The sequence below is a fragment of the Ursus arctos genome, unplaced genomic scaffold (genome assembly GCF_023065955.2).
Source record: "Ursus arctos isolate Adak ecotype North America unplaced genomic scaffold, UrsArc2.0 scaffold_22, whole genome shotgun sequence".
Lineage (NCBI taxonomy): Eukaryota > Metazoa > Chordata > Mammalia > Carnivora > Ursidae > Ursus > Ursus arctos.
Genome location: NW_026622897.1, coordinates 51,777,254 through 51,917,189, shown reverse-complemented (window position 1 = coordinate 51,917,189; position 139,936 = coordinate 51,777,254). Strand labels below are relative to the sequence as shown.

Below are 139,936 nucleotides of genomic sequence, written 5' to 3'. Positions count from 1 at the left end.
TGCGTGTGAGCTGGGGGAAGAGCAGAGGGAGAGAGACAAGCAGACTCTGTGCACTCAGCTCGATCCCACGACCCTGAGATCATGACCTGAGCGGAAACCAAGAGTCAGATGCTTAACCGACTGAGGCACCCAGGCGCCCCACTGCCACATATTTATTACATTAGCTTTTTCTTGCATTTCTTTGGAAATAAAAAAAATTAAGGAAATGCCACACATACACAAAAGTCGAGTGAATGGTGTAATGAACCACCTCACCCAGCTTCAACAGTGAGGGGTTCATTGCTAACTGTGCTGCATGTAGACTCCCAACTCCAAATTATTTTAAAGACATCATATAGTTTCACCTGTTAATACTTCAGCAAGTCCCTCCAAAAAATAAAGACTTTTACACCCTAAAAATTAATGATTTTCTAATAAAATCAAGCATTCAATGTATCAAATTTCCCTGGTTATCTTTTTACATATATGTATAAGTATGTGTGTATATGTGTGTGTGTGTGTGTGTGTGTAATGTGTCTGCTTGAATAAGGATCCAAGCTAAGATCCAGATGTTGCTCATTGCTTCTGATTGTGTCTCCAAAAATTTTTTTTTAATTCTGAAGCAGTCACAAACACAGAGAAGTTGCAAGAATGTTACAAAGAACTTCTGTTCCTGTGAACCTTTTGAGAGTGAGTTGTGGACCTGGTTTCCCATCAGCCCTCCCACCCCCCAATCTGTATGCAGTTTTTATAATCAAGGATGGTCTTTTCTATAACTACAGTACAACCATCAAAGCCAGGGGGCTACCATGGAATCCTTGCTCTTGTTTATTCCTTAGACTTCATGCAAGGTGCCAATTGCCCCAATAAGGTCTTTTATAGCCAAGGATCCAGTTCAGGCATTCGGTATTTAGTATTTGGTTTCCTCCAGTCTGGAGAAGTTCTTCAGCTTTTACTTGAGTTAAGACCTTGACAAGTTGAGGGTGCCTGGGTGGCTCAGTCGGTTAAGCTGACTGTTGATTTCAGCTCAGGTCCTGATCTCACGGTCTCGAGATCAAGCGCCATGTCACGCTCCACGCTGGGTGTGGAGCCTGCTTAAGATTCCCTCCCTCCCTCTCCCTCCTTCCCTCCCTACCACCCTCCCCTACTCTAAAAAAAAAACAAAAAACAAAAAAAACCTCGACATTTTGGAAGTTATTTTGTAGATCTCACTCCGTGTGAGTTTGTCTGACGTTTCCTCATGATTATGCATTTTCACACAGTAATCAGGGAAGTGACCCTGTGTTTTCCACATTGCGTCTTCAGGTGGCATGGGATTTTGATCTGTCTTACTGACAGTGGTCAAGGTGATATCTGCCAGTCTTCTCCACAGTGAAGTTACTCTTTTCTCCTTTATGATGTTATAGGAGATACTTTAAAACTATGCAAATATCATTCCTCATCAAACTTTTCATTTATTCATTTGTTTGTATCGTGTGGACTATGGTTTTCTGTTTTATTCAATGGGTTATAATCTGTTACTACCATTATTTATTTTGATGCTCAAATTGTCCCCAATTTGGCTGGTGGGAGTCCCTTCAAGAGGGCTTCTGTATCCTTTTGAAAAATCCCCATCATTCTTTGACTACTTCCTTACTTTCTGGCACAACGAGATGTTCTAGGTGTATCTTGTTTTTTTTCCTGTCCCTATCCCGTAGTCAGGCATTCTCTGAGGAGATGCAAAATGGTGACATTTTATTTTTCTCTTTGTTTATTAGCTAGAATTTTTTTTTTATTACAAAAGCAAAAACTTCCTTTTCCTGAATTACACTGGTTCATTTCCTTGAGATATAGTCAGGATAAATGTTGGAGTCTCTCCCTTTACACTCCAGTGTTCATAACTATAAATTAGTTTTCTAGCATCTTCCAAAGGTGATCAATAAGGGTTTTTAAAAGGTATTATTGTAAACTTTCTAATTTTTATGCATTTCAATCTATTTGTCATTATTGGTATTGTTCATATGATCCCATCCTTGATCAGTGGTAGCCTGTCTTGGACTTTTACTCTTCCGGATGAAACTAATCATGAGGAAATAGGAGACAAACCCAAGCCAACTTTTCTTCCATTGAAATTTTGGGAATTTTGTTTGGGATTGCATTGAATCTATAGGTCAGTTTGGGAGGAATTGACAGCTTCAAGACAGTGAGCCTTCCTGTTCATGAGTATAGGGTGTATCTCTGTTTAGATCCCTTCTAATATCTTTTAATCTTGCACATCTTTTGTTAGATTTAGTCCAAGACATTGTATATTTTATTGCTGTACAAATTGTATTTTTGAAGCACATTTCTAACCGAAGAAAACCAGAAAAATGGAAACTGATTTTTGTATATTGATTTTACATCAGACAAATTGCTAAACTCTCTTATTAAGTCCTAATCATTTGACCATAGATTAGTTTGCTTTTTTATTTGGAAACTCCTACTAAATCATAACACAAATCACAGCCTCGTTCTGTTTCTTCCTTTTCAGTCCTTATAATTTTCTTTCTTTTTTCTTTTATTGTGTTTTTGGAAGCTTCTAGTTCAATGTAGAATAGAAACGGCAATAGTAGGCAAACTTACCTTAGTCCTGTTTTTAAAGGGAAGGCTTTGAATGCTTCAGCATTTGTCGTGTGTTTTGGTTCTGGTAGATATCAGGTTTAGAAAATTCGGGGCGCCGGGGTGACTCAGTCGTTAAGCGTCTGCCTTCGGCTCAGGGCGTGATCCCAGGGTCCTGGGATCGAGCCCCACATGAGGCTCCTCCTCTGGGAGCCTGCTTCTTCCCCTCCCACTCCGCCTGCCTGTGTTCCCTCTCTCGCTGGCTGTCTCTCTCTCTGTGTCAAATAAATAAATGAAATCTTTAAAAAAAAAAAAGAAAATTTATATTACCACTTCTCCAAGAGTCTTATTTTTTATCATGGATGGATATTGAATGGATGATCTATATAATTATTGAAATAATTTGAATTGTTGCCCTTTAATCTGTTAAGAAAAAGCAATTTATTTATAGATTTTTCTAATGTTGATCCCTGTGGTCAGAGAACATGGATTGTGTGAAACCGATCCTTTGGAATTCGCTGGTGCTTGCTTCGTAGTTCTATCATCAGGATGCAGACGTAGACCTCTATGCTTTGAAATCAGAGTCATTCTCCAGTCATTGGATGTGGGGCTCTGTACGCAGGTATTCAGTTGCTAAGATCTTCCTAATGATTTCTTTTCTCTCTTTTTAGGATCTATCAAACCCTGATAGCTCTCCACTACTTGTCACATGTGTGGGTGCGCGTTCTACTTGAAAGTGATAGAGAACATGTGTGTTTCGAAGCCATGTTATTATGTGTATATGATTCAACAATTCTATATCTTCCTGGTTAATCGAATCTTTGATCCTTTTGTGATGGCCCACTCTACCTCTAGTAATGTTTCTGTCTTCAAGTCTGTTTTATCTGACATGAATATGACTACACCAGATTTCTTTTGGTAATACTTGTTTCATCCTTTGACTTTCGACTTTTCTGTGTTCTTAGAGCTAATTTTTTTTTACTTACTTTCACAATCTGCATCTTGTTATTGTGATTACTGAGGTATTCAATCTTTTTCAACCATACAGCACATAGTAGGTGCTCAGGAAATCAGTCATTGTCAACCCAGGTCTCTTAGAGGGCTGTTGGGGGCAGGGACTAGGAAGGGAAGTAGGGCCTCTTCTCACTTTACCCCTTAGTCTGGGGAGCCTACAGGACATGGTTTTCCTGAGAAAAGCATGGCGTTTCCAGAAAGACTTGGCTGAGAAAACCCCAACCTAGTCTGAGGCCACATAACTGTTTCCTAGAAACAAGATGTGAGTGAAACTCGGCCGGTGCCCGAGGCACAGCATACATTTCCTGTTTTTCATCCACGAGCTAATAAAGTTATTTCCTTCGTAGGCTCTGCTGCTGAGCAGGAAGGCCCCACCGCCTCAAGGCTTGAGGCCGGCAGTCATCCACCACCGGGCTCCAAGCAGAGGGAGGAAGTGGCCTGGGCTCCCCTGGGGGAGGGGCTTCCTCAGCTCTTCTCCCCACACGTGCTCCTTGGTGGCACCAGAACCATCTCTACCCTGATGGTATCCAAGGCTCTGTCCCCGGGCCGAAGCCCTCTGTGGATCACCCGACCCATCTATCTGCTTCCCATTTCTTTGCGAAGTCTCCCTGGATGTCTGGCCAGCATCTCAGATCCCACATGTCCCACACGGGTCTTCTCTGGCATCGCCTGGGTGTTCTTCATGTTCCCCACCTCCGGTGCCATCACCATCCACCCAGCTGCCATCACTGTGCACCCTGCCCAATCCCTTCTGGCCCGTCAGCCAGACATCTTGGTCAGGGCTTCCCAGCCCTGGCCCAGACTCCAATCGCGACAGTGTGGGAAGGGCTGTTGTCTGGCCCAGCTGTCCCCCACTCACTGCGAGTTCTCCAGGGGCAGATTGGATTAATCTCTGTGCCCCAGGGTCCAGCAGAATGGGACATGGGAAGACTCAGGAAACATGTTGAACAAACAAATAAATGAATGTATGAACAAGCCGGCCCTCCTGGAGCTTCTCCAGGATAACACCCTGCCACCCCTCTTCCCCCAACCATCTTCTCTGGTTGTGGTTTCCAGAACCCTCTGCCTCCTGCCCCTTCCTAAGCCTGCTCCAAGCCTCTACTTTCTTCCCCACATGTGCAAACATTGTCCTGGTCACTCCTTTGGAACAGGGTCCTGGCTCTGGCTCTGGCTCTGGAGGTGGCATGCTCCTGCACAGGCAGTGTTGACATCGGTGCCTGGATTATTTCACTGGGTCCCTTACTCTTCATTTACTCAAGCTTTTATAGAGCCCAGAGTATGTGTCATGCCCTGGGGATATAGCATGACAAAGACAGATAAGATCCCTTCCATCTCGAGGCTGACTCAGGAGAGCAGGGAGCAGAGGGCCCAGCAGCATCCAGTCGCCAGTGGTGTCCAAGTGAGCTGGGGCATCGGCAGGGGTATGGTGGGTATAGCCCCACTGTAATGGGACGGGAGGGCCGTGGGAAGCGTGTACACACGACAGCCCAGACAGCAGGCTGAGCTGCCGATCTGAGTCTAGCTGCCAGAATGAAGTGTGGTGGAAGGATGGAGGGCAATAGGCCTCAGCAGCCGGGATCCAGCACAGATGATCCAGACAGATGGTGACCTGGGCAGGTCATGACTTGGGAGTCAGGCAGCCCCGACACACGAAAGGGGTCGCTCTCTAAGCCCAGTTTCCTTTTCTGGAGAATGGATGTTAATAATCCCTACCTTAACAAAGGAGAAAATAAACACCCACCTGGGAAGGACCTTGGCGCATTATGAGGGGCTCAAGCTGGGGCCAGGGGAGGTGGGGAGCCCTGAAGCACAAGGGTGGGGCCAGAGCTGCTCAAAGTCCTCCTGTCCTCTTCTTCTCGGGGAGTTCTCGAAGCTAAGACAGGGCCAAGGTGGAAAGGTGGAAGGGCCGGAGGTTAAGAGGATTAGTGCAGGGGTGGGAGATAAGGGGAGATTCAGTTTTAAGTTGGGTAATTCATGTGGATGAACAAAGTCCTCGCAAGTGAAGGGTGGAGCATGTCTCACCCCGAGGAAACTGAGGCTTGGAAAGGATGACCTACGACAGGTGAGTGCGGAGCTGGGCTCAAATTCAGATCCACAAGAGCCCTGTGCTCCTGCCCCTATCTTGCACTGAAGTCGGGGGCTTCCTGGCCCGCACCTCCTTTCTCACAATCGTGCGTTGGGGTCATGAGCGGGTCCTTCCTGCCGTGGAGGTGCGCTGTGGCCTTGGACATCTTCTTCGTCCTTGATCAAGTCATTGTTTTCAGTGCAGCCTGGTGTCCCGCAGGTGCCTATTGGCACCCATCCTGTCCCCCCGCTGGGCTGTCCATGTCCTGCCATGGCCTGTGTGCTGAGCGCCTGGAGGGCTGGGCCCACCCCTTCTCATCCAGAGCTCGGCATGGAACAGGAACCAGGAAAATGTTTGCTGAAGAAGGAAGAGGCAGAGGGTGGCCCAGGATACCAGAATGCCCCGAAACTTCCCCACAGCGTGGAAGAAGGGAAAGAAAATCGACTATCAAGTGTGGTGACTCACAGTCCCAGGTGTGAATCCCACCCTTGGCCATCTTTTTTCAAATTGTGGTAAAAGATAAAATATAAAATGTACCGCTTTAATCCTTTTTGAGTGTGCAGTTCGGTGTTGTGCAACCACAACCACCATCCATCTCTAGCACTTTGTCACCATGCCGAACTCGCGCCCGAGTCTCTGGCGAGTAAGCGCCCTGCCCCTGAATGTGCTCCTTCACACACCAGGGAGCACGCCCGCGCCGTGCTGCTTGTGGGACTGAAGCAGATGGATGTGGCCGTGCTTCCTGGGCCAAGGGGGGGTGCACCCAGGAGCAGCTAGTACTGTTCCCGTGTTAGCACAAGTCGGGCCCTCAAGGACACTCCCTAAAGGGCGAGATTGCACGTAATGATAACGGTAATGGTGGCCCAAGCCTGACGACGAGGCACGGAGGGGAAGACCCCAGCCGGCGGGCAGCTGGGAGACCTGGACCCCAAACCTACCTGGATGCCCACTAGCTGTGCGGCTTTGGCCGAGTGGGCCTCCCCTGGGCGTCTGCTTCCTCCTTGTACAAAGAGCAGGTGTACGGGGGGCACTGTCTCACGTGGTGTCAAGGACCGTTCTGTCCCCTTAGTCCCCAACCTCAGTCCTCATCCGACCCCTGCCAGGGCCAGGAGGCCAGGGGAACAGCTTTTTGTGCACGTGGAAGGGGAGCCAGCACGGACCACGTTTTGTGCTCACCCACTAGGCCACAGGCCCCTCGGGGACGGGGGTCCTGGCTTTGTCTCATTCATACAGTCACTCATTCATTCACTCACATAGGCCCTGTGCTGGGCTGGCTGTAAGGGACCCGGTGCCTGCCCTCCAGGGGCTCCCAGTCTGGCTGGAGGTCAGAACCAGGCACAGAGGATGCCGGGCCTGCAGGGCTCAGATGATATTCCCAGGGTCCTCTGCCCTGAGGAGGGGTGAGGCGAGGCGGGGCCTGTGGCACAGACAGGCTGCAGCAAGGGCTCCTTCGGGCTCTATCTCATCTGCAAAGCAGGGGTGCATAAGGCAGCCGCCCGTCGGGTCTGTGTGAGGAGCGCACGAGGGGGTGCACGTAAAGAGCCGAGCACAGCTGCTCCGGAAACATTCGGGCTCTGTGAACGCCCCACGGGTGGGGTGAACCCCGCGGGGAATTGCTGCATACATGTGTGCGTCCGTCCCTCCGCCAAACCCTTCGCGGCACCTGTTGCAACGAAGCCTTTCTCAGGTGCCGTGTCGCATACATCCCACGAACGGGCGGCTCCGTTCCGTGCGGCGCTTCTCGAGAACCCTTGCAGATGCTTATCTGTACCGAGCTGCTGTTCTGAGAAGGGATCTGCTGCTGGGTGAGCGTAAACCTTGGGTCTAAGGACGCAGAAGCGCGAGACCCAAGCCCCTCCCTCCAGATCCTTGGTCTTGTGGGGAGAAGGCAGGTGTGAAACTTCAAGTGGCCTGCCCTTTGCGGGGTGGAAGTGTGACCCTGAGCCCGGCGCCTCGCTCCCCCTCCGTGCAGGTGGGGGCGGGGTGTTGCGTGCAGGGATTGACTGGACTCATGGTTGGAGGACAGGACCAAAACTGAGGTGAGGGACTGTTTTGGGCCAGTTTTGATATTTCTCCTCCTAATACCACGCCCCCACCCCCACCCCACACATGCACACCATTTAGGTATGAAATCTAGGATTCCCATTTTACAGATGGGGAGCTGAGGCTTAGAAACCTCATCCGCTTGCTGAGGATCCCACTGCTGGCAGTGCCACGGCCGGGAGTGGAATGCGCATGGGTGTGACACCCGAGGCCACTACACCACACTCGGTTGTGTCAAAGAAACTTTCTCTCTCCCTTTGTGAGCACCTGCCCTCCCTCCTTCCCTTCCCACCATCCTATTCTCTGACGTCCTCCAGGTTTCACCTTAAAACCGCAGGGCCAGAAGGCTTCCGTGTCCCCTGTCCCAGACCACCCGGAGGGACTTCTGGGCTGTGTTCCTCAGGAAAGCAGTGGCTTCGCACTCCCAGCTTGCCCACAGCCCCAGCCTGGGGAACCCCCTGGGGACAGCGTCCTGCTCAGGGGCAGCCCCTTACGCAGGCTCCACCCCGGGGCGTGGAGCGAGGACAAGGCCTCTTTGTTCTCTCATCTGCCCCCACAGGGCCCTGCGCCAGCCGCTTGGATGTGGGGGGCTCCGGGTAGCGGTGCCAGCCAAGCACGGGTTTGGCGATGAGGCAGCTGCTGAGTCCGCGAACGCACAGATCTAGCCCGTGGGCTCTCGTCTCCCCCTGCACAGCAGAATCACCCGGGAGCTTACAGAGAATCCCCACGCGCGGCCCTGCCCCAGACCAATGAGACCAGAATCTCTGGGTGGGGCCTGGGCATCGGCATTTTAGCAAAGCTCCTCGGGAGGGTGCAGCCAGGTCCATTGGGGTTGGCCATTATTCGGTCCTAATGGTCCCGGCATTAGGCCCAGCTTGGACAGTAATTTGCATCGATCCTCAGACCTCCCCTGCGACAGATTTTATAGGATCTCACGTTATGGGTTGAATTTTGTCCCCCCAAATTCGTATGAAGTCCTAATTCCTAGTCCCTCAGAATGAGACTTATTTGGAGATCGGGTCTTTACAGAGGTAGTCGAGGTAGATTGAGTCACGGGGGGCCCTTACCCCGGCATGACGGGCATCTCCATATAAAGGGGAACTTTGGAAATAGGCCTGTACGGGGCAAATGCCGTGCGGAGATGAAGGCAGAGACTGGGGCGATGCGTCTAGAAGCCATGGGAGGCCGAACCGCACAAGCCAGGGGAGAGGCTGGGAACAGCCTCTCTCCCACGGCTCTCAGGAGGAACAGCCCTGCTGACACCTTGATCTTGGACTTCCAACCTTCAAAACTGTGAAACCACACGTTTCTTCCTTTAAGCCACTCAGTTCGTGCTGCTTTGCTGCAACAGTCCTAGCAGACCAATCAGCTCCTTTTTACGAAGAGCAAAAGCAAGATTATGAAGTGACTATCCCAAGGTTACCTGGGCACAATGACTGTCTTCAGTGATTGCTTCTCTGCCACTTCTTAAATACAGATCTCCAGCCCTATCCCCCCCCCCGCCCCCAACCCCGTGCCCTGGGCTCTCCAGGTGTTCATCCATCCATACACCTTTGAGGGAGACAACGTTCTGAGCGCAGGGGCCCAGCAGAAAAGCAAACAACAGACACAGACCCCCCTCTCCCCACAACGGGGAACAGACAATATGCAAAGTAAGTGAAATCCAGGTCAATAGCATGTTACATGGTCTCAGTGCCCTGGGGGGACATGGGGCAGGGAAGGGGCACGGGAAGTGTGGAGGGGATGGGGTCTTGAACAGGATGGCTGGGAAGGCTAACCCAGAGATGACGCATCTCCAGAGACACACCTCCCAGAGCCTCCCCAGTTCATGCTTGCCTTGGGGCATCTCCCCTGGGACTCACCCCGCCCACCCTGCACTCAGCCTTCCCCTCCACGTGCCCCCCGCCCGGGTCACATCCCAGCAAAGGGCGCCTCCATCCACATTCAACTGCTCATACCAGAGACCTGGAAGCCCCCTAGACCCGCCCCCTTCTTGCCCTTCACCCCATCCCCCATCCGGCCCTGGGTGCCAGAGGTGTTCCCTGCCCAGCTGCTGGAGTTGCTGGCTCAGCTCCCTCTCAGCTTGGGCAGAGGACTCCAACTTGGGAGGGAGGGCTGTTTCTCGTAATGGTGGACCCAACTCCGCTCTAATCACCGGTACGGACCTGCCTGCCGCCGTTGGTGGCTCCAACGTCAGAGGCTGTGGTTGCGCGCTGAGGTCGGCAAATCTGCCTCCTCTTCTCTTCTGACCAAAGGCTATACCCCTTCCAGGGGGCCTGCCATGACCTGTCCAATGAGAGCCAGCAGGGGAACCAAGTCCCTACCCTTTCTGGGCCTCAGTCTCCCCATCCGCATAATGGGCACAAATCCCTGCGGGGCTAGCCTCTCAGGTTATCCTGGTTGAGCCCATGGATGTGAATGGCATTGCTCTGAACAGTGGGTACCCGTGGACGGGCTGGGTGAGGGGAGGCTGGGGCGGGAAGCCATATGTGTCGATGTGGACCAGCCGGAAGGGCCAGAGGGATCCAGACTAACCAGTCCTCACAGTGTGCTCTCTCCCACCCTTCGTTTCCCTATGGGCCTCTTTCCTTCTGCTGTGTTCCACGGAAGGGCTCTGGCCCAGGCACCTGCCTCTGGAGGCCACGCTGTGCAGGGGGTGGGATAAGATGCGGTGCGATGGACTGAACTCCGGGCTCTGGGAGTTTTCATGGACTTCCCAGGGGTGCCGGAGGCTTTATGGGGAAGAAAGGGAGACCCAGACCTGTTCCTCGGACTGCAGCGTTGGCCTGAGCTTTCTTATTCTCTTGCCTCTGAGAAGCCCGGGGCCAGAGCGGCGCAGGTCCTGGGGGATGGGAGAGGAACGGCAGGCTCTGGCCAGACGACCACATCTGGGTGTCCCGCAGGCCTGGACACAGAGCGGGTGCTCAAGACGGAGACGCTGTGTATCTGAGGTGGGGTGGCCGGGGGACTTTTGACCCTGTGTGACGCTCTTAGCAGGTGACTGCGTTTCTCCATCTGCTGAATGGAGCTTCCTGCTAGTCCCCTATCCAAGTCGAATGGCATCCCCTGCTCTGCTCTGGGTGTGTGCCACACACACACACACACACACACACGCCTGTGTAGAAAAATGCGGAAGGAAGGAGAGAAGCCACATCCTAGCTGGGCCCATCTGGCACCATCCATACCAGCCTTTGATGGGGCAAAATGAAGGAGAAAAAGCTGTTGCTGCTACCCCTTCCTGGCTCCCCACTTGCATACGAGGGGAGGGTTACTGAGGAGGCTCCCCGGGTATGCCTGTCCCTCACTTGCTGGCCCGGGAGATCAGCGAGCTCAGCGATGCTGGGGCAGGGGGTCCTCTTTTGCTCATCTGTGCGCCCAGAGTGGGGTGGGCTGCAACAGCCTGTCAGTGCGCGGGGACGACTAGGCCCGCATCCTGCTGTGTGACCTCGTGTGAGCCACTTGACTTCTCTGGGCTGGCTTCTTCATCGAGCTAACAAGGTACTAATACCTCGTGGGGTTGTTGAGGGGATTAAATGATACATGACCAGTACCTAATCCCTGTGGTCACCTCTGGGCCCCTCACCCGGCCTGCACCTGGCACTGTGGTTCACCCTCTTCAATCCACTTGGAAAACCAGTGTCCTCAGATCACCCCAGGGCCTCCGTAACCGTGTTCTCCAAGCGAGTAGCCGCTGGCCACATGAGGCCATTCAGCATCTCACATGGTGCCTTGTCTGAACGCAGGTGGGCTGTCAATATAAAATACACACCAGAATTCAAAGACTTTATATAAAAAGGGAATTAAAATACGTAATTAATGGGGGCACCTGGGTGGCTCAGTCAGCTGAGCGTCTGCCTTCAGCTCAGGTCATGATCTCAGGGTCCTGGGATCCAGCCCCACATCAGGCTCTCTGCTCAGTGGGGAGTCTTCTTCTCCCTCTGCCCCTCCCCCTGCTCGTGCTTTCTCTCTTTCTCTCAAATAAATAAATAAAATCTTTTTAAAAATGTGATTAATTATTTCAGTATTAATTAGTATTAATTACATGATGAAATGATTAATACTTTTGACATATTGGGTTAGATAGAATATATTAAAATTAAGTTCACCTGTTTCTTTTTACTTTTATAGTGAGGCTACTAGAGAAATTTAATTAAATATATGGCTTGTCTTACATTTTATGGGATAACGCTGCCCTAGAACTTGAAAGGCCATTTGCAGGGCATCTTCCTAGTGGCTCCGAGAAGAAGCAGCCTTTGGAATTCCCACTGAATTCCACTCAACCTCAGCCACTGAGGAATGTCTGCTTTCCAGACGGCCTGTGGCTTCTGGAGCCCACTCTGGGTGGCCTTGCTCACTTCTCTCCGATTCCCCAAGGGTCACGTGGCCTCCCAGGAGGCTGAGACCCAAGCGAGGAACCTGAGCCCCCTGGACAAGTGTGGCCAACAGAGTCCGTAGCCCCCTTCAAACCCCAGCTGTCCAGCTGGTCAGAACCTCGGAGTTGTGTGGGAATCTCCCGGTGTCACTTTCTCCCCCCCGCAGACCCCAAGGATGTGGCTTCCTTGCGCCAGGCTCTGAGTCGGCTCCAAGGAATCTCTCTCCTCTCAAGAGGATAGTGAGGGGGAGAGGCAGACTGTGTGATGCCGGAGAGCGTGGCTCCAGGAGCCAGAGAGAGCCGTGCACCAGCAATGTGGCTGGGACGGGTCCCCTCTTGTCTACACCTCAGCTTTCTTATTTCTGCAGTGGGCATCATCATTGTACCTGCTTCATGGCGCTGTGGGGGGACTCAATGACACCACCGATGACGGCCTCGGGCACAGTGCCTCGTTCACAGCACGCTGTCGTTGTGAGAGGGACAGGAAAGAGTTAGGGAGGTGGCTTTTGGCCACAGCCTCCCTCATCCAACCACAGGAGGAAGGTTCCAGGGGGTGGTGCGGGTTTGGGAAGGAGGCGGTGGACTCTAGTTCCCCTTAGACTTTGGGCTAGATGTAGCCTGACACATAGCCCGGCTGGCCCATTTTCAGAGGAGGAAACTGAGGCTCATCGAGGGAAGTGACTTGCCCCAGGATGGCACTAGGGCTGCTCGTGGGGGCTGCCTGTCTCCAAAACTGTGCCCCCCCCACTCCACTGCACTAAGTCTGAGTGTGGTCTGGAAGAGAAGTGGACGCAAGATGGTTTGAGAAGAAACTTGAGCTAATAGCTTCTTTCCCATTGGTGACACTGAGTCTTTGAAAGAAAGAGACCCCCACTCCTAAGCTGGGTTCCTGCAAAGCAGGCCCTGGGGGCAAGGACTCGGGTGTGGGTTGTTCATTTAGGAGGTAACCCCAGCAAACACAGGAAGGGAAGGAGAAGTGAGACGGGGAGGGAGAGCGCGCGCAGGGCGCCTTGCGAGCTGGTGTAGGCTGGAGTGCTTGTCCTGCTTCCACCTCTCAGGATCGTGATCCAGGGTTGCCCCTGGGGGTGTGGAACTTCTAGCACTTCCCCGCATCAGCTGAACGAGGCCCTCTGGTGCTGGAGGAAGCCCTCGGGTAAAGAGAGAGGCGCGGAGAGACTGGCAAAGTCAGGCTGGGACAGGGCGCGGCGTCCAGGGGCTTGGCCGTAGCGCCCCACGCCTGCACATTCCTCTCGAGAAAAACTTTCAAACGATACAATGAGATGCTTGTGACAATTTAAAATATATATATGGTGGTGGATATTTAAAGTAACCTAAATATTCAGCAAGAGGGGATCGGCCTAGTAAGTTATGGTCCATCAGCAAGATAGAGGCTCTCCTGTGGCCGCAGATGAAGACTCTGTCACAACAGGAAAAATACCTGGGGAGGTAGACTAGGTAAACAATGGCGTCCTGTGAATGGTGCATCCCCCCCCCCTCCCCAGGCTCCGTCAGGGAAGCAGAACCAGGAGGGGGGCAGGGCTGGCTCGGTAAGTCTGCAGGACTCAGGTCGGGACCACAGCCTGGGCTTTCCTGAGGCCATGGAAACGGCAGATATCCAGCTCCATCAAACTGACACCCCTCTGGCCTGAGGCTAGGTCCTTCCAGAACTCCACCCCCAGCCCCTGCCCCCGTGTACGGTGGCAGGGTGGGATTCCTTTCTCTTCTGTTTCTCAGCCTTGGCCTCAGCGTACATCATCCCTGGGCGCCGTGCCTGGAGTGACAAGGCACAGCCCCCCCCCCCATCTCCTGGGCCTCTTGGGGCTGTGCCGGGAGGTCTATGGTGGAGGACAAGGCTTAACACATGGATCCCATCAGTGACCTCACTCTGAGAGGCCGTCACTCGCACCGAGTGTGGGATTTGTACACTCCAGCCCCTCAGGATGGACCAAAGCAAAGTCGAGAACGAGTCAGGTTTGGTGGGCTGTGTTACCTTGGGCGAGCCCCTCTCTGGCCACGCCTCACCCTCGCATGGAAAGTGCTGGATACGCCAGTGTTAGCCTCTGTGCATCTCGGGATTGGCGTCCAGCCTCCAGCTGCCCAAAGCAGGGCTGTGTGGATGTGGGGGTTGAGCTGAGTGGCACCAGCTGGGGCCAGCTGGCCTGGGGCAAGGGCATTTATGCCTGGAGTCTGATCTGGCCTGCTGAGCTCACCAGACCCAGGGACCCCATACGATCCACCTCTGAGGCACCGGGGCCCTGCCGGGGGTGGGGGGGGAGGCACAAAGGAGCACTCAGTGAGCAGCGAAGAGAGAGAGAAAGAGGGATGAAGAAGTGGAGGGAGGGGAGAGGGAGTGCAGGAGAGGACTCGCCACTGGTGCGTGTGACTGAGGCGTGCCCTGACCAGCCCCCTGGCTCAGAGGTAGAGCTGGAGGCCAAGGCCAGCCCGTTCCCCAGATGAAGAAAGCGAGGTGCAGGGAGGAGAGGGGCGATACGTGGGGTTGCGCTGAACAGAGGCAGGCACAGGACCAAGGTTCACCGTCCCGTGCTCTTCCCAGCTCCCAGCACTGCCCACATCCTTGGAGAAACGGTTTCCTAAAGCCAAGTGGGAAGGCAAAGCGGAGAGGAGGAGACACAGGGGCTCTGAGGCCACTGGGCCCAGAAGGGAGGCGGGACGGAGGGCAGCCTTGGCGGGCGGGGCTCTGAGAGGCCAGCAGCAGGATGTCGCTGTCCCTGCCCAGGGACCGGGCGTCCTGGCAGCACCTCGGCTCTAGGCTACTCTGCAACTTCTGTCGGGAGCAGCCCCAACCCGGCTCCTTCACTTCCTCTCTACTCTCTCTGTTGTGCCTCTCCCTCCTCCCTGAGGGTCTCTCTCTCCATGCCCTTCTTTCCCGGTCCCTCCATCCAACTCTCCCACCCCCCCCTCCACCGTGGTCACTTCAGCCTCAGTCTCCATCTTGCCCTGCTCTGTCTCCGTATCTCTCTCCGTCACCTTCTGTCTCTGATTTGCTCCCTGCCTCTGTCTCACACTCCCTCCTTCCAGCCACCAAAGGCCCTGCTGGCTGCTCGGGACGGCGCCCCACCCCTTCCCCTCTCCCCGCACCCTGTCTTGCCCACCTCTGGTAACAATTACTTCGGGCTGGGATGGAATCCTCCAGCGCCCCAGACAGACTCCCAGGCAGCACATGGGGACCAGATGGTGACAGACTCCTCAAGAAACTAACCACCCTGGGCAGGGGAGCAGGGGCCCCAGGGAAGGCCAAGCCAGCCAAAGAGCAAAGACCCAAGTCGTGTGGCTGCCAAATCCCACCCGGGAGCCCCTCGGCTGCGCTGGCCAGCGGGCCTGGAGGATGGAGGGCAGGGCCAGACGCCCAGGGCACTGGCGCCAGAAGGCAAAGGAGCCAAGGGCAAGGGGGCCGGGCTGCCAGAAATCAAACAGTCCTGACCCTAACTGCACAGGCTGGAAGTCGGAGCACAGACCCCTTCAGTGACCTTCTCAAGGTCACCAGCACCTGGGCAAGAGGCCCCAAACTCTTGAGGAAGAAGGCAGGCTCTGCTCCCAGGAGTGAATTGTTTCCTCTTTGCCAAGTCTCATCCTGGAGCCAGACTGCTGGGGTTCCAGGCCCAGCTCCGCCTCTTCCTGAGCCCCTCGGTGTCGCCTCCTGGAAGTGAGGAAGAGTAGAGTGCCCGCCGCAAAGGGCCACGGCTAGCCAAGTGCTCGCACACGGCTTGGTCAGATCGAGAGTTCGATCGAATGATAAATAAATAATACGATATCAGTATAAATAATAATTATGATTAATCTTCCTAAAGCACAGCTCCACTCAAGCCACTGCCGGCTCAGAAACCTGCCACACCCCCGGTGTCTACGGAATAGAGCCCAAGAGAGCCACAGCCCTGCATCTCTTGTCCACATCTTGCTCAGCTTAGCAGTGCGACGCGGAGATACGCACGTCCCTGGCCCTGGGTCTCTGTGTCCCTGCTGGCAGCTTATTGTCCCTGCCCCGTCTGCGACGCCTGACCACGCCCCCTCTTCACCCCTTTAGTGGCCAGGACCCAGGGCTCTTTCCACGCATGCGCTCCCTCGGCCATCTCAGGCAGGCAGTGGCCCTCGGGGTCATCGGAGAGCAAAGACGCCAACGCTCAAATCGGCAGGCTGGGCCTCTCCCCTGGCTCCTCGGCCGGTCCACACTGGTGTCTCATTGACCTTCACACTTGACTTGTCTAAACCAAAACTTGCGATTTTCTCCCCCATCCTTTTCCCCCTCTGTCCCTCCACCTTCCCACGACCTCGCGGTCATTCTTGAGTCCCTCTCACACCCCGCATCCCAAACGTCAGCAAATCCCTCGGCTCAGCCTTCAGAAGTACACTCCGAAGCCCCCTGAGCCGTCACCCCACTCCGGGCCACCCCCCTCCCCCAACCTGGGCCATTCCAGCAGCCTCTAGCTGGTCAGTCCCTCTGAGGCCGCTTTTGTCCCTTCCAGGCTTGTCTCAACTCCGCAGCTTGTGTGACCCCTTTCAAAAGCAAAACATGAGGTTTCCATGGCTGTACGCATTTGTCAAACCCCACAGAAGTGTACGCTAGAAAGGGTGTATTTTACTGTATGTAAATTACATGTTAACTTTAAAAGAGGAACAAGAAGCAAAACAGACCACATCACTCTTCTGCACAAACCTGTCCAATGGCTTCTAGCTCACTCTTTGCAATGGTCTATAAGGCTCTGCGCCAGTGTTTCTCAAACTGGGTGCCATGACCCTTTAATGGGTCAGGAAATCAATTGAAGGATCATAACCAGCATTATTTTTTAGATTACATACGATAAAATAAACATATAATATGATATAAAATAAAATATATAATATAAAATAAAATATATATGAGGACATACAAAGAGTAAAGTTATGTTTTATGAAATGTTTACTTTGTTTTTTTTTTTTTAAAGATTTTATTTATTTATTTGACAGAGATAGAGACAGCCAGCGAGAGAGGGAATACAAGCAGGGGGAGTGGGAGAGAAAGAAGCAGGCTCCCAGTGGAGGAGCCCAATGTGGGTCTCAATCCTAGAACGCCGGGATCACGCTCTGGGCTGACGGCAGACGCTTAACAACTGAGCCACCCAGGTGCCCCACTTCAGTTTTTTTTTTTTAAGATTTGATTTATTTATTTGAGAAAGAGAGAGAGAGAGAGACAGCACACAAGCAGGGGGGAGGGGGAGAGGGAGAAGCAGGCTCCCCACTGAGCAGGGAGCCTGATGCAGGGCTCAATCCCAGGACCCTGGGATCATAACCTGAGCCGAAGGCAGACGCTCAATGACTGAGCCACCGAGGCACCCCTACTTTTGTGTTATTTTTGTATGTGCGTGTTCATACTGGCTTGTAATATAAAGTTTATGTCTTACTATGGGTTGTAATCAACAAAAATTAAAAGACACTGGGGGTGCCTGGGTGGCTTACCCGGTTGAGCGTCGAACTCTTGATTTTGGCTCAGGTCATGACCTCAGGGTCGTGAGACTGAGCCCTGCGTGGGGCCCTGTCAGCTCCATGCTCAGCAGAGTCTGCCCCTCCCCCCACTCACTCGTTCTCTCTCTCTCTCTCTCTCTCTCTCTCTCTACAAAATAAGTAAGTCTTTTTTAAAAACTGAAAAAAAAATGAAAAGAGCATGGTCTGCTCCCCAGCCTCTGTTACCCCCATACTTTTCTTCCTTCCCCGCCTCGCCCACTCTGCCGCAGCCTCGCTTTCTGGTCCTGCACCACTCCTGGCGCACTCCGGCCTCAGGGCCTTTACACTGGCTGTTTGGTCTGGAACACTCCTCCTCTAGATAGCCCCTCGGCTCCCTCTCTCACTTTTTCCAGGTGTTGACCCAAATGTCAGCTCCCAGAGGGAGGGTGTCAACCTTCCAGACTGACCCGTTTACAGCAGGCGCCCCTCCCAGCCTTCCTGGAGCGCCCTTGCCTCTCCTCACTTTCCTCGTGAGCACTTACGGCTCCCCGGGATATTATGTATTTATTTGTACACTTCACTCCACTAGAATGTCAGTCCCAGGGCGGCAAGGACTGTGCCAGTCCTACTCACTGCTGTACCCCAGGGCCTAGAACAGGGCTTGGCATACGGTGGACATTTCCTGAATAAATTACCGGTAATAATTAGCGTCCTTGCCCTGATGGAACATAGTCTGGTTGAGATGGTAAAGCTCCTAGAAGCAGCCTCCGACCTCTACTGAAAGGAGAGCGGGCACACCCGAGAATTCGGTGGGTTTCACCGACCTGGAGAGACTTGACTATTCTCTGGAAGCTTTGTTGCCTCGCTGGAGTCCAGCGAGAACTGGCTCCCTCTGCAAGTTCCAGAGCACCTCTGCTGGGATTCTGAGCATCCCGCCGAGGTCCCAGTGGTGCCCTGTGGAAGTAAACAGCATGGAAATGCTGTGGTTGGGATGTCTCATTACAGTTGACAAGAGCTGTCGTCTGGGCACCCCAGCTGAGAGAGAGAGCCGAGAAACCTGAACCAGACAGCTGGCGAGGGGCCGGCCTCCGCACACGGGAGGCTGTCCCACCGGTTTGGAAGCCGGCCCGCCACAGCGCCCTGTCCCAGGGGCAGCAGCCAGAGAACCCCCCTCAGGAGCCCGCACCTGCCTCAGGGCCACCTGGCTTTGTGGGGGCAGGACGGGGAAAGGGGGAGGGGACCACAGCTCCAGGAGCTGGGAGCGGGGGCCGAGCGAGTTCTGTCTTCCAGATTGACCTTCTTCTCCCAGACGGTGACAGTCTGGTTTAGACTGCTGGGACGGCCCATCGAGGTCATGGAATACAGCTTCTCCATTTCTCAGGCAGGGAAACCGAGGGCCAGACAGGGGGGCAGCACTCCCAAAACCACGCGGTAAGCTGAGGCTGGAACCTCCATCCTCCAACCATCAGTCTGGGCTCTTCGAGCCAAGCAGAAGCTCTAGGGAGGGCAGGCCCGGGCGACCAGGGACCGAGAGTCCCGAAGCATAGCCGGTTCCCTGGAGCCCACAGAGCAGGAGGGCCTCTGTGGGTCAGGTAGCATTTGAACTGGTGTGCTGCGGACTGGCTGGCTTCCAACAGAGAACCTGGGGTGTGGGTGGGGGGAGGTGGGCAGCTCGTTCAGGACGTAAGCGGAACAGAGGTGGTGGTGTCAGACTGGTATGGGGGGAGCAGTGGGGGACGAGGGGCGCAGCCTTATGCCGGCAGTCAGGAGTCAGCCTTGGCACAGCGGGAGAGTTAGGGACCGAGGACTTCATGCTCGGGAAGGAACACAGGAGTGTGCTGGCCGGGAGGTGTCTTTCCAGGCACCCCCCGCCCCCACTGCCCCAGGCAGCTCTGTCCCTACAGGTGGCCATGTCTCCTTGCCAAGTGCTGATACTATTTTGGGATGCGGAACCTGCCAGTGGAGGGGGGGGCGGGCTTGGGGCCCCACCTCCTGCAGGGATTCTGAGGGTCTGGGAAGCAGGAGCAGGGCCTGGGAAAACAGGCCATCAAAGCTCCTGGGCAATTCCCTCTGGCCACGGGCAGCAGAGGGCCCCAAGGTCACAGCAGAGCGCTAAATATAGGGACACTCGGAGGTGGAAGTGGTTCCTGCTGGCCACAGGGGGCTGTCCAGCTCCTTCTCAGAAGGGCAGGGACGAGGCTCTCGGGAACCGTGTTTGTGGGTCGCAGCTCTGAGAGCCGGGCCCAGTCGTGGGCTCAGATGCCTGGAGGGCCTCAGTCTGGATTTCGCGTCCCATCCTCCTCTACGGCTGGGGTCATGGCGCGGGGTTACCCCTGTATTATTCGTTCATACCAACCTTATCTATTGGCCACCTGATCTGGGCCAGGGCCTGGGTTTGGACTGCACTCAGGGGTCTCTCCTCTTAGGAACAAATGCTTTCCTGGGGAGACAAACTTGTAAATAGCCAGCTACCTGTAGTCTAGGGAACGAGGACGAACCGTAGAATATCGGCCTCTACTCCTCTAGGATGCCAGCTCCCAGACGGATTTTTGTCTGTTTGGTTCTGGCTATAGACCCAGCGGGTTCTAGATCGGTACCTGGCATAGAGTAGAAGCTCAATAAATATTTGTTGAATAGTTGAATAAACGACTCTGGCTGCAGAATCGGACTCTGTGGACGGGGGGCCTGGGGCTGGCTCTTGAAGAAAGGATGGACTTTTGAGCCAGTCCACTGGGAATGGGCATATCAGGCAAAACACCTTGTACTGAAGAGACAAAAATGTGTGATGTACTCAGGGACATGGGATCTAGCTTTGCATGGGAACCAGGATGTGACGAAGACTGACACAGATCCTGAGGGGCTGTGAACACGGCCAAAGACCCTATTGTGCAGCCAGAGGGGTCCAAAATGGGGTGCACAAGGTGATCCATTGATGTAGAAAGAACATTCTAGAACTTTTATGTACATCTATTTTAAACTTTTTTTTAAAAGAAGGAAAAATTTTAGTTCAACGAAAATTTAATAAATAGCCTGACATCGGTGCCCTCGCATTGTCCACACTGTGGTTGATCACATGGTCCATATCCCAGGTGTCGTGAGGAAAGCGGTGTGGGGTCCACTGTGTGGGCTTGCCTGACAACGGTGCCCCGCAACCCCGATACCCCCACTGCCACCGCCCACAGCATTGCTTCTAGTTAACCTGCCACAGGAGTCAGCCAGCACTTAACTTTATGAAAGCAAAGTCTTTAAATTGTAGAATCTTTGCCAAAATTATTATTGACAAATGCAGGGGTCACGAAAATATTTTGAAACATACAGAGATTTGCTGGCTGTTTCACAGCAAAACACTTCATACCACCTTGAAGATGAGTTGTGCCTTCCTCTTGTACGAAAAGACAAATGACTCAAATGTGCTGGGTCTTTCTGTGACAACAAGCGGATGTTATCCAGCAGTTACTGAAAGAAATACACAGTACCCCAGTAAAGATGCGGGTGTGAGACTAAGAAGGTAACCCCTTTTGGAAAGAAGCATGCTCCGAGCAGCACCCTGCAGACAGGTGTTTTGCCACGATTTTGTTGCTAGCGTGGCCATCAGAGCGCACCTGCCTATCGTACATTCAGAAACAGGGACATAGGATTTTTTTTTTTTATTTAGTTATGTGACAGAGAGACAGCCAGCGAGAGAGGGAACACAGCAGGGGGAGTGGGAGAGGGAGAAGCAGGCTCCCAGCCGAGGAGCCCGATGTGGCACTCGATCCCGGAACGCCCGGATCACGCCCTGAGCCGAAGGCAGACGCTTAACGACTGCGCTACCCAGGCGCCCCAAGGATTTTATAACCTGTTTTAAGATCTTTTAAGTAAAGAGTGTCAGTGGGTTTTGAATGTATTTGTCAAAAAATATTGAAAAAAATAACACCTCTGGATTCGTTTCCAATAACCCACCAATATCAGCTAAACCGAATTTCAGCCGAAAGCTCTGTGCAGAATTGAAAACTCACGTAAGATTCAGGCAGCGCGGCCAGCGACACACTTTCTCCCCGTGGCGCTTCTGCTCTTGTGAGCCGTGCTTGTCACCTACAACAAGGCATGAAACCAAGCGCCAAATGTGGAGTTTAGCACCAGATTCTCAAGAGTGGGCCACATCATTAAACCAAGATTTTAGTTAGAAATGAAACACATTGGGGGCGCCTGGCTGGCTCTGTCAGTGGAGCATGCGACTCTTGATCTTAGGGTGTGAGTTCAAGCCCCATGTGGGGGGTAGAGATTCCTTTAAAAAACAAAATTTTAAAATAAATAAACAAACAAGTAAATAAATAAAATAAAACACTTAATCACAACTTTTGGTAATTACATAGAGCGCAAAGCTTTGCTTAATACCATTAAATACAATGAAAACAAAACATGCAATAATATTTATTTACTCTTCCCTTTTTTTTCAGTTTCTATTTTTTGGCATGTATTTTAATTTATCCACCATATTTGTATGGTGGCATATGTATATAATTTGTAAATAAATAAATGCTTATATTGGTTAGATTGCGTGAACTTTGCTTTTCCTGGTGTGTGTGTGGGGGGGCGTGAGATTCATCTGGGGGCACTAGGGAGGGATTCAGAGGGAGGGACGGGATCCATTCGAGGTCACTGTGGGGTCTGGAGGCCTGGAGTCTGGAGGGAAGGCTGAGCTTTGATCCAGACTGACTCAGGAGGGAGGCTGAGCGGGGCAGAGGCTGAGGGCAGGGAGGAGTGGGGAGGAGAGACCGCCAGAAGTTCTGGACAAGGCAGAAGTGCAGGCTGTCGTGGTGGATGGGATGGTGGGAGAGAGCCTGGGAGGTGGCCGAGCTGCTGCCCGGCACCCTGGTCCACGTGATAAGGTGGCCATGGGGGGGTCCCTCCAGGCTGAGCCGGCCCCAAAGGCCCAGACCCCTCCTCCCCCGGCCTTATTCTCCTGCACAGCCCGGCTGAGCCAAAGAGGGCTGTACTGTAAGTTCTCAGGCCGGCAGCCAGTATGGGGTGGCCAAAGCCCCAGGTCCCAAGCCACTGGGTCTGGAGGTCGCCCTGGCAACAGGCTCTGTTGTGACGCTTCACAGAGCCAGGGGCTTGTTAGTCAGAGCCACACAGGAAGGTCCCCTCTGGCCCTGGCAGGCCAGAGGCCAAATCTAGACACCCCTGGGAGTGGTCCAATGACTGACCATTGTCTGGCCTGGCTGCCAGGCCAGAAGAAGGGCAGCCGGTCAGAGGGGAGAGCTGGGGCCAGCAGGGATCGGGGTGCAGACCCCGATGTCCTCCCATTAACAAATTGTGCTCGGCCACAGGCAAGTCAGGCCCCCCATCAGTGCAGGAGGGGGACCCATGTGTGCCAGTGACATGCCTTACCAGGGGTGGCCTGGTGCAGCTGGGACATGCCCTTCCAAGTACATGCCAGCCCTTGAAGCTGTCCCCGTGGGAGGGTGCTGCGCTTGCCGGTGAGGAAGCCGGCGCCTCCATTCAGGGCTCCGCGTGGGGACCGCGTCACAGCCACACGGGGACGGCAACTCGCTTCAGATCTGGGCTGCTGTATTCTAGTCTAACCTGGAATAGACAATCCCCTTCTTCCTGGGCCTCAGCCTCCCCATAGTATGCCCGCAGGTTGCCCAGGAGACCTGCCCCCAGCACCCTCTCGAGCCCACCTCCCTCCTCCGACCCCTACAAGACCCCGCTCCACACTGAGCTTCACCCGGGCCAGGTGGGTCACACGCCCACAGCCCTGCACACACTGTTCCAGTTTGCTGTTCCAGCTACGGGGCCTGTGATGAAGGCAATGAGAGACCCTCTGCCCAGCCACCCCTCCCACGACCGGATTAATGTTCCCAGGCTGTGGTGCCTTCCCTGCTGTGCCCGAACTCCCCCCTCCGAAACACACACACATGCTTCTGGGGGCACAGGCTCCAAATGGCTGGCCTCGGGGGGGCCACTTCCCTCCCTGAGTCTCAGGTTCCTTCTCTGGAAGGAGGGTAGCGAGAGTGACCTCACAGGAAGGAGTGACACGGCAGAGTTAGCTTCCATGCTTCTGATCACATTTAAGGAATTATTTTTATTATTAACGTGGGCGGCTCTTGTTGGCCTTTTTGGGTTGTTTGATGAGTGATTTGGGCATGGGTCAAACCCCACTTCCCTTGATCCCCCTGTGGGTTGAGGAGCTGCGGGGGTGGCGGGTGGGAGGCCACGCCCTCCAGGAACCTGCCCCTCGACACACGCTGTCAGGAAGCTGTGTCAACAGCAGCGTAGACCTGAGTCACGAGGCCCTCCCCATCCCCTGGGAACTCTGAGAATAGATCCAGGAGCCCTTCCCAGAAGCAGCCCAGAGCACCGGGAAGGCCCACAGGCCCCGTTAGAATCCTGCCTCTGCCGATGACTGCCAGCGGGTCACCTGAGCTCCCCCCCACCACCCCCAGCTGCATCCTCGCCCCTACCTTCTTCCTGGATTCCCCTCCATGAATCTCCCCACCCTAAAGACTTCCATCTCTGCGGGCCCTGTGGTTTCCTGCCGCCATACTCTTTGTCTTTTTCAATTCAATTTATTTAAACAAAAGCGTTCAGGGGCGCCTGGGTGGCTCAGTCGGTTAAGCGGTTAAGCATCTGACTCTTGGTTTCGGCTCAGGTCATGATCTCAGGGTCCTGGGATCGATGCCTGGGCCCGGCTCCTCGCTCAACCCAGAGTCTCCTTGTCCCTGCCCTTCGGTGACCCCACCCACCCCATGCTCTCTCTCGCACACACATGCTAATAAATAAATAAAATCTTATAAAGAAATAAACAAAAAGAGGTCACCCATTTTTACCACCCCTCACCCCCTGCCTCTGGCAGCCAGCAATCTCTTTTCTATATCTATGAGCTTGGGGTTTCTATTATCTTTTTAAGCTTCCACATATGAAAGAGATCCTGCAGTATTTGTCTTTCCCTGTCTTATTTCACTTAGCATCATGCCCTCTAGGCCCAGCCATGTTGTCAGTATAGCAAGATTTCATTCTTTTTTTATGGCTGAGCAATACTGCCTCGTGTAGATAAATGGATTCACCAGCATATATCTGTACAGACCACGTCTTCTTGACGCTTTCATCCCACACTGCGCTTGTTTCCGTAACTTGCCCGTCGGGCATAATGCAGCAGGGAACTTGAGGATGCAGATATCTCGTTCGTTTTCTTTGGGTAAATACCCAGAAGTGGAATTGCTGGATCGTGCCGTGGTTCCATTTTTAACGTTCATTTTTAATTTTTTGAGGGAGCGCCACACTGGTTTCCACCGTGGCTGCCCCAGGTTACATTCCCGCCAACAGCGCCCGAGTTCCCTTTTCTCTCCATCCTCGCCAACACATGGTATTTTTTGTCTTTTTGATTTTGGTCGTTCCGACAGGTGTGAGGCGGTAGCTCATTGCGGTTTCGATTTGCATTTGCCCGACGATCAGTGGTGTCGAGCAGCCCCTCACGTGCCTGGTGGCCATCTGTGTGTCTTCTCTGGAAGAAGTCTCCTCAGATTTGCCCATTTTTCAGTCGAATTGTTTGGGTTTTTTTACGACTGCGTGGCCGGAGTTCTTTATATATTTCGGATGCTGGCCCTTTATCAGATATATGATTTGCAAATATTTTCTCCCTTTCAGTAGGTTTCCCTTTCGTCTTGTGAGTGCAGAAGCTTTTCAGTTGCTTGTAGTCCCACCTTTTTCTGCTTTTGCTTCTTGTGCTGCTGCTGTGCTGTGGCCCAGGCTGTTGCCTCTGTCTTCTCGGTCCTTCCGGGCCCAGGCGCCGCCTCCGAGGTCCTGGGAAGCACCTCATCTGCTACTTTACAGATGAGGAAACTGAGGCTCAGAAGACTTAAACAGCTTGCCCTGGAGAGTTTGCGGCGCTAGGATTCAAAGCAGGCAGACACAGACACCCCCCACCCAGGCTTCTCTCGGCCGCTCCCACCACCCCCATTTCTACGCTCTCCTTGTCTTAACTAGACAATTGAAGATAATGCCCTAATGGAAATCGGAGCTGAACAAAATTAAAAATGAATGCAACCTGATGCTCCAATTAACCAGTGACTCTTCCAAGTTCATTCCTCCAAACTGCTGGCATTATAAACCTCTTTTCTCTGGTAGAAATACCGTTCCTAACACCAAATACCCTCAGCGAACTCAAAGACCTGAGAGAAATCTGGAAGCCAGCTCTCCCCTCCTTATGGGCCTGGATCTGCCCCTCACAGGGACCAGGCAGGTCCCGCAGGGTCCAGCTGACAGGCTGCCCCATGCTAAGGACAGTGTGACAGCTGCGTCCATGCAGGGCTCAGAGGGCTGAGGTCCTTGCTTATGTCACCCTCACGGCCACCCAGCCACGTGGGCACCCTCATGTCATGGGGTGGGCGGAGACTGTGGGGCAGAGGGGTTGGCGGTAACCCCAGCAGCTCTTCCTAGCTCACAGCTCATGTTCCTAGCCTACCAAGTGGGGACCTTCCCTCCCACTGTGGCCAGGGACCTCTGCCTGGGGGAAGCCTTAGCCCTCTTGGTAGGGTACCTGCCTTGGAGGGGCTTCTGTTGGGGCTCTCCCTTCTCCCAAAGGCCACAGAGCTTGGGTACTCCCCAGCACCTCCTGGTCTGGTCCCGCCCCCGTGGTCACACAGATGGCTGCACCCCATTAGTGCGTTGGAGGAAGCTATCGAAGGGAGAGTCGAACTCAAAGTCAGGAGCCTGGGGTTCGGATCTTGGCCCTGCCACCTATTTGCTGTGCCCTGACCGTGGATGAGTAGCTCTCCTTCCTAGGCCTCCCAGGGATCGTCTCCTGGGTGAAATGAGGGTGTGTAGGTGACTTGGGCAGAAGCATAGCAGCCCTCCCTGGAAGGGAGCTGGGGCTGAGATCAGGGGGGAGGGACAGGCAGGAGAAGGCTCGGCCCAGCCGGCCAGGCCATTTCAGGTCTGGGTCAGGAAGCTGAGGAGGGAGGGAAGAAAAGCAGGAGAGCAAGGATGTGCTTATCGGGTAACCTCAGGGAGCATCTCTCCCCTCCTGTGGGGAGAAGGAAGAAAGAGCTTTCCCCTTTGGAATGTGGCCGTCCACCTCCCCCATGCCGCAAGACACAGACCTCCAGCATTTGGGCTGAATTAAGAGCCTCAGACATCAGCTGCCTCTGAATCACGGCTGCTCGGAGCCGAGCCTGGGAAGCACGTAGGAGCTTATCCTGGACGGTGATTTTCACAGTGTGTCCTGTGCGCTCTGGGGGACCTCGGGTCTGCAGTTCCCTTGATCTGTGTTATATGTGGGCTTCCTCCTATTTCAAGTGAAGAGAAAGTTTTGCATCCCCACAGAGGAAGGAAGTGAACCACCTGTGTTTCCAGAGGTCTGGTTTAGAGTTCCAGAGAAGTCACACAGCCAGAATGCCCTCTCTGTGCCAGGCATGGTGCGACCATGAAGATTCCGCAGAAGCCACAACAGACAGGATTCCTGCCCTCAAGGAGTCTGAGGTCTAAGGAGATGACGGTGACCCATAAGAGCTCATGCATTCAACCTTATTACTCCCTGCCAGGTGCCTTCAACATATCAGCTCTCACGACAACCTTATGAAATAAGTAAATGCTCTATTTGCAGATGGGGAAACTGAGGTACAAGAGGCAAAATGATAGAGCAGGCATCTAGGAAGTGGCAGAGCTGGGATTTGAACTTTCGCTGTCTGTCTCCAGAGTGTGTGCTCACGATTACTACGTTACACAGGTATATAGATGTCGTTTATGAGCTCCAATGTGTTGTACACATACAGGGGACCTGGCTAAGCCGAGGTCGAGTGCTAGCAACAGAAGCTTCCCTGAGTTAGGATGGAAGGATGACAGTGATAGGCAATTGATTTCTGACATGATGCCAAGACCATTCCATGAAAGAAAGGATGGTCTTTTTTTTTTTAATGATTTTTTATTATATTATGTTAGTCACCATACAGTACATCCCCGGTTTCTGATGTAAAGTTCTATGATTCATTAGTTGCATATAACACCCAGTGCACCATGCAATACGTGCCCTCCTTACTACCCATCACCAGTCTATCCCATTCCCCCACCCCCCTCCCCTCTGAGGCCCTCAGTTTGTTTCTCATAGTCCATAGTCTCTCATGTTTCATTCCCCCCTCTGATTACCCCCCCTTTCTTTATCCCTTTCTTCCCCTACCGATCATCATAGTTCTTATGTTCCACAGATGAGAGAAATCATATGATAATTGTCTTTCTCTGCTTGACTTATTTCACTTAGCATTATCTCCTCCAGTGCCATCCATGTTGCAGCAAATGTTGAGAACTCGTTCTTTCTAATAGCTGAGTAATATTCCATTGTATATATGGACCACAACTTCTTAATCCAGTCATCTGTTGAAGGGCATCTCGGCTCCTTCCACAATTTAGCTATTGTGGACATTGCTGCTATGAACATTGGGGTGCATATGGCCCTTCTCTTCACTACGTCTGTATCTTTGGGGTAAACACCCAGTAGTGCAATGGCTGGATCATAGGGTAGCTCAATTTTTAACTTTTTAAGGGACCTCCACACTGTTTTCCAGAGTGGCTGTACCAACTTGCATTCCCACCAACAATGTAGGAGGGATCCCCTTTCTCCACATCCTCTCCAACAATTGTTGTCTCTTGCCTTGTCTATTCTTGCCATTCTAACTGGCATAAGGTGGTATCTCAGTGTGGTTTTGATTTGAATTTCCCTGATGGCTAATGATTTTGAACATTTTTTCATGTGTCTGTTAGCCATTTGTATGTCTTAGAAAGGATGGTCTTTTCCACAAACAGTGCTCGGACAACTGGACATCCACATGCAAAAGAATGAAGTCGATCCCCTATCTCACATAGTACTCAAAAATGACCTCGAAATGGATCAAAGACCTCAATGTAAAGACTGAAACTACAAAACTCTTAGAGGAAAACATAGTTGTAAATCTTTGTGACTTAGATTAAGCAATAATTTCTTGACTATGACATCAAAAGCACAAGCAACAAGAAGAAAATTAGAAATGCTGGATATCAGCAAGATTAAATACTTCTGGGGCACCTGGGAGGTGCAGTCAGTTACGCGTCTGACTCTTGGTTTCAGCTCAGGTCATGATCTCTGGGGCGTGAGATGGAGCCCTGCGTTGGGCTCCACGCTGAGTGCAGAGTCTGCTTGAGATTGTCTCTCTCCCTCTGCCCCTCTTGCTTCTGTGCTCTCTCTCTCTCTCAAAATAAATAAATAAATCTTAAAAAAAAGATTACTTTTATGCTTCAGAGAACACCATCAAGAACGGGAAAACATGTTTGCAAATCGTATGTCTGATAAGGGACTTGTATCTGAAATATATATGGCATTCTTATAACTCAATAATAGGAAGACAAATTTAAAAATTGGCAAAGGACCTGGATAGACAGTTCCGCAAAGAAGGTGTCCACGTGGCCAATAAGCACATGAAAAGATGCTCCGACATCGTTAGCCATCAGAGAATGTAACACAAAACCACAGTGAGAGACCTCTTCACACTACCGTGGCTATATGAATATTTACAAAGAGACAGATGATAAACGGCATTGACGAGCATGTGGAGAAATTGGAAGCCTAATACTCTGCTAGTTGTAATGGAAAATGATTCAGCCGCTGTGGAAAACAATCTGGCTGTTCCTCAAAAGATTAAACAGGGAGTCGCCATACGACTCCAGTCTAGCAATGCGACTCCTGGGATCCCCACAAGAGAAACGAAAACATACGTCCACACACAGATTTGTGCATGACTGTTCATAGCGGCGTTATTCACAATGGCTAAAATGCAGAAATAACCCAAATGTCCCTCAGTTTACGAATGTATAAATAAAACGTGTTATCATCCATGTGATGGAATATTATTCAGCTATGAAAAGGGATGAGGTGCTGGTATCTACTGTGACATGGGTGAGTCTTGAAAACATGATGCCGAGTGAAAGAAGCCAATCACTAAAGACCACATAGTGTAAGATTCCATGTATATGAAATGTCCAGAATAAGCAAATCTTAGAGACAGAAAGTAGATTAGATGTTGCCAAATGGTGTTGGGGGGGTTTAGGGGGCAGTGACTGTTAGTGAGTACCACATTTTAGAAGGTAAGGCAAATGTCCTAGAACCGATTGTGGTGACAGTTACCCAGATCTGTGGATATACCAAAAACCATTAAATTATACGTTTTAAATAGGTCCATTGTATGATATATGAATTATATATCAATAAAGCTATTATTTTAAAAAGATGGAGGGATGAAGAGGCATTAATTGTGGACATGGAAGGAGCTGGGGCTTGGGACATGTCTTCTAAACTAAGGGAACTGCATGTGCAAAGGCCCTGTGGCTGGAGGCCTGGTATGTTTAAGAAAGCAAAGAAGACCATGTGGCAGGAGCTCATGGGGCAAAGGGGGAAGGGGGAGAGAAGAAGCCAGAGGGCCGGCTGGGCTAGGCTGCCCAGGGCCTTGAGGGCTATGGCACGGCCGCAGGTCCACGTGGAGGCAGAGTGCACAGGGTAAGGCTCCCACATGGTGCAGGTGATGGCATCATGGCACGCAGCTCGCCAAGCTCAGGCTGTCCTGCACTTCCCTCTTCCTGACCTCTCCCATCTGCCTGGGGGACCCTGAGATAGGATGTGAGGTCTGGAGGAACTGTGGGAAGCGTCAGAGTCAGAAGTCTCTGTGGGTGATGGGCTTTGTGGCAGAGCCAAGGGCTGAGTCCCAGCTCTCCGAGTGCTGTGGGACTTTGGGCAGGCTACTTCCCGTGTCTGAGAGCCCCAGTTTCTGCATCTGTACAGTAACGGCTCTTCCTGTTCTACCTTCCTCGGGGGGCCGTGGTCAGGGGGTCCATGTGATGGCGTCCAGTGCCTTGCAAAGAAAGTTTAAAAACCCAGACAAAGGTCATTGTCTATCTGTTGCCAGCTGCCTCCTTGCTGAATTCTAGGGTCTGCTGAGAGTCGGCAGGGCTGCCGCACCCCTACTCTGGGGACGATGGGGCTTTTCTGAGGAGCTGGCTCTAATCCTGAGATTGGAGGGAAAGCCTCGGGCCTGCAGGCTGCTCCTCTCCAGCTCCAGGCCACTCAGGGGGGTCAGGGAGTGGGAGAACTGGGAGCAGACGGGCTGCGTCCATGTCCTTGGAGCTGACTAATTGAGGGCAGGGGGCAGGCCAACTGTCCTGTGAGGCAGGGCTGAGCGTGGACTCCCGGCGAGGAGCAAAGTCTGGGGCTTTGGCAGCTGGAATCTGCTGGCTTGCTCTTTGAACAAACACTGAGGCCCTCTGCAACCTTCGCGATCATTCCTGTCTAATACAGGGTCTGGATTAGAGGCAGCTGGGGCCCAGAGCCGGGGAAGCCTTGCATAATGCTGCGGTCAGTAAGGGGCAGAGGGAAACAAAGCAGTTGGAGAAAGTCAGAAAGACAAGGGGCTTGGAGGTCTTCTAGTCTAATCCCCGCACTGCACACACAGAACAGAAACCTGGAACGCTCCGCTCATCTACGATTATAGGGCGAGGTAAGCCTGCAGATAGAAGGATGGGCCAAGGGACCCATGCTGCCTCCCGGTTCCTGTTGTCCCAACCCCTGAGGCCTCTTCTGCAGACCCTGGAGAGGAAGGCACCTTGGGCATCTTCCCAATGTCCTATTCCTTGTCCTAGTCATCTACCTTACACTCCCCCTGCAATGGCCCTTCCCACCCTCTCCCCTCCCTCACGTCCCATTTTCATGCCCCATGTGGAGCCTGCGTTCCTCGGGTCAGGCCTGAGCCCGGGATCCAGCCACCATATATAATGCTGTGTGTGTCCCAAACAGAACCTGTTCCTGGGCCCCAGTACCACTCCCCCTCTAGTCTCTGTCAGTGATGGACACCATCACCCACACGGTGCCCAAGCCAGCCAGACACCTGGGGCCACCTTCCCCCGACAACCGCCAGAGTCCCGAGGCCTTCCCTTCATCTCTGGAGTAGCCCCTCCCTGCCTACTACCCTTGACTGGGTTCAGGTCTCCTCTCTTACATGCATCCGCAGCGCCCTCCCAGCCTCCCTCCCATCTCCCCACTCTGGTCCAACCTCTTCACTGGAGCCAGAGATGCATTTGGACACCCTGTTCTGATCACATTCCTCCTCTCCACAAATCCATTCCATGGCTCCCCAGCACCCTCAGGGGAAAGCACAAGCCTGGCGTTCAAGGCCGCTGCCGCATCCTGCTGGCCTGCTGAGCCCCTGTGCTCCAGCCATCCCTCCTGGCTGGAGACAGACTCCCACCCAGACTTCCACCTCCGGGCTTTGGCCCCTAGCTCTCTCCACCCAAAACTTTCTTTCTCCTTCTCCCCCGCTGTCTGCCTGGCAAACACCCACCCATTCTTTGAGGATCGATCGTGTCCCCAGAGATCTCCCCACAAGGAATCTTGGCCTCTCCCTCACTCTATGCTCCCTCTCCTACTGTACTGTGTATAGACCTTGATCTGAGTCCCTGTGACACAAAGCTGACAGCCCCCTGCCCAGCCTGGGAGCCCCTCAGCCCCAGGGACAAGATCTTGTTGGGCTGGGAGGAGAGGGATGCAAGGGAGGCAGGCAGGGAGGGGAGAGGAAAGAATTTATTTCTGGTTCCTGCTCAGTGCCTCCTCCCCCAGGAAGCCCGGCTGATGGCGCTGGCTTGCATTTCTGCTGGTGAGGTTCACACAGTCTGGAAGGTCAGAGCCCAAGGCCCTGGAGAGCATTCTACAGATGGGGAAAATGAGGTGCGGGCATGAGCAGGCCCCACTGAGCATCATTCTGCCAGATTGGAGCAGAGCCAGAATTTAAACTCCCATCTCTCTGACCCCAAACCTCATGCCCTTTCCCTCCTCCCCCTGCCTGTTGTTGGCCCCTCTGGGTCCTGGGGGGCACATCGTGAAGGGGCCTCATTGACCTGGGAGCCCCGGGCCACAGGTCTCAGCTCAATGGGGCCAGCAAGGGCCTGGGATTGGGTGGTGGGGAAGGGGCCTGAGCCTTGTGGGGCTCGCACTCCATCGCACTCCAGCTCAGCCAGCAAGGGCCATTTATGCTCAGAGCCCCTGATCACAGCACTCACCACACAGTCCCCAGAGCCAGGCCTCTGGGGCTCGAATGTGGTCGCCTCCTGGTGCCCTGGCTTCCTCCTCTTGGAAAAGGAAATGTTAACAAGGTTACTTTAAGAGCCCTGTGTGATTGTAATGAGTTGATAGGAGCCAATCACTCAGCAATAGAGTAAAGGAACCCCAGGTGCTTCCAGAGGCTGGGATTCCCTTCTCCCCCCAGCGTGGGCATGGAATGGGGGTGGGGGACAAACCCCCTCCCCCTTTGCAACTGCTTTGTGTCTTCCCAGGGCTGGCTCATTGCTGGGCTGCATGGCAGGCATGTTTACATTCCTAAGTACCCCAGACGACAGCAGCCGCTGATAAGGCTGTCTCTGGTCTGGGAGCCTCCACAGTGACTTTATCTCCCCAGATAGAGCTGGCCGTCGGTGTTGGGGGAGGGAGGGCGCCCTTTTTCCGAGCAGCCTCCAAGCCCACGCACAGGTGCCGCTGAGCCCACCTGACTCTGGCCGGGTTTCCCTGTCCATCCTTCTGGAACCTACCTGCTGTGCCTTCCACTCCCTCTTTCCACCAACCTTGACCAGATCCTGCCAAACCTGCCCAGTCCCATTCCTCTTCCTTCCATAGCTCCATCAATCTGAGCAACCCAGGGCAGCGCGCCTCCGGGGGACCCATTCCTGCAGGGAGAGGGGCTTCTCACGCTTAATGCAACCAGAACTGACCACTTTTCAGCCTCCCTGAAACACACTCCTCCCTCTCTTCCTCGACCAAGTCGGAGACTGGAGCCACATCTCACCCTTCGTCCCCGGCCTCACAGGCCTGCACCCATTTAAGGAAACCTTTGCATTAATCCCGCAGACTCCTGGGAGTTACCGTGATAATTCCCATCTGACACAGAGGAAACTGAGCGTCACAGAGGGTGATGACCTACCCAGGGGCACAGAGCTGCAAGTGACGGAGCTGGGCTCAGCAGAGGGCAGAGGACTGACTCCAGGTTCTGCCTGTGGGGGTGGCGGTGGGAGTGGGACACCAGGAGGAGCTCGCCAATACTGGGCTGTGGGTGACTCAGGGCAAGGGCTGCAGGGGAGGAAGGCTATTCTTCTTATTCAGTGCTGTGTATCCAAAACTTAAGTGCTTAAAACAGTAACACTGAGTTTGTTCTCAAGTCTGCATTTGGGCAGGACAGAGAGGGCAGAGTTCACCTCTGGTGCACCTGACGTTACCTGGGATGGCTGCAGACGGGAGCGGGAACCATTTGGAGAGTCGTCCATGCATATGTCCAGCATGGGAGCTGAGACTTTAACTGAAGCTATTGGCCAAAGCAGCCCTGGTGACCTCTCCCTGTGATCTGGGCTTCCTCACAATATGGCTGCTGGATTCCAGTGAGAGACACAGACAGACAGACAGACAGGTAGGATTTAGCCTGGGAAGTTAAGTAATGTCACCTCTGCTGTATTCTGCTCACGGAGGCAGTCACAAAGTTAGAAGGGGAGGGGCAGTGACCTCCATCTCTTGCTGGAGAATGACAAGGCTGCAGTATGTGGAATTGGGAAATACTCCCAAGGCCATGTTTTGGAAAGTACGCTCTGCCACAGGGACCTCCTCCCCCGTGAGGCTCCAAACGTCCTGTCTCGCCCCTGCACCAGCTGTCCCCAGCCTTGAGATAAGGAAGGGGTGAGAGGGTGAGAGACTAAGAGCATGGGCTTTGGGATCAGAACAACTTGGGTTTTCCCTGAAGACCTTTGACCTTAGGCAGGTCATGTCTCTGAGCCTCAATGTCCATATCTGTCCAACGGGGTCATAACCTCTACATCACAGACTTTAAAAACAAACCAGCGAGATGACGTGATCTCTGCCTTGGGCTCGGCACCGCCTCTGGCACGTTATCCGTGTGCCCAGAACAGCCAGCCCTCCGCAGGCAGGACCCATGCGTCTGGGCTGGAGCAGGCTGCGGCTGCCTGGGGGAGGGGCATGCTGCCACCACCAAGGGGGGGCCCCGGCTCCGGGTGGCTCTGGGCAGGCAACCACAGAACCACAGGTGGGGTTTACCACGGCCCAGCTGAGCCCAGAAGAATGAGAAAACACATTTGATGACAGAGGGTGGCCTCCGAAGTCAGGGGGGCCTCAGCCCTTTCCAGCATCTCCAGGTGGATTCGAACAAAGTGGGAGAGCCCTCTGGGGCTCTGTTTGCTCATCTGTAAAATAATGACTATAGGCACAAGAGCCCGCCTTGGGGGCTGTTTCCCATGGGCCCAATGCAAATGGGACACCTCCTGGCGTCAGCTCTGGTGACCTCACATGACTTTCGCTGCGAGGGCGGCTGGTGGGCAGACGTAGCCCGGATAGAAGAGGAGGCAGGAGTGGAGCCAGGCCGGTCCTTTACACCACTCTGCTCCCAGTCTCCTCAAACAGACTAAAAGAAGTGTGCGAGGGCTAGCTGAGATGATGCATGTGGGTATGGTTTTGAAACTGCAAACCAGAATGTAAACAGAGCAGGCCCGGGAACAACCTAGGCTTCGAGCTAGAACTGTGTCCCTGGAGCCTCTCCCGGCCTCCCCACCCCAGCCCTCAGCCATGTACCTCCCACTTACTCCGCTGCTTTCCACCAAGGCAGCCCTACTGAGATGTTATGTTGGCAGTATGAAAAAAGGGAGGAAGGAAAGAAGGGAGGGAGGGAGGAAGGAAGGAAGGGAGGGAGGGAGGAAGGAAGGAAGGAAGGAAAAAAGGAAAGGAGGGAGGGAAGAAGAAGGAAGGAAGAGGCTCTGCAAATCACCTAGGGGTGGGCTGAGGCGCCAGGACGGTGGCAACACCCCCCCCCGGGGCACAGCGGGCACGGAGGCCCCACATGTCCCAAGGCTCTCAGCAGGCTAGTCCAGAGAGCCTGGCCCCCAGCAGCGGCCCCCAGGCCTCGCTGCAGGCCCACCTGCTTCCTCACTCACCTGGGACCGCTGATGTTCGTACTTCTCGGGTCCAGGAAACCATGCTCCTGGAAGAGCCACTGGGCATGGTTAGGACTCAGAAGCTCTGTCGTCCCCCAAGAGGAAAGCAAAGCAAAGGGCCACGAGGGAATGCGTGCGTGTGCACACACCTGCAGGTAGATGCACTCATCACACGTGCACGTGCGCGCATCACATGCAAATCCGCCTGTACACACACATGTAGATCTCCATGCACGCGCGTGTGCACAAAGGCACCTACAGAACACTCAGCCCCACAGGCACCCGTCCACCCACATCACACCTATCCATGTGTCTCCGGAGTAATACGCACCCTACACAAACACATATGCGCCCCATACACACGTATGGAGCAACGTCACACGCGGCATGTGTTTGTGCAAAAAGCACAAACATGCACAAATATATATGTACACACACACACCCGGTCATGAACAGATACATATATTCAACACACTTGCGTCGTGAGAGCCGGTGTGCAAGCAGAGGCTTGCACAGTCACACCCAGCCCGTGCCCATGTCAGTACGCGTGCGTTCTTCATCTGTCCGTGTTCGGACACAATAACAACCAGCACGGATACCTAAGCCTCTGTATCTACATAACAGAACCATGTCACGGCTGTCCGTACACTCATGTGCAAACACTCCCGCACACACCTGCACACTCACACAGACACACCCTTGCCTGCACAAGCGGAAGTTCGCAATGCCGCGTGCCAGGTGTGCACACGGCCTTTTCTGGCTGCACGGTTGCTGAGCGATCCTGCAGAGATCCTGCACACAGCACCTAGTTCCACTTCACCTGAAAAGCCCCAGCCCCTGGGTGTGTGGGAGGCTGAGCCAGACGCCCTCCCTGCAGGGGGCACGATGGAAAGTATGACCCAAGTTGACTTTTGCAGTAAGAGCAAAGGTGAGGGTTTTTTCCACCCTGTTACCTCACTGTGTCGGGGGTGACCAGGGCTGCCACGGCTAACCCACCTCCCATCATCCCCTCAACCCTCCAGGATGTTCAGGTCCAACATCAGAATTCCACATCTTTAGGTTACTCGGCCATGAACTCACCAGTGCCTGACCCCACCGTGTGCCAGGCCCTGGGCCGAGCACCTGGGGCAGGGGAAGAGCTGGGCCTGGGCCCTCCTCACAGGGCTCACAGTCAGGAGGAGGGGTGGGGGAGCTCTAGATCAAGTCCCTTACAATGTACCCCCTGGATGGCCAATTTGCCAAGGGATCAATTTTTCAAAAGACACGTTTGCTGAACACACCAAATTATCAATTTACTATTAACTTTTTCTTCCTGTTCAAAAGTGTACAGCAATTTCACTCAATGCATTGAAATTTGTTCTCATTTTGTCTTTGTAACAGCATTTTAAGGACTGTTCAGATGCTCAAAAGCTAAGGGTCAGGAGTGGTTTGGTTTAATACAAACACTTAATAGTTTTAACTGGAGCAGGGCATTCTGGGAGCTGGGTGGCATGGCGGGCCTCACGGACCCCTGATCCCCAGATGCATGTGACCTGTATCTGGGTTCTCACCTGACTTCCCTGTGATTCTGGCCATGTCCCTTCTCCTCTCTGATTCTCAGCTGCCTCACATTCAAAGAGCTCATCTTTAGGGCCTTGCTGACATTTAATGAGACCTCAGAGCTCCCTGTGACCTCCATCTCCCAGTGGGGCCCAGGTCAGGGCCCAGGAGCTGGAGAGGGTGCTGACTCTGGTGGGGATGGCCTAGCCCTGCTCAGAAGTCAAAACCGTAACAGTCAGCACTCACCCGTACTGTCTGAACTGTGACATTTCTGGGTCCTGTCCCCTGCTCCAGGCAGAAGGGCCTAGTGTGCTGTGGGGGGCGGTGGGGGAGGAGCGTGGGGCTGCAAAGGGTGGGGCCCAACTACCTTTCCTTTCCTGGTAACACGCTCGCTAACCTCATTTCCTTTTTCTGAAAGGAAATGCCATCGATATCACACAACTGGATTTTCGGTGAGGCCAGATGAGAACTCATGACCCCCTCGCGGGCAAGAAGGATGCACGCATAGGCTGGGTGCAAATCTGTCTGCGGTGGGCACTCTCAATGACCTGCACCCCCCAGGCCCGTCTCCCCCTGATCTGCCCCTTTGCTCCTCCAGTGCAGAGATTACTTGCCACCCCTAGATTGTGGGACCTTCCTGTACTCACTCACACTGTTCCCTTCACAGAGAACTCCTCCCCCTACACGCACATTCCTGCCTAAGTTCACTCCGGCTCGGCCCCCATCCCCACTTCAGAGGCATCTGATCCAAGTCTTCCTCTCCACTTCCCTGCGAGCAGCAAAGACATTTTATTGTGGAAAACTCAGAGCACACACAAAAACACACACCGAAAATGCATATTCCTCAGTCAACTTCAACCCTCACCAACTCAAGGCCACTCTTGTTTTGCTGGTACCCCCAGCTCCTCCCCCACGAGGTTATTTAGAGCAAATCCAAAACATCAAATGATTTTCCCCAGTCTGTCTCATAAATGGTCTTTTAAAGTTGCTTTGTTCAAAATCGGGATCCAAACAAGGGATCCATACATTTTATTTGCATGCTGAGCCTCTTAAATCTCTTGCAATGTATAGGTGTCTCCTCCCTCTCTTATTTCTTCTCACATTTATTTTTTGAATAAACCAGGTTGTCTGTTCCCTGTTGTTTTCCGTTTTCCACTTCCTGGACTTTCCCCGCTGCATCCCCCATGGTGTTGTTTACCATATTCTTCAATCCCCTCGCTTTCCTACAAAGTAGCAATTAGATCTAAACACTTGATTAGATTTGAATTCAAGGTTTTGGCACAGATACTTCCTAGGAGCTGTTTGCACTTTCCTCCAAGGCACATACATTTGGTTGTCTGTCATTTGGGGCTTTCAGAAGACTTTGGTGCTCATTGCCTAGATCCGTTATTTGGCTAGAAAAGAAGCATTGCTTCTTCATTTGCTAGCTGGAATACTTCTACAGAAAGAAACTCTTCTCATCAGCTCTGGTTTCTTCGAGGTACAATTTATTTAGGAAAAGCAGGATAAATGCTGGATGCTTGCACCTTACTTATCAATTCTCAGAATAACGAGTTGATTCTCTAATGTCTTCTCCAAAGATGTCCAAAAAAGATTTTTTTTTGTTTTTTGTATCGTGGTTATCTCATCGTTTGTAATACATTTGATATTTCTATCCCTTTCAGTTAGGATCATTGTTCTCACTCAGCGTCCCATGTCTGGCCAGCGGGAGTTTCTTTAATTGGCTTCTGAGTCCTCCTGACCTGACTCTGGTAGTGTTTATTAGCTTCCTGACTTTGCAGTATGATGAGATGTCCAGGTTTGCCTTGTGCATTTTCTGCCCAGACACAGAATCTGTTACTTCTCTAAGAGGCTGTGGTTTTTTTAATGAGAAATGGTATTTACAGACCACGAATCTGGATGCTAGGAGAGCTCTGTGCTATTGGGTCAGTCACTGCATCTAGCCTCTTCAGTATGCAGAGCTGGGAAGTATTTTTTTCTTAAGAAAATATACATCAAACGTTCATACTAATATTTTAAATAAAACCTAAGGCTATATAGGCATTTTAGTTTCATTTTCTTTATTTTATATTTGTATGTCCTTTGCTCTAATGCTGAAAAGCTTCGCTTCTAACAATATTAACATGATTACTGATTTGTTTTCTCCTACTTTCTCTACATAAAAACTTCAGAACAACAATACCAGTAGATTATTAATTATATGATGACTGAATACACTTTATGATTTGTCTGCAGTTTTTTCGTCTTTAGAACGTATGCACTACTGGATATCTGCAATCAGGGCACTAAGTTTCCAAATCACTTTAAACAATTCAACTCTGCATGGTGAAGCCATCAACTCAATATACAGATTCATTTTATTTTTTTTAAGATTTTATTTATTTATTTGAGAGAGAGAGAGCACAAGCAGGGAGAGAAGCAGGCAGAGGGAGAGGGAGAAGCTTGCTCCCAGCTCAGCGGGGAGCCTGACACAGGGCTTGATCCCAGGACCCTGGGATTGTGACTTGAGCGGAAAGACAAATCCTTAACCGACTGAGCCACCCACGCGCCCCCAGATTCATTTATTCCATTTTGCTTTTGACTTGGGGATTACTTCTGACTTTTATTTTGGTGTAATCCTCTCCTATTTGTATGTAAAGCATATACCGGGTTCTAAAGAGAATCTACAAAATGAGGCAGATCAGAGAGGTCTAGCTTCTGCCTTAATTCCCTTTACCATATTTCCTCCCCCATCTGCTAAAGAACAACTTTGACATTTTATTTTTTACATTTTAGCTTCTTGTTTTAATGGAAGAAAATACGCATTTTCGTGTATGCCCTTCTCTTTCTTTGATAAATGACAATGTACTATACACATTTTTTTTTAAAGATTTTATTTATTTATTTAACACAGATAGAGACAGCCAGTGAGAGAGGGAACACAAGCAGGGGGAGTGGGAGAGGAAGAAGCAGGCTCATAGCGGAGGAGCCTGATGTGGGGCTCGATCCCATAATGCCGGGACCACGCCCTGAGCCGAAGGCAGACGCTTAACCGCTGTGCCACCCAGGTGCCCCTGTACTATACACATTTTATTCCACTTTGCTTTTTCACTTAACATTGTACCCTAGAAATGATATCATCACAGCCTCTTAGAGATCCTCCCTCCCCGTTCCCTTTTCTAGATCCATTGTGTGGTTAGCCAATCCCTACTGATGGGCATTTGAGTGGTTCCTAGAGTTTTCCTATTAGAAATATGGTGCTTTCGGGAATAGCTTTATGCATACTCTTGTCTAACTTTGCCGGTGTATCTTTGGGATAGAAGGGGATTTGCTGGGTCAAAGAATAAACACGTATGTAATTTTGCTGGAAGTTACCAGATTTCCCTTCATATAGGACTTGTACTATTTTGTATTCCCACCAGGTAATCTATGAGGAGGTCTGTTTCCCCATAGTCCTGCCAAAGGAGGGCATTGTCCAATTTTGAGGTTTTTGCCAACCTGAGAGATAAGATTTGGTAACTTGGTTTTAATTGGTATTTCTCTGATTATGAACAAGCTTAAGTATCTATTTGACATGTTTAGATTCTGATTCACTTTGGGGTCCCTAGCGCCCAGCTGGCTCAGGTGAGGCTTTTAGGAGAAATTTCTAGAATGAAGGAAGGAAGGAACGAATGAATAAACCAATGAGGAAATCAAGTCATGAGGAGGGTGGTCGACTTGCCCAAGGTCATGTGTCCAGTTATCACCAGAGTTAGGACTAGAATTGATCTCTTTTTCCCCCCTTCCTCTAATTAAATTTTTTCCAGCTATAAAATGAGTCAACATTTACAGCAGAGGTTTTCAGACAATAGAATGAAGACAAGTTTATGGTAGAAATTTGGAAAGTGCAGGGAAGTAAAAACCTAGGAAAAATTTTAATCTTTCCACCCCAGGTCAACCATTTTTAGCATTTTAGTCTATTTCCCCGCAGTCTGTGTGCTTTTTCAGTTAATATCGTACTACAGATATGGTCTTGTATTCTGTTCTTTTTCACTTAATGCTTTTCCGTGTTAAGAACAACTTGCAAAGATAATTTTAATGGCTGTACAATATTTCACTATCTGAATATACGTTAATGCATTTAACCTTCCTGTTACTGCTAGACTTCTAGATTGTTTCCAGATTTTTGCTATTACAAACAAATTCTGTGTTCATCTTTGTTCACATTCTAGATTTTTCCCCTTAGGATTAATTCCTGGAAGTGGAGCTCCTAGAATCCCAGCACTGAGTTCCAAGTTCAGGGCTTTTCTTGGCTGCGCTCAGAGAGGACTGTTTGTTAAGATTTGCCCCTGTAATTTCCCAGAGCCCTGGGCCTGGCTTGGTTCTCAGTGTCTGTGATCTTAAGTAGAGACACACTCGCACCCAAGTCAGATCAGCAGATGGGTTGAACCTGGTGGAGGGTGCACGCAGCCGGTGATGCTGAGTGGATGCGTCTCTGTTTTAGAAGCACTCACCATCCAGTAAGCTAGAGTCAGACCCTCCCACCCTGAAAAGGGCTCCAGCACAGCACCATTCAGAGATGGAGGGATCTGGGAAAGCTGCCTGGAGGAAGCATCAATTGATTTTAGTAGTAAGGAATATCGGTCTTATCTGACAGATGAGGTTGGGCAATGGCCAATCCTGAGGGGCTTGTAAGCTAGGTCATAGATCCTGGATCTTGTACTCTAGGCAGTGAAGCAGGGAGGTGCCAGAGTCAGGTCTGTGTTAAGGACAATCCATCTGGCTGCCAGGCGAGGGAACAGCAGGATTGCAGGTGGGAACTGGACCGACCGTTAGAATAAGGCCAACACTCAGGCAAGAGAGCATGAAGCCTGAACCAGAGCAGTGGCCATAGGGATGAAAAGGAGAATCAAGACAAGAGACACACCAGGTATACAGTCGATACTCACAACAGAAAGAGCTAAGTCAATTTAAAACTTTCCTGTAGCTTATGGGAAAGAATCCTGGACTGAGAGTCAAGGCACCTGGGCTGTGACCAGGTAAAGTTTCTTGCTTATGTCCTGGCCTCAGTTTGCACTTTTGTACACCAAGGAATTTGCGCTGGGTCATGTCCGAGGGCTCTTGTATTCTGAAAACTATGATCTGAAAGCTGCAAAGTGGCCACGGTCCCCGGAGATGAGAAAAGGGAAAAAACCAGAGGCTGAGCAGAGGGAGAGCTGGGGCTAGGGTCTCGGGGTCCAGGCTCTCTGCCTCCCCACCCCATCAATCTTGCAGCATTAATGTCAGTGGGCTGGCCTGGGCCGAGGCCAGAGGCCAGCTGCGGAGAGGGAGGAATTGTCTCTGGCTCAAGGAACAGAGAGGAAAGAATGCAGAACTTCCAAAAAGCCGTGAACAAGTCGTCAGCCCTGGCTGGGAGCCCAGAGGTTTCGCAACTGTCCTCCCAGCTTAAATATCCAGAGTGAGTCAACATGGGGAGGGTGGCTTGGCTCCCCTCTGTGCATCAAAAACTGTAAGGTGATGAGGGGCGCTGGCGATGCCTTTGGCTGCAAGTAAGAGACAGCCTGCCTCCAACATCTCAGTGAGCCACGGAGACATCCCCTCCCTCCCCCGCAAGTCCAGAGTGGGGGGCTGTGGCACCAGAGAGAGCATGGGGGTCATGGAAGCACAGACTTTTCGATTTCTCTCTTGTCCTTAGCTGACTGCCCCGTGGCCCCATGATAGCTGTCACTCTTCCCGGGACGGAAAGATGGCTGCCAGCGGCAACGCGGCTACAGTACGTGTCCGTGTACGTGTCCGGCAGGAGATGGCGAGAGCCTTGTCTCCCAACCCTGGACTGGAAGCCCTGCTCCTTGGTTTCAAAAGGACAACTGGGTCATGTCTGCAATCAGTAACGGTCTCTGGGGGCCTGCCGTGCGCGGACTGGCTTAGATTCACCGGGGTCTTGTGGTAAACCTGGGGGTGGTGGGAACGAGCAGTATTGGGGTCCTGTGAGGAAGAAAGAGAGATCCACGCTTGATGGGCAACCAACACGGTCCACATACCGACGAGCTTCACTCCCCATCAGCTCATCGGATCCCTACCCACCTGGGGCGTGGCACACGGGCCTCATCTCCAGATGAGCCCTGAGGTCACTGCGGTGTAGAAAAGCAGAATGGCTCGCTTGGGTCACACTGGGTAAGTGGCAGAGCCCCAACTGAGAAAAAGAAATGCACGGCAGGGGCGCCTGGGTGGCTCAGTCGTTAAGCCTCTGCCTTCGGCCCAGGGCGTGATCCCAGGGTCCTGGGATCGAGCCCCACATCGGGCTCCTTGCTCTGCTGGGAGCCTGCTTCTTCCTCTCCGACTCTGCCTGCTTGTGTTCCCTCTCTAGCTAGCTGTCTCTCTCTCTGCCAAACAAATAAATAAATAAAAAATCTTAAAAAAAAAAACCCCAGCATACTCTATATTCTTCAGAAAAAAAGAAAGAAAGAAAAAGAAATACACGGCAGACAAACCAAGCAGGCCTCAAGCTGCCAGCCCTTGAGTCAAGCTCCTGACCCCCTTCCCTCAGGAGTGGGGCCTGCGGCCTCCTCTGGGCCTCCGCCATGCCTGCCCGCCGGCGGCCCTCGGACTCTGAGCTCACCTTGATGTGCCGGGGGGCTGCCTCCCTCTTCACCCGAGCCTGCACACGCTCACTCATGGCGAGGCTGCCCAAGTGCTTCGGGATCCAAGGCCAAAGGTGTGGGTTCGAATCCTAGCTTTGAACTTCTGGGTCCCCCTCTGTGCAATGGGACCATGAACCCCAGCTAAACCTCTTGGCATAACTGTTGGGGGATCAGATGAAATGAGGAGATGATGCTTAACTAATTGTGAAGTGCTGTGGAGCCATCAGGTTTCCCGTCTCTGGTGGCAAGGGGTCCTTCCGTGGGCGTCATCTGCACTGGAGACACCGAGAGACAGGCAGCGGAGAGACCCATGAGGCGGCCAGATGCGGCTCCGTTCAACCACAAACACCTGGTTTGAATCTGTAATTTGATAGGTGAGGAGACAAGTTCAAAGAGGGGCAGTAATCTGCCCAAGGGCACACAGGACCAGAACCCCAACCCCCCGGCTCCCAGCCCTGTCCTCCCTGCACCAGGCCCCCAGGATCGGGCGAGGTCCACTACCCAGCCCGAGGTGGGGTGCTGGAGCTGCCACACTGGTCCATGCTCGCCGGCACGTCCCCCTGTTTCTCGGGGGCCATTCTTCAGGGGTTCACTGAGGCGAGGCCACACTTCCCCTTGGGCGGCTTCCTGTTTGGGCCAAACAATGACTTTCGCCGGGACCTGGTGCCAGCTGGCTGCAGCTGTAGCCAACGCCGTGACTTCTTGCATGCAGAGAGATCCTGGCCCCCGGGGTCTGCGGCTGCCCCCCACCCCCAGCCAGGAACCCCACACTCGGAGGGGCCTCACTGAATTCAGTAATCCCTTCACATACCCATCACACCTTCTGGTCGCCAGCCTTCACCTGGATGCCCAGGACACAGATACATAAGGGCAGCCGTTGAACCATTCTGCAAATATTTATCCTCTACCCATGAGGAGTAGGACGTCGTACTAGGCACCAGTGATGCCGACAGGACTAGATACACCCTATAAACCCGCTGACTGACTCATCTGCTTGTCCCCCTGTCCCGTGCAAGAGCTCAGAGTTGGCTGTCAGTCATTACCTGCTTGTATAAATTAGCAAATGCAGCTCCTTCCCTGAAATAACCTCTCAGGGCACAGGGGGAAGGCGTCATGCGGGGTGTGGGGAAAAATAATAAAGATGAAATGCTTAGAATGACTTGTTTAAATGGGCAAGAGAAGCAAGAAGCAGATATGTAAAGGCAGGGGGTGGAGCTAGGAACTTGACCCAGGTTTTTAGACTCCAAGCCTTGGACACCAAGATGCTTCAGAGAGCTTCCAGGTTAATTTAAGGGTTCGCAGGACTGGAGACGCTGTGGGGTGCCCCTGGGTCCAGGAGGCGGGATGCTTGCTGCTGAATACAACGTGGGGGGACCAGATGACAGAGGGAGATATGGAGGGCTTGTATGGGACTGGCACCCTGCCACCTGCGGTCACACCCGCTCTGCCGATGCGGAAAGTAAGGAGGTGGAAAGTCTCCCCGAGCATCTGGAAAGCCGTGCAGCGGGCACTTTCACCCAGGTCCCATACGGTGCGGGTCATTCTCCATGTGCCGCAGTCCATCCCCTGCCCTGCTCTGTGTCCCAGGGGCTGCTTTTCCTTCCTGTCGGATTCAGCCAACGGGAGGCTGTGGCCGGAGAGCAACGAGAGAGGAAAGAGTGGTCCAGGCCTGCTCGCTCCCTGCCCCTCCCCGCCTGGCCGCAGCCCTGGCAGCTCCCGCTCTAACAGCGCCGGGCACTATTGACCCCACCACACCGTCGCCACCTCCTGACCCTGTAGGCCACGAAGGGGCACCGCTCCCTGCTGCTGCTCGTCCGGGTGCTCCTTACCCCCTGGTGGTTCCCTTTCCCTGCCCATCTGTTCATTCATCGCTCCTCAGCCCCTTACTTTGAGTGGCCCCATTTCCTGCTGGGATCCCACCTGCTGGGATCCTAGCCAGGACTGATCTGGACCCTTCTCTCGCCTTCTCGCCTTGCTCCCTGTTTCCAATAGGTTGCACCCCCACCACCCCGTCCACACCCGCCTGAGACAGGGCAGTGACTTGGCAAAGTCTGCTTCCCTCTGGGCCTCCTGAATTGTTTCTGGGCTGGTGCTGCTGTGGAAACAATGAAAGGGAGGCTTCCAAGGGTTAGGCCTGGGTCCCTCTGTGTCTCCTACCTCTTGGGAAAGGCTGGATCTCCCCGGCTCTAGGCCGAGAAGAAGCAGAGTGTCCTGCTGGGGGATCTTGGGAGAGTAGAGGTCTGGACCCAGTTGGTCCATCCTCAAATTGGTGGTGAGGAAAGTACCAGAGACAGGGGAGCTGCAAGACCGTTAAGAGTCATCGAGGCAACCCCTCTTGGTTCTGCTGAAGGAGCAGGCCCAGGAGTGGAAGGCATGACCAAAGTCCCTAGGTAGACACTGTCACATCTACTTTAAGCCCACCTCCCTCCCGGGAGCCACACGCATATACCCCAGAGACCTTCGTAACCCATGAGAACCCACACCCAACATGTCCCCATCCTCCCCGTATCCTGTCCCGTGTCTCCTCCAAGTTCTGACCAAGTGCAGCAGTTTGACCTTCTCAACTACCCTTGACCCTGTCCTCCTCTCTCCCTCGTCTGGGTCCCATCATCTACACTCGGTACGACAATGGCTTCCTTGCTTGTCTCCCTGACCCCCATCTTGCTCCCTCCAATCCGTCCTCCATGCAGCAGCCAGAGTGGCTTTTCAGAAATACAAATCTAAGCATGTCTCTTCCGTGCTTATGTAGAGCCTAGATCCTTTTTTTTTTTTTTAAGATTTATTTATTTATTTTAGAGAGAGAGAGAGAGAGCACGTGTGTGCAAGCAGGGGGAGGAGCAGAGAGAGAGAAACTCAAGCCAACTCTGCACTGAGACTGGAGCCCAACACAGGGCTCAATCCCACGACCCTGAGATCATGACCTGAGACGAAACCAAGAGTTGGACACTTAACCCACCGAGCCACTCAGGCGCCCAGAGCCTAGGCCTTTTAACCTGTGCACCTGCCAGGACTCCCTCTCCAACTTTCCCTCTAAAGCGAAACCCTATTCGCTGCTCCATAAGCCACCAGCCTTTCCTGGCTTCCTGCCGTGTGGTTGAGTCCGTCTCAGAATAGCCCCTTGGAAGGGGTTCCTCCTCATCTCCTCCAGCGCCAGCGCCGCTGTGGTAGTTCGCATTCCTCTAAAAGCAGAGTGTGACGCGAGGTCTTGGTGTGAGCAGCCGACCGGGGTGGTGATGCAGGAGGCAGGAGGAGGGAAGTGGGGAGAGCGAAACAGGGAAGGAAGAAAAGCCCGTGCTGGGGTGTGTGGCGTCCCCTCCGCAGTGGGGGGCGGGGCTGCATCGCCCCAGGACCCCCCCGCCACCTGCAGGGCCATGTCTGCGCGGCCTCCAAGGCCCTTCAGACCTCTTGGCCATGCTCGTGCGCCCCAGCCAGCTCCTGTGGGGCGAAGAGCCTGGGCTCACGCCTGGGGCAAGACGCCGGCCAGGGGAGGTGAGCTGAGGCTGAAATCGGAGGTGAGCCAGGGGTGTGCGCTCGGCTTCTCATCAGCCCAGATGTCTGGCTCGCTGGGGCTCAGCGGCGCATGAGGTGCCCCGAGTCGCTGGAGAGGAGGCTGAGGTCAGAGTGCAGCTGAGGGGCTCTGGAAGGAGGATGGGCTTTGCTGTCGAACCTCCTGGGTTCCAAGCCCGCCTCTGCGGAACCTGCCGGATCAAACATACCCTCAGAAGTGAAGGCCTGCGGCCGAGTCTGAGGACAGATCCGAGCAGCTGTGTCCGCTTCTCCCTCTCCTCGCGGAACTGCCGCCTGGGCCCTGCCGCTCCCTCAGTCAGAAGCACCCCGTGTCCTGCACGCTGTGGCTTTAGCGGGGGGGGGGGGGGGACACAACACCTGGGGCCCTGAGCTGGAGCTCGCACCTCCCATTCTATTCCTCCACGCTCACCTCTGCTCTTTGGGCTCTGGCCTCTGTTCACCTGCGATGGGTTGAATTTCAGCCCCCCCAAATTCATATGTTGAGGCCTCCCCCCAATCCCTCAGAATGTGACCTTATTTGCAAATAGGGTCTTTGCAGATGTTAATGCATTAAGAAGAGAGTCTGCTGGAGTAGAGTGGGCCCCTGACCCAATCTGACCGGTGCCCTGGGAATTGGGGACAGAGACAAGCACATGGGGAGAACGCCCTCTGAATTGTGCTGCCCACACCAGGGAGTGACCAGAAGCCAGGGATGGCGCCTGGAACTCGTCCTTCACTAGAGCCTTCGGAGGGAGCCTGGCCCCGCCCACACCTTGACCTCGGATTTGCAGCCTCCAGAACCGGGAGACATAGATTTCTGTTGTTTGAAGCCACCCAGTTCCTGGTACTTTGTTCTGGAAGCCCTGAGAAACTTGTACTCCCCTTGAAAGGGCCACTTATTTTTCTGCTACAAATATCATTTTCCAATCCCTCCCTTCGAATCCCTTTGTGTGCGTGTTTCTGGGTTTCTCTTTCTTCAGCTCCCTGGTGGACTGTGAACTCCCTGGAGGCAGGGCCTGTGTCACTCTCACTGCGTTATTCTCAGGGCCCAGGACAGACCCTGGCCCACAGGAGCCCTCCAGTAAAGTTCTTCTGAAGACTGCTCGAAAGAGGTACCTTTGATGCTTGCCCTTGAAACGTCCTGGTCCCTTTGGACCGACAGAGCTGTCAGGGGAAGGCATTCCAGAGGGGAGAGCAGCAGGGAAGGGCAGTGTGGGAACGAGCGAGCTGACTGAAGACTAGAGACCAGGGAGGTCAGGGGGCCACAGTGCAGTGGCCCAGTGCAGCCCAGGGCCTGAACCCGCAGGCGGAGAGAAGATGAGAGACACCAAGGAGGATGCGATGTGGGCCTGATGACTGATTTGGAGATAGTTCCCCTTTGAGGTGCCTGCCTCCAAGCTCCTCCTTCTTCTGAAGATGCCGTGCTGAGAATTTCCATGATGCCGACAGTGACATATACGTCACCCCGCCCCCGGCCTCTCTCTGACAGCTGGCAGTCTTGGTGAGGGAGCAAAGGAATGAGCCGCCCCCAGCCCAGGCCGCCGAGGGTTCTGGTCCCCCACTGAAAATGTCAATTCATGGAAGCAAGTCATTTTTCACCTTTTTTAAAATATCACTTTTTCTCATCGCTCCTGAGTAAGGTAAGTTTGCTGTATAAAAAAACCTGAAAATACAGTGGCATTGGAGCTTGGGAGATACGGTGAAAATCGCGTTCCGTAAAAATGACCCTGGGTAATCCCTTCAGAGGAAGCCCCTGGGATATTAGAAATTCAAAGGACAAAGATGACACTGTGTGACTATCTTTACCTCTTGACTGTGACCTCCTTTTCCCAAGGTGCAAGGGGGTGAGAGGGTATGGTCTGGAGGTTTGGGGAGGAGGGCTGGATTCAGTGTAAGTCAAAGAGAAAAGTAAAAATCACCTGAAATCCTCCTCCCGCTCTGATTTTTTGGCCAATATCCTCCTTCCAGGCTTTTCTCCCCCTAATGCATATTAAAAGCCACACTCCATGGAGCATGAGGGTCCTCCCGATGTGGTGTCCCGAGAAGGACAGATATCGCTTCTGGGGCCTTGCCGCCAAAAAGGCAGAACCCGACGGAGAAAACGTCAGACAAAACCGAATTTAAACCCGTCTACAAAATAATCGGCCCAGACTCATCAAAAGTGTCAATGTCCTGAAACACACTGATAGACAAGGAGCTTTCCAGACTAAATGAGACAAGAGAGACGAGGCCGCCAAATAAATGCAGGATCCTGGATTAGGTCCTGGATCAGAGGGGAAACTGTCAAGAGGACATTCCTGGGGCAATTCGTGGAATTTAGATCTGGCCCGAGGATTAGATGGTAGTCTCAGAGCAAGGTTACATTTCCTGAGTCGATCACTGTCCTGTAGTTACGTAAGAGAGTGTCTTCTTATCCTTAGGAAATAACATGCTGAAAGATTTGGAGTAGTGATGTATGCAGTTTACTCTCAGACAGATTGGGAAAATGCGGATATATAGAGAACGTGACGAAGCAAAATGTTAACAATTGTTAACAGCTGGGGAATCTGGTGAAAGCTCTCCGGGCATTCTTTGTACTAGTCTTGTAATTCTTCTGCAGGTTTGAAATTATTTCAAAACTGAAAGTTAAAAGGAAAAAAAAAAAAAAACCAACTCCGGTCCAATTTAACTGAAACTTCAGTCTCTGGGAGAAAGTATTTGTGAAAGACCCGTCTGATAAATGCTCTAAAAAATTTTCTGCCTTAAACACACATACACGTGCACACACACACACACGGGAGAAACTTCATTCTCCCAGAACATTCCTATTAAGCAGCTCAACAAACAACGGTTCCAAGTGTTGGTGAGGACGAAGAGCCACTAGAAGTCTTACACGTTGGTGACGGGAATTAAACATTAAACCTTCACTTTGGAAAACAATTTGGCAATGGCTTTGAACGTTACACGTGCACCCGCCTTAGGACCCAAGCGTTTCACTCCCAGGTTTTACCCAACAGAAATGAAAACGTATGTCTGAACCAAAACCTATCTGTGAATGTTCAGAGGAAGTTTACGTATAATTCCGGCCCCAGACTGGGAACAACTCAAATGTCCTTTGGTAGGTGAATGGTTACGCAGCCCACGTTACATCCGTTTAATGGAGCACTGCTCCGTACTGGGAGGGAACTGCGGTCCTTTCAGCAACGGGGATGGACCTCAAGTGCATTGGAGAAAGTGAAAGGGCCCAGACTCAAAAGGCTACAAACGGTGTGATTTCATTTATATGACCTTCTGGGAAAGGCAAAACTGTAGCAGGAAACAGATCGGTGATTACTAGGGGCTGGAGATGGAGAAGGAGGTTGACTAGAGAGGGTCACCAGGGAACTTTCTGGGGCGATGGCCATGTTTGATGTCTTGGCTGTGGTGGTGGTTACACAACTGCGTGTTCGTCAAAACTCCTAGCGCTCCACACAAAGGGTGGGTTTTACCATCTGTAAACTACACCTCAATTACACAAGCAAGCAAATGAACCAACCTGAGTTTCTCAAAGCTCCTCTCCTCCCCTACTGCTCACAGCCGGAGTTCAGAAAGCTGCGGTAAGGAGAGGAAGGATCTTGTGCCTCTACTTCTGCTCTGCATCTCTGAATCAAGGCTCAGAGTGGAGTGGGGGTCGGGGGAGGCTAAAGGAAAGTGCTACATTTGCTCAGAAAGGGGTTTTGTAGACTGGCGTTAGACCCCTCTGGGTGGCAGAGGCCCACATTCTGGTCCTTGCTCTCATGAGACCAACACTTTTTAGGGTTGTGCGGAACCTCCTTTGTGGTCTCCTCCCCCTGGTCCCTGGGTTCAGGGGACATGCACCTGGCTGACCCCGGGAGCCTGTTGTCCCCATGGCTGCTGACGCGTCTCTCTGCAGAGGCAGGGCAGAGATCTCTCAGGATGACGCACACTCAGCCATCGAGCACTGTGTCCGGTACATCCCACCCGAAGCAGTCCTCTCCTTTGCTGGCAAACTCTGCAGGCACAAGCTACTCGCACAGCAGCCCCCGTCCCCACCTCGGGCTACGACCAGGGTGGCTGCCACCCTCCTCTCATCTTCAAACCTTTCCACGCAAGAGGTAGGCTCAGGGTCTGTGTCCTCTAAGCTCCCGGGGAACCCCAGTCTCGTGGCTTCAGCCATGTGGGGTGATGCCAGGCACTTGGACAACTGTCCCCATGGAAAGCCTCAGCAACCATCCTCCTCTCCCTCGGTGTCTGCTGCAGGGGTGAAGGGAGCAAGCACGTCACCATTTCAGCTCCAGTACTGCTGCTCGTGTCTGTCTGCTGCTACTCTCGAGGCTCCGGGGGACAGCAGCGACTCTGAGACAGGACGAGTCCAGTTTAACATCCTATTACGCATAACTATTAGAGTATTTCCCCAAAGTGAAATAACCTGTTTCTACACTTCATACTATGTTTTGAGCGTTTTTCCATGTCAGGAAATACACCTCTACATTCGTATCATCTTAGAGGTGTTTTGTTTTGTTTTTAAAGATTTTATTTATTTATTCGACAGAGATAGAGACAGCCAGCGAGAGAGGGAACACAAGCAGGGGAAGTGGGAGAGGAAGAAGCAGGCTCATAGCGGAGGAGCCTGATGTGGGGCTCGATCCCGGAACGCCGGGATCACGCCCTGAGCCGAAGGCAGACGCTTAACCGCTGTGCCACCCAGGCGCCCCTAGAGGTGTTTTAAAAGATTTATTTATTTATTTATTTGAGAGAGAGCGTGCAGGGCGGAGGGAAGGGCAGAGGGAGAGGGAGAGAGAGAGAGAGAGAGAATCTCAAGCAGACACCCCACTGAGCACGGAGCCCAACGAGGGTCTTGATCTCAGAGCCCTGAGATCACGACCTGAGCCGAAATCAAGAGGCAGACGCTTAACAGACTGAGCCCCCCAGGTGTCCCCACATCACTTTAAATGACTGATCAGCATAGATAGACTAGAACTTACTCTATCAGACTCCAACCGTTGGCTGTGTTAGGTTAGTTCTGACCTTAGATTATTACTACTAATGCTGTGATGGGGTCAAGTTATGTGCAGCTAATGAAGCTTCAGCCGCAGGGTCCCTCTCAATTGTAGAAACTCAGGCCCGATGAAAGCTGGATGCGTACTTGGCTCTGATAAGCACCCTCGTGCTCGGTTTTCCTTTGGCTACATCTTTATTTCCTTAGGATACACTCCTAGAAACAGAATCGCTAGGTTAGAGGAAATGCACATTTTTAAGATTCTTGGAACATATTGCCTAAGAGCTCTCCAGAAAAAGTGATCTAATTTACACCCCGACCCCGCCCTGAGCGAGAACACCCAAGACCGGGGTGGTTTCTATGGGATCGTGTTTCTCTGTTATTGTGGCTGCATCGTAACTGCCCTTAACACCTTCTCCCCAAGGCAGAGTCTTTGAACCGAGATCCAGGGGACCCACGGGTAGAATTCTTGAGGTCTATGAACTTGAATGAGAAAATATATATATATATATGTATTTTTTTTTCATATTAGCCCTGAATTGAAATGTAAGAGCTCTTTCCATCATGAGTATAGACCTTGTGCAAACCCCTGTAATATTAGCAGTACCCGTTACGTTAGCAGTGCCTTCACCAACAAAAATCACAGATGTTTTCGTGCCTTGGTACACTCGTTGCAGATCTCTAATATCGTTCATGCCCATGGGTGCTTTGAAATTACGGTAGTTATTAGACCTCCCACTAGATCTCATTATTTAATATGTTTATGGTGGGGCGCCTGGGTGGCTCAGTCGTTAAGCGTCTGCCTTCGGCTCAGGGCGTGATCCCGGCGTTCTGGGATCGAGCCCCACATCGGGCTTCTCTGCTGGGAGCCTGCTTCTTCCTCTCCCACTCCCCTGCTTGTGTTCCCTCTCTCGCTGGCTGTCTCTCTCTGTCAAATAAATAAATAAAATCTTAAAAAAACAAAAAAGCAAAAAAAAGTATTAGTCACGATTATTTTCTTAATATTTTGATAACTGCATCCAACAAAATTTATTTCCTTTGTAATCACGTGCACTTTTTGTTTTACAAATTAAAAAAACTTATTCTGAGAAGGGGTCCGCAGGCTTCAACAGACTGCCAAGGGGTCCACGGCACAATAAATGTCAGAACGCTTACTGTAAGAGACTCTTCCTTCATGTGTTCTTGAAATATGTGCGTGATACAGAACGAAAGAAATCAAACTTTCATGACCCCTGCCTGGAGGCAGGCTCTGTGTCAGGTGCCGGCATATAGAGGGGACAAGATGACATCTTGCCTTGGAGGAGCTCAAAGCCTAGGTAGGCGATACCAGTCCACAGCTTCTGCCACTCATTGCCCTGTTGGCTGGGGTCCAGGTTCTCAAATTTCCCAGGATTTTAAGAAAAATCAGAAAGCCAGATTTGATATGTTCTCATATAAGACAATTCTTCCAATTTTTAAATGTTGGCAAATAAACCAGATTTTAATAAACCACTGTGTGGGCCAAATAAAGCACACCTAAAGGCTAAATCTGGCCCATGGGCCACCAGTTTTTAACCTTTGCTCTAGGAGGAAGACAGAATTCCAGTTAGGATGGAACAAAGCAGCAGGGATTCTGAGCTCCCCGCCCCCCCCCCCCCCCGCCCCCAACCTCCACTCTTACTCTGCTCCTGCAAATCAGGGAGACAAAGGATGAGAGCCCTGAGTCTTGGGAAGAGAGGATGTGGAAGAAGAAACTCTATGGTGGGCAGTGGGGGTGGGTCCCGGCAACCTGGCTGCAGGCCAGGCAAGGAGAGGCCTGGCTAAGGCAGATGCTGCTGTCGGGGGGTGGGGGTGAGGTGGGGGGGGTGTCAAGGGAATGGGAACCATGAGGTCATTAAATGATTGTATACCTAGAAAACCCAAGAGTCTCAAAAGCAAAAACACATGCAAAACCAAAAGAAACAAACAAAAAACTTTATTTGAATGAAGAAAAAATGATAAGGTTATTGGGTGCAAGATAAATAAATACAAAACCAATCACTTTTCTCTGTTTTGAAAATAAACGCATAAAAACGGAAATAGAAAAAATATTCCACTTACGATATTGACAAAAAGTACAAAATAGTCAGGAAGAGATTTAACCACAAAAGCACAGGGCCCACAGGAAGAAAGCTACACAATCTTGTTGAAGGATTGAAAACTGGTTCTGAACAAATGGAAAGACATACCATACTCTTGAATGGCAGGCTTTGATATCACAGAAATGCCCAAACTCCCCAGCATGAAATGTCTGTCTGGAGGAAGAAATGCCTGAAAATAGCCAAAACGTGATGGAAGATAATAGCAATGCAAGAGGACTTAACCGTATGCATATCAAAACAAGCTCTAAAATCAATCACTAGAGTATTGGTCTAAGAACAGACATAGATCAGTGAAATCTACAGAGGGGGAAATCCAGAAACAGATAGCAAACACCTATCAGAATTTAATATTTGACAGGGCGAACTTCTATTAATTTAATAAATGATGCTGGCACAACCACTGTTCATCTGGAAACAAAATTTGACCAACTACCCAACGCCATAATCAAAAATAAAATCCTTAAGCCACCTACACTGGGACTCTTCCGGATTACTTAAGGATTTAAATGGAAAAAATAAAAGAAGGAAAAACATTAGGAGACTGTAGGAGCAATCTGCGTGAAACGATCGAATCAAGAACTCTAAAGGAAAAGCAAGGCTCCAGAGCATTGTGGGGCAAAGGCGCATAAACAGGGACAATAGACAAGTGAGAGCCTCAGAAAACATTTGTTATAAAAGTGCTAGAAAAAGTCAAATCGCTACGGAGTGCAATGACATTTACACATTCACAAGGAAAAGATAACAGACAGACGGGCAAAGGACAGAAATGGGTGATCCGCGGAAGAGTCCGTCCAAATGGCAAACAAGCAAAGTAAAAGCTGCTCAGATCCAGCAGTAGGGAAATGTGATTTAACGTAACATTGGGAGGGGCGCCTGGGTAGCGCAGTCGTTAAAGCGTCTGCCTTCGGCTCAGGGCGTGATCCCGGCTCAGGGCGTGATCCCGGCGTACCGGGATCGAATCCCACATCGGGCTCCTCCGCTATGAGCCTGCTTCTTCCTCTCCCACTCCCCCTGCTGTGTTCCCTCTCTCGCTGGCTGTCTCTCTGTTAAATAAATAAATAAAATCTTTAAAAAAAAAAAAAAAGGAACATTGGGAGACCACTCTCTAGACCATTCTCTAGCCATTACCTGCATTTCTGGCAGGGAAATGCAGAAAAGATACTCTCGTAAGTTGCTTATGGAAAGGTGAAACATGACTGTCTTTTTTAAAAAATAAGCTTTATTAAAATCATCTATAGTTTATATATAATATCGATCCGTCGATCTAGCATTTCACTTGTAAGAACTTATCTGACAGAAGTATAACTCCCAGAGATACGGGCATATGAACAAGGATGTTTTTTGCAGCATGTTTATAGTTGCAAGAAAAGGTAAAAAAGTGAAAGTCCATCAAGCGGTGAACAGCTGAATAAATTATGGAACAGTCACACTCTGGATGGAATATTACGTCCTGTCACAAATAAACTGGAGCTCTATCAGTTTGTTGAGAGGGGAGATTTCCTTGAAGTATTGTTGAACAAAAAAAGCAAGATGCAGGACAATGTATTTACTATGATCCTATTTTTATAAAACAGTGATACATGCATGTGTGTATTTGCATATGATTTAAATGTGTCTGTGAATGATAATTATGGAGAAAACATACAGAAGGTGTGACTAAACACACAGAGATATGAGAATGTTTTAAGTTACCTAGGATGAAAGAGGAGGGTTGGTGCAAGCTAATAAGGGTGCTGCAGGAATGGAGGAGGGAGCCAAGCCCACGCGACCTGCCCACCCCCCCCCCACCTGCCCCCAGATTAAAAGGCAAGTGCCTTTGGAACTGGACTCTCACCCTGCAGCCTAACCCCCTTACCCCCACGATACTTGACTCCTGGGACCCCTCCCTTGGTGATCCCTCCCACCAATCTATATGTGGCCTATATTTTTCTCCATGATTCTAGAATAGGGCAGTCAAGGCATCAAGGGGGAGAGAAGACAGAGAGAGTCCCAGTGTAGGTGGCTGCTTTCAGCACAGGAAAATTGGCCTCAGGGTCTAGAGTACCGCTCTTACTCTCTAGGGCATTTGGCAAATCCACGGAAGTGAGGGCAAGAGGCGAGAAGGAATATTATTAATCCATCTCTCATCTGCAGTCCTCCTTCAGGCTCAGCTTACAGCTGGTGTCCTCAAAGACAACTCAGTCTGCCCATCTCAATGACACCTCTCTGTCGTTTCCTTCATAGGACTCATCACAGGTGCCATTCTGTCTTTACCTGTGCGTGCATGTGTGCGTGTGTGCACGTGTGCGCTCACCCCGGTGTGGAGGTCCATTTCCTCCCACAGACAGCGAGCGCAGCGTGGGGTGGGGTCTCGTGTGCACAGCACCTAGCGTGGGGTGCAGCAGGGGCTTAAGGAATGTCAGTTGAATGGAGAAATTCAGTTACTCACTTATTCTCCTTCTCATTGACTCACTCTTCTATTCATTCCTTTATGCGTGTATTCCCTTATTCATTCCAGAAACATGCGCTATTGGCCAGTGACTTGTCCCCTGATCTGGGTCTTCCACTTTCTAGGGTGGCTTTTGGTGTGTGGGGGTGCGGTTGGGACATGACTGCAGAATTCCAGACACGCATCCATGACTTGGATGAGTCGGAAGCTCTCCAGGGAAGGAAAGAAGATTCCAGAAGACTGGAAGGTTGGGGTGGAAGGTGACCAGAGAAGACAAAGTTGGGAGACTTCTCTCTGCCCCGTCTAGACCCAGGTTTGCTGGCTCCCGTTCGCTCTGCCTGGAAGAGCCTCTCCCCACCTCCGCGTGTTGAAATCCTACCCTTCCCTGCCCGGCCAGCCCAGATGTCCTCGAAGTCTCCTCTCACTCCTCCAGCTGGAAGGGCCGCTCCCTGCTGCAAACAATCTTGCCAAGCACAAGATCTGGACCTCCCTCACGGCGCTGACCACTTCCTGCTTGCGATGTGCTGTGGCCTCGCCTTCCTCCCAATAGGCAGAGGCGCTGTCTGACTCTTCCCAGGAGCCCTGCGGGGCCCAGCATAGAGCGGGCGCTCAAGCTACGCAGGCCGAAAATGTGAACAGCGCACTTGATGGGCAGTGATTATGACCCCATTTTAGGGATGGGGAAATGGAGGCAGAGACAAGTGGCAGGACTCTTGCCCTTACACCCAAAGCAGAGCCTAGACTTAGCCCTGCGTTTCTGGTCCCAGAGGCAGGGCTCTTTCCAGGGCGGCTTGGTGGGAGGTGGGAGGAGGGTGGGGTGGGGTGGGAGCTGGGTCCTGAGAAACCAGCAGGCCAGAGAGAGATTTGGAGTTCGAATGGCCAAGTTCAGGAAAAGCACAGCTGGGGAGGAGCCAAGGTATTTATTATGCTTGGTCTCCTGCTCCAAACAGAGCTGATGGATGGAGCTGCTCCAGTTCCTATAAACAGCTCGGCCTCCCTCCCCTCCGCTCCTCCCCACTCTCAGCCACCACAGCCCCAACTGCTTCTGGGTTGGGGGGGGGGGCGGTGGAGACGACCAAGGGAAGGAAAGGAGAAGTGAAGAGTCAAGGAGGAAAGGAAGGAGAAGACAAGCTGGGGTCCCAGAGGCGAGAATAAGGTGGAGGCATGTAGAGGATGTGGAGAGAAGATCTTTCCTTTGCGTCTTCACCGGCTCCTGGCGCACCGGGCAGCCCACATCCTGCATCCCCCTTGTGTCCTCTGCCTCCCCGGCATCTGCCTGAGAAGTGCATCGTCCCCTTCTCTTTCTGAGGGCTGATCTTAATCCCCACAAGTGTTTAAGTCCTGCAGGCTGGGGTCATGCATTCAGAAGGAAATCTTTTCTGAACTCACCTTCTGTGTTGGGCACGGGCCCTGGGACACAGAAAGGACTCGGGTAGAATCGCCCTCCAGGAGCTCTTAGTCTGGTGGCAGATGAGGCAGAGATCCCACTGCTGTGGCCCACGGCCGCCTGGAGCTGTGGAGGGAAATCAGGGCAGACTCCCTGGAAGAGGTGGTACAGGCCGGCGTTGAAACAGGAGTTTGGCAGGTGGGCCAGGGTGGCTGAGACCTTTCAGGTGGAGGAAGTGGAAGAGAGCCTGGTGATAGGAGGTGGGGAACCTCAAGGTTAAGATCGCTGGCTCTGGAGCAGGGCCTACCGGGATTCCAGGCTCACCTCTGGTGCTTTACAGCTATGGGAACTTGAGTCTCCGTTTCTTTAAAATGAGGTTGATAATAACAGAAATCTCTTCAAAGATGGTAAGAGTTACATGTAACAATGTACATCACGTGCTCAGTGCAGGGCTGACCCGGAAGCAGTCAATAATTGTCAGCTCTGAGCACAAGGTTGGAGGTGGCCAGAGAGAGATGGACGGCAGGGCCCCTCTGAGCTGCCTGAAAGACACAGGCACAGAAAGCTGACTGTGGCTGACAGCCCAGGGGACGGAGAAGTCTAGGCAGCTAGTGGGCCACGGTGCTGCCCGCCTCCCCTCCTGCCCGCCAGGCCCATGAGCCTCCAGGAGCACCGTGGCAGCTTACTGAGATCAGTGGACCAGGAGCCCTGGCACCGCTGGCGGAGACGTGGGTAGCGAGGGCCTCCCCTCTCCCTGGAGCTTGCCGGATGCTCTGATGACCTAGTTGGCAGCTGTGTCCATGTTTGGCTGAAAACAGGAATTTCTGCCTTGCTGGGGGTCTCGGCCAGGTAAGCAAACGGCCCTGTTTGCCAGGAAAAGGGGTCAGGGACCTAGTGGGCTCCAGCCGGTTTGGAGGCCCGCAGAGCCCTGCGCAGAGTCAGCCTCCGCTGCTGCCTTCCCTTAGGCCCTCCCTGAGCACTTCCTGTGCCAGGCCAGAGTCACAGGCCTTCTTGCCCCCAGCCCCATCTATGAAATAGGCATTTAGAACGTTCCTTTGGAGTAGGCTCTGGGAGGTGAGAGGACGGAGCCCAGAGGAGCTGCCTTGGAGAAACGTCCGGGGTGTTTGGGGATAGAGCTGGTGGAGAGGCGCTGAGCTGGGATTCGTGGGAGAGGAAGTAGGGAAGAGAAGATAGGCCCCTACAGGGGGTAGTGTCTGGGTGTCAGGCAGCTGAGAAGGGGCGACAAGGCCACATGAGCACAGGCACAGGGTGGGGGACCCCACCTCAGAGCCCCTCACCTGCGCCCCAGCCCCACCGCAGGTGAGGTGGCTTGTCCCTTCGCCAACACCCTCCCCCTCCGGGAACCAGGAATGCTCTTCTTCCAAGGTCAGTCTTGAACTGCAGCCTGGCCCCTCACTCAATTCTCTGGCCCCTGCAACACCTGGGTATCAGGGTATCGGGGCTGGGTGCTTCGGGCTGCCTGGGGCTGGAGACAGAGATCTGGCCATCATCAGAGCAATGGAGCACGACAATGAGGGTGATCGCGTTCCTGAGGACTCTTCCTGGCCATTCAGATGCCTCAAGACAGATGAGAACACACAGAGTGTGAGAAGGAGTGGTCCGAGAGGAGGGCAGAAACCACGTGTGTGGGGCTTGATGCCAAGGACAGTGTGCCGAGGGGAGGGCGTGGGTGACAGGGAGGATGGGGTGGGGGCCCCCTGCAGCTGAGGGGTCAAGGAGGTACAGTCTGGAAAGTGCACGGAGTTCAGCAAAGGATAACCTCAGCCAGGGCAGTGCGGGGGTGGGGGCGGGGGGTGGGGAGGGCAAGGCGCCAGGGGTGGGTTGAGAATGGAGGGAGGAGGAAGGGGTTACTTCACCAGGACGTTTCCCGGTGAAGGAGAAAGAAAGGGAAAGTGATTTAAGGGTCTTTTTACTCTATTTCAGATAGGCAAGACTTCGGCACAGCCACGGTGTGAAAGGAGGACGTGAAGAGAAGAGCGGCTGCAGAGGGAGGTCCCAGAGCGTGGGCAGGACCGACAGCGCGGCTTTTGCCATGAGGTAGGGGCTGAGCAGAGAGAAGGTGAACTGCCAAGAAGGAAGGGCCGGGTGGGGTCAGAGCTTGTTGAATGTACGGGTCACGGGTGTGGCAGGGGAATGAGGGCTGAGGCCCCAGGGCGGTGAGGACCCAGAGCCTTAGTCTCCCCCCCCCCCGCCTCCGTCTCCCCTCAATGAGGTTCACCATGAGGATTTGAAGACCGCGATGGAAGTAGAGGGAGTTCAAGTGGATGCAATGATGGCAATGTTCCGCAGCAAGGAGGAGGCTGGCAGCCCACACTGTTTCTTCAAAATTGTTTTTTAATACATTCATGTGGGTTATACAAAGAGCTGGTCCCCAGGCCCGGGTCGTAGCCTAGTTCCTGGAGGTGAGAGCAGCATTGTGTAGTGTTTTCAAAGATCAGGCCTGAAGGGGCTCACACCTTGCCCTCCAGGCCTGAGCTGGAGTGTTTCTGTGCGCGAGCACCTGTGGCTGTGATCCCAACCAGGACTGGGTCCACCTGGCTGCCCCCCACACCACCAGGGCCCCAGGCTGGGGCCAGGACACCAGCTTCTAGCCCCGGCTCTGCCACTGACTCCCTGAGTCCTTGACCCTCTCTGGGCCTCAGTTTTCTTGTCTGTAAAATGGGGCGAAGAGAGGGGTGTTTTCATTGTCTCACACTTTACCAAGCACCATCATGAGCCAGACGATGGGCCAAGCATGGGTAAGATAGTGAAGACAACAACAGAGGGCGTTGGGCTGACCCCAGGGCTTCCTGGACAGCCCATGATTCCAAGGGCATAAGAAATAGGGGGTTATATCTAGATGGGTTTTTCTACCCACTTTTCTAGGAGGAAAAAATTCCTGCATGACGAGGACCCGAAAGTGTTTGGAGCCAGCGTTATCTTGTAACAGGAAGCTGAGATAGAAGGAAATCACTCAGGTCCGGCCCCCAAATCCCCTTCACACCCCCAATGAAGTCTGAGTCCACTTTTGTCACAGGCTTTGCCACTGGCTTGTGAAGCTCTGAGCAAGTTCCAGTCTCTTCCTCAGCCTCAGTTTCCCTATCTGTGCCATGGGGAGGCTGGACTCCATGGTCTCAAACTCCAGGCTGTGCTCAATGGAGGAAGAGGGAATGCAAGAGCGAGAGAAAACGGTGAACACACACCAGTCTGCAAAGGAGGGAGTAAGGGAAACTGAGGCAGAGAAGGAGGAGAGGGCCTGTGTCTGCCTAGCCTGGGAGAGAGGAGGGAGAGGAGTGGGTGGGGAGGGTGCAGCCCAGGAGGCTCCCAGGCCCTGCTCCCTCGATACGGGGCCATTTCCTGTCCACCTAACAGCCGACAGCCCCCACAGTGGCAAAGGTCGGGCCTTGGGGACAGGAGGATTTGAGCCTGAATCTCGGGTCTGGCATTTCTTAGCTGGAGGACCCTAGAGGCAGAGCTCGGGAGTTTTGTAAATGGGTGAAATACCAACGTCAGAGGGCTGCCATAAAGAAGCAAACATGTTCCAGCTGCCAAAAAGCCTGTGCCAAACAGACCCGGTGCTTAAGGTTCTAACTCCTGGCTCACCAGCCAGGGGGCGCTGGGGACGAACAGGGTGCCTGCGTAGGGGCCAGAGCGGTATTCGGGCGAGTATGCGCACCCCGAGAGTGCCAGGCAGGGAAAGAGCCCGTTCGGAGCAGGAAATGGAATGGTCCAGCACTGGGGCCAGAAACCCCGGCTCGCAGCTGCCATACAGCCGGATCCGAGACTTCATGTGGCTCCAGTTCCCTTCCGGTCACAAGCTCTTCGTGTTCCAGAGAAGCTGAAAGTCATTATGGGAAGATGTGACAAACAGTCTGCTTGGAAACGTCTCAGACCAGTCTTCTGGGTCTTGCCCCTCCTGTGCTCTGGCCCCGGGGGGGGCAGGACGCCCCACGTCTCCGCCCGCTGGGGCTACAGCGCCCGGGAGCCCTGGCCATCCACGCTGCGTGGTCACTGTGTCGTGGCTTCGCGACCACCTCCCCACCAGGACTCGGAGCTGCTCGAGGGCAGGGATGTGTCTCCTCCACCGGCGTCCCCAGTGCCCGGAGCAGGATGTGACACAAAACAGATGATCTGTTGATCGGACAGGTCGACCTTGTTCTCTGCCACTCCTGAGACTGCCCAACTTGCGGCTTCCACAGCCGGACCACACGTGTGGCCTGGGAAGTGGGTCGCTTCCCAAGACAGCAGGACATAAGGAAAGGAGGGGCCCTGGGCTGGGATGTAGAGACCAGCGTTCTCAGACCCTGGCTCACCGTGTGACCTTGGGTCAGTCCCCAGCCCTGCCTATGCCTCCGGCTCCCCCGCTGACCTGGGAAGGTCCCCCTGCTGAGCTCTTCCGCAGCCCCCGGCTCCTCTAGGCTTTGTACTGTTGGCTGAACTTCTGCCGGCGGACGCAGCAGCAGGTGGCCAGCGTGGTGAGGAGGACGGCCGAGATCAGCGCAAAGGTGAGGATGATGATAAGGTTGACGTTCTTGAGCCCCCCCTTCTCACAGTCCTCGGGGCGGACGTGGCTCAGGGCCACCTCCTCCTGGGAGCCGAAGCGGCAGGTGAGCTCCTGGGTGGGGTCCACGTCCACGCGGCCCTGGTGCAGCTGGGCGGCCAGCCAGCCGTTGCCGCAGCAGCTCAGTGGATTCCCCTGCAGGTAGAGGCGCCGGAGGCTGGCCTCCAGGCCGCCCATGGCGCTGCCGGGCAGGAGGCTGAAGCTGTTATTCCTCAGGTCCAGTACCTCGAGGGACACAGCCTGTGTCCAGGCAGGCAGGTGGCTCAGGCGGTTCTCGGCAAGATTGAGACGCTTGAGGCAGCTGAAGCAGGGCAGGTCCACTTGTAGGACAGCCAGCCCGTTGCCTTGCAGGGCCAGCACCTCCAGGGAGGCCTCCAGGCCTGCCAGGGCCCCTGAGACCACATCCAGCCCCGGGTTCTCAGAGAGGTCCAGCTCGGTAAGTGGTGTGTGGAGGAAGGCACCCGCCCGCAGCCGCTCAATCTCATTGTCCACCAGGTTCAGGAAGCGGAGGGAGGAGATGCCCGAGAAGGCCACACACCCCAGGGGTCCAGGCTCCTCCGGCCCCCCGCAAGGCCTGACCCGGTTCCCCTGAAGGTTAAGCCTCTGCAGACTGGCCAGGCCGGCAAAAGTGTACGGGGGCAGGTCCTGCAGGGCGTTGGTCTGGAGAAGCAGCGTCCGCAGGGACCCCAGGGCTCTGGAGCCCAGCGCCAGCGTCTTCAGCGCGTTGTGGCTGACGTCCAGGTGCACGAGGCAAGGCAGGACGCCGGCGCGCGGCACCGCAAAGGCTCGCAGGCAGTTCCGGCTGAGATTCAAGAAGCGAAGGGAGGTCAGGGGCTCAAGAAAGCCCTCAGGGACCAGCTCGATCTCATTGTAGCTCAAATCCAGATTCAGGAGCTGGGAGAGGGGGTGGGCGCTGGCGTTCCGGCTGGGGTCCGAGAAGGGCAAGGCCGACCAGCCCTCAGAAGGCGCGTGGACGCCCTCGCTGGCCCGGGCTGGCCCTGCAGGGAGCCGGATGAGGTTGTTGGACACGTTCAGGTAGATGAGTCTCGGGAGCGCGGCCACGTCGGGGAAGTGGAGTAGTTTGTTCTCGCGCAGGTCGAGCCAGGCCAGCTGGTACTCGGCCTGGGGCTCGGGGGCCGTCTGAAAGGCCTCAATACTGTTGCAGCTCAGGTCCAGTATCCGCAGCTGCTGGAGGCTGAAGTCGGAGATGCAGGTGAGGGAGTTCCTGGAGAGATTCAGGTGGGCCAGGCGCGGCAGGGCGTCCAAAGCCCCGTCCTCGATGTCCATGAGCACGTTGCTGTGGAGGTCGAGGCGCTCCAGCGCGGGCGTGCCCCGGAAGGTGTGCCGGGCCAGGCGGGTCAGGCTGTTCTCTGCCAGCGAGAGGGTGCGCAGGGCGGGCGCCTCCCCCAGCAGCCGCTCCGCCAGGCCGCTGTACAGGCTGTTTCCGGACAGGTCCAGGGATGTCACGTGAGGCAGGGGGCCCAGGCCGGGGGCGCTCAGCACGGTGCCTGCCGCCAGGTGGTTATGGGCCAGGCTGAGATACTCCAGGTGGGGCAGGGCCTGGAAGACCCCCGTCTGGATGAAGCTGATCTCATTGGTGCTCAGGTCCAGGTGTCGGAGTGCCGTGTAGAAGCCCAGGGGTGAGGCCAGGACACTCCGCAGCTGGTTTCCAGAGAGGTCGAGGGCCTCGATGTCCCGCGGGAGCATCGAGGGGACCTGGAGCAGGCCAAGACCCTGGCACAAGACCTCCTTGTCGACCTGGGGTGGGTTGGGGAAGGCAGGGAGAGCAGTGGGCATGAGTGGATACAGCAGGGGGCGGAACCACACACACCTTCCAGGAAGGATGCCCCAAGCCCCGCCCCCGCCCCAGCCAGGCTGAGCAACGCTTCTCCTCTGGCTCCCCAGATGCGCCACATTCCTCCACCCCGGCCCGATCATGCCACATCTGGATGACCCCTATCTTGCTCCCTGCCCCTGTCTCTGGCACTCAGTACTGTGCCGGGCATCAGAGGGGGACTTAAGGAAGTTTGATGGATACCCAGACACAGAAAGGACACACAGATATGAAGACAAATGAACTCACAAAACACCGTATACTGACTATTACCCCATTTCACAGGAAACTGAGCCACATATCACCTAGAAGGATCCCAAGCCAGTGAACAGCAGGGCCGAGCTGGAACCCGGGGCCTCCTGGTTCACATCCTGGGTTCCTTTTGTGGGCCCAGATAGTGAAATTCACCCAGCGGCTGTTACACTAGAAACGATTTTGGGAGAAATGTTTCCCAAGTGCAATTTGCACTCCTCTCACCAGGTTTTGGCCTCCTAGCCTCAGCCCTCATTCCATGGGGCAGAGCTCCGGGTCCCAGTGCCTGCCTTTCTCGCTGCGTATCCCCAGATGAGACCTCCTTTCTGCTGCTGCCACCTGCCCCACTTCCATCAGTGGCCTGGCCTTCCACGGCCTGGTCCGGATTGGCCCCTGGAGATGGGAGTGGGGGTAGGAAGCAGGGGAAAGATGGGCAGGGTCCCAGCCCACCTTCTTTGGTGACAAGTCTATGGTTTTGCTGTGTGATTTTCACCAACTCACATTACCACTCCGGGCTTCCTATCCAGAAAGTAGCACCCTTCCCCAGCACCCACTCAGCGTTTTACATTTTATTTAGCACGGTGAGGCCCATGGTCTCACTGGAGCCCCCCCCAGAGCAGGCCCATCAAATATGGTCACCGCTCTGTTCAGAAACCCAGGCTCAGTTTAGGAAGGCGGCTCTTGGCTCACCCCGCTGGGGAGGAGCAGAGCTGGGGTTTGAACCTGGATCTTTTCACAACAAAAGGCCAACTTTGTCCTCCTAGCACAAGTGCCTTCTGCAGCCTGATTTTTTTTTTTTCTGCGCAAATACAGTCTCCCTTTCACCTTTTCGAAGACCCCAGGAATCCAGACCCAGGAAAGGATCTGACTTCCACAACCACCCAGCTCGGGCCCACCCCTGCTCTGGGCTCTCTGTATCCATTGACCCATTCTGACACTTCCACCTGCCTAATGCCTGGCAACTGCTAAAAGAAAACCTCCCCTCCGTGCTACTCTCTGCTTCTACCCCTCCCGGGCAAAATCCAGGACACTCAGCAGGGTTCAAGGCTGTTTGTAACCCTTGCTGACCTGTCCTCTCTCCTCCCAACCCACTCCAGCCCAGCCCATAGGCGGTGACCACACCTGACTGCTCTTCCTGCCCTCGCACACCTACCTCTGGGCCTCCTCCCTGCTGTTCCCTGTGCCGGTCATACCTACTCCTCCCCGCCCAGATCTGCAGGGGAAACTTGGGGTTTGGCGCACTGAGCCGGGCAGGTGCAGCCTCCTCTGGGCTCTCACTGCCCCGGTGCTCTCTCTCTCATAGCTCTGGCCCCTGATTGTGACAGTCTGTGTGGGACCTGCCAGGCAGGGAGCTCCGAGCTAACAGGGATTGGTGTGATTGATGTGGGTGCCTTGGACCTGGCTCACAAAAGGTATATATATATATATATTTTTAAGATTTTATTTATTTATTCGACAGAGATAGAGACAGCCAGCGAGAGAGGGAACACAAGCAGGGGGAGTGGGAGAGGAAGAAGCAGGCTCATAGCAGAAGAACCTGATGTGGGGCTCGATCCCAGATCGCTGGGATCACGCCCTGAGCCGAAGGCAGACGCTTAACCGCTGTGCCACCCAGGCGCCCCAAAAGGTATATTTTTTTAATGAATGAAAGAGTCGCGGGCATCCCTGGCTTAGTAAAGGACTGAGGGATTGACTCCATTGCCTTTCCGAAAGGAAAGGAAAGAGATAATCCATGTATTCTAAATGGAGTTAAAGACCATTAGAGTAAAAAGACTCATTTCCCCAATGGGGAGACAGAACCTGAAGATGGCAGTGACCTGTGCAAGGTCACAGTGAGTGGTGGAGCCCCCGGAGCAGGAACACCAGCCTGGGTGCTCCCTGCGCTCGAGGCTTCCTCCCCAGAGCTCAAGGTGAGTGTGGGGGACGGGAGGGGCACATGGAACCACGCTCCTCAGGCACCATGTGACTGTCCCTGCTCCTGGCAATCCCGCGACTTGGCCCTTCCACCTCCAGCTTAGCAGCTTCGTCGAGGTCTCAGAGGTCCACGGATACCACTGCAACCAAGCGTCACCCTAAGCCACAAACCTAGCCCGGCCACCTTGCCGGCCCTGCCCGGCTCTTGCCGCTTCCTCCATCACCACCTCTCCGCCAGCTCAGGCCACTGGGCATAGCCTCCTCTCAGCTCCCGGGACCATCCTGACTTAAGGAAGAAACGGCAGAAGGAAGAGCGGGACCACCGCTGTCCTGGAGCACCAGCTCTGCGGCAGGCTCCGCGGCTGAGTGCAAGGACCCCTTGCCTTGTTGAATCTGGGCATGCATCAGTTACCGTGTTGACCCCCCTAAGGAGGGGCTCAGGGAGTGAGCTCCCCCCAGAGTCGTCAGAGGCTCCGGAGTCCCAGCGTGAGGTCCTTTCCCACAGGTGCCGCCGGCCCCCCCGAGTCAGGAGCTGCCAGCCCCAGGGCCAAGCCGGGCTGCCAGAGTGCCTGTCGCCTCCCCAGGCGGACGCCTGCCTTGACCTCAGTGACTGCCCAGCCTGCCAAGGGGAGCTAGGTGGTCCCCCTTCCCTGGATCCCGCAGCATCCCAGTGACTTCAGGGCTAGTCTCCCTGGCCAAGCGCAAGAAAAAGGAGCAGAAGTGAATCAAACCTTGTCCCTGCCCCGAAGAAGTTCTTGGTCTGGCAAGTGAAACAGGCTTGGACCCATTCACCAACTACCCGACGTGCTCAGTGTGAGAGTCCAGAAAAAGGAGCACGCGGAACTAGGTCAGCATGGGAGGGCTGGGGGGACTCTCTGGAAGAGGTGGCATTTGATCTGGGCAGCAGTGAATGAGAGGCATCCCATCAGGGAAGCAGCAGACAAGTCAAGGACCCAAATTCCCCACACATACACATGTTCTGTGTCACCCTGAGGGTCCACTGCCCTGCAGGGGCAGCTCGGGGGACTAGAGTCCCATCTTAGCCCCACCGGTCCGAGTCGAATGACCTTGGACGAGTCACCTAACCTCTCTAAACTACAGTTTCCAACTCTATGAAATGGGAATAATGGTACTTACCTGACGGGAGGAAGAGTTCATCAAGTATTTAAACATCCTAGTAGGTACTCATGAAATGCAAGGTTTAAATGCGTTAAATGTGTTCCCTTTCCTCTTCTAACTCCTCTGACTTCCGGCTTGTGGGGCTGGGGCAGTAGGACACCCTCGGGGCTTACCGCACCTGGGCAGGGCTTCTTACCATCTTACAGGGCACCTTGTCTCGCTGTTGGGAGGTGGCCAGGCCCAGGGTCAGCACGGCCAGGAGCAGCAGGATCTGGTGGCTCATGGCTCTGCAGAGGGTGGGGAGGAAAGGGAAACACTGTAAGACCCCTGGCTGCTTTCCACGGCCAGCCCCATCACTCCCGTCCTGTCTGTGCCTGCCTTTAGGGAGCCCCAGATCACAGCTAGAGCTGGACCAAAGGTGCCGTGATTGAGTCAGCCGTGGATGCTGGGGTCTGCAGCCTACCACAAAACCCCTCGTGCCAGGCCAAGGAGCTGGGCTGTCACCAGAGGCAGCAAGAGTTTTGAAGCAGTGGGTGACTTGGTCAGATCTGGATTTCAAAAGACCCTACCTGATGGAAGACTGCCTGGAGGGGGTGAGCAGGAGACAGAGGGACTCTAAGGGCTGCCCCAGGCCAAGCTCAGGGCTGGGGTGGGGTGAGGTGGGGAACTAGGCCTCTAACTGCATTTCCACCCACGTCCTAAGCAGGTCCCCCATCCTAGTTTCTTAGGCCCCAAACGGAATTCCTCAATCCCCGCACCCCCGGACTTTTATTTTGCCCTTTTTCTTTTGATTTTCTGATTCTGGAGTCCCTGCCATTGTTTGAAGCCTGGGCCTGGAGCCCTGACAGGAAGCCCCGCCGGGAGGCCTGCCCTGCCCCCAGCACTGTTGCTGCGGACTTCCCCAGGAGCAGGCTCCAGGCCCTTTACTTTCACTGAAGTTACCACCAGCGCAGGGGGCCACTCGGGCCTGCTGGTGTTCTCTCTATGTACAGGCAGGGTGGCATCGAGGGGGACCGCAGAGGCCCTGAGCAGAGTCAAAGCCCAGTGCTGCTAGGGACTTACTGAGGACCTGGCTCGAGAGCTAGGTCCTATACATCAAGTCATTTCTTTCTTTCTTTCTTTCTTTCTTTCTTTCTTTCTTTCTTTCTTTCTTTCTTTCTTTCTTTCTTTCTTTCTCTTTCTTTCTCTCTCTCTCTCTCTCTCTCTCTCTCTTTCTTTCTTTCTTCTTTTCTTTCTTCTCTTTCTTTTTCTCTCTTTCTCCCTTTCACACCTTAACTGAATGCCTCCTCCAGGCTGGCTCTGCGCTGGGAACTGGGGTCACAAATCAGTGCACGGAAGTGACCAGAATGTATAGAGTGTTTGGGAGGAAGGACACATCGAGCTGTCCAAGAGCACTGGACTCAGTCACCCCTAACTGACTCCTTTCTCTTTCCCTCCACTTACCTATTATGGGACCTTGTACAAGTCACTTCACTTCTCGGAGCCTCAGTTTCCTCTTTTGAAGTTAATGCCAACTTTGCTAAGTTTTGGTAAAGATCAAAGAAGAGGCACTGTAGGAAAGAAAGTGCCCTCACAGAGCCCTTCCGATGCACCAGGCACTCTTCTCGATACTTGACATGTGTTAACTCAATCCTCACAGTAATTCAAGTGCTTGGTTTTATGATTACCACTCTCATTCTGCAGATGGGGAAGCCGAGGCTCAGAGAGATTAAGTAACATGGCCAAGGTCACATAGCTTACTAGTGGCAGGCCTGTGCAATCTGCGCCCTTAAGCTCTACTCTAGAAGGTTACCCATAGGTGCTCGACAAGTGAGCGCTGAATTGCAGCTCTGAAGGTTGCCTTAGAAGGTCTACAGGACCTACGAGGACTGAGTCTTTGACTTTGGAATCCACCAGTGTCCTCGTGATGAATTCTAAATCAAGATGGTTACTCTGAGGCCCTTTCTTGTCCAAACACACCTAGGCCACAGTGGTGTCTTTTCAACCCCATTCCCTGGGTTCAGCTCGGGGCCATGGGCCCCCTGCCCCCCACAGCTGCTCTCCTCTCACCTGCGTTCACAGGAAATCTGGTTCTGCTGCTTAAAAAGCAGAACATCACCACCCATTTGAAAGCTAGCGTACTCAGAATTGAATGGAAACCTCTCAGTGGGACCTTTGAGGCCCTTGGGGAGTGTGCCTGCCCAGCCAGCTCTTCGCCCCAGTTTCATCGCTCACTGTCCCCTCTCCCGCTCTGACTTCTGGCAGCCTCCTATTTCCTTCAGTTCTGCGAGCACCTTTTCATCGCCCCAAACCTCCACTTCCTCCCCTCTCTTGTGCTGAATGCCTCCTCATCCTCTGGGTCTCATCTTAGATATCACTTCCTCCAGGAAGCCTTCTCTGATTCCCCAAGTCTGGGTAATGGATAGCTCATCCAGGTTCCCACAGACCCTGAGCTTCCAGTGAGCACAGCACCGAGCAGTCCGGGGTGTGTTCCTCCTCTGACCCGGCTCCTACGGGGAGTGCCCCAGGGCAAAGAGGACTCTGCTGGGAGGCATCTCACACCAGCAGGCAGGCCAGGGAGGCACTGAGAACTGACACAAGGTGACGTGGGGCGGGGGGCGGGGGCGGTCCTTCTGGACTCTCCCTTCATCTCCCTGCCATACCCCTTCCGCCACAGAAGGTTCTGTCTGTTCTGCCTGAAAGACAGACCCCGGGGCTGCTACCTCCCTCCTTCATCGCTGCTCCACACTGGGGTGCCACCACACGCTGGGCCTCGTCGACAGCACAACACCCCGCCTCCACCCTGACGCCCTCCAGGTTGTCCTCCACACACAGCCAGAGTGACGTCTTTCAATCATATATCAGAGCATGAATCTCACTGCTTGAGAGCCTCCAACGAAATCCAGGCTCCACCCAATCTCCCCTCTGACCACATCTGCCGTGTGTCCTCCCTTACCAGATTCGAGCTTCCTCACCATTCCTCACACACGGCAAGTGCGTTCCTGCCTCCGGGCCTGGAAGGCTAGTCCCCAAATTCCCACACATTTTGCTTCCTCACATTGATCATTTCCTGCTCATTTATTTCTTTTTTTAAAAAAGATTTTATTATTTATTTGAAAGAGAGAGAGCACGAGCAGGGGGCTGGGCAGAGGGAGACGCAGACCCCGTGCTGAGCCGGGAGCCCGATGTGGGGCTCCGTCCCAGGACCCCGGCCGGAAACATGACCTGAGCCGCAGGCAGGGGCTTAACCAACTGAGCCACCCAGGCGCCCCTCCTGCTAATTTATTTCTGACTCGATGGGAACAGGGGTCTATTCAGTGGTGCTGACCAAACGTTTACTGAACGAATGGCAAAGTGAGGAGTAGAAGCTCTACTCCAGGGGGCTGTGAGGTCAGGACAAGGAAGGACCTGGATTAGTTCTGGAGCTGAAGGCAGTGCTGCTCAAAGGAGCCCTCCCTACCCCCTCTTCCGCCTGCCAGATCTCACCTACCCCCAAGGCGGGCGCCTACGCATCCAGTCCCGGAGCACGTGGCCTTCGGCCCTGGCACCTCACCTGCGGGCCCCCTCAGTAGTGCCCCCGACCCGCGGTGCAGCACGTGAGGGCCACTCATTCTCAAGAGGGAGGACGGTGGTCTGTGGTCACTCAGACCCAGGCTTACATTTAGGCACTCCTGCTTCCATGCTCCCTGGGCAAGTCCCTTAACCTTTCCGTGCCTCAGGGTCCCACCTGTATGGCACGTCGCCTGGTGGCTGTTCTGCCGTTGGCTTCCCCCAACCACTGTGACGATCGAGCTGAGAATGGCTGTGAAGGTGTCCTGGACACATTGCCTTTGCCAGCTGGGGCAATGACCCGGAGGGCCGACCAGGCCCAGGTGAGGCACGCTGCGGAGGGAGGCCCAGCCTGCAGACTAGCGGCCTCGCCAAGAGAAGGCAGGAGACATTTTAGGACTCTGACTGGGAGGACAAATGCCAGAGAATATCAGTGTGTGTGTGTGAGAGAGAGAGAAATAGTGGGGGCACAAGGGGGAGAGCAATGCCTATTATACTATTATAATAAGCCTATCCCTACTATTTCCAGGCATTAGACACTGTTCTAAGCACTTGATCTGTATTATCTCCTTGAAGTCACAACCCAGTAAGGTGGTTACCATAATTTCCATTTTACAGATGAGAAAACTGAGGCTCAGAAAGTGACTTAGCCCATTGGTAAGCATCTGGGGGGTGGGGGTTAGCCCAGGTCTACAGGCCCCAAACGCTGTTTTCTCCATTAGGTTCTCAGCTACCTGCTCCCTACAGAACCGCCCTTATTTTGCCCAGGAGGAAAACAAGGCGCAGAGAGGTGACTTACCCAAAGTCACACATGTAGTAAAGAGCAGACAGATTCAGAATCTGGTCTGAATGCCTCCAAAGCGAACGTTTCCACCACCAGGCCAAGATCTCCCTCCCTAACCACCTCCAGCGACCCCCACCCGCACCCCTACCACGCACAAACAGACAAGCTCACAGGGCTGGGCTCTGGGGTGCTCCTCTCCCTCCTTTCAGCTCCAATCACCAGGACCGTAGGGTCCTGGGAGAGCTGCTGTGAACGTTCATACCAAGCAGTGAATCACTAAGGGCAAGCCCCGTTCTGGAGACATGTGCATCCCACGGGGGAATTAGACTTTAACCCAAAGGAATGTAGCTGTGATGGCGGAATTTCAGGCAGCTCGGGTGGGGGTGGGGGTGGGGGTCCCTCACATCTCACCACTCATGAAGAAGGCCGGCTTCAGAACCCCTCAGGGAGAGGTGGGTGCTCCCCATCCCCACCCAGAGGTGGACAAGCTATTTGGTGCGGTGAGATGGGAAGCGCTAGCCCGCCTGAGTCCGAGGGCGGTAGGAGACTTGGATTCAAATCCCGATCTGCCCCTGACTAGCTGTGAGTTCCCGGGCAAGTAAGTGCCGGCCTTTCTGCCGCTGTTTCCCCATCTGTCAAATACGAACTCCTCCGGCCTCTCCCTTCGCGGGAAAGATCAGCTGAGACAGGAGCCTTGGGCCGAGGGAGGGTCATGCTTTGCTGCGTGTGTGGAGTGGGGGCGGCGGCCGGAGGGGACTACTGGGGGCGGAGGGGGCCATCGGGATGGACCGGCCGCACCCCGCACTCTCCAGGGGCGCGCGACGGCCGGTTCCCCGAGGGGCCGGCTGCCTTGCCCGCGGGGCGGCTCCTACCTGGCTCAGCGCGGCCGCCGCTCCTCTCCCGCGCAGCCCCGGCACATCTTGCGCAAACCTGCCCCCCCACGGCCCCACCCCGCGCCAGACCCCGGGGTCACGGCCCGCGGAGGCCCACGGCTGCTCCACTGCCCCACGGGAACCCGACCCGCGAGGGGGTAGCTCGGGCTCCAATTTAAATACCTCTCCCGCCGACCCGCCCCACCACGCCCCCCCCTCGGCCAAGCTGCGGGGTCCTAGCGCCCGGCCGGCGCGCCCCCGCGTGACTCGGTTTCTCCGGAACGCGCGAGGGGGTGAAGCATCTTTCCGCTGGAACCCCGGCTGGGAAGGGGCGGGGTGGCAGGGGGCGGGATGAAAGGGCCGGGAGGGAGGGGGGTCGCTAAGGAAGCGCTGGGCGGGCGAGGCCGCCCGGACCGCCGCACGTGCAGCTCGTGGCCCCGCGGGGTCCGGAGGGGCGGGATGGGGGGGGGGCTCTAGGAGCCGCAGGTCCGCAGAGGAAATCCGGCCTGGCCCCGTTTTCCCGTTGTCGGCGCCGCCGCACTTAGGGCGAGCAAACAGGAGAGGTGACGGCGGGGCTGAACGCGGAAGGAAATGACCCTTCTCTGGCCCTGGGGCGGCCACAGAGGGGGTTCCCCACACCGCGGCCATCCCCTCTGACGAGTCCAGGTAGGTCACTTCCCCTCTCTGAATGTGCTCTCTCGGATCCGCGCTGGCCTTCCTCCTTCATCTCCGGGACCCTTAAGCAGTCCTGTGAACCGGTACCGTCGAAGTCTCCAGTTTTCAGATGGAGAAAGCGAGGCTAGGGATGGGACAGCGAATATCAATAAAACCCAGTTGTCTGGGACTAGTAAGGTCCCCATTTATGTTTGGGGAAACTGAGTCTCAGAAAGGTTTCATGGCACATCCAAAGTCGTGCAGGGATTTGTGCCCAGTCCGTCCACAAGGCTAAGTCCAGGCCCATCAGGGGGCTCTTTTCCAGGCACCACCTTGCCTGGGTTGGTTTCAAGTGCAGAGGGAAAGCAGCACAGTGCCCTTCTTGTCTTTTACACTAGAGGTTGAGGCACATCTTCCCCCAAAGCCACCCCCTCTCCTAGAGGCCTTGGCCCTCCCTAATCACAGGTACTCTGCCCTGCTAGGTGTTGACCCAAGGGTAGGGGTGCCTGGGAGAAAAAGGTCATGGCCATCCTTCGGGCCCTGGTTCCAAGGAGAGAATGTTTCTCTTCCCAGCCCTGACAGTGACACAGGGTGGCCCATTTTACCCACGGGAAAGTGACCACCCAAAGCCTCGCAGTAAACCAGGGTAAAGTTGGGCTTAGAAGCTGGGATCCCTAAATCCCTAGGTGGCTGCCATCTTTACTTCCTCCCATCTGGCTCACGTTGGGGACAGGCCTGCACAGATGGGGACAGTCCAGAGAGGACAAACTGTGATAGCAGGTGGCCCAGGCCCTAACCTCAGTGGAGGAGATCAGGGAAGGCTTCCCTAAGGAGGGGCCTGAACTGCAAAGAAGGCGTGGGTAGGAGAGGGTGCGGGAACAGGGAAGGATGTCCAAACCCCTCCCGTCCCTCTCAGCCACTGGAGGCCTCAGATTTATGCTCACGGAGGTCCCAGCTGGTCACCCCAACCCTCTCTCTGGACTCTTGTGCTCTTCTGGTCCAATGGAACCTGTTTCCCTGACTGTAAAGTGAACAAGATAGGAGCAACTTCTTGGGGTTGAGACCAGAATGAAGTCTAGCGAAGCCAGCCTGGGGCCTGGACCCAGCAGATGTTAGGTAACTTCTTGCTGTTTTTATTGGTTTTACCTCCTCTGTACCCTGCCGGCTTCCTTTTCCAGATCCTTGTCCAAGCGGTCAGATGTCCAGAAAGTGCTTCGCGGCATCCCTGCCTCATGGGCAGAGCGTGGCCGAGCCAGATTCCGGCGCCTCCCGCGTTCTCCCATGCGACCTGCTCCGGCCACCTCCACGCCCAGGCCGGCTGAGCGCCAGCTCCTCTTTCCCTGAGCTACTGCCAGGCCGAAACCGCTGGGCTGGCACAGAGCTTTGGCTGGTGTTGGGGTAGGGCAGGGCTGGAGCCGTGACGGGCCCGGGGACGGCGGTCTGCCTCACACCCCCCCCCCCCCCCGCCAAAGGCTGTGGTTGTGGTTAGTTAGTTCACGGGGTTCCACCTCACTCGGTGTCCGGATGGGGCTCCCCAAGAGTCAGAGATAGATGGGCAATCAAGTGTGCCTCCCTGCTGTGGGGGCCCCTTGGCACGGGCGACGGAAAGCCAAGAATGCCACGTGCTCAGTGCCCCTTCTTTCGTCTCTTCACTGCTTCAGCAGTCATGTTGCTGTGTGACTTTTGGCAGGTTGCTTGATCTTTCTGATCTCAGCTGGTGGATCTGCAAAGTGAGGCTAATAATATCATCTGACGGCGTGGCTTGCTGTGAAGACTCCAACGCAGCAGTGTGTGTAAAGTACCTGGGCAGAGGCCTGGCCCGTGGGACTTGCTCAGTGAACGTGACCTCCCTTCCCTGATGGGCCCCAGAAAGCTGAGGAATACAAGCATCCGGGACCTACCCTTGTGGAGCTCCCAGACCAGATGGGAGGCAGATGAGAACATAGGATGATTGAGTCCAGAGGCCTCGAAGGCCGAGTCCAGGAATCTGAGTGTGATCTGAAGGAGGGGGAGAGGTCGGAACTGAGCAGGGTCAGGGTTGCCTGGCAGCCATGCGTGTGTGTGTGTGGGGGGGGTGGCTTTCTTTAAAAGGCCACCAAGGCCGGCTTGCCATCCAGCGTTCATTGGTCCCAGCTTGCGTACCTCCAGGAACAGGGAGTTCTCCAGAACAGCCCATCGATGGGTGGCTCAGTCTGGACTGGGTTGGTAATTTTGTGAAAATGCTTCCATTCCCTCCTCCCTCTGTCAGTGAAGATAGTAGACGTGGCTTTTCCTGTGTCCTCAGGACTACCACCCTGAGCTGAGAAAACCCTCTCAGGCACCAAGTTGGGCTCAAGGTTCCCTGGGAGGGCTTCACCTCAGGCCAAGATGAAACCCAGAAGCCTCAAGTAGGAGCGAGTGGCCCCTGAGACCACACAGGATGGCCCAGGAAGGCAATGATGTGCACATCCTGTGTGGCCTTGGGCAAGTCGCTAAACCTCTGGGCCTTGCTGTCCCCATCTAACTGCAAAGCTGAAGTGGAAAGGACCATAGCACCTTGGGCCCTCAATTTGGTTTCCACTACTCTGTGCCCAACCCCCACTGTGGGCCAGTCTTTCATCTTCTGTGGCAAATCAGGATAAAAACAACCACAGAGAGCCTTTCAGTTAGGTGTCTGTATTATCGATCACGGACTAGGCTACGGGTTCAGCGAGGTTAAGCAACTGGCCCGAGTCACACAGCTTTGGAGTCAGGAATTGAACCCTGGTCTCTGTACTCCCAGGCCAGATCTCAGTGCAAGGATATGGCCGTCCTCACTCCCTGCCCCTGCCTAGCACCTCTGGGGGCCCCTGGGAGTCAGGAAGTCCCTTATCAGCCCCTCCTGGGGCCCTGCCTTCTGAGGCAGAACGCTGGGTTCCCCAGTTCTTTTACCACCAACCCCCCCCCCCCGCCCCGTGTTCCTTAGGGCAGCTGGGTTCAGACCGTGCTGGCTATGGGCCACCTCCTGGGGTCACAGTAGGAAAGGAAAGCAAATGTTGCTGGATGTCAGCTGTAGGGAGTTTGTGAGCCAAAAGCCAATGCTGGGTGCTTGGGAAAGTAGCACTTAGAAAGGGACGGGAGGTGCGCCCTTGCTCTGAGGAATAGCTGATGTGTTAAGCGGGAGTAACGAGGGCTTGCAAGACCAGGCCTCATGCTAGGTACTATAGTGGAATTATCTCCTCCTCATGGTCATCCGACGAGGTGGGGGCTATTGTTGCCCCCCTTTTACAGAAGAGAGACCGAGGCTCAGAGGGATGGTGTGACTTGCCCACAGTCACACAGCTGACAGGACAGGGCACAGCCCCCGTTTCCATCTGAGTCCTCAGACTCCAAGGCCCTCACGCATGGCCAGAGACTAGCTTGGCTAGTTTTCTGCTCTTCGTGGGGACACGAGCACCAGGAGTGACCAATGCAGGGAAAGTGAGGCCCCGTGAACCCTTCCGCCGCCACACAGGAGGCTCCGGGCTCTGAGTCTAGAACTGGTTCTGAGGAGTCTGGAGGCTCTGGGAGGCCCCCGGGAGAGGGGGGAGGGTAGACGAGAAAATTCGAGACTGGGCAAAGCAGGCAGGCCGGATCAGAAGCGTCTCCAGAGCTTGACTGGGCTGCTCCGTGGACCATGAAACCACAGCTCTCTTCAGCACCCAGGCTGCTGGGAACTTGAGGGTTTGTCCCTTTGAGCCACATAACTTTCTCTTCCATTTTAACCATTTCAAGGTAAAGCCCCATGTAACTTTCTTCTGATGATCCAGAGTTATCGGTATGGGCTTGGGTTATAGCCCACAATTCATAAGGTGTCATGTCCCAGTTTCCAACAGCAGCAGCAGAGCCAAGCCCGGGGGGAGACAGCAAGCACATGAGTGCCCCTGAGGACAGCATTAAGTAGAGGCCAGGCTGCCTTGGGGACAGCCCGCCACAGGCGAGCTGGACCACCTCAGACAAGTCATTCTCTCCTGATAGTCTCAGTTTCTCATCTGTGTACTGGAGACTGTCATTCTGCCACCTCAAGGGTGCGTTGGGTCTATACCATGGAAAGCTGAGTGGAATGGGGGTTGTTGGGTCAGTATAATTATTGATGTCATCTTCCTCACCTGAGAGGCTATGACTCTGTGGTTGACTGAAGCACCCGGTGATAGGAGACAGTGAGTGAGAGGGGCCGAGGTGGAGAGACCCGAGCGAGGTAGCCGCAGTGGGCCCAGGGCAGACGTGGGCCCTGGGCTCCTCAGGCAAGGCCCGACTCCCATGAGGGGAAGGGCTGTGGCCCAGGGAGGGCATCCCATGGTGGGCATACTCTGTATCCAGGGGTTCCCTGGAGGTCCCTTCCCAACGTCGGTTCCCCCACTGTGCCGAGCTCCCAGCAGGCTCTGGGATCTGTCTTCCCCAGCGGGGGGGTGGGTCAAAGCCCCAAGGCAAAGCTTCTAGAAACCTGCTCACACATACTCAGGTGACCCCCATAGATAAAGATCACCTCCTGAAGTTTCAGAGAATCCTGTTTGCGTCCTCTACTTCCACTCCAAGAAAAACATCAGATTCTAGGCCCCAAGAGGGTGCTGAGGGGGTGAGTCCCCTCCCCCACCCTACTTTCTTTGACTCGCCCCACATGAGGTACTCCTCGGTTCATACCACAGGCTCTTCAGAGGCCTCGCCTAGCTCCTCTCAGACTGTGGAGACGATCAGAATACTGGAGGGCTTGATAAAACAGACTGCCAGGTACCGCCGAGACTCTGGTTCAGTAGGTCCCAGGTAGGGCCCAGAAGCTTCGGCTTGTGCAAACCCCCAGTGGCTTTAGTGCTGCCTGTCCTCAGGCCCTTGGAGAAACGCCACCCGTGTGAGGGTGAGGGACAGCCTTCATCCTCTGTGAGACGGAGGTGACCACAGCCCCTCCTCAATGAGCTGCCGAAATGAAGCAGGGGATGGGAAGCTATGGTTCACAGGATTATGAGTCTTTCTCACCATGAGTGAAATTCTGAGACCAGCGTGAGGCCTCTGTATACCTTCAAGTTGGGAAGGGGATGGGCTGGCCCAGGCAGCTTTCTAATGCAGCCTTCGTGTTGTAACCCGTTTAATCCTACAACACCCAGTGAGTAAACATTATTTTTATTATTATCATTATTATTACTATTACTGTCGTTATTATCTTCATTTTATATAGATGACATAGGAAGAAACCCAGAGAGGTTAAGTGATTAACTCAAGCTTGCACAGCCAGTGCAGATGAGTCTGCAGCAGGGCTCTAGCCCCTACTCATTTAACATTCTCACATGTTGTCCCTTGATGCAACATTAATTAGCCAAAAGAGCACGTGTTCTAAACCTCTTTAAATTTGCCACGATGCCCCTTCTGTGGAACATTGTATTTTCTCCCCTCTTGGGCGGGAGGAAGAGTGGTCTGAGGAGGGCAAAGCCGAGGGAGAGAAGCAGCCCAGATTTCAGAGGGGGACCCACCAGGGTTCCCACCCTCACTGTGCTGCCCACTGCTTTGCGACTTCAGGCCGGCGGCCTCACCTCTCTGAACACATTCCGTCTCTGTCACAGGGAGCAATGATGGACGACTAGGGCTGTTCGAGGGGTGAGCTCCTTTGTGTCAGTACCTGCCTGCCCGCGGCATTCATCCAGTCCATGGCACTGCTTGTGGTTTCTGGCGGCTTATTGTTTGCTTTTTTTTTTTTTTTTTTTTTTTTTTTTTTGCAGCAGTTCGATCCACTTTGTGCTGGTTTCGTCCAGGGCAGAGTGACATGGTTTGTGAAGTCTCCCCTGGCTGTGCTTGGAAGATGTGGGGACCGGGCCTGTCTAACCTGCATCTGTGGCTGCCCCCGGGGGCAGTGAGAGTGGGCAGCATTCCCATTCTGCAGGGGGACCGGCGGGGCCTCCAGAACATAGGCTAGGGGCCCGAGGGCTGGGCACCCCAGCTGTTACCGGGACCATCTTCTTTGGCACAGGCCACCATGACGCCTTCCTGTCCTACTCGCACTGCCTTCCTCATGACCAGAAGGCCTTCCTAGAATCGCTCAAGTACGGGGCTTTGGGGGAAATCTGAGGCTGGAGGGGTGCTCATGGAGTACTGAGGCTGGAGTACTAGGTCATGGCACACAGCCAGGAGACGGCAGCGTGGAAGCTAGAACTCCCCCTCTGTGCAGTGCTGGGCTGTCCCACCTCCCCCCGTGCTGTCCCCTCACACACACGCTCCCCACCCACAGACACAGCCCACTTACAAAAGCACACGCCACGCCCACGCGCGCATGCGCCCTTCGTAGAGCCCCTCGAAGACCGTACGGGACACACAGGGCGACAGCTCACGAGAACAGCAAGCACCAAGCTTACGCAAACGTTTCACACAGGTACACACTGCCCACAGACATGTCAAACATTCCACAGAGACACCCTCGAGAGTCACATCGTCACACCACACAGATACACACGCCCTCCCAAATTCACTCTCACGCTAACGCTACGCAGGCAGCACGCAGGACAAACATACACCCCGAGCATACGTGCTGGGCACACGCCAGTCACAAACGTACCACACGCGTTGGCCGCAGACGCATTTCCTACCCCACATACACGGCAAAGACTCAAGATCCCCAGGCTCCCAGACCCAGTGCACATACCTAGACACATGTGCACGTGCCTGTGGGAACTAGGCTGTGACCTCGCATGACTTGTGACTCCGATTTTCTCCAAAGCAGATCCTACACGAGTCGAGTGGCTGATTTCCTGGGGCGTGAAAGGGAAGAAGGGAAAGGACACAGCTTGACAGACTGTCGTGGCCTCCGAGGGAGCCTGTGATTCATCCCGATGGGATGCTGGGAGCTCAGGACCCCGGGAGCTTAGAGGCCGGGCTGGGGCTGCAGGATGCGGAGGGCTGGATCCCGTGTCCTAAGCAGTGGAGGCCTGGCCCTGGCCCTGTCCCCAAAGCCAGCGCCTCTCACTAGGTCTGGAAGCTTGGGAATGGGTATTCAGCCTTACAGACTGCTGTCCTCTGACCTCTTCTGGGCCGTATGACTTCTGCCTGCTTGCTCTCCCTCTCCTCTGTACGCTGGGGGCAGGAGACGAGGGCTTGAGGCCTGATCCCAACCCCTGAAACTGTCCTCACCGCTGCTCGAATCAGGGCCTGCCTGGCATCCTGGGGGCCGGGCTGTGCTTGCTGCTGGCAGAGGCCATCTCTTAGGAGAACTGGGCAGCCGCTCTCCCTGCAGCCTCTCCCCTCAGCATGGACACTCCCCTATTTCCCGAACCCCTTCCAGGCCGACCCATGTCCCCTCCAGCTACTGCCCCATCCTTTTGTCTCCTGGCAAGACCTGCTGTGTCTGCCGCCTACCCTTGCTGTGTCCATCTCCACCCCCCCACATGCCTCCCTTCTCCCTCCACTTGTCTCCAGCCTCATGGTTCCAAGCAGCTCATCCCCAGCTTCCATGACCAGAAGCGCTGCGGGAGCACACTCTTCCATCCCCACCTCCCCCGGTCCCTCAGTCCCTTGGCTGCATTCTTCATAGTTGCCCACTCCCTCCTTCTTGATATGGCCTCTCCCCTTGGCACCTTGTGATGCCTTCTCCTGGCTCTCTTTCCGTATCTCCAGCATCTCGGATCCTTCTCTGGCCCCTCCTCTTCTTCCTCCTCCTCCTCCATCTGGTCTTTATATGTGAAAGCGCCTGGGTCTCCCTCTGCCTTCGGGCCGGCTTGTTCCTCTTCTCGCCCTCCCTTCAGGAGACCTTCCTGCCCCAGGGTCTCCCTTTCCTGTTCATCCATCCAGCCATTCATCCTCCACGTGGCGGCCAGATGGAGTCTCTCCAAAACACAGATTTGACCAGGTCACTCCCTGCTTAAAACCCTTTGATGGCCCTGGGGGTCCAAGCACATGTCCCATTTCCCATTTTCCTGTCTCTTTCACTACTCACAGGGACCAGATTCCATATCACGCACCCACATACATCCTCCACCAGCTCCTTTCTTGCCGTCTCCCAACTGTGCTCCGTGATCTCTGCCACTCCCGCTCTCTCCCTGCCCCCCACTCTGTCCTGCGCTTCCCCTCCCCACCTCTCTTTTCTGTCTCTGTCCCTCTCTATACGTTTAGAGTTGCCAGAGGACCACCCCGCCTAGGGCTACCTGCCTTGAAGACATCCTGCCCAGTGCCTGGAAGGCCCCGCGAAGGCTTCTGGATGGCCTGAGCCCATTGGCGCCCTTGCCATTTCATTCTCCCACTGCCCCACTGACACTGCAGACACAGACTTTGACCTCTGTCCGCAGCACGCTCTGATGTCTGCCCATTCAGCAACTCCAGCCGTCGTCCGGACACCTGGCTGTTGGCCTTGGCTTCACCCGGGGCCTGGCCTCACCAGCCTGCTCCTCTGGACCTCACCCCAGAGCTCACCCCATTTCCTTTGGCTGCTCCCACCCTGTCGCTGGCGGCTGAGGCCGTCACCCTGTCCACGTCAGCCTTTTCCACGTAGCGTGTAGCCGCGGCCAACAAGGCAGGCAGGATGGCGCACGCGGTGGGGGCTTTGGAGTCGAGGTCTGGCTCTGCCATTGGCTTGCTGGGGAACCTTGGACTGAGCCTCAGGGGCTTCATTGAAAATATGGGGAGAATAATATCCACCTGGCATGATCGTAGTGGGGCTTAAAGTGCAGGTATTCCGTCTGCATCAGTTCCTTTTTTCCAGGGGGATGAAGACCCTCCTACGGGCTCCCCAACAGACAGGTGAGCCTGATGCTGCCCTTTAAAAAGCTCCTGGACCTTGGGCCAGTCACATAATTGCTCTTTGGGTAGCTGCCAATGAAGCGGGACGTGGAGGCTGGGTGCTGGTTGGCTTGGAATGATAGGGGCTTTGGGAGGCAAGGGGGACATGGGGAACAAGAGCGGGGGCTGGCTCTGCCAGGGAGGGGACTGGAGGGAGAACTGAGGGGCTGGGAGGGACTCATAAAGCCCAGCTGTACAAGGTGGAGGAATGTGCTCTCTTCTCTGGCTCCCAGGAGATCTCCAGCAAACTCTCCGCTTCTCACGATGCTCTGGGAAGTTGGGTCTGGTTTTAGGGCTGTATCACACAAGGGAAACACAGAGCACCCCCACAGCCTAACTTTCCCCAGGCCATGCACCTGATGACAATTGGGAGATAAGCCAAGTGAATATTGTGATGTTCCTCAAGCTAGGATTTGGGACTTGGACACCATGTCACCCAGTCTCCTGGTCACTGGGTCCAGATCTGGGGGCGTGGTGGTTATTAAAACTAATTATAAAAAACTATAAAGACATTAATAAGAATGTCTCATAATAGCAATCCTCTAGGTTGAAACTGAGGGTCTGAGCAATTTGAGAGGACAAAGTGGGGCTAGGCACGGGGGCGGGAAAGGGCTGGGCGCCAGAGGAGATGGTGGGGAGGGCCCCATTGGCAGGAGCTCCCTGGCGAAGAGCCCTGGTCATCAGCGGTGGGGAAGGTACTCGGTAGGAAGGTGACATGGCAAGTTCTGTGCTACAGGTAGGCTGGGGATGCCGCGGGCCAATGGGGAATGGAGGCAGGAGTGGCCCGGAGGTCGACGTCATCACTGAGTACCCTGATGCTGGGGCCTGGACAAAGGCAGAGGCCAGTGTAGTGGGTGGGACAGACTTGCGGATTGATTTGGGGATGGGGGTTGGGGAGAGAGTCGTGGGAAGGACAGCGGAGAGAGGGCGATCACTCCTGGTTCTGGCCAGGTGACGAGGCAGAGCGCAGACAGGGCAGTCTGTGGCTCACTGGGGAGCTGCCCAGCAGGCAGCCAGATGCTGGGCCTGGAGCCCAGAAGGAGGTCTAAGTCAGCAATGGAAGAGAGCTGCCAGCAAGAGCTTCATTCTCCTGTCCATGCACGGGGACCACTACACCTGCCTCCCTGGGGAAGGTATGGTGGGCCCTGTGAACGTCACCTAGGTGTTGTTCGATAGGACTGCAAATATCTGGAGACTCAACAGAAGTCTGACGTAAGCCACCTTGGGCCAGGCTCTTTGGCTGGGGCAGGACACTGACATCTGCCGTCCTCTCACTGTCCCTCACTCATCAGAGAGAGTCCCCCAGCAGGATGCCTCTATGGGGTGGGCCCCACCTATGGCTCTGCGCCTCAGCGCCCTCCCCTTTTGGCTGGGCAGTCAACCCCTGGAGCCTGCTGGCTGGGGAGGGGCCGGGAATCCTGGGGTGGCTGGAGGGGCTCCTGCTTCTCTCTGGAACAGCTTGCCTGCCCCCTAGTGGACTTCTGAAGAGTCTCAAGGACTCCCACAAACTGGAAAGGGATCTCGAAGATTCAATCTACCCTGAAGCCCCAGAAGGAATGGCTTCTGCGAGCCCAGGGCTAGGGCCGGGCCAAGAGGGGCATGGCTGGCCCTTGGGAAGGGCCCTGGTGAACGCAGTGGCAGTGGGGATGGTGACACCCCCTACCTAGGGCTACAAGGTGGGCTCTCTGAGACAACACATACACCACAAGCTTGGTAACATGTGGCCCTTTCGTCCCGCTCTACGCCACTTCACCTCCCCCTGGAAGAGTGTAGACTCAGCTGGAACAATGTTTGAGCAAACCTGGATCTTCGTGCAGGTGGATTTCCTCAAAGGGAGGTCCACCTGCCACCACTGTGGCCTCCTCTACCTCCCCTGCCCTCTTCTAGTTCTTCTCCTGCTGGGGTCACAGAAAGGGGGCTTAGGCCCAGCCCTGCCCTTAAGGAAGCCCCCAGTCTGCAAGGACAGGGTGGGACAGGGTGGCTGAGGGGCTGGGGGGCCAGAGGAGGTGCCCCTCCTGCAGTATGCAGGGATGAAGCGAGGGTTTCAGGGAAGACTTCCTGGAGGAGGCAGCAGGGAACAGAGGTATGGAGGGTGAGGAGGAGTTGGACGGAAGGGGTGGGAAGCATAGGGGTGAGGGAAGACTACTCAGGCTAGTGCAGGGGTGGAGGTGAGAGCATCCATAGCCGCGGGAGGGCTGGTGGTGAGAAGAGACAGGCAGCCAAGGGAAACCATGGGCTGACACACTGCGCATACCTGGCGTGCAGGGTCCCAACTAAGCATTAGACTAAGCAGGCCCAACACAGAGAATAGCAGAGGGGGGACTGGCCAGGAGAGCTCAGGAGCTGGCGTTGCAGAGGGGAGACTGTCCGCTGAAAGCCTTTGGGCTAGCTGCTTCTTCGGTTTGTTAGTTCGTCCGCTCAGTTTCCCACTGCTCACCTCCTCCTGGGCCTTGGGCCAAACGAATGAACTAGATACAGCTCCTGCCATCAAGTGAGGGTCAGGCCTGGCAGCTACTGATTACCCACAGGGACGGTCTGGGAAAGGGTTTCAGGAGGAGGTGGCTTCTGGGTGGGTTTTGAATGATGTTTGGGAGTTCGCCAAATGTGGGAAAAAGGATCAAGACATGTAGGTAGAGAAAATAGCAAGACTAAGATGTGGCATCCCTCGGGGTTTAGGCAAGAGCAGTGTGTCGTGAGCAGAACGTTGAGTGGAAGGGGGCAGATGGGGTGACGCCAGCATGAGTACAAGAGGGCCAGGCTGAAGCGTTTGGCTTTCCCAAGGAGTCCGTTCCACACTGGGCCTGCCTGAGGAGCCACACGCCGAACCTTCCAGGCCCGGCAACAACCTTCTGGAGCCCTGTGGCTCTGTCTGCCATCGTGAGAACTCCACTCCTTAGAGGTGTCAGGAGGGTTCCGTGTTTGGAAACCGACCAAGGGACAGGAGGATGGCAGCAGGCTAATGGCAAGGGGGGGGGACTTCACAAGGACCAGCTAGCACTGACTCACCATGAAAGTCATGACTTGGGGCCCCGTCTCTGGGGTTCTGCCGGGGCGGATGCCCGGAAGCCCCATGCAAATGCCAGGCTGGCTCCTCGTGACAGGAGGGGAGCTCCTCAAAGCCTCCTCAGCCTCACAGGAAGGTTCGCCCTCACCCCCCATTCACAGAAAAGCCGTGTGCCCCCTGCGGCTGCCCGCTCTCGAGCTTTCCAGGGACCACTGCTGTTTCTCTGGACTTTCGTCGCACTGTGTAACCACCTCCGATCAGAAGACAGACAGAGCCTGGCACGGACAATCACTTCACCCCTCCGAGCCTCTGTTTCCTCATCTAGGAAGTGGGCAAATACCTCCCGTCTTGATGAGTGTTGTGGTTGAGACAGTGTGCACGGAAGCTCCAGGCAGAGAGCTGGTAGTGGTAGGTGTGGAACAGGTAAGCCCTCCGTCTCCCAGCACACAGGAAGCCAGCCCGGCCCCAGGGCGGAGGCACGATGCAGGAGCCAGGCGGGCGCTGGCCTTTGTCCTCAGTGAGCTTGTCCCCCCTGATGAGGGAAGGTTGGGGAAAGGCGAGGACCCCGGTGTGGGGGGCATCTATTCATAGCCTTGGAGAGAGAGTTCCCTCCTGGAGCCCCCAGCGTCCGCCCTGGAGGGTCTGAGAGGGACACTGAGAACAGCTGCCTTAGCCCTTCTCAGCATGGGGAGCTCAGAGGCTGGCCAGAAGGCCGAAGCCTACTCTCCTCACACCACCATTCTGGAGGGCCCCAGAGCAAGGAGACCCATGGCTGGATCCAGGCACAATCAGACATACAACCCATCCATGTACAAGGTGTGCTCTTGGACACATGCCACAAATGCTGGACACAGACACAAATACACGGGGATTGGCCGCTGCTCCCAGACACACGGGTATGTGCGACCCCCCGAGGCCCACATATATACAAACGCGCACACACAGACACATAAATGCACACATGCGTGCCCTGACAACACTCACACATCCATGGACAAGCACACATGCAGACGCAGACGCGTGTGCAGGGACAGCGGCACTCGCCTGCTCAGAGCCCTTTCACATCCACGGAACGTACACAGAGCCATACAGGTCTGTTCACACACATGGGCACCCTGAGGCCTTCATCTGGTGACAGCGTGCATTCACAGCTGTTGCCACCATGGACCCAAGAGCAGCCCCATAAGGCATGCAGGGCAGGGGCCTGGTCCCCGCTGTGCGGTGAGGAGCCCAGGGCATAGAGAGACTGGGGTCTGGGATGCCATGGGAAAGCTGGCTTTTGCTTTGGACTCTGGTCTCCTGGGTCTGCCCCCCACACCGGTCTCCATTTCGCACACGGGTGCTCACGGAGACTCAGTGTGCACAAAGCCTCACACCCAGAGGGACCAGGTGTCGCAGTCACCTGGACCCCACGTCCCTTCTACAGATGAGGAGAGAAGATCCACAGGGGGAATGTGGGCCACTGAATTCCGTGGAGGAACCAGGGCCACGCTTCTGCACCCCACCCCCGACCCAGCTGCACCCCAGGCACAGATGTGGTCGCACAAAGCCGGGGGTGTGTCCCACCAGTGGGCGTGCGCAGGTCCTCCCTGCTCAACACTGCAGCCTCGCTCGGCCAGGTGTGCTGTCTCCACAGTGCTTCCTCACAGGGGAGCTGAGGGGACCGGCCCATCCTGCATTTCCGGAAACTCGGGAGTGAAAAGGTTAGGCCCAAAGTCATGCAAGGTCAGGACGGGCCGTGGCATCTCCCAAAGCTGAGTCCAGCACTTTCCACCACACAGCTGTTCGTGGTTCCATACACATATCATCCACGGGACTCTCGCATCTCCTCTCTCTTGCTCCAGTGCGAGCGTGCGCGTGCGCGCGCGCACACACACACACACACACACACACACACACACACACACGCAGCCTAGCTCCTGTGAGCACACCCCCCACCGGAACATTTTTCCAACGACCCCCAGTTCCGTGTTGCGCCAGCTCTGCTTCCCAAGGGGTCTTTTGAAGAAAGACAAGTTTGTTTAGGCCTGAACCTGCCCCCTGGCCCCTGGCCCCTGGCCCTCTGCCCTCAGTGGGGGAAATGAATTCCACCCGCTTCTGTCTGCCGGCTCTGAAATCAGCCTGGGGGCTCTGGTGAGCACTCTTTGATGTTAGAAGCCAGTTTAATGAGTGGGTTGTGGGTTTGTTTGCTTTTCTCTGTAAGACAGAAGTCTCATTTTCCTAAGAACTAAGGAATCATCACTCCACTTCCCTTCCTTCTCCTGAGATTCTGGGAGCCCGAGACCTGGACTCCCCGCACAGTGCTCGCAGATACCCAGAGGGTGAAGTGGTTAGGGCAGGAGCGGAGGGAAGGAGGCAGCATACTAACAGTGTCTCAGGAACAGGGCTTACATGCCTCGTCAACACCCAGTTTAGAGATGACACACAGTCTCGGAGACGCGAGGTGACAGCAGTAGGCAGTCCCTGTAAGTCTGGGGCCCTGGTCTGCCTGGCTCTAGGTCCCGGCCTCCGTCGTGCTGTTCCCTGTGACAGCTGTGCCACTTGGGGCACATGGCCTCCTGCCTCTGGCCCCAGCACTCCAGCTATACAGTGGGAAGGGTGTTCTGGGTCCGAAGAATAATAAGGTCTATGATAACAAGCTCTCAGAGTCAAAACGATTTGTCAGGAACAAAGCACTGCGTGAAAGGGAGGGAGTATTTCTATTTTTATTGTTTTTGTGTCAAGAGGCAAGTTTCCCCGCAGGATTCATACTGGAATGCATCGATTAATATCGCTCCGGGGCACTTAGTAATGAGCTCCCTGTTGGCTGCCAGGTTGCTCAGAAGAGAATTCTTGGCGGGCACTGGAGCAGGGAGAGGTTTCGGGGCCACCTAGGTACAAGAGCTTCTGGGCTGGCACAGGCCCCTGCTCCCCTCTGTCCTCCTCCTCAGGGCCCAGCGAAGGCCTTGCCTGAGCTCCCGGGCCCGGCCGTGCTCTGGCGCGCTTTGGCGAAGGCCACCCTGATTTCTTGGTTGATGAGGTCCTGCCAGGGGTCCCTAGGGGAAAAGGAGACACAAAAGTAATAAGACCACCACTCAGAACAACAGGGGTGGGCATTGCTTGCAAGGAGCCCCTTCTCTTCTTGGGCTTCTCCTGCTCCCGGCAGCGGCCCCGCCATGGGCACACCCAGACCAGGCTCAGAGAGGTGAAGTGGTGTAGACTCGTGCGAATGCGGGCCTTCGCGTCCAGCGGCCTCCCAGGAGATGGGGAGCTGGCCCCAGGTCCATCCCCTGCTCCAGATGATTGCTGGGAAGCCAGAATGCCGTGGGCTGAGGGGCTCTGTGACTCTTGGGGTACGAGGCATATCTGGGATAGGGACCCTGGGTGCCCTCCCTGCACACACGTTCATTTTCTTATTTGCTTCCCTTATGTGCCTGGAGGAGGGTAGGTTAGTGTTATGACCTTTGCGTGGAGAAGAAAGCAAGGCTCTGAGTGACAGCCAGGGCCTCGCAGCAACCTGGCAGGGGTAGGTTTTGAGCCTGGTCGGCAGGGATAGAGGAAAGAGAAGGGACCGTTCTGTGGAGTGTTTCTGTGTCATGAGATGGAAGCTTCTGTTGTGGCGACACCAAGACATGGGAGGGCGGCTTGGGTCTCCTTGCTCTGACCTTCACCGGCTTCCCCAAACATCCCCAAAGAGATAAAGATAAATAACTTCGGCAGGTATGGCAAATACAGAAAGTGAGGATAAAAGCATCTTTAGAAAACTTGACCTTAAAAAAAATCACGTTATAGCATATAGTTCAAGTAAAAATTTCGTAACTGCTTTAGAGACACAACTCCAAGACAAGTCCCCCCAAGCCCTTCCCACAGAGATTCCGTGTGTGTGTGTGTGTGTGTGTGTGTGTGTGTGTGTGTGTCTTGGTCTGTGATCTCATCACCAGGCAAGCAGAGGGGTATGTGGTGGTGTTTCCATGTGTGCGTGTATCCGATGCCCACGACAGGTGTAAAGTGGGTGTGCACACTTGTTTGTGTCCGCGTGCTAGGTCTGAGCCCGTGGGCGAGGAGGGTGCCGATTCTCCCCCGCCTGCCCGAAGGTCTGGGAGGCTCCCAAGTCAGGTGGAACTCACTGGGGCTCATCTCAGCTCTCTCCCCTCCCTGAGCCAAGAAGATGAAAACGTTTCTGGCACTTTCTAAAGTTTCCATCAGGGAGTGGAAAAGTCATCAGCTGACAAGCTCAGGATGACAAATGGTTGCCAGACCTGCTATTCCTGCTCCTAGGATGGGGTGGGCCAGGGGCCTGATGGGAGCCAGCGGGAGCTTGAGAGCTCCCCTTCCCTGGGCTTCTGGCACTGAAAGACCAGCGGTGCATGCACCGGCCAGATCTCCTGGAGCTTATGTAAGCAGGGGAAAGTTCCATAAAGGAACCAAATAGAAGCGTCAGGAAGCAGCAAGTGCTATGGGGATGCGATGCTGGGAGATGGGAAGGAGGTGACAGCAGGGTTTCCTTTAGCGTGTGTCATCAGAGCCGCTTGCTGAAGGAGGGGCTTCAGAGCCAAGGCCTGCAGGATCGGAAGGGAAAGGGCCAGGGCATCCCAGGTACGGGGGGATAGCGGGTGCAAAGGCCCTGAGTTAGAAAGACATTCAGGGTGTTTTAGGGTAACAGCAAGAGGTCCGGAGCAGGTGGTGAGCCGTGGAAGGCAGCCAGAGTGCCCAGGTCAGGGGCAGGCCCGGCCCAGAGGCACGGGTGTCGGGGGCAGCAGGAAAGCTTGGGCTTGAGCCTCGGAGTAGTAGGGAGACCCAGAGGGTGTTAGCGGGGGGACTTTCCTATGGATCACGTTAGTGTTGTACTTACGACCTTGCTCCGGCTGCCAGGTGGTGGGTGGAGAGGCCCTGTGGATGGGGGAGTGGGGAGCCGCGGAGCCCTCGGGTGGGGTGTGTGAAGGCAGAGCGGTTGGGGGCTCCAGGACGGCCTCCTCCACCTTTGTGACGGAGGACAAGGACGAGGCCACCCACGAGGAGAGAGCTCTGGAGGAGGGCCAGGCTGCCAGGTGGGGCTCCCGAAAGATCTGTTGAGGGACAGCGAGCGCTCCACAGCCCAGAGCTCCGGAGGGTAGGTCAGGCTGAGGCCCGTGATAGACGTCACCAGCGTCTGGGTGGGAAGGGAACCCCCGCATTTCAGGGCCCGGGAGAGGCACGGTGCTGGCTGGCGGGGAGCCTGAGGAGGCTGCATTGGAGAGGAAGGAGCCCAGCTGGGAGGCCTGGGGCGTGTTTCTGGGAAGAGGGAGGGCAAAGGGGAAATGCTGCTGAGCTGTGGGTCGGGTTGAGAACCAAAACTAGCCCGCGGATCTAGTGACATGGATGGAGGTCACCGGTGACCTTCACAGAGTCTTCTGGGTGCGTGGGGGTGAAAGTCAGACTGCGGGGGCTGGGCAGGGAGTGGTGGGTGAGGAAGTGAAGTCACCGTCAGCAGACAGGCCTTCTGAGAAGTGCGGCTCCCTGCCCGGGCGCGCCCTGGAAGGCTGTGGGCTGAGGAGGCTTGCTCTTTGAGGGGCAAGAGAGGCGGACTGGAGCAGAAGACCTTGCTGGACAAGAAAAGGACACAAAGGGCCATGGCTGTTCTCCTGCGGATGGGTGAGCCAGGGTGCCGTGGCGCACGGGAAGGCCCCAGGCCATACTTTGTTCCTCAGCCCGTGCTGCTGTCCCAGCAAACTGTCCACACGGACACTGTCTGCGAAACGGAAGGGCCCCGGGCTGCGTGGAGGCCTTTCTGGGAGCAGAAGTTGCTTCTGCATCCAGGAGGCTGGGGTGTCCTTATAAAAAGGGTGCCCCCGTGTGCCCTGCACCCTGGCCAGCGCACCAGAGTGTGCCCACCAGCCCCCTCCCCGCCCTGCTGCGCTGGGCCCCGCGCTGCGTCAGGGGGAGGGCACTCGAGATGCCCTTGGGGCACCCCAGCGGCAGGTGGAGAGGAAATGGCCTCCTTGAGCAGCTCCCTGCCTGTAGCCCCTGCCCCACCAGCCAGGCCCCTGGGTTGCTTCAGTGCTGGCTTTTTCCTGGGAAGACCACGTGCGTCCCGCACATTTCTTGTCTTTAAGAGATGGGGCAGCCTTGGGTGGGGGGCCGTCCTGGAAAAGGTGAGGGGAGCCAGTCGGAAGTTCTGATGACAGAAAACCCTACTGGGGCTCAGCCTCCACACCTGCACTGAGCCTGTGGGCCCCTGGACCTTCTCATTTCTAGGAAACTGTCATTTTCAGCCACGGGCAGCCCCGGGCCGCCCTGCGCTCAGCCCTGTGTAGGCTGTCCACTGCTTGAGAAGAGCACTTCGCGGTAAAACAGCTCCCTCGCCACCCCGCCCTTACCGCCCTCAGGGAAGGACATAGGGCCACACGGGACAGAGGACAAAGGGAAGAGCCAAGCTTCCAGGCGGGCACAAGCTCTCGGAGGCTCTGCCTCATTGGGCCCTGAGGTGTCTGTGTCCTTTGGTCTATACGTTCCTCACCTGCAGAAAGAGTCTGAATGGCGACAAACGCCCGGTCACTTTTTACCAAAGCATCACCCAGGACCGGCTCAGAATGGGAGGACTGGGCATGCGCAGCAAGAAGAGAGAGGCTGAGTCACCCTCGGCGCTGCAATCCTGGTGCCGTCACGAGGGATGTGTGTTTCTGACGTGGTCTGACCCGCACGCAGAGCTCAGATCAGAATGAGACCAGCCAGGCGGCATGACCTCATCCACAGCAAACCGTCAGCCGCGGGCTGTCTCTCAGCAGTGGGAAGAGGTGACATTTAATCGCTAAAGAATTCTGTATTTTCCAAGTTTTCCGCATTGGACGGGTGATACCCTCATCAGAAAAAGAACAAATCAAACTTCAAGCACAAGAGGCTGAGCTTTGGGGGAAGTTCCTCTTACCCAGGTTTGATGTCCAGAGGTGTGGGGAAGGACCCGGGGAAGCCTGCCTTCCCCACCAGCCAGTAGGTCTCCTCGACGCCCTTCCCCTGAGGAGAGAGGAAAGGGGATTGGGTGAGCACAGCTTCTCAGGCAGAGAGCAAGGCCGGAGGAAAGGGCACAGTTCCAAACAGCTCCGTGCAGAGCAGCCTGGAGCCGGGAGCCAGACCGTTTGGGTCCAAATCCCGGCTCCATCACTGGCTAGCTGTGTGACTTTGGCCAATTTACGTCACCTCTCTGTTCCTCAATACCTCATGAGTTGTTGTGAGGATTACATGCCTTAATATTGATCTGTTAGAGAACTAGCTGAATAATAAGTCATGAATTCTACGACCAACAGACCTGGAATGCTAAGAGCCCAAGATGCTGTGCTCTGTGATTTTCCCAAACTGTTGCAGGACCCAGTTGCCTGGGATGGGGGTACGGCTGCCAGGAACTTAGGAGTAGAGGTGGCATCAGGGGCACTGGGGCCAGGGCTGGCTGGCCTATGGATTTGGCCAGGGACGGGTATTGCCCCGTGGAGCCCCCAGGCCATCCGGAACCAGCCTGTGGTTGGTGTGCTGCCCTCCCCACCCCCTTCTGCATTCCCCTCTGGCTTCAGAATGCTCTGTTCCTCAGGCCATCTCGTGCCTCCTCCCCCAAAAAGACTTATTCCCGCTCGCTCTCCCTCCAGAGCTCAGCCTCCAGAGCTAAGGAGTCCACGTACGCCCGCCGTCGCAGGCTGTGTGACCGCGGACAAGCCGCTGCTCCTCCCTCAGCAGCTCCTCCCCCAGCTGCGCCCTCTTGCTCTGACGTTTCACAGTGTAATGAAGCGAGTGCCACGGAGCACGCAATTTCTAGGGCCGGGTCACAGTTCTGGCCCTTTAAACGTCTAGGCTGCTCCAGTCTTACCACCAGGCCTGACTGTCCCCGAGGAACGGGGGACTGAGAGGAAGTGGGGTAGGAAGAAAGTCACTCACCCATGGGAATACTGAACCATGACCTTTTATTGAATGTTAACATTTCAAAAACGAATACAAAGGTGCTTGTGGGCAAGTATCACCCAGTATCAGCCCTGCAGCAGCAGAGGGCGGTCGTGGGAGGGGTGGGCACACGGAGACGGCATGACAGTTACAGCTGGGGAAAGGGAAGAGGGGTGTTCCTGGGTCGGGGCAGGCTTCCGGGAGAGGTGAGATAGCTCTAGGGTCCTGAGGGATGAGTAGGAGCCCGACAATGTCATGGAGAAAGCATAGGCTTTAGAGCCGTCCGATCTGGGATACAAGCTATGTGACTTTGGACGAATCACTTTGCCTAAGTCCCCTTCCTCAACTATAAAATGGGGACATTGTTCCTTCTTTGACGATTGCTGTGACAAAAAATATATTAATGTCAGGCACCAGCCTGCTGCCCAGGTATGTCATCAGTAGAAGTACGTTCTCGACCCTGGCCCTTCTTCCTATGAGGAGTCAATGAGGGAGTGGTTTTCCCAGGACGAAATGGGTTTTTTTCGAATTTGGGGAGTGATGTGGACAGGTGATCAACTCCGTCCTCGACTACAGACAGGCATTTCCTTCTCTATCAGTCAAATGAGTAAGAATCTCTCCTGCTGCCCACAGAAACTGGATTGGCAGGGGGGCGGGGATTTTTCCATCAATTCCAGGAAAGAAAGTTCCCCTACCTTTAGCTCAGTCTGGCCTCTGATGTCAATTCTGTAGCCTTCGTCCAGGCTGAGCAGTGTCTGGACTGTGCTTCTGCTGACGTGAATTCTATATGCTGACAAGAAAGGTAGTAATCAAGTCAACACCTGGTGGCAGCATACCTAGTGTTTGGTAATATCTTTAAGACCTGTAACAGCCCCAGTTCCAGCCAGTAATGCACACAACACTGATTCGTACAACACCCTTCACCTGACCTTCCTGTCCCGCTGGTAGACTGTTGGTCACTAAAATAGAGGCCTCGAGGAAAAGCAAATTCCATAGATTGAGTGTTAAGAGGAACTCAAGATGAAGTCAAAACCCCTAGGAACGTAATTTTCATTTATAGGGAAGTCTATGAAGGCTGAGTCAGAGCAGGTAAGCAGTTACTTTTCTTTTAAGAGCCGAACTCCCCACTAGGGCCAGCACATGTAGTCACGCAGGATGTGTACCAAATGGCATTAGGGAGCACACGCTTCCAGGGCCAGAAGCAAAGTCCTAGGACTCCAACTTTTACACCTGTTCTAACCAAGCCATCAGAGTGCCCTCAAGGGCCTAAAATGGCATTAAAAAAATTGAGAGGGGTCTCCTTGTTGTAAAGATGTGGAAACCAAGACCTAGAGGAAGAATATTTTGCTCAAGGACACTAAGCAAGCCAGTGGCAGACAGGGCTAGGATCCAGGCCTCCTGCTCACAAGTCATTGCCTTCTCTCATGAGATCATCACAAAAGCCCCATGGAAAGTTAAAAGAACCAGAGATATAAATTATCTCCGTATAGTTGTTTTACTGACAACTAAGGTACACTGCCACCAGGTGGTGGTTTGGTTACTAAGCACTGTTTCAAATAGCCAGGCTGCAGGGGTTGTTGAGAGTCCTCACCCAGGCAAGATAGAAATGTAAGACACTCACGCAGTCCTGTGGACTCCATCCGGGATGCAGTGTTAACAGTGTCACCAAAGAGGCAGTACCGGGGCATGGTGAGACCGACGACCCCTGCCACACAAGGTCCTGAAACTCAAATGTGCCCAGTGAGTTCCAGGAGGTCCTGGACCCAAGAGAGGTTCCCATGACAGTCTTGCCCTTCCCCCAAGTCCCCCCACCCCTGCCGTCTCCACCCCACCTCCTGGGCTCCAGCTGGGGGTGAAGATTAAGCTGTATGGAGTCTCCGACAGTACCCAGAGAAGAGATGATACCTGTGTTAGGCTCTGGGCTGGGGGCAGGGGGACACAGATAAATCAGAGCCAGTTTTTGCTCTTGGGGAGCTCCCAGCCAGGTGGGGGTGGGGGGAGGTGTGTATCAATGTTGTCTGTGATCAATGTCAGATGGAAGCATCAGAGCTGTGCCAGCCCAGAAAGGGGGAGTCTGACCCAGCCCAGAGGACTTTCTGGTGGAGGTGGTGCATGAGCTGTGTCTTGGAGGACGAGACAATGAGTGGGCAGGGAATGGCAGGTGCCAAGGCACAGAGACAGAGAGCCCACATGTCTGTGGGAAGCGGCAAGCAGCTGAGTGTGGTTGGAGTGGCAAGTGGGAAGTGATGGGAGACGAGGCTGGAGGGAATAGCAAGAGCCTGGGAGGCTGTGAGAGGGCCAGGAATTTGGACTTTATCCTGCAGGTGTGACCATGGAGGGAGGAAGGGGTGGCGGCCTGAGAAGCATGTATAAGAGACCCCGCCGTCCCTCCTAGACCCATCCCAGCAAACATTTTGTTGTTTGCATAACCACAGAAGGTCTCTGTCCTGCCTCTTCCGTCAGACTATCGGCTCCTCGGGATGGCCTCAGATGACTGACAGATGCTGGGGCAACATATGTGTGTGTGTATTTATATATGTGAATGAAACTGAGCATCACGCATTCTTTGACTTACAACATCTCAGAACCTTCCACTAATAGAAGAAAAAATGCCAATTTTTCTATCGTAGAGCTTTAGAATCTCAGAATCCCAGAGCACACCATTGGGGTTGCCCCAGCCCATAGCCCTGGCAGGGTGGGGACGTTGGTCTGGCCTGTCGCCCCCAGGCCCCCGGTTCATACCTGAGTGCAGGCCAGCCCGGATGTAAATGGGCACGTCGGGGGCATGCTTCATCCGGAAGCCTCTCACAGAGCTGAGGATGTCCAGGGCCATGTTGGCGATCTCAGCCGCGTGCCGGCTCCCGTTGCGCCGGGGCAGCCCTGACGCCACCATGTACGCATCCCCGATGGTCTCCACCTAGAGGCCACAGCCTTCTCACTCCAGTGCAAGAGCACGCCCCCCTGGACTGTCCCAGAGCCCACACAAGGCCCTTCTGGGGAGCCCTGACCCACCCCTCAAGTCTCTGGCCCACAGTGCCATCTCTAGCAGGCCTCCCGTCCCAGGTGCTTGAGCAACAGACAGATCTGCACCCTTCAAATCGCCTTGGTTTCAAGTGTAGCTGAGCCTGCCTGTCTGGTCTCCTCCGGTCCCAGGCCACGATCTCCTTGGCGGCAAGACCTGGACACCCCGTCCACACAATGCCACAGCGGCAGGTCAGGCCCTCAGCTGGAGAGGAGCATATCAGATGCATATATACTCTGGGATGCATATATACCCCGGAGGGGTTTGGAAAATAAGTACACCCAGTATGTCTTCCAAGGTGTCCTAGAAAAAACGTAGGTTTGGGAATCCTATAGATGTGGGTTCAATCCCTGGCTCTGCCGTTAACTGGGCAGACCGGTTAGCTTGTGCGAGCCTCAGTTCCCTCCTAGGTGGAATGCATATTAAAGATACAGTATTGAAAGAACTAGGCTCTGGTTATCAGAAGGGAGGTGGGTGGGGGATGGGGGAAACAGGTGGTGGGGATTAAGGACGGCGCTTGTCATGAGCACCCGGTATTGTATGGAAGTGTTGAATCACTAAATTCTACACCTGAAACTAATATTACACTGTATGTTACCTAAAAAATTTTGTTTACTTTTTTAAAGATTTTATTTACTTATGTGAGATAGAGAGAGAGAGCAGAAGCAGGGGGAGCTACAGAGGGAGAAGAAGAAGCAGGCTCCCCGTCAAGCAGGGAGCCTGATGCGGGGCTCGATCCCAGGACCCTGAGGTCATGACCAGAGCCGAAAGCAGACCCTTAATTGACTGAGTTGCCCAGGCGCCCCCCATAATTTTTTTTTAAAGGAACTAGTCTTATTATAGATGCTCAATGGATGGAGACTTCTGTCACCATCATTATCATCACCATTTCCTTGGCTGATGGTGTCGAAGATGAAAGAATCCCAGAATCTCAGAACTCGGCGGGGCTTTAAAGGCCGCCCACTTGCCTCCTTAGTGGCTGGCCGGGCCTGCTTGCGTCTGTTGATAGGAAAGTCCCCCCTTCTAGAAGTGGCTGCTTCCTCCTCTAGGGAACTCTGATTTGAACACAGATGTGTACTGTGGCCTTCTTCTCTACCACCGGCCAGGCAGCCAGGGTGAAGATGGTGACTCTACCGCCCCATCAAGTCTTCCCCCCTCCAGGCTCAAGAGCCCAGCTCCTGCACTGCCTCTCCTGCAGCCAGCAAATGCTGGCACCTCCCAGACCTGGGGAGCAGTGCTGTCCTGCTGCCCCACACACCTGCTCTCCCTCAGCACTGGTGGACAAGAAGAAGAAGAAGAAGAAGAAGAAGAAGAAGGAGGAGGAGGAGGAGGAGGAGGAGGAGGAGGAGGAAGAGGAGGAGGAGGAGGAGGAGGAGGAGGAGGAGGAGGGGAAGGAGGGGAAGGAGGGGGAGGAGGAGGAGGAAGAGGAGGAGGAAGAGAAGAATACGTCCCCTGAGGACATCTGGGTGGCTCAGTAGGTTAAGTGTCTGCCTTTGGCTCAGGTCATGATCCCAGGGTTCTGGGATCAAGCCCCACATCGGGCTCTGTGCTTGGCGCAGAGCCTGCTTCTCTCTCTCCTCTGCTGCTCCCCCTGCTTGTGCTCTCTATCAAATAAATAAATAAATAAATAAATAAATAAATAAATAAATAAGTAATCTTGAAAAGAAAATACGTCCTCTGCCCATAGGGGGTGCTGTAATTCAATAAATCTCTCCCACATTTGCTGTGGACTGTGCCCTACTACATATACCCCCCAAACCTCTCTCCCACCCAGCCTGTCTCTACCCCAACACCAGGCAGTGATCTGCCCTAACCATGCCACATTCTGTTTAGATATTTTAATTTGCTCCCTGTGGCCTGGCAGTCAGGGACTTCCATGATTTGCAGAATTTCCTGACTAATTCCTAACTGTTACTCCTGGTTCCCCATACTTCCACCAATGGGAATCTTTCTGTTGTCCGCAGAGACACTGAGTGCTTGCTTGATGGCCTGGCCCCTCTGCCTGAAATGCTCTCTCTCAGTCCCTGTTTGTTGAGATCCAAGCCCTCCATCAGCCCAGCTCCCACCTCATCAAGTCTGTAAAATCTTCCAGGGCACCAGCTGTTTCCCTCCTCAGGGCTGTGAGCTCCCCCTCCCTCTCCATCACCTGCTGATGTCCACCCAGTGCTGGTGGGCTGGCGGTGAATGTGGCCAGGGTCAGGGACATGCCTCCTCCCCTCTGTGTACATTTCCACAGAGGAGAAAGACCTCACACCCCGTAGCCCAGGAGGGAAAAATATGAGCGAGCCCCAGCTTTCCCTCTGCCCGCCCACTTCTTCCCACAGGAGGAAGAACCCGTGATCTTCCTGGCAAGGTTGGAAGAAGGACAAATGCTTAAGTACTTGGATAGCAGCTAGTACATGCCAGACACTGTTCCAAACCCTTCACAAATATCAATGCATTTAGACCTCTGCAAGAATTCTGCGAGGTAGGTATGACTACCATTTCATAGGGGGACAGCGGGCCAGATAATTAAGTCACTTGCCAACATCGCACAGTGCAGCTTTGAACTTGGTCAGTCCAGCTCCATGGCCTGTATGCTGTGCTGCCTCTTGGTACGTAGGGCTTGGGCCCTTTCCCTCTCTGTTTAGGGGAGCGTGCCTGCTCTGTGGGGTTTCCCTCTGCTACCGTCCTGCACATGGCCAGCACGTGCGTGTAGGTCAGCCCCGCCTCCCAGAGGTAGCCCCGGAGGCCTACAGCTCGCTGGCCCCACTTCTAGCCACGAAGCTGCAATTCAGGGACAGTACGTCTGCTCTGGGGACGCAGCGCTGCCTCAGTCGGGTGACCCAAGGTCCAGACTGTGGGGGAGGGGCATGGTGGTCTCTCTAAGCTGTTAAACTGCCCTCCAGCCCGCCATCTGCCTGCCAGCAGAGCTGGGAGACTTTGGTGTCATTAATAATCACCCCAACGATGCCAGTGACAGAAAGGTGACCCGGCACAGGCCCCACTCTCCAGGAGCTCGGACCCATAATGAGGATCACTCAAAGACTCCTATGATCGTGGGCACTCAGTGGCAAGCAAGGGTATACACCGGTGCGGTCCTTTTGCAGATGGGAGAACACAGCCAGAGGAGAATTGAGGGCAAAGATCTCCACGTTAGCAAACACTGATGTGAATTCCAACTCCACCACTGACTTGCTGTGTGACCTTGGGCTAGTTACTTACCTCTCTGAACCTGTGTTGCATCTGAAGGGATAATGGCCTCTGCAGGCCATTGTATGGTTCATGAAATCCCCTGGGATAGTCCCTAGGTTGGGCCAATCTCTGTAGATGCTTACCTAGCTCTGTCCGCCCCCCCTCCGACCCCTGCCCTGTTCTGTGCTTTCAGGGGGGAGGCCTCAGCACCTGCACATGGTGGTGCTCGGCGGCAGCGGCATTGCGCCGATGAATGAAGAAACCACAGCACTTCTTCTCACATTGCTTGATCGGCGAAACCATCCCAAGCCATAGGCACATTCACCTCTGTTTTACAAACGGGAGCGTGGTACTCAGAGAGGTCAAGTGATTTGCCCAGGGCCCCTTGGCAGCCTGGCCAAGGCCAGTCTCACCTGCTGGGGCTGAGTGCCGGGGTAAGTCCCCTCCACCCCTATAGCCCACATGGGCTCCGCTCCAGAGCCGTGTCCATAAAGGGCTCATTCAGTGTGCGCTGCCAGGGAATCACAGACCCCAGAGGAACGAGGAAATGGTCGTCTGGCTGCCTCCCAGCCCAGACCGATTAAAGAGCAGTAACCAGATCCTGCTGGGGACGGAGGGGAAATCGAGGCGGATGGCTGAGTGATGAGAGACGTGCTCGCACATCGTCAGGAACAGGCTGCCTGTTTCCCCACATCTGGAGGGGTGTGCGGGCCTTGTTTTATATCATTTCATTCTGCCAGAAAGATGCAGACCTCTTGGCCAGAGTTCAGAGCAGATCAGAAAGCATGATTCAGAGCTGGGAGGGACACATGTGTGAGAAAAGATTAGCAGGAGAGGAAGAGACAAGGCCAGGGGTGACTCAGGGCACATCAAAGCCACAGGGCTCAGCAAAATGAGATGAGAGATGAGGAATGTTTTCCTGGGGCCCACAGGGCCAGGGAGGCTCTGGAAACAAAAGGGAAACTCAGCCAGCGTGAGAGACAACAGCTCCGAACCAGGGGTTGGGGCAAGAGTGTGGGCTCCTGAACAGGGAGCAGGAAGGAAGCTGCGTCCTTGGAATGTCCGTGGCTCAGGACTGGGAGGCTTGGTGTGGGGCAGTGTGGTGTAGCAGACAGAGCCGGGCAGTGACGGTAGGCATTGCTGTTTCCTGTCCTGGCTCTACCGCCTACTGGCTGTGTGACCTTGGGCGAGCCACTTTCCTTTCTGGGCTTCAGTGAGCTCCTCACTCAGTCAATATATATTTCCAGAGGACATACAACGTGCTGGACATTGCCAAGCACTGGGGACAGAGTGATTTGGGTTAGAACCATAAAGCATGGCTGTGCCGTCCAGGGGTAGTTACAAGAGCACCGCACAGGAGCTCCTAACCCTGTCTGGGAGGGGAAGGGGGATAACCTGAGGCCAGAAGGATGAGGAGGAGGGAGCCAGATGAGGAGGAGGGAGAGTGTGTCCCAGGAGGACGGACATGTGCAAAGGCCCAGTGGCCCTGAGAGCAAAGCTCGTGTGAAGAATGCAGCGGTCTGCATGGAGTGGCCAGAGGTACAGTTGGGGAGGTAGATGGGGCCAGTTCCTGGAGAGTCTTGTGAGCCACTATGAACCTGTGACTTTCTCCTGAGGATGTCCATGTCATGAGGCTGGCGAACCCAGCCCCTGCCCCCGCCACAGAAGGGGGTTCTTGGGATCAGAATGCCCAAGTGCAAATCTCAGCTCCACATTCCACTGAAAACATGTAATTAGATAAGCCCCTTATTCACCCATTTCCTCATCTATACATTAGGGGTGCCATTACCTACCTCACAGTCTGTTAGGATGGTTAAATGGATTAGTACATATAAAGCACTTAGACTAGTGTCCAGTATACAGTAAGCACTCAGTAAGTACTGGCAATTATTGTTGTTGGGATACTGTACATAGTGCTATCAGCAGACTGCCTCTAAAACTTCCCGTCCAGGCCTCCTGTCTATCCTGGCTTCTGCCCCAGGGCCTGGCTCTCCTCTGTCCCTGCCTCCCTGGAGGGCTGTGGTTAGAAGGAGACTGGTGGGTCGCAAAAGAAGGCCAGTGGAGTCTGAGTATGGCGGTTTCTGGGGAGCTCCCTCTCCACCCCACCTCCACTGTGTCTAGAGCAACTCAAGACCTCCAGCAACTGGGTCAGAATAAGGGGCAGGATTGAGGTGGGGTCCCCACAGCAGGCAGGCAGGGATAGGACACTATTCACTTCTACAATCTCAGTTTACACAGCACTACTTCAAGGGGGATAGGATCCGCCCATCATCTGTAAACCCCCGGGGCTGGGGTCATCATTCCTGTGTTATAGGCGACGACACAGAAGTCCAGAGAGAGGAAGACATTTGCCCAAATCTACACAGATGCTGGTGGCCAAGCTGGGAATCAAACCCAGGATCGAGAGAGGGACAGGGACTAGATCATGGAAGGTCTTGACAGCTCCGGCCCCACTCCTTTCTCCAGTGTCCCCCAGCCACCACCCACTCCACCATGGGCCCACTTCATGTCCAGTCATTACAACCCATTCATCACTCTTCATACTCACTGGGCCCATCGTCTCAAGGCTCCAGCTTTGGCACATTATTCCCCCATGGCTTGCCTGGAGCAACCACACCCAGACTGGACAGTGCTAGGAACACAGCACCTCCTCCAGGAAGCCTTTCTTGCTTTTTACTCTACACATCTATCCCTAGCTGGACTGGGGGCCCTTTCAGCCTCCTCTGCCTGCCCTGATCATCACTTTTACTGTGGGTTGCCTTCCTCTTTCATCTGCAAAACTGAGAGCTCCCAAAGGGGAGGCACAGGAGATGACTCATCTGTTGGCCCTTTGCCCAGCACAGGTGGAGTTTATTACCCACCCCCTTAAATCTGGGTTGGCCTTTTTTGTTAAGTAAACTCTATGCCCAATGTGGGGCTTGAACTCATGACCCTGAGATCAAGAATTGTATGCTCCACTGACTGAGCCAGCCAGGTGCCCCTGGGTTGGCTTTTTGACTTGCTTTGACCAATAGAATATGTCAGAAGTAGCCACGTGCCGAATGCCAGCTCAGACTTCCAGAGGCTTCTGTGCTTCCGCCTTCTCTCTCAGAACCCTGCCACACCATGGGAACGATACCAACCAGCCTGCTTGAGGTTAGACCCTGTGGGCCAGAGCTGTCCCATTCAAGGTTCCAGAGATATGAGAGAGCCCAGCCAAGATCAGCAGAACTTCCTATCTCACCACACTGCCCACAGATGTATGAGTGGTCCAGTTGAGTCTAGAGAACTTTCCAGCTGACCTATAGGTTTATGAGTGATAATAAATGCTTATAATTTTACACTACTGGGTTTTGGGATTATTTGTTACATGGCAATAGCTAACTGATAAAAACACACAGATAAATGACACAAACACAGCAGTAGAGGAAGGAGGGATGTGATACCGGCTCCTGGTGTCCTCACCTTATACACATCGTGGCTGCCCAGAACAGCATCGAACAGTGTGTAGAGGTCGTTGAGCAAGCCTACCACCTCAATGGGCTCGCTCAGGGCTGAGATAATGGTGAAACCCACAATGTCACTGAAGTATATGGTGACCTGGTCAAAGTACTCTGGTTCCACAGCTGCCCCCATTTTCAGAGCTTCAGCCACAGACCTGAAGGAATGGGAAGGACCAGTCACAGGGTGGGGATACCCCCTTCCCACAGTTTGGAGGTGAGGGAGGGGTCTTGGGGGGAAATTCCTGGGTTGGGCATCAGGGGATCTAGGTCAGGTCTGCTTGTGTACTAGCTGTCCTCCAGCAAGTACCTGTCCTTCTCTGGACATTACTTCCTCTGAAGTCAGATGGGGGACACTGTGCCCTCTCCTTGTTCTCAAGGGAGCGAGGTAGCAGAATTAATACTTAAAAGCCCATAATAGTGCCTGGCACATATAAGGGCTCTCTGAAAACATGTTAGATAAATAAACAATGAGTAAATTGAATGAATTCGTGGAACCCAGATTTACTGAGCACCTACTATGTCCTAGGTCCCATGCTCAGAGCCACTGAGGCTAGAGGCACAATCAAGTCCTAAGGGGCCACTCACGGAGGGAGCATTTGAGAGAGCAGCCTCTCTGTCTTCTGCCTCTCCAGCTCCAGTTCCTCAGTCCGCTCTTGGATCAGGTCCTCCAGGTTCTGGGAATACTTCTCCAGCATCCACAGCATAGAGTCAGCAACGCTGGTCTTCTTGCCTTGATTGATGCTTTTGAACTGAAAATGGAACAAAAATCCCAATTCACCCATGAAGGTCAGCACACTTGCTCTCAGGTTGGAAATCTCAGCTGCAGGATTGAAGCAGACATAGTCCCTGCCTGGAGGAGTTCCACAGGTGGGGAGCAGATATGGAAAAGACAAGGGATGGTGGCTCTGACAAGGAAAAGCACAGACCTCCGGGAGGAAAAGTGAGTGAGTTCTGTATGAGGCAGGCAGGGAGATGACTTTACAAAGAAGCCTATGGCCCCGCATAGCATTACTGCTAACCTTGCTGCTCTGGTTCTCACAACAACACTGTAGAAGAGACATTCTTTGCTCTCAAAGATGGATGGATGGATGGATGGATGGATGGATGGATGGATGGATGATGGATGGATATATATGGTGGATGGATGGATGGATGAATAGATAGATGGGTGGATATGATGGATGGAAGGATGGATGAACAGATGGGCAGATAGAAAGGATATATGTAGATTATTTATGTATATAATCATTTCTACCTCTCTATTTCTCTCCTTGTTCAAAAAAAACTTTTTTACAAAATTAAATAATAAATAGGTAAGGATGCCGGGACCAAAGAAGAAAAAATCCATGCTATTTTTGTCTAGCAAAATGCATGCCAGAAGTTGGTCACAATTTTGAACATGAGCTTCCTAGCAACAAAGCAAAGAGGGAAATATAGATTACACAAACCACAGAGTCCATGAGACAGTGGAACATTAAATTGTTGCTCAATAGAAACGCAACTACTGCCAGTTGCTGAGCGGAGAGAAATAACTAGCTTAGGTCTTCATATGAGGACGTTCATGTGTGGTCATAAGTCATACCTTCAGTGAAAAATTTTCAGAAAAGACCGCAGTGTGTTCCCTAAGGAGATTTACTAGAACCTTCCCCAATCTGGTTTGCACCTTCCCAAAGTGCAGTCAGTGGGAGAAGCAAATTAATGATTGTCAGAGTGAAGGAGCCCCTTCCTGTGTAAATCCAGCGGCTTAGCATGTGCATGCACGTGTGTGTGTGTGTGTGTGTGTGTGTGTGTGTAGGTGTGTATATCCAACCTCCATTAGTACCACTTCTCTCTACCAAGCATCTGTAAGGTGGGGAGCGGCAGCAGCCCCTAACACACACCTATTTTGTATCGCCCGTTAAAAGCAGAGGTGCAGGGGCGCCTGGGTGGCACAGCGGTTAAGCGTCTGCCTTCGGCTCAGGGCGTGATCCCGGCGATCTGGGATCGAGCCCCACATCAGGCTCCTCTGCTGTGAGCCTGCTTCTTCCTCTCCCACTCCCCCTGCTTGTGTTCCCTCTCTTGCTGGCTGTCTCTATCTCTGTCAAATAAATAAATAAATAAATAAAATCTTAAAAAAAAAAAAGCAGAGGTGCAAGCTGTAAAGGTCAGTCGGGGTGGGCATGGCAGCTGCTGACCTTGAGACACCAAGGACACATGCTGACCGGAAGCGCACCTGTGCAAGGAAGGTCCCCATGATACAAATGAAAAAACAAAGGATCTGAGAAGTAAAATAACTTGTCAAGGACCTCATAATGGTGGAACTGAGTTTCAAACTGAGATCTTTCATGTGTTAATTTTATCATCAGCCACCCCAATGAATTATTTTAAAATTTGGGATGTGTTTTCCATTGTTTTCCTCAGGTTGCCCAGGAGCACAGTCATAGGATTTGCAAATAGCACTCATTCTCTTCTTCCTTTCTAACATTCATCTTCTTGTTTCATTGCATTAGCTGGTACTCCCAGGACAAGGTTAAGTCAACATGAACCAAGCCTTTTGACTTGGAGGTCAGCGTTCTTTGTCTAACGCCTCACTCACTCTCTCTTTCTCAGAGAACCACTGTGTTCTTAACTTCGTTCTCTCACTTGATGGTCACTCCAATATGGCAAGTTGGGCCAGGGTTAGTCTTTCCCGGCAACTTTTAGGGAGGTTGAAGCTTGACAGAGCAATCGACTTGCCCAAGGTCAAGGAGGTGAACTGCCGCGTAGATGTGAACGCAGGCATGTTGGCCCCAGCCCCCCACAGTGTGACGCAGTTCCCACCTTCGTGCTGTCTACCATATGCCCGTCCCCGCCTTCTCTGCCCCAGAGCCTTGGGCAGGATCTTTCCTCACAGTCACCCGCTGGCCACGACAATCTCTGATCCCTGGATAGATTCCAGGCTCGTGTTTGAAGAACTGGCTGCTAGTCCTAGCTCTGCAACCCAGCCTCACTGTGGCCACTGAGGGCTCCTCTACTCTAAGACCCAGATTTCTCGTCTGTGGAATGGGGACACCACCCCTGATGCCAGAGCTGAGGTGGGGAGAGGGTGTGGGAAGTCAGGGGATGTGGAAGCGTTCTCGGAGGACACCTGCGCGTTCCTCCCGTCTGTCTTCCTGGCTCTCGCTCCCTCACCACCTGTCTGGACGCCCCTCTCGCTTGCTGAGCCTCTCCTTGGCCACGTGCCACTGCGGCTGGGGAGTGCAGGGCAGAAAGGGGGGGCACGAAGCTGTCACCTCAGGCTTGATGGGTTGGTCCCGTGGGAGCCATTAGCCAGCTCATTCAGGCCCACACACTCCACCTTCGCCCTGCAAACACGTGGCAACTTGCCTCACCCCTCCTGTTGCAGTTACCAAGGCAGGCCTGGGGGTGGGGATGTACCCGTGCCCCTCACAAATTCCACGCACGGACGAGGGGAACCAGTGCTGCCTCCACAGCCACGAAGGGCCTCTTTGCTCTGGTGCCGGGTCTGCAGACAGACAACCCTGAGTTTGGATTCCAGCCCCACCTTTCACTCCCTGAGTTACATTGGGTGAGCCCCTCACCTCTCTGTGCCTCAGTTTCTCTCCTATGAAGCCGAGATAATACTAGTACTTCTTTGGAGGGCCATTATGAGGATTACATAAAGTAAGCGTAACACTTAGCACGGGGCTCGGCACTTAGGAATGCACTCCACAAACATCTCCGGAACCCAGGGTTCTGAGAAAGTTTTCCTCGGAGGGCGGACCTCAGGCACAGCCCTCAAGAATGAGGGTGCCGGCCTGGGCCCCCTTACTACATAGGGTTTCCAGGCCCCAGAGGTAGTGTCGGGCTTCCACTGGGCTAAGTGAGGCGAACGGAGGAGCCATTTCTTGTGAGCACTGGCCGAGGGAGCACTGACCTGGGTGTAGATCTGGTCTAGGCTGGGTCTGTCCTCTGGAGCCTCCTCCCAGCACTGCTCCATCAGCTGGATGCACTCGGGTGGCCCATGGTCAGGCGACACCAGGGGCCGGCACAAGGGAGGGGGTGATACCACCTTCCTGATGATTTCTGCAATCAACACCATGGGGATGAAAGGCTCGAGGTCCCCAGCAAGGCTCGTGGGAAGGGGTTGGCCTGGGGTCCCGAGAGAGAAGGCAGGGGAGGCCTCTGGGGGTGCAGGGATCAGGCCCTGCATGTACTCTTTGGCTCCCCTGCTCTGCACCCCATGGCATGCTGGCCAGCAGACCCAGGATTGCCCAGGATGTGACCAGGAAAAGGGTCTCGCACTAGGACTGGAAGAACGGGGTTTGAATTCCAAATCTGCTACAACCTCTCTAGGAGATGGTGGACGGACCCAGATCTCGCCGAGCCTCAGTCTTCCCATCTGTGAAATGAGCTTAATAAACTGCCTTCTTGAGAGGGGCGCAGAGGGGAGAGAGGATGGATGTTAAGCAGCTGGCTCGTAGCAGGCTCTCCCCCCCCAACCCAGCCGCTGCTGCCAGCGATGCCCACCGACGTGCTTGAAACCCCGACGTTGTGGCTCTTTCCACCAGCCCTGCCACCTGGAGACTTTCTGGTGCCACTTCCCCGGGGAAGAAATAAGGCTGTCTGCTTTCATTATCATCATCATTACTATTTTCCCAAGACAGCCCCAGCCATGATCTTCCCGTCCCCATTCCCTGTAATAAAGGCCACCAGGCTAAGTGAGGTCTGACAGATCAGTGTTCTAGTCCTGGCTTTGCCACTTGCCATCTCTCTGTGCCTCGGTGTCCCCATCTAACAACTGCTTGAAAAAGCTCCACCCCCGGAAGTTGTTGGGGGACACTGGGGGGCACCGAGAGATTCACAAGGGCTCTGGGAAGAAGTGGGGTGGGGTACCGAGCTCAGACTTGCAGCGGGTCCGGAGGGGACTTCTAGATCACCCATCGATGTTCTAAGTTATGCCACCTCTCCGCGCCTCATTTTACTCACAGATAAAAAGGGCATAAAATAGTACAGACTTCCTAGGGCTGAGGGATACAGCAGTCACTCACTGAGGAGGACTGGGATTCTCCTCTCCTGGCCGAGGAGGTGGGAGCCCTTGGTGCCCACGAGGAGAAGCTTCTTTCTGGATTTCGCTCCCCTCCCCACTCCTTGTTGGCCCCCTTGTTGGGGAGAGGGCTCGAGTCCCTGTCTCATTTTACAGATAGGGAAACTGAGGCTCCTGGGAGTGACGTAGCTCACCCCCAGCTATGGGGCTGGTAAAAAGCAAACTCTAGATCGGAGCCTGAGCTCTTTCTGCCTCATCTCCTTTGCCCAGAGGCTTCCAGCCTGCCGCCATCAGACCCTAAGGGCCTGTGGGTAAAGGGTCTGGAAATCTGTATGTGCTTACAAAAGAGTGTGTGCAGACGGAATCAATAATACATCACACACACGGACAACTCTCTCGAAAGTATTCGGACGGTGTTATGATGAACAAAACGCAAACCCATTGCAAAGCGTTGCTGATTTCAGAGCAGATTCTGTCTTTGTCTCAGTCGGCGGATATTAAAAGTCAAATAGTAGCATGTGAGGCTCCAAAGGTTTTTGACGTTAACATGGAGTCCTCGCATGTGAACGTGCTGAAGGCCACCGGCCCAGGCCAGGCCGGTGTCGTGTTCCCTCGCCCGCCAGGCCCGCTGTCCACGCCCAGGGCATCACGTGCTCGACCAGCCCCGCCAGCTGCGGAGGGAGGAGGCTACACCCCCAGCTCTGTGGGACATGCTCCGTGGATGATTCCAGGAGATCTGAGGGCAACAGCACTGATGCACTGCTTTCCGCTGAGTGGTCCCTTGCCCGCTCTGAGCCTCCCTCAATTATCCCCAAAGAATGCACTTCCCCCCCACAAGGCTGTCCAGGGGGGATAATACACATGACAGAGCTCTGGAAGCTGCAAGCCCCGCCCCCCAGCACGCACACAGGATCTTGAAAAGATGTTATTTCTAAGAGCAAGGAGGGTCTGCTTGAAGTTGGGAGGTCAGGAGAGAATGTGGGGTCCCACATCAGCACATTCCTAAAATCACTCGGGCAAATATTTATAGAGTGCCCACCAGGTGTCAGGCACTTTGTGTAAAGAATTTCACTGAGTCCTCACAACCACTCTGGGAGGCAGGCCACGTGGTCCCCATTTTACAGATGATGAAACTGAGGCTCGGAGCCTGAAAGGCATTTACTTGAAGTTATGAAGGGGATTGGCGCTGAGCTAAGCTTAGGTCGGTGTCCCCTGGTACCTGCGCTCTTTGCATTTTCCTCCCTGAGACAAGGGAAGACACTCCCCCCTTCCCCCGGGAAGTAGCAGGCCCTGGCCTGACAGCCCAATGCAGTGGTGACCATCCAAGGGTTCCAGGCCTGGTCCCTTCCCCTAAAACCTCATGGAGTCTGGGCCCGAGGCGCCGTGCCCTGGCAGCCTGGCTTACACACTCCATCTGGCTAGTCTCGCCTCTCCTGGCAGGCAAATGTGGGGGGCCCAGGCCACTGAGGAGTGTTGAACAAATGGCCTGACAAAGGCCCCTCTCCTTCCCACTCCTCCACCTCATAAATTTGGGGCCTGGAATGCTCATTACTCACTGAGCCGTGCTTTGCTGGAGAAAGGAAGCGAGCCAGGCATCCCATGAGTTAAAGATCTTCCACTGGGGGTGGGAGGGGGTGGTGGGCTCGGCTCCCTCGCTGCCCCGCACTGCAGCTGAGAAGCCAGGCTGTGTGTGGGGACAGGTCCCTGGGACTGGACACAGGCAGCAGGGGGACAGCTAAAACAGCCCAGGGTCTGGGTCACCCTGACAGGGAACACAGAAGGGGAAGAAACGTTTCTGAAGTTGGGCCCTGGCACTGGGGTCAGAAGAGAACATGTCTAAGACCGGGCGATGATGGGGACGGTGTGAGTGAGAGTCCTCCACACCTCGAAGGAGATGAGATGTTCTTGAAGGAGCCCCACCTGGGCAGAGAAGCAAGCCCCCCAATAGTGAGCAGCCTAGCCACATCCGACATGGGCCACATGTCTGGCCCGTTTTTTATTTCATCCCCATTTTAAAGATGAGAAAACTGAGGCTCAGAGAGGGGAAGTGACTTGTGTAAGGTTGTGTAGTAAGTGAAGCAGCTGGAGAAAACTGAGGTCTGCGTGAGCACGAAGACGACAGTAAGCAAGAGGGATGATTAGGGCATGAGCACCCGCAGACACGGCAATGACCCCGGAAGAGAGAGAAGACGGTGGAGGTTTCTCCCAGGAACCAAAGTCTTCGGCCCCGGAGCTGGTCAGCTGCCATTCTGGCAAGGCTGCCGCTGGCTGCCTGGCTTGAGCCAAAGAAACTCAGTTCTCAAGGTCAAACCAGGCAAGCGCGCCTGTGTGGTTCTATCCAGGCCTGGATTTCCCGACGGCCACAGGGCTCCCCCACTACATGGGGACTCCAGGCGGGGACAGGCCGAGGAAGGAGGACGGGGTGCTGTACCTTCTGCGGAGAGCCCCGAGGAGCTGTAGGGTGGGCCTCGAGTCAGCACCTCCTGCAGGACGATGCCGATGCTGAAGACGTCTGCTTTGAGGGTGCCCCGCCCCGGCGCCCCCGGCGCCCGCAGCAGCTCCGGAGCCGTCCACAGCAGCTCTGCGGTCACAGGGCAGGGCACACCGTCCTCACCCACTGAGCACCAGGCTGGGCCGCGGTGGGCGGGTGCTTCGCACATGTGGCGTCATTGCCCGGGAGGACGTAGGTGCTTCCATTCTCCCCCATTCACAGGTAAAGGGCCCGAGGCAGCTCAAGGTCACACCACGGGAAATGCTGAAGGATTGGACATCCACCCCCTCTCCCTGCCTCATAAGCATCCGATTTAAACAGAGGCCTCAGAACCTACTGGTGGCCCCTGCCCACCCCTGAGCTGACCTTCTGGGGCTGGCCGGGGGCGGGGAGCCCGCTGAACATCCAGGAGCTCTGCATAACCGTGGTCCGTGACCTTGAGAACAAAGCGTCCATCCACCACGCAGTTTCGGGACTTGAGGCGGCCATGAGGGAAATGCCGATGGTGCAGATACCGCATGCCCTGGGGTGGACATAGTGGTGGTCCAAAAGGCCTGCGATGAATGAAAGGGGCCCCTGGTCCTCTCAGAATCCCACAGACCCTAGAAACCCTTCCTGCCTCCTCTCACCTTTTCCCACACTGTTCAGGTTTTTCTTAGACCAAGTGGAAAGAGACCAGGTCTTGGAAATCTGAGCATCTCTTGTCTCCTTGCCCTCCCCATGGCCCCCATAGCTCCAAACCCGGGGAGGGTTCTCACACGGATCAAATCCAGCAGCAGAGAGGCCTTGAAGGTCCAGTCCAGCCGCAGAGCCTCATTCCGCAGCAGGTCCTCCAGGCTGCCCCGGGCACAGTGCTCCAGCACTACAGCACTGACCCCCGGGGCTACAAAGACACCCAGGCAGGCAGCAACATTCTCATGCCGCAGCTCCCGCATCTGTTGGGGCAATGGGCACAGTAGAGCCCTCAGGGGCTTGTCAAAGGCAGGACCAGGTACAGTCCACATCTGGGCCTCCAGCATTTAGCACCCAGCACAGGGCAGAGCACAGACAGGCACCAGAAACGTTGGATGGGTGGATGGATGGATGGATGCATGGATGGACGGATGGATAAATGGATGGTTGGATGGATGAATGGATGAAAGATGGATAGATGGATGGATGGATGGATGATGGATGGATGATGGATAATAGATGAATGGATGATGGATGGATAAATGGATGGTTGGATGGATGGATGATGGATGGATATGTGGATGGCTGGTTGGATGGTTGAATGGATGGATAGATGAATGGATGGATGAATAGAGGGATGGGTAATAGATGGATGCATGCATGCAGGATAAATGGATGGTTGGATGGGTGGATAAATGGATGGATGATGGATGGATGATGGATGGGTGGATGGATGATGGAGGATGGATAGATGGACGGAAGGATGATGGATGGATGGATGGGTAGAGGGTGGATGGATGGATAGATAGATGAACAGATGATGGATGGATGAACAAGTAGGTGAAAAACTGAGTGGAAACGTCATGGGTAAATAAGTGAGTAAGTTGTAGCCAACTCCACGGTATAGGCATCTAAGCTTGTTTCCCAATCTAAGTGTACATTCTGTCCCCTCCAAGACGCAAGGACTGATGAGGAGAGGAAGAAGAGCAGAAGGGATCAGGCTCAAGAAGAAAACAGCTTCCCTGATGGCTGCTCAGCAGGTCAGAGAGCTCCAACCCCACCAGCAATGCTAACATTTATTCAAGCAGGAAAAATGGAAGCCTTGTTTGGTTTAGACCTTCTCACAAAAACAGTTCGAGGATCAACTAAGTGGGGGACACCTGAATACAGGTCACAATCATGTGAATATATCTGGTGAGTTGAGAATGGCCTCAATCCTTTGACCCTTCTGAGAGCAAGAGGTGGGACCTCTGTCTTTTCCCCTCGAGTGAGTTCTGTGATGACTGTGACCAACAGAACATGGTGGAAGTGGTCTTTGCATTTTGCGTCTGGCTCTTAGGAGACTAACAGCTTCTACTTCCTGTCTCTTCTAGCCCTCTCTGTTGGGGACTTGAATGGCTGTAAGAAGTCCTTCTACCCGGAGTCATCATGCTGGAGAGACCACGTGGAGAGACTACACAGAGTGGAAAGTCAGGTCTGGTTGAACCCGCTCTTCCAAATGCCCTGCCAGCATGTAAGTAATCGAATGCGTAAGTAAAGCCTTTTTAGGCCCTCTGGACTGGAGGTCAGCAAACTCTTCTGTAGAAATCCAGTTGGTAAATACTTTGCAGCCCATACAGTCTCTGTCACAAATACTTAACCTCTGCCACCGAGGGCAAAAGCTGACACAGACAATACGTAAAGGAATGAATATGAGTTCCAGTAAAGCTTTTTCTATAAAAACAGGCAGTGGACCTGGTTTGGCCTGCGTGCCATAGTTTGCCAACCTGACAGCCCATTTAAAGCCAAATACCATTAAGTGACCCCCAACCAATGCCAAATAGAACCAAAGACTTGCTCAGCTGAGCCCTGCCCAAATTTCCTACCCACACAAGAATCATAAAAATGATTGTTGCTTGAAGCCACTACATTTTGTCACACAGTCACAGATAACCAGAACATACTGAAGGTTCTGAAAAGCCCGATGGCTAACGCAAGCAATTTCCAAACTTATTTGACCACATATAGGACTTCTTCTTTTAAGAAACATCTATTCGCTCTGGTTGCAAGATGCCGACTAGGACATGCCTACCCTCGCCTCCAGTCACTTAATCTCTCCAAACTTGATTTCAGATCGTGGTCATGTGGGAAATAATAATAATAAAATTCACCATTTATCAAAGGCACACTGCTGGCCAGGGACAGTTCTAGGTTATTTCATATGTTCTCTCCAATCCTCATAATTCCCCGGGACTGGACTTGATTAGCTCCATTTTACAGGAAAGCTAAGCATTTCATGGAGGCAGAGTTCTCCCCAGGACCTTCTTGACTCAAGTCCTGTGCTCCGTCCTCCAGCCCACAGTGCCTCTTAGGATGGTGGCAGCCTCGGGGGTGGAGGGGCTCATGTGCTTAGTGATGAACAAGTGACCGGGAGCTCCCTGAAGGAAGGAGCCCCGTCCCTCTTCTCCCCAGCTCTACCCCAAACCCAGCACACAGCTCGGCACGTACTTGGTATTCAGTACACAGTGGATACCTGGGTGGGTGGGTGGAGGGATGGAGGGCGCGGGATGAGGTTCTTCGAGGGTGTTGATGATACTGATGGAAGGGACTGTGCACCCGGTGGTCGTGGTGATGGCCATGTTGGGGTGGTGCTGTGACTTTAGGCATGCTCGTGTGTGAAGATGACAGTGATGGTGTGTAACGGTGCTTGAGGGGTCGGCCATGGGACAGCGATTGTGACAACAGGAAGGACTCCTTCCTGAGGCTAGAAGTTTCTACGTTGAGTGGGGACCACTCCATACCACTAGGGGTCTCCTGACAGCACCCCCTCCGCAGCCCATCCCCCACCCCCTCCGCAGCCCTACCTTTCTCAGGAGGCTGAGGCAGCTGGGCCTCAGCTCCGGGGCAGTGCCAGCTTCAAACCTCTTCAGCCACACCCACTCCCCCTGTTCAAGGAAGAACAAGAGTTCACTTGCTGGTCCCCAGCAGTGTGACCCTGGGTCAGTCCCTCGGTGTCTCTCAGCCTCGCCTTCTTCCCCATAAACGTAGTCTTTCTGTGTGCTCCGAGCTAGGCAGAGCCTGGCCAGCAGGAACCAAAGTCAGACTTTCGCTTTGGTAGGGCAAGGCCAGGGGCCCGGCTTTGGCTGACAGACCTGAGTTCAGTCCTAACTCCACCACTGTCTAGCTCGGTGACCTTGGACAAGTGACTTTGGGTTCCAACTCTGTAATGCGAAGATGAGACCCCCGCCCACACCGGAGGGCTAACAATTGGTGCATATAAAGCGTGTTAGCTCCCAGTCTCAAGGTCAGATTTACTCTGCAGGCCTCAGGCACCCACAACACCCCAAAGCCTGAGAAGTGACTGGGGGGGAGGGGTCTGTGATCCAGGGCCTGTAGGAGAGGGGAGGCTGGGAGCGAAGGAAGCTTCGGGCTGGAGCTCTGTCCTCGCCCTGGCCTGGCCCAGAGCTAGCTACAGCCTTAGCCGCTTGTCACCTGTCACTGCTGGGTTTCTGCCCCCTCAGCCTCACCCACGGCCCGTCCGCTACTCAGAGGAGCGGACAACACACGCTGTGTACATCATTAAAGCCTCCTTTCAGCATAAAAGAAAAAAGATGGGATTCCCCTGGAGAGAAGGTGGGACAGAAGGAGCTTGAGCCTTGTGTCGCTTCCTGTGCAATTAGCCCAGCTCGTCAACCGTGAGTCACGGAATATGAGAATTGGAGCATCAGTGAATTGCCAAATTTGAGAACACAGCACCTGAGAAGCCACGGTGTCTTTAGAATCCTGCTGGTCTAATCTCTGACTTTGCAGCCTTGCTATCAGCTGGTGGCGAGGCTCTGCCCAGCGGCTGTCTGGGGCAGGGGGCTGGGCCTCTGGGCCTCAGGGACCTGGGATCGCACTGTCCCTTGCTGAAATAGGCAGGAGGGTGACGTAGGCTGGTCCCAGGGCTGAGAGAAGCCCTGGGGTGGACCCATGCCAGGAGTGCCCAGGCCCAAGTGGCCAGGAACTGGTTGTTTCCCAAGGTCACATCACAAACCATGCTGAACTGGGAGCTGGGAGTTCTGCTTCCCCCTCCCACCATGCCACTGATTTACTGTGGGACCCCAGAAAGTCACTGGTTCTCTTCAAGCCTCAGTTTTCCACTCCATAACGGAAGTAGGGCATACAGAGGTCCAAGAGGCTGTAGGCTCCATCGGCTTCTCCCAAACTCCCTGCAGCTCCTCAGACCTGGACGTGGGGTGGCAGAGGCCCTCACCTGGTACAGGGCCACATTGGTGGGCTCCTGGGGGGCTGGCAGGCTTCTTGCTGATCCCTGGGCCACCGACCTCAGGCTCCCACCATCCACCACACTCCTTGATTCGCTCACGCTGTCCATGTGCAGCCTCTGGAGGGGACAGGCATGGTCAAGAGTCTGGACAAGGCTTCAGTCCGGGGATTGCCCCGCCAGCCCAGTGCCTGCCCCACCTACCCGTCTGCTCGGGGGCCGTTGGATGAAGGTGAGCTCCTGGGCTGTCAGCAGGACCCGGTGGCGGCCGCGCACCAGCTGCCGCTGTTGGATTCCGGATCTGGGGGAAGAGGAAGTGCAGGGCACAGGGATGGCACACATGTCACTCCCACCTCCCTCGGGCCCCTTGGACCTGCGCTGACCTTCAAGCCCTCTTCCTGTGTCCCCAGCAGTCCCAGCTGAGCTGGGAGGGCACCGCGGAGCACTTCCTCCTACAGAGGCCTTGGCCCCAGTTCAAGGCTCATCCCTTGGCTCGATATGCTTGCTGGTCCCTAGCCTGCAAATTCCCAAATTGCCTGGAGGCTTTCTGGGGTGATCAGAGCCTGGGGTGAGGGGTGGGGGTACACAGCTACCCCTTCCAGATGTGGCTGAGGCTCAGAGAACACAGAGGACTTCAGACCCAGGAAGAATTGTTTTCAACCCAGGAAGAAGCCCAGGGAATCCTCCTGGTCAAGCCCTCATTGTCCACGTTCATAGCCTAAAGCTCAGCGAGGCACAGTCGTGCGTGAGGTCGCAGGCTTCTTCTCCAACTTTCAAATGGACCTTTTTCGGGAGGCACCCCAGCCTCGACAGGGCCCTGACCGAGCCTCTAGGAGGGAGGGGCAGTCCTGAGGTGCTGGAATGGAGGATAGGAAAGTCTCCTATGGGTTGCCAGGATTGTGCCTACAGAAGAGAGGCCCTGTGGGGTGGGGGGCACCGAGGGGCAGAATGAGGCTCGGGCGCAGACAGTCTCACCTGATGAGGCAAGTGAGGGCCCCGCCGGCCAGCACCAGGAGACAGGCCAGAGCAAAAGCCAGGAGGCTGCCCGGGGGCTGTGCTTCTGTGGGGGAGCAGAGTGGATGTGAGTCCTAACAGTAACAACTGCGCAAGGAGGGCAGCCCCCTTCCCCCAGCCCCTGCACCTCCTCCCTGGCCTTCCTCTGGGAAATGGGAACAGAAACCCCTCCCCAGACCCTCTCCAGGGATGAGGCTCAGAATGGCCTCCAAGTGGGAAAGTCCTATCTGTTGACTGGTCATCACACACAGATACTGATTTCAAGCATTTCTGTCTGGGTTCTGGGGCTCCCTGTCCCCAGGTCCCCACGGACCCTGCTCAGATGCCATTATGGTCCTGATCACACTATGGTCTTTTGTCTCCTGGCATATCAGGTCCCTTCCCACTAGACAGAGTGTCTGGATAGCAGGGCCTGTGTCTTATTCATCTCACTGTCCCTGGCACCCAACACAGGACCTGGATGGGGCAGATGCTGAATAAAAATTTTGTATCCCTCTCAATTGCTGTCCTACATCTTACATTTCCCCCTGCGATGAGCCGCTCACTACCTGTTTTGGCAGCCAGTCTTATTGTCCTTCACTCTGACTGTTTGGAGAGCCCTCCTTACACTGAACCAAAAATCTCCAGCCCTCATGTCAGGAGTTGGCGATAAAGAGGTGCTAAGGATCACTGGGCAAGGTTGGGAGGGCTGCTGTGGGCAACCCCGCAGCAGCCTGGGCTGGCAAGGAGCTAAATGCCCATCCCCGTCCTGGAGAAGGGACACTGACCTCTGCTGCCGCAGGAAGGGGACCATCCCTTCGTCCTGCCTTGCCTCCTCCCGTCCTTCTCTCCTTGGAAGACTGAGCACTGCTGTCCGCCCCCTGCTGAGACCCCCAGTCTGAGTTAAGTCCGTCGTCATCATAGCAGCAAATACCTTGCAATCTGTTATACTCTTGTATTGCATGAAGCACTGATTCTGACGCTATTATGTATTTCAATTCAGTTATTCTGCACATGACCTCTGGTCATGATCACAATTTTGTAGAAGAGGAAAGAGAGAAGTAACGGTCTGTGAGTGGCAGAACCTGGATTCAAACCCAGGCGGTTTTGCTCTGGCATCCGGGCTTCTAGCCACCGCACCATCCCGGCTCTCGCCTACGCTCCGAGGGCCTAAGCTCTGAGTCTTAATCTGGAGGAGACCAGGGAGCAAGCATACAGCCTGCGGCAGAAAAGTGTTCTAGGCCTAGGGGGCAGCAAGTGGTCAGGTTCTGAAGCGGGAGTGTGATGGAGGAAGAGCAGGGCAGAGGGGGAGGAAGCCAGGCCAAGGAGCTGAGGGGGCCGGGGTGATGTGAAGTCTGAGGCCAGGACTCCGACGTGACTCCGGGTGAGGCCGAGGCTCTGCAGGACCTGCTGGGGGTATGCCAGGTCTGATTATGTTTCCAAAGGATCCGCCAACCTGCCAGGTTGTACAAGGACAAGGGGGAAGCGGGTAGCGATCCAGTGAGAGATGCTGAGGGCCTGGCCCGGGGTGGGGGCAGTGAGTGATGAACGGCTCTGCTTCTGGACAAATTCTAAAGATGGAGCCCCCAGGGCGTGCTGACGGGCCAGAAGGGGGATGTGAGGAGACAGAGGGTTCCTGCACCTCTGGGAGGTTGGGGGTCCCATTACCTGCAATGGGGAAGATGATGGGAGGCAGGTTGGGGGACAGACTGGGAGTTCAAGTTCAGATACCATCAAGTCTGAGATGTCGACTAGACCCAGGTAGCATCTGACTACTGGACATGTCCAGCAGGAGGTCGGGCAACAAGGAGCCAGCAACGCTGGAGACCGCAATGTGGGGGCCACAAGAATGGGTGAGACGCCAAGGGAGTGAGCGCGGAGCGAACACAGAAAATCTCCAAGCACCGAGCCCACAGGAGTCGGTGGTCACAGGTCAGCACAGCAGGAGAACAGAAAAGGTGCCAGAGAAGGAGCACGAGCAGGGGAGCCTGGAACGCAGCGGAGCAGCAGGGAGGAGGGAGTGGAGCTGACCACTCCCTGGCCGAGCAAGTCACAGACTGACAGCTGGCCCTGGGCCTCAGCCCCGTGGGGGCCACTGGGGGCCTCGATATGGCTGCTTCTGTTACGAGGGTGGTGGAGAGAATCAGTGGAGAGGATTCAAGAGAAGAGGGGAAATGACATTTAATCCACTTAGCATGGACACCATTTCGAGGAATCTTGTTGCCAAAGGGAGTCAAGGAATACGGCGGAGGCTGAAAGGAGAGGTGGATGAATGAATCTCTAAGGTTAATATTTCAAGACAGAGATAATCAGAGAAAACAAAGAACGCAGCACGTCCTCTTGCCAACAAGACCCCTGAGACTCAGACAGCAGAGAAGCCAGCCGTGGACAGGACAAGTCCAGCCAGTCCTGGGGTTCCTAGGTGCTCCCTGGGGGAGTGGTTTTCACTGAGAACCTGTGACCTCACAGCCCCTTCCCATCTCCTCGAAGTACAAGCCTTGCTACTGGGCTCTGCCTGGCCCCTGTGCAAGGACAAGTCGTTGAGGGTCCTAAGTCTTTGTTCCTATTTACACATGAAAGATGGAGACCCAGAGAGGGTATGCAACTTGCCCAAGATCACACAGCTAGTCAGCAGCAGCATTGAGCTGCAACCCTAAGTACATTTGCCCCCAAAGCCCTGCTGTCTGGTCTCTCAATCCATGCTGTCTGATCAGTTGTATTGGAGCCAATCGTGGCAATCCTGGGCTAGAGTGTGAGTGGCCATTTCTGGATCCCGGAGAGAAGACACATCCTGTGGCCGGTGCTGCTGCTCAGGCTCCCACCCCCCTTGGCGTCCCCTCGCAGAGCCCTGTCTCAGAGCACCTGCCCTACCCCGTTCCCTGTTACTTGGGAGCTTCATCATGGGTGCTGGCCATGAGCAGGATTCTTATCTGCCCTCACATCCTCAACTCTCAGCACCGAGCGTAGGACCCTGTGGATGCTCAGTAAATGTTGGCTGATGGATTTGTTGAATGAATGAATTGAAATCTGTTAGACGGTGAAGTGTGTGAGCCAGGGATGACGGAGGAGGGTCTCCTCTGGGCTCCGTCAGCCCCTGGCTTCCCCACTCATGGCTCTGATCACACTGTTGTGTTGTTTTCTGTCCTTGTCTCTGCCACCAGACATGGAAAGCAGGCCCTGGGGCTGGTCTTCAAGCACTTCGGCTCTATGAGGGCAGGGACATCATTTCACTCATTCCTGTATCCCTGCGGCTGTGCACAGTGCCTGGCACGTGGGAGGCCCTCCAGCAGCATTTGCGGAAGAGAAGCGGCAAAGAAACAATTGGGTGAAGGTAGCTTCGCGAGCTACCTGCTAGTCTGGGGAACAGATGACACTGGTCCTCCCCAGTGCGGGACACACACCCTAGGAACATAAAGCAGTTCACCCAGGAGCTGTGGGGAGCACGGAGGAGGGGCCCCCAGCCCTGACAGGTAAGACAGGTAGGATTTAACCAGGCAAGGTGGGGAGCACTCCAGGAAGAGGAAAATGCATTGGATGGATGGAAAGATGAATGGACAGATGGATGGATGGATGGATGGATGGATGGATGGATGGATGGATGGATGAACAGATAGATGGATGATGAATTACCTCTCACACATAGCATATTGGGGTCAAACCAGCAGCTGGAGTCACGCGCCGGAGGGGCCCCTCCTGGAAAGTGTATGGCCCTGTCCAGGGACTGCACACGCCACGTGCCTGTGTCCAGAATGTGGGTGGGGACCAGCTGGCTTCCCCGACCATCTGTGTCCAAAATGACATACTGAGCCAGCCTCCTGCCCTTCTCATCCGTCCGGATCCTCTGGCTAAAACCAGCCACGTTCAGAGTCCCCATATGGTCCCCCAAGTGGGCCCCGGAGAGGCCGGCACCACGGCTCTGAGAGCGGTTCAGGGCGTGGGCCAGCAGGACAACAGCATCATAGATGGTCCCGAAGAGCGGGGACACCTGTGAAAGAGACAGTCCCTCAACCCCATAACCCCGTGTCACAGACTCCCAGACATCTCTGAGCCCTGCCAGCCACAATCGTACAGATTATCACCCCCACCCTGGCCCCAACATAGCCCTCCCTGTGGTCCCACCCTGACCTCAGTCCCCATTCAGTGGTGGCATGGTCTCCGTGGCCGCCACCAACTCCGATGTCTCCCGGGCACCTCAAACCTGCCTGAGATGTCCGAAACAGAACTCCTGTTCCTCAAGGCTTCTGTCTGCTTCTGCTGCACAGACATCCCGCCCCCCCCCAATCTGGGAAATGCCTGGTGTCTCGAGTCCAGGTTTGATTCCCGCTTCCTCTCTTTCTCTCTTCCAGTTCATCTTTGAATCTTCTTGGTTCTATTCCAGAACTTATTCCCAACCCAACTGACTCCTCACCCCCTCCGCTCCTGCCATCTGGGTCCAGGCGCCCTCACTGCTCTCCCGGCCCACACAGGAGCCTCCTAAAGGCCTCCTTGCTTCATCTGCGTTTCTTCAGGCCACTTGGGCAACCAAAGCGATCTTTTTGAAAACCATAAATCAAGGGGCCCCTGGGTGGTGCAGTCGTTGATGGCCACCTCTTGGTTTCGGCTCAGGTCATGGTCTCAGGGTCATGGGATCAAGCACCAGGGCGGGCTCTGCACTCAGCACGGAATTCTGCTTCAGATTTTCTCTCCCTCTCCCTCTGCCTCTCCTGCTCGTGCTCTCTCTCTGTCTACAATAAATCTTAAAAAAAAAAATCAATGATTTCTTACTTAAAACCTACTGATAGTTTCCCATTAGTGTCCCATAAGTTGAGACTCCTTTACTGGCATAAAATGTCTCACATGGCCCGGCCCCAAGCTCATCTCGGACCCCTGCTCCCACGTTTCGTGACAGTCCAGCCTCTCCATGCCCTCTGCCTGTTTCTCTAGCCTCCAAAGCTCACTCTGCCTCCAGGACTTTACGCTCCTCACCCAGACCCGCACCCTGGCTGCCTCCTTGCCATGCAGGACTCAGCTCCCGTGCCGCCTCCTCGCAGTGGGGTTCCCTGCCTGTCCCAACTCCTGTTGCCCACTGCTCCATCCTGACCGCTCTCTGTCACTTTATCCTGCTTCCTTCTCTTGGCGACATTACCACGATTTGGATTTGGTTATACGGTTGCTTGGGTATTATCTGTCTCGCCCTAATGGAAGCTCGCTGAAGGCCAGGTCTGTCTGATTCACCACCGTGTCCCTGACGCCTGGCCCAGTGGCACAGCAGAGGGACCCAATTCACATTTGTCAGATGAATGTCTCGTTGTAAGGCCCTCCCCCAGCATCTGCATCCCCGTCACCACCTCCAGACACTGTTGCCTTCTTGTCACCAAGAAGCAGACATCCCACGGGGGACTCGAGCTGCGGAGCCCTATGCGCAAAGTGGAGCCAGCACGACCCTCCCCCAGCACTTCTCAGATTCACAGCAGCGACTGCAGCAAACCTTCCCATTCTCCCGCACCCCAACATCCCTCCTACTGATCTGCACGTTTGCTAGGCAAATGCGGACGAAGAAGAGGGAGAATGTCTGTGAGAGGAAGAGCAGCTGGGCCAGAAATGGAAATTGCAGGCGCTGAGCTGGAGATAGAGAAATAGAAGCAGAAAGTCACAAGACAGGGAGAACTGATGAAGCAGGCCAAGAGCGATTAATAGACACACACACACAAGCCAGCACGTGCACACACACACGGACGAGAGGGAGGGAGAGAGGGAACTAGAGATGGAGAGAGTACCTAGGGACTAGGCAGAGACACTTTGCCCAGTAAGGGACAGGTCACGGGCCCACAGTGGAGGTGGGGCTGAGCAGCCAGGTGGGTAGCTGGCCAAGGCCAGAAAGGCCTAGAGCGGGTGAGGAGCGCGTGTAACCGGCCCGCAGCCCCGCACTCCGGGCCCTGTGTGGGCCTGCACGGACCCACCTGCTCTGGGTCCAAGTGCATGGCCACCTCTCCACTGGCCCTGGCAGCTTCAGAGGCCTGATCCACGGGCCCGGACTCCAGGCTGATGGTGAGCACGGCGTCATAGACCTCCTGCAGGGGCCCGCTGTCGCCGAGGGCCAGGTAGGAGCGGTTCCGGTAGGGCAAGGCGAAGAGCATGGTATCGTAGGGCAGGAAGACCAGCCTCCCGTCTGCCAGGCCCCGGGCCCACGCTCGGCTCAGCAGGGCGCTCTGCTCCAGGCCGCCCAGGAGCGCCGAGTGCATGCACAGCACCACAACTGGGGTGGGGGGGTGAGGGGGAGAAGGGGCAGGCTTGTGTCTGCAGGCCTTGCCCACGGCCCAGGATCTGTGGCCCGGGAGAGCCGCTCGTAACTCTCAGGTCCGCTCCCTACAGTGAGCACATGCCTCTTTGCCTCCGAGAAGGAGATAGGCCCTTGGTGATAAGGCAGCCAGGTTCCTCCCCAGGCCCCCAGGACAGAAGAGAGCCCCTGCCCAAGGCAAGGGTCTCACACGTCTATCCAAAGTAGGGGTCCCCTGTATCTTTTCTCTCTTCTCCACTTGGGTCCCTGACCAGGGCTACAACCTCAGCCAACAAAGGGCCACCCCTCAGGTTCCTGCTGCAATCACTTTCTCTAGAAAATCCAGGAAAACAGCCTCCCAGGAAGGCTGGTGTCTCCTTGCTGGCGCCTGAGGCCCTGGTCATGTGGAAGCCAGAGCCTGGAGCCCTAGGCTCTGCTGAGCCCCTGGGTGGCCATGCTGTGTGGGCCATGGGCCACAAGCTACCTACTCCCTGTCCCAGCATAGGGGGGAGGACACTCACACACTAGAACTGGGAAGAAACAGAACCAGGGCTTCCTTTGCCCCATCCCTTTGGTCCCGTGTTTGTTCTGGCTTCTAACCAAAAAAACCCTTTGTTTGATAAGTTGGGGACACTGTTCTGCAGCTGGCCACAGGGGAAAGCTGATACCCACAACCTGGGAGGAAGTGTGGACTGAGATGGAGGGGGTTTATTAGCCTCGCGTCACTGATGAGGACACTATAGCACAGAGAGGTTTAGTGAGTTGCTGAGGTCACACAGCTGGTAAGAGGTGGGGCCAGGACTGTGACTCTGGCTATCTGACCCCCGAGAATATGCCCTGAACCACTCTGCCTCCTGGCTCCTGAAAGCTGGCAATTTGGTTGGAACTCAAAACTCTGCAGCAGGGCTGGAGAAGGAGTCTGACGAGGTGTCCCCCACCACCTGCCACCATGCTCCGGCCACACAGAACTGAGCTGTCCATCCCCCTAGTCCCATCCATTCCTCCATCCCCTTGCAGTAGCTCGTCCCTCTGCCTAGAACGCCTTCCTCCTCATCGCTGCCTGCAATCAGCTTCTTCTCAGGCCCTGCCCTGGCGTCACCTCCTCTGTGAAGCCCTTCCTACCCCCAAGCGAAGCAGCTCCCACCAGACCGGAGCTGCTCCCCGCTGAGGCCTGGGCACCCTCTCCCCATCACCTCCCCAGAGCCCAGCCAGGCTCGGGCCCGGGGCAGCGCTCGGTGACTCTTGGCTGAACGGCGTGTTTACGGTGCACTCAGCCGTGAGCAGCTGCTGCTTGAGGACCCTGCGAGGTGGGTGTCATCATCCCCATTCCACCTACTGGAAGACCGGGGCTCCAAGAAGTGAGGTCCTGCCGCTCCCGGGCGCGGGCACACCTGGGCCGGGGCTCCCTGTGCACCGGGCACGAGCTCTCAGGGCAGCCGCACCTGCTCAGGGGCCGCCCACCCGCCCTCCTCAGGCTTGGCCTCCAGCTCGCTCAGGTGGAGAATGCGGCAGCTACCGGGAGTTTCAGTTCCCCTGCCGCCTGCAAAGCGTTCTCGTGCTTGCCCCCGTTGTCCCATTCTAGGTTCCCTCTTCTACTCAGTTCCGTTCTTCTCTCTTTCTGTCCCGTTCTTTCTTTCTTTTTTTGTACTGCTAGTCTCGATTCGAGTTTCTTGACCATGATGGGCCCCAAGTCACAGTTTGAAATAAGCCCAGTCTAGATTAACTTCAAGGGCTCTTCTGTGTTCCAGGCGCCGCCTCTGCCTCGGTCTACCCACCGTGCCTCTCCTGAGCCGACAGGCAAGTGCCGCCTCCTCCCGGAAGCCTCAGACCCCCAGGGCCCAGCCCTAAACCTCCTCTGATTCTCCAAGCCCCGGCACCCTCGGATGGCCTTGACCTCTCTGTCACGACCACCTGCTTCTATACCTGTCTCTCCATCACATCGTTGTCCCCAGAGACCCGCCCCCTGGTGGGTCCTGTTTCCCCACGTGAGACAGCACTCGGCACAGCAGGGGCTTGATAAACCAGAAGCGGCTGGCTGGTCCGTGGAGTGTGTGCCTCTTGATCTCGGGGCTGTAAGTTCAAGCCCCACGTTGGGTGTAAAGATCACTTAAAAATAAAATCTTAAAAAAAAAGCCATTCTGACTCTCACCGCCTTTCCAGGCTCAAGCACTGCTACTCTCTCCTGTCCTCCAGCGGCCCTGGCAGGAAGCCAGGCAGCTCTGGGCTCCCACTCCACAACCAACGCTTGAATCCAGGCTCAAAACCCAACTGCGCCGCTTGCCAGCTGTGTGACTTCGGCAAGTTACATACCTTCTCTGAGCTGCAAAGTGCAGAGCTCAACGGGACTAGCTCACAGGGCTGCTGTGAGACGAAACGCAGGGCTGTCGTCAAGGGCTCAGGCCAGGGTCTTCACAGCCCTCCGAAGTCCCACTGCCCACCGGAGGAAGGCACCCAGTTACACTTACTTTTCAGGCCGTCCACACTGCAGAGCTGCTCCAGGACCTCTGTGGCCCCCTGCTCTCCCGGTCCTAGAGAGGTCACCAGCCCCACAGGCAGCCCATGTGTCCTGAGAGTCATGGCCACCTGCCGGGCTGTGGCCACCCAGATGTCCTGGTGGGAGGACACGATGGCCACGCGCGCCCAGCCAAAGTGTCTCATGATAGACAGCAGCACGTGGGCAGCCGACGGCAAGGTGGACACTAGTTCTCTTCCTCCTTCTGGAGCTCCGCACGCCCAAGAGAAGAGGGTCTTGCCCCAGCCTTGGGCCAGCAGGGCTGCTGCTTGGCAGTAACCAGGATCGACAGGGCCCACAAAAGCAGCTACGGTATTCTTGTGGGCCAGAAAAGTGGCCAGGGCGTGAGGGGTGTCACAGCCTGTGGGAAGGGCCACGGAAACCAGCCTCGAGCCCAGCACCAGTGAGGAGTCCTGGTTGGCTTGGTCCACGGCCAGTTGGGCAGCCACACTGGGGAGGGCCTGGGCAAAGATGGGGTCACAGTCCCAGGGACCCAGCACCCCTAAGGTGAAGGTCCCTGCCCCCAGGGCCAGATCCAGAAGGGAGCCAGCCCACAGGAGGGCACCCCAAAGCACCACAGAGAGAGGGGGAGGGAAAAAGGCTGTCCTTGGATGACTGACGGTGGCCCCCCATGGGCCCTGGGAGGACAGGCACATCTTCCCGTGGGCAGCACCCAGCACCAACCTTCAGGGTACAAGCCCCTCTGTAAGTCCTGGGAAAGGGGGACAAGAATAAAGTTTGCTTTCTAGTACTTTTGGCCGTTACTCCCTGCATGATTTTGAAGCAGACAGTCCTGCTCCCCAGAACGTCAGCCTCCTCATTTATAAAACGAGTGATTTGGACCCACCATGTCTGAAGACTGTCCCCCCTTTTAGGGGCCTAACATCCTCCTCGAGACTGACTCACAGCCTGGTGATGCCCGCGCAGTCCTGGCTGTAGCTCAGTCCCTCAGTGTGGGCTCCGGAGTCAGAGCTGGCCAGCCCTGGCTCACTGCTTGCCCTCTGTGTTGCCCTAGACCAATTTCTGAGGTTTCTGAGCCTCAGTTCCCTCTTCAGTAAAAATGTGGGAAACAAAGCCTACCATATGGAGGGACTGTGATGATGAAGTGGCATGACATGAGGCACTTAGCACGGTCCCTGGTACTTAGGTGTTCCATAAATCCTGCTTTTCTCAACCTATTATTTGTTTGTTTCCTGCACTCATCGTCCCAGGTGGGCCGGTTCTCCCGGTGCCCCTCTGAGCTTCCCCCGCCGCATCCCCTCAAGCCTAGCACCATCTGCCAGCACTTGACTCTGCTGGACTCTGGGGCCCTATAGCGTGAGCGTGTTTGTAGCAAGTGGATTTACAATGCACGTGCACAGTCCCCTCTCTAGTCCGCGCAGCCCTGTGCAGACAAAGCTCTTTCTATCTCCACAGCACAGATGAGGAAAATAAGGGAGACTGAATGGAGTTGGCAGAGAGCCAGGATGAGGACAAGTCTCTCCCACTCATCCTCCATCCCACACAGGACCTACTTGATGAGGACATTTGGACTAGAGCACCCCCCCACACACTCCATCCCACTGTCCCAGGACTTCGATGTCCACCTTGCAACCCTGCCACGTCTGCTTGGTCATGGCCCATTCCCCAGCCACGCCCCTCAGCCAAGGCCTCTCACCCATTTCGTGCAGCCTGCAACTTTCCACTCTGGGTGCCCCAGGAAGGTATAAAATCCAATCTCACCCTTAAGAAACTGTCAGGCCAGTAGAGAGGTAGGTTCCAGCCAAGAGAAGAGCTGACCACAAGTGCAGGCAACAGGCAGGACCAGTAGGGAGGTTCTGTGAGCTCATGGAGGGCTTCCCAGGGGAGGCAAGCTGGAAGCAGCCTACGCTTGGAAGTGTAGGTCAGGAGAGTGAGGGGATGCCTTCTCAGTGCCAACAGCAATGGTCTGTGCAGAGGAGGTCCTTAGAAATTATGTTCTAGGGGCGCCTGGGTGGTGCAGTCAGTTAAATGTCTGACTCTTGGTTTCAGCTCAGGTCGTGATCTCAGGGTTGTGAGATCAAGCCCCATGTGAGCACAGAGCCTGCTTGAAAGTATCTCTCCCTCTCCCTCTCCCCCTCCTGCTCATATGTGAGCTCTCTCTCTCTCTCTCAAATAAATAAATATGTCTTTTAAAAAAAAAGAAATTATGTGCAGTGCAGAGAAATAAAGAAGGTCCTTGGAATCACACAGCGGAATAAACCCTGATTTTATCACTCACTTGTCCCTGACCCTGGAGAGACGCTTAACTTCTCTGGCCTCCTAACTTTCTCGTCTGCAAAGTGGAGATGACAATAGCTATCTGGCAGATTTTGTGGCAAAAACTAAAATGCATTGAGTATCTACAATGGGGATGTCATTGTGGTAGGGAGGTAAGCAGGTGGTAAATAGCACTTGCTAAACAGAAGTAAGTGGGTACTTACTTGAAACGGTCATCATCAGCCCCAGCACCGCCACCACCACGATCATCGCCATCTTGGGATCTTTGAGGAGTGGCAGGGGTACTGCGGTATAGAAACAGCTGGACAGGGAGGTGGAGGTCTGAGTTTCAGTCGCACTCCTGCCCCTGACCCCCTTGCGGCCTCAAGCTCCGTATCTGTGAAAGTAGCCAGTTGGCAGCGCTGGCCAACCCGGAGCCCTTCAGGCCCATGAGGCTATAGTTCTCCCAGCTCTGGGCTCAGGGACTTGGGGAGGGCTGCTCTCCTGCCAGCCCCTGAGGAGCACTCTGCACCCTCCCTGCTCTTCTGTCATGATGTCTCCTAGCATCCCCAGCCCTCGGGATGGACCCCCCCCCCCCGCCCCCCGGAGCAGCTGGGCTTGTTCTGGGCTCACAGAGAGCTAATTGTCTCCGGTTGGAAATGTAAGCATACATGCATGATACTAATGACAGCTGCCTCTCCCCCTAATTTGTACTTTCTAAAGCACCTGTGATCCACTACTTTGCCTTGTCCTCTCAGGAGCCCCAAAAGAGACATTTTACCCTCTTTTTCAGAGGAGGAAACGGACTCTGGGGGAACTGCAATGTGTCTGAGCTCTCGCCAAAAGTCAGGGCTGTGTTGGAACTGGAGCTTGGCTTCCTACCTCCCAACCCAAGACAAAAATCGCCTTTTTCTCAAACACCTAGAACATCACAGATGAAGGATCCTTGAAGAGCTAAACATCTAAACCTACTCTTCTGTGTACAAATAGAGAAACTGAGGTACAGAAGGCATATGGCTTTTCTTCAGTCCCACAAAGCAGCAACAGGTTCCCCTGGCCCCACAGTCCTGCTGGCCACACTCAGGTCCCGGGAAGCCTACAGCTGATGACATGCAGGGACTCAGAGGAGACTCAGGCCTGGAGCTACTCTGTTGCTGACTTGTGGAACAGAGCCCACACCCCTTTCTGTGCCTTGGTTTTCCCATCTGTACGGAGGGGCTTAGTTTTGATGTGTAGGTCTCCAAAGATCATTCAGCTCTAATGCTCTAGTTGTCAGTAAAAATCAGGAACGTCCCATGTCTCAGCCCTTCCCCCAGGAGTGTGTGAGCTGCCAGCGCTCCCACCTCCAGCACAATGGGTTAATTCAACATCCTCCTGGGGAAAACCATTTGTATTTTTAAACTCTAGGGGATGGATGCCAATGATTACGCACAGATTGCTTGGCTCATAGAGCCAAGCCTATTGAATTAATCAACTCATAATATCAGAACCCAAAAAGATAAAGTTGCCTTTGGCTGCATTAAAAGACAAATGAGCAAAATAAAAAAGTTAGTAAGAACCCCAGGAAGGAAGAGGGAGGGTTCCTGTTAGAGCCAGGACCCCTTCAACTCCTGTAGCCAAAGGTCACCTTCTGTTCCCCCCACCAGCCTGGCTCTTCTTGCCTTCCTTCAGGCAGCTTCCCAAGGACCCACCTGCCATGCTGTGCCAGGCTGTGCCAGGCTGACTCACTGTCTCTCTGTGGATCCTAAGGTTGCTGCACCAGGGTCTTAGATGTCAAGCTCTCCAAGGAACTTTGGCTTGGGGGGCCCCCATTCCCACCACAGGCCCCATGGTAACACTCCAGCTCCAGCTGCCTGTCAGCTTCCCAGGGCTCTTGCCCAAGGAGTGCCTCATATATGGCTCATTTCCTCCCTGTCCCCCTCAGAGGCCTGAAGAAGCCACCTGGAAAATTCGATCTATTCAAACCCTAGGGCTCTAGGGAGCCAAACAGAGAAAGGAAGGAGAGAATGAAGGAGAGAGGAACTGAGGGAGGGAGGGAGGATGTCTTCAGCACTCCGGACAGCTCCAGACTGTGCTTGTACTCCCTGGAGGAAGGAAGGATGGGCTAACACTAAAGTAACCAGCATTACTGAGCATCCAGTATGTGCCAAGCCCTGTGGGCAGTATTTATACAACCCAGTGTGACAGGCATTATTGTTATTCCCACTTTACAGATAAGGAAAATACCACTCAGAAAGGTTAGGGAATTTGAGCAAGTGCACAGAGCTAGTAAGTGGCAGGGCCAACTACAAGTCCAGGCTTCTGCTCATCACACCACATTGATTCTTTGGGATTATAATGGTGATTTTTCTATCTTCCTTTTGGGGGTGGGCCCTTTTATGGAAATAGATACCATGGTCTAGTGGATTTTCAACTCTTCCTTCTGCACCTGTTCTCTCCTACCTGGGAGAAATTGACCTTTACCAAGTACACTAAGTATTTACCATGTGCTAATGATCCCAACTCATTTAATTTTTACAACAACCTTGTAAAATGGGTGTTGTATTTTGTTTTCTTCACATCACTTAATTCATACTCACAACATTTACTGAGCACCTACTATGTTTCAGGCACTGTTCACCTAAGATACATCAACAAACAAACAAAAAAGCAAAGTTTTTTTTCCCCCTCACAGAAATTTCTAGTGGGAGTAGGGCATCAACAAAAATACACATGATAAAGAGTTGGATTTATTTTTTATTTTACAAAGCGATAGGTGGTATAAAAAGAGAAAAAGTAAAGAAGGGTAATAATGTTGTATTATAATTCACTATAAGTATTTTCTGTATTGCTATACAGTCTTCATATTTGTAGTCTCAATGGTCAAGGAACACACTGGATGGATGTGTCACAAGTTAGTAATTATCTTTTTGTTGGCTATTTTTAGCCCTAATCTTGTTCTGGAAGGATCTTAGGGCCTTTGTTGATGTGCCAGACTTACGCCTGTTGCTCTCAGATCCATTCACTGACCTTTCCAAACCTGACTGGTCTCCCAATAGGGAGGTTAGGGAGGTACCGCTGTCTCACAGAGGGCTGACCCTGAAAACTTCATTCCCAGCGTCTCTTGCTGCTGGTTTCTGGCTGGATCTAGCCATAGGAGACACTCACAGGAGACTGGAGGCAAGGAGAAAGTGAGAAGCCAGAGAAGCCCCACCCCCGCCCCCACATGTGGAAAGGATCCCAGTGATGTCTCTCTTGTCCTGGCCTCTTCAAACATCCCTCCTGATGTGGCTCCAATTTCTGGGCTCAGGTACTACCACCTCCTTCCCCCCCCTTCCCCTCCTCCAGTAGGGATGGTAGAGATTTCCTGCTGTCGCCAATGTCTGTACTGCTTGATATCCCAACATCTTTGTAATCACTCTCCCACTCTAATTTCCCGCTATTGATATAATGATGAGGACTGTGTTTTCGAGAATGTACCATGACTCATACACTATATATCTGAGTTGTTTGCAATTTCTCACCATTATGAATAATTCCTTAATAGATATCATGCCTTTATCATCTTTTGAATTTTTTCCTTATGATAAACCTTTAGGAAGAGCCGTACTAGATCAAAGAATAGGAACATTTTAAGTTACTCATTATATATTGCTTCATATTATAATGAATTTATGTCAAGATATTCTTTAGATAATTGGAGACATTTGAATATGGACAGAGCATTAACTGATACGTGGTTATTAAGATTTTTAGGTGTAGTAATGATAAAGTGTAAAGAAATTTGCCATTTGTTTTCAACTATGCATATTTGAATTATGCAGAGAGAAATGACATGATGTCTGGGATTTGTTTTGAAATTATCATACAAAAGGGAGAGAGATGAAGTATGAAAATATCTTAATTTTTGAATGTAGGCTATGGTTGTACTTGGGCTAATTATAACTATTCTTCCTGCTTTTGCTTGTATTTGAGAACTTGCATAACAAGAGAAAGTAGTGTTAATACCAATTAACAATGTAGATACACAAATTTCACCAAAACCTTTTCAGCATTCAGTAAAATAATTTTTTTAAGATTTATTTATTTATTTAAGAGAGAGAGCATGCACGAGAGTTAGTTTGGGGTAGGGGGAGGCACAGAGGGAAAGGGAGAGAGAGAATCCCAAGCAGACTCCCCTCTGTGTGTGGACCCTAACTCAGGGCTTGATTCCACAACCCTGAGATCATGACCTGAGCCGGAATCAAGAGTCAGACACTTAACTGACTGAGCCACCCAGGCACCCCTCATTTTTCTAAAATTTAACCAGCATTTTAAAAAATCATGCATTGTATTAGTTTTTTATGTTGTATGACAAATCACCACAAACTTAGTGACTTAAAATAGCACATGTGTATTATCCCAGTTTCTGTGGATCACAGGTACAGGTGCAGCTTAGAGAGACCACAGGTTAAGGTCTCACAGGCCCAGGATATTGGTCAAGGCTGAGTTCTCATCTGGAGGCTCAGCTAGGGAAGGATCTGCTTCCAAACTCACTCAGATTGTTGTCTGTAGGATTCATGGGAACTTGCTTCTTCAAAGCCAGCAACAGAAAGAATCTGCTAGCAAGATAGTTTTAGAAAACATAACGTAATCTAATATAATATAATCATCAGAGTAGCATCATACCATATTCTTTACCATATTCTATTGGTTTGAAGGAAGTCACAGGTTCCACCCACACTCAAAGGGAGGGGTTATACAAGGGCACAGATACCAGGAGGCGGGAGTTGTGGAGGCCACCTTAGAATCTGTCCACCACAAGCATTTAATAGTGGAAGAAACTGACAGCCTGGAGGAGTTCATTCCACAACAAATTGGGTCAAGGCTAGAACCAGAGCCTCCCTATGAAAATCATCATCACCTGCTTTATGACTTTGCTAAAGGGAGAGCCAGAGCCATCTTCTTTCCTTCCCTCCATACTCCACCCCTAACTTCTATCATCTTCCTCTCTCTCCCTGCCATACTCCAGGCAGGACCCTGTTCTCTAGTCTAAAATTTCTCTTAGGAAGGTCACATAAAGATCATTCTAACACTAAAGGAACGATGGTAGATATAAACTTACTAGGATTTCCATCCCGGGGTACCTGCTGGGCTGATACAAAACAACAAGGCAACAAGATAATTTGCTCCAAGAGAATGAAGGTTGACTCTTAGACACTTGGGCCATGAACAACCACTGGAAACAGGTTTTGGATGGAAGGAATAATCAATCACCATCTCAGAGTGGGTAAACCCATCGTGGCACAGTAACCAGGAGGGAACGCTGAGGTCTACAGACCTCGGTTAAAATCCTCAACCCATCATTCACTCTCTGAGTGACCCTAGGCAAGTCACTTAGCCTCTCTGAGCTTCAGTTTCCTTATCTATAAACACAGTGATACTATTATAATATCTATCTCACAGGGTAGCTGTGAGTCAGTGTTAAAGCATCCAGTAAATGATGGACACTAATAATGACAATAATCACCATCATCACCATTACCAAGCACTTACCAGATGCAGACACGGATCACATGATTCTAAAAAGAAAGTGCTCATACAACTATACACCCTTGAGTCATACAGGAAAGGGGGGTGTTTAAAGAAAGAAAAGTTTATACCAGTCAGGATCCCAGCTAGAAGCAAAGGCACACGCAAGTTAGGATAATTCAGAGGATTTATTTACCAAGGAACTGTTAACAAAAGGATATGGAACCTAGTGCTATCACCTGCGGTTAGCAGTAGCAGAGCTGCTACTATTCCGGGCCCCAAAGTGGGGGAGGGGGGCACCGTTACTAGACCCTAGGAAGATAAAGTCATGGGAGAAGGCTGCCTTGATGGAGGCAATGACCACTGGTTGAGGGATACAGCCAGCTTGAAACAACCCTGCAGGGAAGCAGCAATAGAAACAAATCTCTTGACCTTGCTCCTTTTGATCTGCCAGGTCTCTCTTTGGTCAAACCCAAGCAGAAGCCCCAGGCATGGAGGTTTGATGGTGTTTCCCTCCCAGGTCAGAGTGAGGGAGGGGGAGAGATCACCTGGCAGGCAAAGGGAAGGTATGTGGCACAGTCCACCCCTTTGTCTCTCAGCATTCACTCCTGTCCTTCATCCAGGGTAGTGGTATCGCTAAGACAGAAGACATGAGAAGTCCCATCAGCTAACTCTATTAGCAAGGGGCTGCCAATTCGCCTTACAACCACTTGAAACTAAAACATTAGTCATTACTAACGTTCTTTATATAAGAAAGTGGGTACAAAAGAAACAATTTACAAAACACATAGCTGCTACAGTCCCCATCTCCATAGCCAATTGGTCATCTAAAGTGCTAATCAGAGCTGCCACCATCTGCCCTTGTTCTATGTCCCCTTACCCTCTTATAACACCCCAGGTGGAGCTTCTCTACCTGGTGTAGTGATCCAAACCCTCATTCCTGAACAAACTGAGTCTTCAGTGGCCTGCTCTTTCCTGGGTTTCCCCATTTACTATTGACCAGGACCCAGTGGCAAGGAGGACTAACAGGCTCCCCGGTTAATATCCTGGGCGCCAGTCACAGTCCTCCCTGCCCCGTTATGAGGCAACACTGACACTTTCTCATGGCATTGGGATCCATCATTTGGCTTATATAGTAGTGATTCCCTTCTCTGCCTGTTGATTCAGGGTCATGAAGATCCCAAAATGATCAAGGGACAGGTTCAGCCTCCAATTGCTAAGATGAATTACTGCGTCCTCTGGTGAAACTTGGGACTAGGTGCTCCGAACTCCCAAGTCCAAGATCAGGCACAGGTGGCAGCAAACATTCTTCCAGTGAGTTTGTGGGTTAAGAGTGAAAGAGGCCACTGCTCTTTATTTTTTGGTTTCCAACCTGTGCATTCTGTCCGCAGGAAGACAGCACTCTTGGTCACTAGTATAAAGCATATATTGCACACTGTAAGTACAAGCTAGTGTCTCCAGCTCGTTCTATAACTGAGCTTCAGCAGACCATTCCACAGTTCCATCAGGCCAGATGCTTCTGGATGATGGGAGACAAAGCTAAACCAGTGCGCCGACTGCTGCAGCTCACTTGCAGTCAGATGCTCTCCTGGTCAGATCACTGTTGTAGAAGAGACTACGGTAAATCAGGAATAACGGTTCTGGCAAAAGCACAGCAAGCAAGGAAAGCAAATATGTACACAGTCACAGTCCTATCCCTGTGAGTAGGAAAAAGTGTTGCCTTTTGAGGGGAGAGATCTGATATAACAGGTAGCTGGCTGGTCCTCCTAGGGAAACGGTGCCAGCTTGTGCGTTTGGCGTGGCCTCTGCTATTGGCAGGTTGGGCACTGAGCTGGGGCAGTGGTCAGATGAGGCATGAAGTCCATGTCATGGAACCCACACACAGCCTCCATTCTGTCTGCCACGGCCACTTTGTATGGATGTATATTGAGCAAGCACTTGGGGCGGCCGGGAAGAAGCTGACTGATAGCCACAGCTCATCTTGTCGTGAGTTGAGGGCTTCCTCTGTCATAGATGCCGTGTGGTGGGGCATTCACATGGGATGTGTATCTTCACACCCTGTGACTATTCTGAGGGATCCATCCACATACATCATTGACACCAATTTTCCTGTCATTTATACTAACACCTTGGTCATCCAGATGACCCATTATCAACTACCCATGAGTCAAAGCAAATTAGGGCCTCAGGCCATCTCTCCTTCTGCACAAAATGAACAATCAGAGGGACCCCCCGAAGTTCTGCCCACTGGGAAGATTTCCCTTCCACACTCGTGTTTCAGAACCAGCTTTCGCTGGGGGCTGTAATGCCGCTGCCAGACACTCCCGGCTGATGCCAGCGTATCATAATACCCATCCATGGACCAGGTCCCCCTTCTCCTCCACTAACTGGTGATAAGGAACTCCTAATAAGGTCATGGGTGCAGGATGAAGGAGCAGTGGCAAAAAACAGCGGTAGGTACCATGGGAGTCTGAGCCATCGCCTTGGTCTCCTCCTTGCCATTTCCATTTTATATTATTTTTCTCTCCATTTATTATTTTTTAATTAACATATAATGTATTATTTGTTTCAGGGGTACAGGTCTGTGACTCATCATCTTATATAATACCCAGTGCTCATTATATCACAGGCCCTCCTTAATGCCCATCACCCAGTTACCCCATCCCCCTTTCCCTCCAGCAACCCTCAGTTTAAGAGTCTCTTATGGTTTGTCTCCCTCTCTGATTTCTTTTTTTTTAGATTATTTGTTTGTTTGTTTGTTTGTTTGTTTATTTATTTATTTATTTGACAGAGAGAGAGACAGCCAGCAAGAGAGGGAACACAAGCAGGGGGAGTGGGAAAGGAAGAAGCAGTCTCCCAGCGGAGCAGGGAGCCCGATGTTGGGCTCGATCCCAGGACCCTGGGATCACACCCTGAGCTAAAGGCAGACGCTTAATGACTGAGCCACCCAGGTGCCCCTCCCTCTCTGATTTCATCTTGTTCTATTTTTTCCTCTCTTCCCTTATGATCTTCTGTTTTGTTTCTTAGATTCCACATATGAGTGAGATCATATGATAATTTTCTTTCTCTGACTGACTTATTTTGCTTAGATAATACCCTCTAGTTCCATCCATGTCATTGCAAATGGCAAGATTTCATTTTTTGATGGTTGAGTAATATTCCATTATATATATATATATATATATATATATATATATATATATATATATATACACCCCTCACCTTCTTTATCCATTCATCTGTCGACGGACATCCGGGCTCTTTCCATAGTTTGGTTATTGTGGACATTGCTGCTATGGACATTGGGGTGCAGGTGTCCCTTCGGATCACTGCATTTGTATCTTTGGGGTAAACACCCAGTAGTGCCATTGCTGGATCATAGGGTAGCTCTACTTTCAACTTTTTGAGGAACTTCCATACTGTTTTCCAGAGTGGCTGCACCAGCTTGCATTCCCACCAGCCGTGTAGGAGCCACCTCCATTTTATTAAGGAATGCTTCTGTGCATGTCAGTATTACGGTTCAGTGGATCAGATAACACCCAGTTCCCTTGTCAGCTCTGGTGGCACAGTCACTGGGTGTTTGCAGTGTGTTTCAGGCTCTACCAGGGCCAGGAGCAAGTCATAAATTGCTTCTTAAATGGATGGAAGTTGTCCACGGGAAAGAATACGGCTTTACTATACTACCACCACCGCTGCTACCCCCCCACCCCCTCCCTAAATGCACCGCTTATGCTTTAGTGAAGGGAGTATACTAGGCTTCTTCTAGGGGTGTGAGCAGGTTGCATGCAATAGATCCATTTCAACACATGTACTTTCCCAAGACTTCGGACTCTCCTACACAGAATTCCAAGGAAGTTCTGGCATGTCAAACTCATCCGGTGAGGCCATCATTGTGTTTAAATTTCACTTAGGCAAACTAGCAGATAATTAAAATCACTCCTAGGGGCACCTGGGTGGCTCAGTTGGTTAAGCATCTGCCTTCAGCTCAGGTCATGATCCCGGGGTCCTGGGATCTAGTCCCGCATTGGGCTCCTTGCTCAGCAGGGAGCCTGCTTCTCCCTCTGCCTCTGCCCCTCCCCCTGCTTGTGCATTCACTCTCTTTCTCTCTCTCTCTGACAAATAAATAATCTAAATAAATAAATAAAACCACCCCTAGGTGATCAAATGAAAAAATTAAACGCCAAATCCCAGGCTAGGGCATTTGTCAGTGGATTTGGTCAAGTCCTATAATTCTTACCCTTGGTCTAACATCCCTGGAATCCACACCCACAGGCTCCTGCCAATATAGATTGACAAAGTCTTCTAAGAATTTCACTGTATAGACAATCTTCTTGTGGTGTAGGCTTTGTATTTCTCCTCTATACCATGCTGGGATTAAGCTCCAGTTATGGGCTTGGAGGCCACAAAGAATGATGAGAGTACGCTCCTCAGCGTAGGGATCAGCTTCTGGAAGGACTGCTCCTGGTTGGACCACTGAAAGGCTTTAATGTGGGGGGAGAGGAGTGAGGGCATTCTGACAGGTAGGGAGGAGCTGCCTCTGCTGGCAAAGGAAGTTCAGGGGAATTTGCAGGTTGAAATTCTCAGCCCCAACCATGTCTCCCCAATGCCCACTCCTTCCTTATTAGTACCCCTCCTTTAATGTAAGGCGCCTGGGCTGGGGTGCCGTGACCTCTGCAGCCTTTACCACCAGAACCCGGGTTTGGTCCTGCTACCCCTCGCCCGTAGCCCCAGGACGTAAGGGACTCCTTCAAGCTCTCATGGGAGCTTCTATTGTTCACGCATCTTCTCAATTATGTGGACATAATTTTTCATTTCATTCCTCCATATTTGCTCATGGGCTGTAGGAAGAAGCCAGGTGCCTCCACTATAATGAGTATCGTTGCCACAGGGCCAAGCGCCACAGCCACTTAATACACCGACTGGCCTTCCAACTTACGCTGCATCCCGTCCGACTGCTAATGATCACCTGAGTCGTGGCGATACTACCAGACGCTGTGAGTTGCATCCTGTTTGTCTCAGCAAGGAGAGTATCCCTGTATTGCTCAAACACAAGACCGACCCAATTCCAGAATCGTCTTTGAAGGATCGGTTTCCTAAAGCAGCTCCTGGTGCTCAGTCAGGGTCCCAACAGGAAACTGAAGGCACCCTCAAATTAGGATAATTCTAGAAGGACTCCTTCACAAGGGACTATTACCAAGGTAGAGATGGGGGTACCATAAAGAATATTGCAAAAACTTGAGGCTAACGGTAGCAGAACTGTTGCTTTCCCAGGCCCAAGGAAATGGGAGGAGAGAGCTTTCTGGAACCCAGAAGACAGCAGGCTCCTGGAAAGGCAGAAGTGCACACCCGGACTGCAGCATCCCTGCCGGGAGGAATCCAGGGCGTGAGAAACCCTGGTAATGCTGTCCATATAGGCCAGCCCCCTGGAGCTCAAAGGGGTGGATAAGGGTAAAGCATTGTTCTGGGTGGGCAAATGGAAGACCCCGGTATAGCCACTTTTCCCTCGAGAGAGTCAGGGGCCTGCAGCTTTAGTCCATCCAGGCCTTGAAGAAGGGGAAGTTTGCCCAGGAGCAGATCACAGGAGGGCGCCTGGGGAGAAAGGAGTAACACCAGCAAATGTAAAGAGACCAGAGAGTGCCAGCTACATCCCGATGTAGACTGCGTGCCTAGAAAGAGCGTCAGGGGCAGCTCACAGCTCACAGGCAGGCCTGGGCTCAAACCTGGACCCAAATCTCCATCCATTTGGAAGACTCCCTAATTCTGGAGTCTATCTTCCTGCATTTGGGCATCCAGAGACCTCAGGAAACTCTGCTCACAGTGGTCCACCCAGGGCTGATGGCTCCAGCTAGGATCACACACACATTCTACCCTGCTGCCCACCCAGGATCAACCCTGCTCTCGCCAGGGCGCATCCGACCAACTTAGTCTTTAACCAATTTGTCCCGAGTGCCCATCCCTGCAATCAGACACTGTCTCCATGCCTGCTGGGGCCATAGTCTGATGTCTGCCTCCAGAGAGAAAGTCCTGTGGTGATTAGGTCCCAGGTGTCCGTAGCAGTTCTCCAGGTGGATAGGAGAGGCAGTGGGACCAGCAGAGACACGTGTCTGGAAGGCAGGGAGCATGGAGAACACCAGACTTCCTGTGGCTGGGGACACAACAAGGGACGAGGCTGGAGGGACTGAATGAAAAAGGGCCTCAAATACCAAGCTCAGGAGTTTTGATTTTACCCTGAAGACAAGGGCAAGTATGGGGGGAGGTACACAGAGTGCATTTTCAAGACCTTCCTATTGAAAGTCCATTTGCACTTTCAAGATGTTACTATTGTTGTCCCCATTTTGCAGATGAGGAAACCGACACTCAGACAAGGTATGTAATTTGCATAGAGTGACCTGGCTTGTGCAAGACGCAGCCATACATTCTGTGAGCATATTATCTCTGAATTCTTGGGAGGCCAGCAGAGTGTGGTCTAGTTATCTAATGCTGGGAAACATCCTCAAACGTAGAGGCCTACCACAAAAACAGCCATTTCTTTTGCCTGTGAATCTGCAGTCTGGGCAGAGGCTGGCAGGGCAGGGGTGTCTCTGGGCCACACAGCATCAGCCGGGCAGCTTGCCCGACGCAAGTCCTAGGGGTGGACACATGTCTCTGAGCAGGAGGCAGTTCCTGGAAGGCCGGTCAGGTCTCCACTGGTGTCCCAGGTCCTGGCGGAGACAGAGTCACGAGCCGAGGGCAGTTGCCTGGCATCAGGGTTGAGACCAGGAGGTGGCTGTTCCTCTCCATCTTTGGGGGCTCTCTACAGGGGTCTTAGAGTCCACACCATCTGTCCTCCAGAAAAACGGAAGCCCTTAGCTGAGGAAGGAGCCTCACGTGGCCTCCTTCATGCCACCTCTCGAACAGTATCTCTACCCGTGCTTGCACACCTCCACTGCTAAGCCACTCACTGCCCCGGGGCCAGCTGCCCTGCTGTGGGCTGCTTGGCTCTTAAGGCTTCTGTCCTGCCTCCCTCTGGCCTCAACACCAGGGTCCCTGTTCTACACTTCGCCCGCAGAAGAGCCTGCCCCCGTCACCTTCATCAGCCCCAGACAGTCAAGAATCGTCACCAAACCCAAAGTACCAATAAATAGTCAACAGTCAGGACAATCACAATAGCAAACGCACAGCGCTAATTATGTGTAGGACTGTTCTAGGTGCTCGGCATGCAATAATTC

The 139,936-nt window shown here is 53.9% G+C and overlaps 2 protein-coding genes and 1 long non-coding RNA gene across 6 annotated transcripts; 1 reads left to right on the top strand and 2 right to left on the bottom strand.

The window, feature by feature from the left end:
• Nucleotides 1-60,357: 60,357 nt before the first annotated feature.
• LRRC32 (leucine rich repeat containing 32) lies at nt 60,358-72,872 on the bottom strand. 4 transcript variants are annotated; one of them, XM_057316799.1, is made up of 3 exons: nt 72,028-72,872; nt 67,897-67,987; nt 60,358-64,339 (listed from the first exon to the last, which is right to left on the bottom strand). In XM_057316799.1, the coding sequence occupies exons 1-3, from the start codon at nt 72,039-72,041 to the stop codon at nt 62,435-62,437; spliced, it is 2,010 nt and encodes a 669-aa protein (XP_057172782.1). In that variant the 5' UTR covers nt 72,042-72,872; the 3' UTR covers nt 60,358-62,434. The 4 variants fall into 4 exon arrangements, with proteins under 4 accessions (XP_057172782.1, XP_048073323.1, XP_057172781.1 ...); XM_048217366.2 differs by having other exon boundaries at nt 72,184-72,872; XM_057316798.1 differs by having other exon boundaries at nt 71,407-72,128.
• Nucleotides 72,873-73,384: 512 nt separating this feature from the next.
• LOC130544559 (uncharacterized) lies at nt 73,385-78,662 on the top strand. The gene is made up of 2 exons (XR_008960938.1): nt 73,385-73,550; nt 74,717-78,662. It is a non-coding gene; the product is annotated as an uncharacterized LOC130544559 (long non-coding RNA).
• A 9,344-nt stretch (nt 78,663-88,006) lies between these two features.
• LOC113269343 (guanylate cyclase D-like) lies at nt 88,007-125,677 on the bottom strand. The gene is made up of 18 exons (XM_026518144.4): nt 124,975-125,677; nt 122,193-122,488; nt 119,884-120,238; nt 116,236-116,320; nt 115,465-115,561; nt 115,252-115,380; nt 113,861-113,941; nt 111,104-111,280; nt 110,712-110,868; nt 110,286-110,435; nt 106,745-106,893; nt 103,435-103,598; nt 102,812-103,004; nt 95,914-96,088; nt 94,793-94,891; nt 93,867-93,961; nt 92,174-92,259; nt 88,007-88,325 (listed from the first exon to the last, which is right to left on the bottom strand). Exons 1-18 carry the CDS (start codon nt 125,675-125,677, stop codon nt 88,217-88,219), a joined length of 3,300 nt encoding a protein of 1,099 aa, XP_026373929.3. The 3' UTR covers nt 88,007-88,216.
• Between the last annotated feature and the right edge of the window lie 14,259 nt (nt 125,678-139,936).

Bases quoted from the DNA above. Each gene is read 5' to 3' on its own strand.
- LRRC32 (XM_057316798.1), bottom strand. From the start codon at position 71,504: ATGTGTCCAGGACACCTTCACAGCCATTCTCAGCTCGATCGTCACAGT. The intron at 67,988-71,406 runs GTGGGACCCTGA...CACCCTCTGCAG, and splicing joins CCAGGCGACGTGCCATACAG to AGCCATGAGCCACCAGATCC. The intron at 64,340-67,896 runs GTAAGAAGCCCT...AACCCACCCCAG, and splicing joins ACAAGGTGCCCTGTAAGATG to GTCGACAAGGAGGTCTTGTG.
- LOC113269343 (XM_026518144.4), bottom strand. From the start codon at position 125,677: ATGTGCCTGTCCTCCCAGGGCCCATGGGGGGCCACCGTCAGTCATCCA. The intron at 122,489-124,974 runs GTAAGTGTAACT...CCCCCACCCCAG, and splicing joins CAGTGTGGACGGCCTGAAAA to TTGTGGTGCTGTGCATGCAC. The intron at 96,089-102,811 runs GTGAGGACACCA...TGTGGCCTCTAG, and splicing joins GCAGCCACGATGTGTATAAG to GTGGAGACCATCGGGGATGC.